The sequence below is a fragment of the Neopsephotus bourkii genome, unplaced genomic scaffold (genome assembly GCF_033783945.1).
Source record: "Neopsephotus bourkii isolate Nb327-2 ecotype Australia unplaced genomic scaffold, CSIRO-AGI_Nbou_v1 NB_405, whole genome shotgun sequence".
In the NCBI taxonomy this organism is placed as follows: domain Eukaryota; kingdom Metazoa; phylum Chordata; class Aves; order Psittaciformes; family Psittacidae; genus Neopsephotus; species Neopsephotus bourkii.
The window spans coordinates 93,655-213,812 of NW_026900909.1; the positions used below are offsets into that span (position 1 = coordinate 93,655).

Here is a 120,158-nt window from a genome sequence, read left to right on the forward strand (position 1 = left end):
TTTTCTGGAATGAAGCCTCCCCTACATGTTGTAACCTCTCTAGGAAAGTTCATGCTGGGATATTTACAACCTTGGTGTCATTGCAATAACTTTTCCTTTGAAATCTTTGAATTAAAGGAAAGAAATTTATATTTCATGCCCTTCAGCTCTAGCCAGCAGATTTAGAAAATTAATTCCAGCAAAATAGCCTGATGGAAAGAATATTACAGGCTTTGCTATTTCTGCCATATCCTATTACGATTATCATAATTTGATGTGTTGGACTTGAAGTGGTCCTTAGGGAATCAAACTGGAGAAGGCACCCTGCTGGGCTCTGGTGCTCTCAGGTACAGCACAAGAGCCTTTGCTGCTGCAGGGTTCTATAATTAAAGTAATGTTTCAAAAAATAGTGTAAAATGTGCTGCTCAACATAATGGTGGTGAATCAACACCTACCGTATTCCTCAGCAGAAGTTGTCTATAAAGAAAAATTACACTTGATCTATTTAGACTTTTCCACCCTGTTTTTCTCCAGTTCTTACTCTTCGGATCCTGAACCTCTAGAGGAAGCATCGAAGTTTTCCATGAACCTCAATTCACCTCCTGCATTGTATAACATAGTAAGCACTACCATTAAAAACATTGTCCAAGTGTGTCTTGTGTAAAAAATAGTGGTAATATTCAAGTTTTTCAAATGTGGACATATGTTTCCATATGTGGACTCAGTTTCCAAAGTGCTGGACAATGTGAGGATGATCGAATCTTTGCAATACTCACAAGATAAGAACAGGTAAATATTATCCCTTATTCAGTTATGTAAGTGGAGTCAAAGGTTTTTATATGCTGTTAGGTTTAACATAAGTGGTTTACAGCTGGTGTACAGAACAACAGGTTTCACAGTTTAATGGAAAAATGTCTCATAGCCTTGGAGGAACCCTGATTCTTTATCCAAAATATTCGGAACCACTGATCTGTATAAAATCACATAATATTATGGTTTGACACCACCCTGAAATTTGTGCTGTCATGTAATGCATGACAGCACAAGAGCACACTGGACACTCATGCCTGAGAAAAGCTTCTGATTTTATGCAGAAGGAGTTCAAATAAAAAAACAAGCTATGTCAAACTGCAGAAGCCAGTGCCATAAAGTAGTAACATGTGTGGGTTTATCGTCTTCTCTGTTAATGCGTGAGGACCTTTCCTTGGATGTCTGTAGGACAGGAAGCAGGTATTCCTCACAGAATTTGCTGTGCATTTCTTCATAATGCAGGTGTAGAGGGACCGATATTTTACCAAATTAAAATTGTACCTGAGTCATTAGGAGCAGGAGTTCATTATTATCTCTACAGTAAATCATGGTGGATAACATTAAAATCTCATCTTTATCTACATGTCTGCACAGCATTTTGTGGTTGAATTCTAGGAAGAAATTAATTTCACTGCAAATACTATGGATAGTGGATTTTACCTTCCAAGTAAACAGAATGTTATTCCATTTGTGAAAGTGCCAGTGTTGATGTCATTATCACTTGTATTAGATAGAAAGACTACTACTCACAGTTGAAAAAAGAGAGCAGCTGTGAGATACCCTGGGAGCTTCCATGCAAGTGGGTGGACTAGAAGAAGCAGGACACTCTGAAACTCCCCTCCTGGCACTGAGGCTGCATGTGGGAGGGTGAAAATGCTGGGTGGGAATGGGCTGACACAGACAACATTCAGTTTGATTAAGAGAAACTTGTTCTCTAAAGGCAAAACACCTCTCATTAGCATGTCTGATCACTACACCCATAGTAAGCAAAATTTCTGGGATGAAAAATTCACAAAAACCCTGTATAACAAAAGCTGATTTCTACAGATAAACTCACCCGTTCATCTACGAACCACAGTCAGATTGTGGTATTCATCTGACTGTAAGGAGTGAGATGGGTACAAAGAGATAGCCGGCTCTCAGGGAGCTAGTCTTACCTTTCCTCTGATTTGTTGTTGGAAATTTTTTAATCTTCATCATTTTGATCTTCTTCTGAGGGATCATAAATTGCAGTGAAAGCTCTCTCACCTGCCCAATATTTTAGAATGGTGACAGCGTGATAAGTCAATACCTCCTCCTTCAATCATTTACACAGTGCTTCAAGAAAATGAGACAAAATGACAGCCAACTTCTATGACAGCCACTCCTGCTGACAAACCCTGCAAGCCAGGAGTAAATTCAATACAACTCATCATTTTTGTTCCGATTGTCTCTCAATATGAGCTGTTGCTTTCTTACTTTTCTTGCTGTGGCTTATATGTAACATAGTCTTTGGCCAGTAAATAGAGGGAGACCCTTAGCACTGTACCAGCAGCTCTTTCACCAATTAAAGATGCTGCAAGCAGCTGGGAGAGAAATGCTGCAGCCAGCCTGAATGGGTGAAACCCTGACTGTGGGCCATGCCAAGACCCTCTGTCTGTCCCCATGTCTAATGAGAGGCAGGACAGTGGCAGAGCTGCTGGCACCTGCCCTGGGATGGTCACCCCAAATCCTGAGACACATGGCCCATTCTGCAACACCACCCATTTCAAAACCAGAGCAACCCTCATGCACCATGGCTCTTACAAGTGTATTTAAGGGCCTCATTTTTCAAACCATATGCTGCTGTTATCATCCTACAGCCCCTTCAGCATTTCTACTGACTCTTAGCAAGGCAATCCACCGCCTTTTACTGGCTACAAAACCTGCAAAATGGGGAAAGCACAAGTGTCATGACTGGCCACAGATGTAGGGCTGTTGGCTGCCCTTTGTGTGCAGCCCCTAGCCCCAGCAGATGCTGGGACTGCCTTAGCCTCCCTGGGGCAGGACCAGGCATGACAATAGCACATACCCACCCCAACAGGATGCCAGGTGTGGGGGTCAGAACAACTGTTCTGTTCAGCAGTGAGAAAATACAAGGAGCTCTAGAGCATAATTCATGATAACCTCAATCCTTCACCAATGGGATAAAATAAAGACCTCCATTCTTAATTCCTGAAGAGAACACCACAGCAGTAAAGCACAGTCTCTGCCCCAGCTCTCCCCCACCCACCAGAAAACCCAGGGAAATCAAAAGATATTTTAGAAAAGCTCTTTACAAAATTATTCTCAGAACAGGCTACTTTGGCCTGAGCCCCAGAGAACCCTAGGATAATCTAGAAGATGATCTGATATATGCCCACTGCACATGTTGACAGAAAAGCTATCTGTGGTGAGTTAAAGCAAGGTGCACATGATGCTTCTAAGGGCTTTTCCAGCATCCTGCAAAGGGAGAGGTCCCTCCCCACACAGGAACATCAGCGAACAGCCACAGCTCTGGTGAGATGGAGGAGCTCCAGCTGAGGAAGCCATTACCAGTGTTTGTATTGGTCTTGGTCATCTGAAAAGGGAAAGGGGATCAGCATTTAGTGTTTCTGGAGTTTCTGCAGAGAAGAAATGAGAAAAAAGTCTGAGCAGACAGAACAAAGCTCTCCCTCAAATCTCCTGGCTGTCAGATTTGACAGGATGGCTAAGGAAAAGGAGAAGAGCAATCAGAAACTGAGAATCCCCTGGAGCAGACTTATAAAGTGGCTGGAAAATATGCTGTCTTGGCCTGAAGTGCTCCTGCCTCTCATAGCGGGCATAAAGGAGGGAAACCTGCCAGGTGCTGTCTGTGCTGGAAGAGGGTGGCAGAGGATTCCAGCTTAGATACTCAGTATCTAAGTGGATTTCTGACCGTCTTAGAGCTGCTGGTTTTTAAACAGGCTGTTCAAGCAGCACTGCACCTGACCTGAGCTTTGCTGCTGTGACTTTGATCCTCCCTCATGTGCTCTCATGCAATGTTTTCTCTCACAATCCATGTATGAATAAAATAGGTGACCCCTAACCTCACACTGCATTTCTTTGTGTGATGTAGGTACTTTGGCACATGTTCAGTGTTTTGTCTGAAATAACAACCTAGGAAGAAGAAAACAGGAGCCATAGAGTAACAGTACTTTGCATTTCCATAACCCACTGTGCCAACGGCCTTCAAAGTGCATGTGAATGAGATTCAGAGATTTGTTGCAACACATTTACTCTTCTGCCAACCAGCATTATTCTGTTATCAATATTCTGCAGGCGCCTGCCCTCAGCTTTTGTTATGCGTGTGCCTGCATTGAACATCACCACTCCCTTTCCTTGGTACGGCTGTAGTCAAGCATCATTATGCAAACCAAACATGTCAGCTCACACAACAGCAGCCTCTGGAAAGTGAAATCTCTACACTTGCCTCTTAGAAGCAAGATCACAACTCTTTGGTGTTTGATTTTGATCTCACACTTGTTCCCTTCTAATGGAATTTCCTTGACTTCAAAGCAGAGATGATTTACATGGGAATGAGATCCTTGTACGGACACACGAGTGTAAACTGCTCTCTGGCAGTCATACACAGTGCTCCAGCAGAGTAATAATAATTGCACAAAGACTGAGGCCTTCCACTGCTTCCATAGCTGATACCCCACTGAAGACTTGTTAACAGCAGTGAGTATATGTGAATTCTTCATTTTCCAGTGTCCAACATAGCATCAGCACCAGTGGAATTAACCAGCCAGGCCCAATCACAGAAAACAGTACCATGATGTCACATTTTAAATCTGGCTTCAATGCAGTGAGCTCAGCACTCATTTCTAGTGGTGAGCTGGGGAACAAAAACATGACAGCAGTCCGAGAGTCTGAGAAGGGCTTAATCATCACTAAGAATAACTGCAGCTTCCAGCTTGGAACTGTGGATCTGTTTAAGCATTACTATGTGCTTGTTAAAAAAAAATAATGCTCGTATCAATCAATAGTGGCAGGAATTATTAGAAGTTCCTCCATCCTCCAGGTACCTGCAGAAGAGAAAGTGTGCACAGTTTTCTTTCCACATACATCGTTTGCAATGCTGAAAGAGCCAATGCTTTCAACTTTCCAAGGGAAACCTTTTATCGCTTTATCTCAGAGCTATGATTAAACACAGGGCCATTAAGGAGATGGATATCAAAAGCTGGTTTGTTATTGCTTTTAAATGCGGTGTTTTCTAATCTGGGAGTAGGCACAAGGCAAATTTTACGGAGTTGTAATACCCCTCCTCTTGAGGAAGAAGGACAAAAAACACCAGAACAAATATTCATCAGATAAATTATTTTACAAGCAAGCGAATGCCTGTATCTAATATTTGTTTGTTCTTAAAAAACCCTCTAGCAATAGATGCTGGTTAAAATAAGGCACTGGAATATCAATTGAAGACCACAATAAGATCAAGCCTGATAGCTGGAAGTTTCCACAATTAAATTCACACTGATAACCATTTGTGTAAAAAGCAGCATGACAGCAACACAACAAGCTGTAGGAAAAGGACAATAAAGGAAATCAGACGTCCATTGTAAGGCTTCAAATTTCCATCATGGCCAGATGAGCTCACAGGCAGCTTTCCAGGCCCCACATCACAGCATACAAAGACAGACAGGAGCCCTGTTCCCCAGGGCGAGAAACTACCTTCCTTTTTCTGCCAAGAGCCACCAGGCAGGCAAGACGCACAGTTAGTTTCCCCCGCGCAGCTGATGCGCTGCAAGCTCACACCCTGACTTACGCTGCAGTGACTTGTTCCCGCTCCAGGAGCTACTGCCGAGTGTGAACAGTCAGACAAGGCAGGCTGTGTACTGACCACGTGAGCAGCACACCAACATTTTCACATCTCTGCAAACAGTAAACAATTGTTTGAGGGAGAAGGGCAGTTGGGAAGTTGTTCACAGGCAGGAGATGACAGGCGTGAGCTAGCCAGGACTCCCCGCATCCTCCACCCAGCCTCTGCTGAGAGTGCTGGCAAGCCCTGCGGGCTCACTGCCTCCCCAGACTGGCTGGAGGGAAACCTTTCCCCAGAGCTCTCAGGAGAGCACTGTCCAGCCACCATCTTTTGGTAAGCCTCCAGCCTGCGAGATGCACTTGCTCTTCAGAGCTGTGTGTTCAACACCACAGCTGGCATCAGTGTGGGAAAATGAGGAACTGATGTATTTGTTCTGGCTGAAAAGGAGTGGGGAAAATGCATGACAGTTGATGGGGGACAGCCAGCACCATATTAGCTCCAGTGTCTTCTGCTGGCCTTTCCAAACTGAATTAACTAAACAACAGCAGATCATTAGATTAAACTCTGTGCTTACTACAGAATATGCATAAATATAACCTGCATTAAATTATATGCAAATTACACGGTATAATAGTGAAGAGAAGTAATATCAACACGTGCATACAAATAGCTATTAGGCTTTTCAATTCCCACTTTCACCTTTTACACACCAGCAGTCTCCTAAATATCCCATGCAACCAAGCTCATAAACCCAGCATGTTAAGCAACAGATTCTGTCAGACTTCCTCACTATCCTTAATTATCTAGGTTCAATAAACCCTAGTGATACCACTTCCTTCATTTTCCAAAAATGTCTCCTGGTAAGGAAAGGAAAACCTTAGCTTCCAAAGACAATAGCCTCATCAGCTTTTAAATAAGGTATCCCTCACACAAAGAGGTTACAACTCAGCTTTCTATCATTGCTGCAAAATTAGCGTCTGGAACCACAGTGCACAGATACCTGAACTCTTTGCTTCTGCATAGTGCAGTAGGGTTTTTTTTGCAGTGAGGACCCCAGAAACCCCAGGCAATCTATGGGTTACCTCTAAAGAGTCTGCTGAGAAAGTCTGAGAAAATAAGAGCATGTCAGTAGGCTAAAATTTGCTACATATACCTTCACCAAAAAGAGAAAAAAAAGTGGAACCCCCCCCAAACCACCAACAACTGAAAACAACAAATATGAACTACAGTGACTTTTTTGTGTTCATTTGGGACTTCCGTTTTTCTTCCAAAGGAAAGAAAGGTTTGCCCTGAGACAGAAAAAGAGGGTGAGGGGTTTTGTTTGTTTGCTCTTTAATGCTAATAATAATGTACAGTCCATGTCAGAAACAAATGCACTATAAACTATAGAGGGTCAAGAAGTGTTTGAGTTTGGGTCACACTCATACTTATTTTGAGGATTTTAAATGTTTAGAAAAATATGTGTGTGACCTGTGTCTCAGGGAGACAGCATACCCTAAGTAGGGATGAATCAGTTACTCAACCACCAACAGTGTAGCTTGGTGTTGGAGTGGTCTAAGTAGTTTGAGTTATTCTAGTCTACTACTGAACTGAATTCAATACATTAAAAGAGGAATGATCGATGGGAAGAAAAAAAGCAAACTGGACACATTTTGGACTCTAGCTTTTCTCTTTAGTTTAGCCTCAGTTCGTCCATGTCTACAGCAATGTTATCGCAAAGCATGCAGAGAGCGTGAGCAGGCACCCACCACTGAAAGGGCTGCCCCCACCTTCAAGGAACTCATCTTTGCCTCTGTTTTCCTACCCACACTGCTGCCTCCAGCTCCCTCCTCCTGTTCCGCAGCAGTCAGAGGTGTGAGCACTCCCCCTCTCCACCACTCAGTGCCCAGCAGTTGAGCTTGCAGTCAGTCTGAAGTGGGCACTGTGTCAATCAGAGAGTTAAAAATAGAAAAAGGGCTGGTTTATTTTCCCCAGTAGTCTACAATACCTGTAAAAAATGAGTGGCTTGTTCTTAAACTAATGTTTGCCGACTTGTGTTCCTGTACTGGACAGGTAATCACTAAAACCTGTGTTTGCTCTCTTACCCTACCTATTACAATGAACTGAGCAGACCATGATGAGGTTGATATGTATTTAAGAGCCAGTATAGGTTGTGAGATGCAGGAAGAAAAGGACAAGCTTAACGCTGGAATTCATGCCTCCCTTTGTTTAAATCTCGGGACAGAGGAGCTACCCATGCAAATACTTCAAAGCATGTCAAGTGTGAGCAGCTATTCAGGACCAGCTAAAGCTGTATTATTGAATGAGTAACAGCACATTATCACACAATAATGGGGGGGGGGGCCCCCCCCCAGAAAGACTTTACAGGCTTTGTTATTATTATTTTGCACTGAACAACCTCACCCTTAACCCTATGGAAATATATTACTTAGCCCTAAGGTACAAAATACCCCCACAAGTAACTGGCACATTTTACTTGTGCTGTAGTTCTTTTGACTTCTATGTCCTCCTCTTCTTTCCTCTGGCATGTCTTTAAGCATGCCTGGTGATAGGGATGTGATAGACTGTAATGGAGGGGAAAAAGCAATGAGGATCTAATACTCTCAGACTGTAATCTTGTTGTCCAATTCAGTGTGCTACCACTTAGTCAAACTTTGATATGATAATTAGCCTCTGGCCCCTTTGTAGCCTGCTTTGCTTAACTCACTGGAGATTTGGAAGATTGGATCTGGTGTCTCCCTCTCTCATTACTCCTGCTGCTGTCTGAATGCTAACGTACAATCAACACAAGTAGGAGGACTGGGACAGTCTCGGCACACAGAGTTAAATCAATCCAAAGGTTACTTGTATCACGTTAAATTTTTCCTGCCACTTGCTATATACAACAAGAAGAGGCTCTCAAATGAGGTAATGCACACTGATAATATATTATGACAGGTACAGTAAATTAATTTCGAGACTACTCTAAGGAGTGTGAGAACATACATTTTCTTGCAGTTTCTTCTGTGGAAAGATGGCAAAAAAAAATCTCTTTTCTTAGTAATTTAAGAGACTGTATTTGCTTCCAAAATACTTTGATGAAAACTTCAGCTTCTTAAAGAAGGGAGACTCCACTTGACTGGCCAGAGTCCAGCAGAGATTTAGCAATTTAAACCAGCTGAAACCATGGCCCATAATACTGTGTTTACACCCTCAGCCCTGGAGAACATTGAAACAGGGCAGATCCAAGTTTCTACAGCCAGTGGAAAGACTAACATTAATTTCAGAACTAAACTGAGCCATTAGCCAAACTAAGTTGATTCGTTTTGGATGAAATGAGGGCATATATGAAAACAAGTCAGATTTTCAGTTTTGAAAGCACAGATTTCAGACGAAGGACTGATTAGTGAGGCCAGTCAGGCCAGAGTTGTAAGACAGTTCAGCTGAAGAAGACCTATAATTTATTTTCAATAAAAGCTGTAAGGAGCTATCTGGAATTCACTTCATAAGGAAAGGAGGAAAAGGGCTATAGAACAAAATGGATGGAGTACTACCTTAGAAAGTCCAGCACAGCATCCATTTGGAAAGGAGAAAAGAGCTAATCAGCAATGAAAACTTCATTTTGGAGGCCAGAAAGCACAGGACTGGGATAAACATTGCCAAAAGTAAAACCAAGTTAAAAGTTTGAAGAGGAAATTAAATAGTAATAATAAAAGGAAATCATAAAAGGTTATTTAGCTATTAAAACACAAAGATTTTGGAGAAGAAATGATGTTTTTATACTGAGGGGATCAGAGCTGGCATGGGTGTGTGAAAAACCTAAATGAAACTCAGCTTTGGGTTTCTGTAAGAACATTGAATTCTGGAGAAAAGGAAGACAGATATGGGATGAACGTCAAGAAATTGAAAATACCTCCTCAGGGGAGAATCAAAACTGAGAGCTGGATGCACTCAGCCAATGGGGAGCAGATCCCTCACCACAGGACACCCGGAGAGCTGGCAGCCGCTCCAAGTAATTTTGTCAAGCTATGAAGGAGAGGGATCCACGTGACTTGAGAGCAGTAAATATAGTAACCATAATTAAGAAAGTGAATTTGCATCTAAAGGCACGTTAGCTTGATTGCAATTGTATGCAAGGTTACGCGGTGAATTTTAAAGGAAAGGAATAATTATTGACGTGATGATTAATGAAAAATCAAGGAAAGAACAGCCTGGGCCTGCCAGCTGGAGGGTACCAAGCCAGCCTAACACCTTCCTGTACAAGAGAGCTTATTGATTGCTTTAAGGAAGGTAATTGCAGTCAAGTCAAGCTGTCTGAACATCAGAGGAGCACTCGTGATATGGGAAATCATTACTTAAAATGGAGGGGAAGACAATGAAAAGCACACAAACTGTAGCAAGAGTAAGAAATGGCTTTAAAGGGAGATGGCAATAAGCTGTGCTGAAGGGAAAATTGTAGGGTTTTCCAGGGGACCTTTTCAGCTGTTTACATGAAGGACTACAGTTGAAAAAGGAGATACATGTTAACAAAATTTGATCATTTAGCCACTTGCAGGAGACAAATTGGCAGGGGAAGTCATCTGAACATGGTACAGGTAGAAACAGATAACCCGAAACTTGGGAGTAATAACTCTGCAGTAAAGATCATGTCTTTAGTATCAAACAGGAGGATTTGTGCAGTAGCCTGGGGATTTACCCAGGGGATTCACTAGCCAGGGGATTCTGCAGGCAAGAAATTCTTATGGAGGAGATAAGATTAAAACCTTATTCTGCTTCAAAAGACTTTGAATTGCTTAGCAACTCAAGGCTCCAGTGTGCTTAAATATCATTGTCTTGGTTGAGTAGACAGTATAATCCAGTGTGCATTCTGGATTCAAAAAACAGATTTCCTTGCACATATGCCTTCCTAGGGATCAGCTCTCATCTTCTAGTCCTAGTTTCCTCAGAAATCTCTGAGATATTACCAGTCTGAGTGAATGTGTATACTTGATGGTGCCTATCTTCATCTCTGGTAACGCATCTGTTTTCTATCAAGTTGGGACTTCCTCACCTATCAGACCTGGGAAGGGATGATGACAGCCCCATAAGATAAAAGGATGCAGTAATCAGAGAGACTGCTTTGAAATCTCTAATCATACTTGGATTTAGGTACCTAAAACCTCTGAGTACAAGAAACCAGAAAGCTGTCTTACAGAAGACTTAAGTAAGGGACATGAATTCTACATTAGTGGCTAGATCTAAGGATGAGCTTTCTTAATCTAAGAAACTGAAGTAGGGAGACTTTGAGGGAGTTTTTGACATAATAGCCCAGTGTCTAAACTACTAGTCCAGGCAATGGGCAAGGTTGGCTGCATACCCTTCTCAGCCTGGAAAGCTCAAACCCATATTTTCCTACATTCTGTAAGAGAGGGATCCTAACCTATAAGCTGTAGGTGAATCTGGCATGTGGAGATAGTCCACATTTTGTGTTAAAGCCATGCCACCGGCCATCTGAAAACTGAATATTTGTGAGGGTATGGAGGGAACAAGCAAGAGGGAATGACATTCATTAAGAGGGCTTGACTGAGAAGAAGATAGGCAAGCAGAGCAAACAGAGCCTTGTTACCCCAGGAAACCAGAATAAATTGTAAAGAGTTATTCAAGGCCCACCTGGACAAGTTCCTGTGTGATGTACTCTAGATTACCCTGCTCTTGCAGGGGGGTTGGACTAGATGATCTTTTGAGGTCCCTTCAAACCCTTGGGATCCTGTAATTCTGTGAGTTTCCCTTTTCCTGGAGACAGGAATGCAACCTGGTTTGTGATCTTTGTTATAAATATGTGACAATTACTTAGAAGACCTGGAAAAGAAATTTATGTGTCCCTGTGCATAGAATCACATGATGAAATGAGGCCTGGATCACATCCTTCAGAGGACTTACATTTAAAGAAACACAGCTAGTGAATCCCACATGCACATGCATGTTGCCATAGGTGTCCATATGGCCAGCTTATCTGCCCATCAATTTTGGATGGAATACACCTCACCTGATCAACAGGCAGCATTTAGTGGAAGCTGGTTCTCCAGGTGCTCCCATGATCAGTAAAACGAGATGAGTGGTTCAGCACTCCTATCTGGTGTGCTTGTCCTACACTGGGGCAGAGCAGCCAGCCATCTTCACCGGTATATCTGCTGGTTACAGGGAGAGCCAGACACCCAGCTTAGACGCCATAGTCTATGTGAGCTAAGACAAATCCCACCATGTGGATCTTAACAGACAAAGATCCAGGCCACAGGGACTTGGGCTCCTCTGGGGTTCAGATGCTTTTGAGAATTGCCTGGCAAAAGGCATGATGGAGAATAAAGATCAGCTTGCCTGGGAGAGACTTCAGGCCAAACAGCTGTGGATCAAAGAGTTTAATAGCTCTATCGGCAAAGATGATGGATTTCTGCATGTTCAGCAGACCTAATCTCTTCATTTAACTTAAAAAATTTACAAGGTCTCCTGGCGCAGTTGATGGAGCTTGTAACCTTTGTGATCAGATGAAGCCAATGGAACATATGTATTATGAGTGCCAAGTAATTCAGATGTTCCTTTCTTTCTTCCTTTAAAGCAGAAAAAGAAAAGTAAACAACTACCATTAAGATTGAAAAATAGAGCATTCACATCCCAGGAAATCTCCTGAACCAGAGATCCCACTGCAGAAATAATTCTATCCCACTTATCTTTCTGTTTTCCATGAGAAGCGTTTATCATCAACGTGTAGCAAGACCACAGAGATTATAATTGTTCTGCAGTTGGCAACATTCACTACAGGAATATCTTTCCTGTTTCAGAGCTTGATTTCTCAACCTGAATTTTTTCATTAACTTTAATGCTTCTGTTTTCATTACCCTCCCATTGGGAAATGACTTGACAATTAAGAATGCCAGTTTGATGCAGGAGTTCATTTATCGCACACCTACTCATTTTCCTGTTTGCATTTGTGTAACAGGGCTCTGCATGTGTAGATAACAAAGAAGAGTCCTGCAGGCCTGGGAATAAGTCAAATATAAAGAAAGAAGCAGGTAAGCCAAGCTAACTCCTTATTGCCAAATAATGCTGAGCTTGTTGGACACATCAGTGGTTTAAAAGGAGTTGAAGTACATTGACAAAGAAAATGTTAAGAGGGAGCAGTATGGGGGGTTATGCCTATTCTGCATCCGGAGGGCCGCCTTGGCTGCCCCAGACACAACACAAATGCAGCAGTCCTGGTGGACACTAAAACCAACTTCCTGGGCATGTGGGACACTCAAACATCCCCAGCAAATGCGTCCACGGCCTACACACACCTCTGGAAGGAGATACCTACAGGTAGTCTCTGGAGGCTACCGCTGAGGTGAGGTGGGATGGGAGAGGGTGAGAAGCATGGCTGCTCTGAAGAGCATTTTCCAAGGCAGTAGAGAGCTGCTGAGTACAGAGTTTGACTGAAAAATGCCCATCTCAAAATTCCTGACATGGAAAAGCAACAGCAGAGGGTCAGCAGCACTTAAAGTGGAAATTCCGGTACCAGTTTCAGAGGTTCCACATTGCAAGGAGTCTGACCAATGCCCAGGATGAGAAGAGATTAGCCATTGTCCTTCCTGTGTGGCACAGATGTACCTGGCATTGCAAAGGTGCCATCACAGAAGGAAGAAACGTCTTTCACCTCTTCTTCAACTTTTCATCCTCAAATACTTCTGAGGTTGTTTTAAGCAACAGAACTCTTGTGCATCCTCTGGCCTCTTGTGCCAAGGTGAAGCTCTTCTTACATGAACAGCACCTTGAACGACCTCCAACACTTACAACACATTGCTTAACTGCACAAAGCCTAGGGCTACAGCAGTTGCACAAACACCTGATTTTTTTCAGAAGGGGTAGTAGGTACTGGCTTCTAGGAGTCAAGATCCGTGAACATTTTCTGGAAGTACAAATGTGACTGTAAAACCAAGAAGGTCATCATCAGAAAGAAGCCACAGTCTTAGTGATGTGACTTTTACCTTTCATCTGGGATGAAACGTGAGGTTTTCTACACATCAGGGATGTCAGGCTCTGAGACCCACATTGACTTCATTGCTGAATTAGGGCATTTGAATGTGGATCTAAAATCTGCAGCATCTTTTCCATGAAGTCCAGGAAAGAAATGCAGTGGAAGTGTCTTTTGTGCCCTTCTTTTGAAACAGGATGCAAGGGGACCTTGCTGATCACTAGATCAGCTCCGTGTCAAGTCTTTTACAAACAGTACAATCCAGTGTTAGTAAATCAAAACTACTTCTGATTTCTTCGCTTGAAAGTGGGTGCATTCTCACTTGTTCTCTCTGACTGACAGGCTCAAATATTCACTACTGCTCATGGTAAGCTCTGATACATGCCTAGGCATCAGCTTTAGCAATAGTGTTCTGCCTGCTTCAGCACAAAGTTATTCTGCTCTCCATCATTTGGACCCTGAACGCTTTTGATCTTTGTGAAGTGATGCCCAGCAAAAGCTTCATTTTTTTTCTACTCCCAGCAGGACAGCATTACTCTACAGAGCCATGGAGGACACCTTATGGCCATTTTCTGCAGTGTCTTAATTAACACTGACAATAGGTACCAGTATTAGGCATTGAACTGACCCCTATAGGGTGAACCTGCAAAAGGAAGGTGCAGTGATTTATCACAGTCAAAATGTCACTATAATCCCAGTCCTCTTTCTGCTCTTTCTCCAGTCTTACTACAGCTCTGTTATGACTTTGCATCTGCAAGTCTGTAGCCCATCTTTCTGAATTAGTGATGGCTACATAACTTGTATGGCAACTTATTTTATTCTTAGTTTGGTTAAAATTCACCACCTTTGCTCCCAGCTGTGTCCTCACATCAGGATCCAGGCAGACACTTTCTGCATCAGTTCAGACCAGTTCATCCAGCACACAGTCTCTGGATGCTTCCATACATGCCACATCCTGCCAAGCAAGAAGCATTCACAGATATGAGTCAGGCCCCAGCACTGAGAGAGTCTCCTAAAAAATCCCAGTAATTCTTTGTAATTTTACCTTATAAAATTTTCTGGAGTTTTGGCTTGCAAATTATTTTACAGAAATGTGTGAGGGTTGTTTTTATGTTCCTGTAAATTAGGTTGCCTCATAGAATCATACACTAGTTAGGGTTGGAAAGGACCTTAAGATCATCAAGTTCCAACCCCCCTGCCATGGGCAGGGACACCTCACACTAAACCACGTCACCCAAGGCCTCGTCCAACCTGGCCTTGAACACTGCCAGGGATGGAGCATTCACAGCTTCCCTGGGCAACCCATTCCAGTGCCTCACCACCCTAACAGGAAATACCTTCTTCCTTATATCCAATCTAAACTTCCCCCGTTTAGGTTTTAACCCATTACCCCTTGTCCTGTCACTACAGTCCATAATGAAGAGTCCCTCCCCAGCATCCCTATATGCCCGCTGCAGATACTGGAAGGCTGCTATGAGGCCTCCACACAGCCTTCTCTTCTCCAGGCTGAACAGCTCCAACTTTCTCAGCCTATCTTCATACAGGAGGTGCTCCAGTCCCCTGACCATCCTTGTGGCCTCCTCTGGACTTGTTCCAACAGCTCCATGTCCTTTTTATGTTGAGGACACCAGAAATGAACACAATAATCCAAGTGAGGTCTCACAAGAGCAGAATAAAGGGGCAGGATCACCTCCTGACTTGCTGGTCATGCTCCTTTTGATGCAGCCCAGGATACTGTTGGCTTTCTGGGCTGTGAGCACACACTGAAGCCAGCTCATGTTCATTTTGTCATCGCCCACCAGCCCCAAGTCCTCCGCAGGGCTGCTCTGAATCTCTTCTCTGCCCAGCCTGTATCTGTGCCTGGGATTGCTCCAACCCAGGTGTAGGACCTTGCACTTGGCATGGTTAAACTTCATGAGGTTGGCATCAGCCCACCTCACAAGCATGTGAAGGTCCCTCTGGATGGCATTCCTTCCCTCCGGCATATCAACCGAACCACACAGCTTGGTGTCATCAGCAAACTTGCTGAGGGCGCACTTGGTCCCACTGGAGTAACATGGATGTTACTGACAAGGATGTTAAACAAGACCGGTCCCAACACCAATCCCTGAGGGACATCACTCGTTACTGGTCTCCAGCAGGACATTGAGCCATTGATCACAACTCTTTGTATGCAGCCATCCAGCCAGTTCTTTATCCACCGCGTGGTCATTTGTAGGGGAGCTCAAGTTTATTGCAGCCTCCTTGTAACCCAGGCTGAAGCCAATGGAGAAGCACTGAAACCTACTGCAGAACTTTTTGCTCTGACTTGCTCTGAGGACAAAGTCAAGTGAGATAATATGGTTAATCTCCATCAGAGAAGGCTAGCAAGAGCATCCTGAGCTATCTAGCTGCCAGCTAATGCTGCCTTGGCAACAGTTTAATGGGCAATGGCCTGTACTTGAATGACTTCAGTAAGAGATGTAATCAACCATTCGCTAACTTTCTTACTTCCATTAAGTAAAAAGTACTATGTAATCACTTCAGTTTTCTTTCAGCAGTGATAAGTCTCAAAAATAAACCACAGAGCCTGAACTTTCAGCCAGCCTCCATGTTCTACCCTGGGTTTATCTTCAGCCATCTTAAGGTGCTGTCTTTCTGCCTGACCTCATATGGAACCTGGCCTCCAAGGAAGGTCAAGTGCTCACTTTCATGCTCCTCTGTTCTGAAATGCTTTTCCTGCCAAGATTATATAAAGCAATTCTTTCTCATTTCAGCCCATCCCAAATAGATGCTTTATAAACAATCTACTTCAAGGCAATTTTCTTTCTCATCTGCTACAGGTTTATAGATTGAGACTGTGGCCAGGCTATTTTTGTATTCACTGTGCCCAGAACAAAGCCCAGTAATTTACCCTGCTTGTAGAAAAAAACCGATTTTTACCTTAAAAAGGCATTTAGAGGATATTGTCAAAGACTCCTTTTCAGGTCACTACCTGGTCAAAATCTGCAATATGATTCAGAGCCAGATTCAGTCAAAGCATTTAGGGGTGCTGTTTAGTTAAGGACAAATTAAGCAAAATTTGTACTGTTCCTGTGTTTTACATAGAACAGTCATCAACAAAATATAGAAGCAGTTGTTGGTCACATAGGCTGGATTTTCCCTTCCCTGAGTGTTCTCCACACAGGGCTTCTCTTGCTCACTGTGTGAATCTTGGTTTCTTTGCCGCAAGGGAGAGGGGAGTGCCACCAGTTTTCCTATGGCCTAGACTGAGGACATCAGCTGGGACAGTCTCCTGAGACACAGTAAATGAGGGTTCATACATCTGTGAAGGATGTATTAAACTTGTTCCTTCCTGTGTGAATGTCTGTGCCGTTTGGCTTCCAGAAAGTTTGTCATTTAAAGGTGGGATCACACACACGGTTTCCACAGTGTGCCTCAGAGCCTGGGGCACTGCAGTGACTCACTCACATGGTGATGCTGTGCCTGTCCAGCTGCTGATCTGCCCCCACCACCCAGGCTGTGGCTCCTGGACCCCACAGCTCCTGTCCCAGACCCAGTACAGAGTGGCTGCTCCTGCCCTCAGACATGAACAAGACCTGGGGCAATGCAGACAGGCGCTGGGGCTCCTCCTTCATCCAGCAACTGAACAAACACCTACTGGTGTACACAGCCCACATCCTCAACTTGGCACTGATCCTGCAGCACTTTGATGCTGCTACCCTGCCTCTCTTTGCTGTACCCTGTAAGAAAGGTTTCCCCATCTCTGCATCTCTGATGCCGGGGTTGCAATGCCAAAATGTGACATAACTGTCCCTCTCCCTCAGCAATCCTCTCTACACAGTGTGAACAGTAGCCAGCATGAAGACAGGTTCTGCCATGTGCAGTGCACTGCTGCTTTGTCCATGTCATACCTCCTTGCCTGAGGGAAATATCTGGATCTCAAGGCAATGCCCCCATCAGTGTGGGGGGGGTACTGTGGAGGAGCTGCCCCAATCAGCAAGAGGCATGTTATCACTGGAAAGTGGGACAGCAAGGTGAAACTGTGCTCTGAGACCTGTTGTCAAATGCTATGACACAGTCATAGTTCCAAAGTGAAATCAGTCATGTGGAAAGTATCTTCATCATCCTTGCATACTTGTGTATGCACACATACACTCCCATGTACCTGCATCCACACATATACACACACCCTCATTTCATTCTGTGCAGGTATGATCTAGTGCACAGCTACTGGTGAACCCCAGTAACCAGAGTATGCCCCAAAAATGAAATACAGGTGTCTTGATTGTATGGAGAATGAGGGACCTTCCTGTGTGTAACGACATGACAGAACATGCAGCAAGGACATGAGAGAGCTTGCAACACACTTTGGAACAGTGAAATTAAATATTACAGGTAGGGCTGGTAGCTCCACCCATTCTTAATGTTACCAGACACTTCCCATTTTAAGAGCCTGGTTTCAGTTCCTTATACACAGTATGTTGACTGCATGGACTTCTATTTATGTGTACCAGACATTTGCATCAGGTTTCTGCAGTATTTGTTTCTGCAGCTGTAGAAATTGCAGATAGTTGTAGTTCAGGCACTTAAAATAAAAAAACAACTGGGAAGATGGGTTCCTTTGCATTTGTCAAAAAAATACTCTTGAGAGGTTTGCTCTGAGCATCTCAAAGCATCCTGTCACCTTTGGAAAGATTTGACAAGTAAGACTGCGTTCACCCTACGTATCTCTTTTCTCCCATGTTGTGAAATTGTTCCCAAATCTGTCCACCTTGTAAGTTTAAAAATCACCTCTACTGGGTGTAGACCTTGATTTTATAACTGAAATCCTTTAAGCAACACCGGCCCTATACATATCCTTTAAGCAACACCAGCCCTATACACATACACAGTGTTCACACCTGCATAGCTCTTTGGGCCCCTGTCCATCCACCTTCAGTGGCTGAATGATCAAGTTTGGTGGGGGGAAACAGCTCTCCTCCTTTTGCCTGACCAGGAGCTCAGAGCCCTGAATACTAGATACAAGCCAAGAAAGCTGATTGCCACCCAGCGGTGCTATATGCACCTCAGCACCAATCCTCACCATGTTTGAGACAGAAGGGACCTGATGAGACCTGAGACCGGGGAACTTGCTTTGGATCACACAAGGGGTGAGTGTCCACAGGAGTGAAAGGGACCCAGCTCTCGGAAGCACCACATATATGCTTGCTCATCTGGGATCTCATGCATCTGCATTTTAAAAGTACCTTCCTTGACCCATTCTCTGGGTAGAAGGCCACTGCATATTTCTCTGATGTTTAAGCATCTTCCTTTAAATTACAGACTAAATGTCTTTGTGGGAAGTTTGTAACCATTTGTTCTCATGCCAATGCTGCCTTATAACAGTGGTTTTCTTACTTAAGTATTTTTTCTTAGCTGTGTTTATAGGCTGCAGTAACAGTAGACTGAGCAAAACCAGAGCTGGCATGAGGAGCCCAAAGGGAGAGACTGGAGTTTCAAAATAGGGAAAAACCCCAACTGAAGTTACTGAACTAGAGATGGGGTGAGTGGTTCTGGGTCTAAATCCTAAACTGGCCGTCCTCTACAGCTTTCACCCAAGTCATCACTGTCCATCCTCTACATCTTTCAACTAAGGGGACCAAAACCAAACCTAACCCAAAAGCAGTGGAGTGTAAGGAATTCTCTGTTGTCATCTGGGCAACAACTGCAGTGTAGTACAAACTTTGGGTACATGGTCACAGTCTGTTTTTTTCCACAGCATCTGGTTTTTGAAACAACAGTGTGCAAGACAGACCAACTTCAAGAGTGGAACAAATATTCTTCCAATAACAACATGAAAAGTCTGGCTTAAATAGTCTGGTACCCCATATACTCAAAAGTAAGTGTCTAAACTTAAGGAATACTTCTGATCCTAATCATTCTGTGCTTCAAACTGCCAGCTTTAAAATGGTGATAACTCATGCTGTCATCCTAGAGAGTTAGTTGGAGAATATATCCATTATTGTTTGTGAAGCATTCAGGCTTCATAATGGTAAGTACAACAGAAAAGCCTATAAAGTAGTTAATAACTTCATCCTCACAGCAGGATTTATAGGGATGAGTAATAAATAAAGTATGAAACCTCATATTAAATAGCAAGGATGGGATAAAACAGTGAATAATTGCTCAGTAAGGGGATTCATCTGCTCCATGCACTTAATGAGGCATAGGTATATGGGAAAATTAATATGTGAGCTTCCTAAGACAGTACATGCTGCACAAGATATGAAAGCAAGAGATGTAAGATCATATAGGCAATTTTCATTCTGGCATTTCCTAGATTTTGATTGATGGGTATAACAATCTTAAGAATGTGCTTTAGCATGATTACATGTCTTTGTGTATGTTGTGATATAGAGGAAAAAAGATACACATGTGTTCATCATACTATTTGTACAGCCTCACCGTTGCTGCCTTTTCATTCTTCTGGAAAGCATTACACAGAGTTGCTGTATAAGGCAGCTCAGGTTTCCAATACAATATCCTGTGTTTAGGTGCTTGTCCCACAGAAATAAACGTGCGCCAGACTGGGTCTCAGCCTGCTCAGCAGCGCAGAGGGGGAGAACTGCAAAGCTGCAGGCTTTACTAAAACTCTCTCCCACCAGTGAGATTCTGCCCACAGTGTGCTTTTCAAATGCATCAAAAAAGGATAACTGTTAAAATTAGCATTTTGTCACTACCCACTGAGCCGTCAACTTTCTCAACACTGGTCCCCATCTCTGCCTACAGTGGATTTGCTGTCAGTCACAATGGCATGTGTGCGCTTAGCTGTGAAATGACTGATTATTTTTTTCCCCTGATTACGGAACTGACATTGGAAATGGGATCTTTTACCTGGGACTTTTTCACCTGCTCATTCTAGGTGAAAAACCTATAGAGTAGTGAGCAATGGAGGTCACTGAGCTTTGTTCCCTGCTGCCCCCAGCATGGAGAAGCAGATGGGCATCAGTGCCACCTTGCTGGAGCATGGCATGGCGTCACCTCCACCTGGCACTAGCACAGGCAGGAGTGTGGATAAAGGCCGCAGGAGGGCATGATTTGGTGGCTGCTGAGATTTGCAATGTCTAGGGGATGTCATGTAGCTGGGTGGTGTCTCCTGAGTATTACTCAAGAAAGCTACTAAATTTAAAATAAATATTTAAAATTTAAAATAAAATCTGCTAAATTTAAAATAAATATTAAAATGGACTTTGGTCCAATGTAATTTGGTTTTCTATTAATACAAACAACTCACATTAATCATCAAGAAGACCAAAGATACAACACTTTGTGCATTCATATATGTGTGCATATATATACATACATATGCACATATTTAGGTATGTCTCTGTGTGTTTCATGTAGAGCACAATAATAACACCTATCCTGTTAAGAAGTTGGCATCATGTGTCCATAGTCTTGTAACTAGCCAAGGGCATGCCTGAGTAGAGCAGGCAGGCTCCCTGTTTCCCAATTAGTGCCGCTTTCAGGACTACACTATTCTGTGTATACCCTCTGAATATACGCTGTGTATTCAGGCTATACACGATCATGGGAAACCAGCTTGTTAATGATACTGGCAGCCTGCAACTCAAGCAGACCACTGTAACTAAGTTATGACGGTTTCCTCTGCTGCAAAGAAGGACTGAGAACTTCGGCTGTGTGCGGAAAGGAAAATGCTCACCTTCCCACTAGCACACACTGGACCTCAAGCACAATGACGTGGACATGGTTGTCCAAGTACCCAGCGCTAGCTCAGGTTTCCAAGGCAATATCCGGAGCTTAATGTGCTGATGTCTCAAAATACAGGTCCCAAGCAACCTAGTGCAGTGGTATAGAGTCAACATTATGTTTAAGGTCGTTTTTAATATATCTCCTTTATGATTGTTCTCTTTTTATTTCTTCTTCTGTGCTGGAATAGGTATTTCATGTGGTTCCTTTGTTTTCGCTCTGAATTTTACAGTTGTGGCTCACTTTTTTGGTTGTTGTTGTTGAACTTCCTGCTCTGTTGCAACTTACTAAATTACTCTCTTCTTTCTTTTTTTTTTTACTGGTTGGTTTGCATGGTTTCCTCTGTCTCTCTCTGGAGATCAGGATTTCAATAAAAACATTTCATGTGGCTCTTGAATAAAAGTAGATCTGGAAATCAAAGAACACATCCAGAGGCATAAGAAAATGTGGGAAAGAGCCTCATTCCCTCTGGAGAAACAGCATCACTTCCCAGAAACTCCTGAGCAGGTCCTTCAGGACCAAGACAGGAGATGAGGCATTTATAGCTAATATTACTCTCTCTCCTTTCTTTATGAGTTGCTGGTTGCAGGCACATATTCAGTTTATTTCTGAGCTAATTCTTTCAGGCTTCTCAATAATTTATGTTTCAACAGTGAAAATTGCCATCCAAAGTACCCCCATAAATTCAGTAACGACACCTCTGCTTTTGAAAGCTGAGACCACAAAGCTGAGACCCAGTGATACAATTGAATGCCAAACTCTAACTTCTTGTCGGTTCTCTGAGACTTACATGGACAATTCTAATTTTTTATCCTGGCTGGCTGAGCCCTGGGTGAGGAAACAAAGCTCCCTTTTAGAGCTGTTCTGAGTTTGAACTGAGGACTGCTGGCTGCACCGGGATGCACTGCAAAGGTCTGTGTTTTTGTGGGACTTTCCTACGTTCCTTTTTATTATCTCCATCTTGGTGAGAAGAGCTGGACATTGCCAATACAACATGACTTCTTGTTGTGCCCATCTCCTCATGCTTAGACATAACCAACGCTATTCTTGGCAGCTGTCAATTTGGATGACAAAACCTCCCTGACACAATACAATACATTGTCTCCACACCACAAAAGTTGTGAATCTTTGTCCCAACTGATTCAACCAGGTGTACGAGAGATATATATAAAGATATGGTAAGTTTCATATGAGATCTCCATGCTGCATATTGCATGCAGTGCCTAATAAAATATTAAACATTTCATTACAGTGAGTGATTACTCTAATTTCTTCAGGACCCTTAATGCTGTGGTAATTTGATAAGCGAAGATCTGAAAAATTATGCATAAGAGCAGAAATGATGAAACACACTGCATGAAAAAATCTGTAACTTAGGCACTGCAGTACTTCTAAAAGAAATCTCTGAGTTTTGAACCAAAACAGAGTCATCTTCTTTAAAAACAACATACTTCTGGATGAAAATACAACAAACTCCAGTGGTTACACTTTCAGGCTTCTCTATGGATTTATTATTTTTCAGGATTAAAACAGACCTGGTAAAACCCAGTGGGATGTGATCTCTGTTTGATCAGAATTATTATTGGCTTGAAAGTCTCCTAAAAGGCAGCCCTACTGTATTATCTCTTCTAAGCCCTTCTTATGCCTTTAGACCATAAGGGTTACAATAAAATTGTGTGAGTTACTCTTTTATCACCTACTAACAGGGTTTTAAGAGAGAATGAGCTAAACTAACCAACCTGTTTGGCTGTTTTGCAGAAGAGCTGGCTCCCTCATCAGGGCTCTGAGGAGAGTATGGAGGTCTGTGAGCTGGGAGGCACATCAAGACCACCCTGTAGTCCTTCACAGAGCTTCCACACTGACTTGGCACCTCTGAGGAGATGGTCCCAGGAGGAAGTACAGGAAAGGATGGCCAGGGAGGAAGTTACCACCACAGTCACTTCTCTACTTTGACAAGCTTAGCTTTTCAGTGTCCCCTTTCTTGTGAGATATTACTAACTGATGACAGCTCCTGAACAGAAGTGTCTGTTTCTTCAGAAGTGACTACTTGACTTGAGCTCATTCAGCTACTGCTGGGTATGCAATGGTGTAGCAGGGTAAGAACGCAGGCAGCTACAATTGCTTTCAAACGCCAGTTTGTTTATTTAAGTGGGGTAAAGCTGTGCATGGTCCTGAAGTAGGCACTTTTATAAATAAGACTGATAATGACAGCTCTGAGGAATGATGCAGCTGTGATGGCGTCTGTCCTAATGTCCTTAATGCTCAGCACCTAGCTATTAGGAGATCCAACCCCTGTTTCCTAGGGAGTCTGCAGACATCTAGGGTCTAGCCCATGTCGAGGCACATGCCTTTTAACCCTGGGGCCCCTAGTGCATGACCACAGTGCAACATCTGCCTAGCGTTTCCTATTCTCTGTTCCCCAGGTGCAGTCCTAGCTCTTGAGTGTATGTGCATCCTCACCCAAAAGGCTGAATCTTCTGCCCTACAAAATACCTTTGTGAGGTCTTGGACAGACAGGAGCAAGCAGACATGTGGATAAAAACGGCCTTGGAAGAGACCATTTTGCGTTTCCTTACCAAAAAACCACACACACACCAAAAAAAACCCCACCAAAAACGCATGAGAGATCAGATGTCATTAGAAAAAATAACACAGCCCTCATGCATAAAATCCCCAACCCAGATGCCCTCTCCTTAGAGATCCCTGATGCTCTACTGGAGGCTGACTTCTCCAGCTTAGAATGATACCCTAAGCCAAGTTTGCATGGTGAACAAGCCCATGCTACCATTGTCCTTAGCTTCCCCTGTGTCCCTCCCAGTGGTATTTTTTAGTTTGCCTCTTTTTGCCTTGAGGTTGCCAATTTTTCATTTTCTCCAGTCCTGCAGTCAACACAAAAGGCCACATACCCCAGCTTTAGTAAAAGCAGAGTCCTCAAGCCTTTCATCATCTATAGGTGATGACAGAGTCCACGCCATCACCTCTGGCTTGGTGCAGACCTGATCCGTCTTGCCTGCCTGTGCAGGTTACTTAGGCAGTGACAAATACAGTAATTCCCAGGGCAAAAATCTCGCTGTACCTGTCAGGATCCACCAACTGTACAAAAGAGTACCCTAAACTGCTGCAGCAGTCCTGGCACGTAACCTGCATTTTTGCCTAAAAGGCCATAGACTATTTTTGCCTAAAAGGCCATATGGGTGGAATTTCTTAGCCTATTTCATTTGCCTTTCGAATGGGACTTATGTAGCTTAATTGATATAACCGAAAGGTAAATAAATAAAAAAGACAGCACAGCTGTACACTACAGGCAGTTCAATAGGTAACCGACTGAAAGACTCTATTAAAGGGAACTTAATTTGTAGTCTATTCTCAGTGAAAATACTGAAACTGCTGCAATGTTTTCATCAGCTATTTGTATGTAGGGTTTTCTTTATGAGACCAACATGATCTGCGAGAACACATCGGGTGTATTTTTGACTTGTGGATATATACATCTCATCTTTATTGCACAGTGAAAAAAAGGCAAAACAAAAGCACTTCATTTTATTCTTGCATTAAGGTGACATATTCTTGCCCATATGCCTGTGAGGATAATACAACACTGTATAGACTAGGCTTTTCAGGAATGAGTTTCGATGAAAAATTCCTTGGGTTTTACACAAATACAGATCAGCAAACTTTCTCAGTGTGAGTTTGACATACAAATTAGATTGACACACTTCAACTGCATGGTTAATATTACTCTATGGTTACTTGCTATTTCTCTTACCCTAACACTAGGTAGCTGCAATCCCAAACCAAGAGCCATTTGGTGGCTCTTGTTTTGGGACCAAGACTAGAGCACAGACAAGTGTCATCCCAGAAAACCATCAAGCCAGATATAAAAGCAAGAGACATTGAAATAGCTGCTGGGTACAGAGAAACAAGGTGAAAATGTTGGTGAACATTAAATACACTGGTTGTGGCCCCCTGGCACCTTAATGGCCGTCATGTCTTTGCAGGACATCATGGAAAAAAGGCGTTTTAAGGAGATGTAGCCCAAATTATAGCTTGTACTGAAGGAAGTTGTTCTGCACACAAATATAGCTGAGGAAACATTGCAGAGTTGACAGGGTCTATGGAATAGTTTGTCCTGAATGTGATCTCCCTGCGCAGATCCAGCAGTGATACCATCATATTCTCTCATATCAGCTTCAGGACAATTACAAAACAGACAATAACCTGCAGAGAGAGGGTGGTTACTTATTTTCAGCATTACTACTTAAACCAGTTAGAATGACAGAATGTACTTACTCTCTAAGAAAGATTTTGGCTATGGCTTAACCCCCAAAAAGAACATGTAAGGTACATACCTATTGATCATCGTGAATTTTTCTGCCTGAGCCCTATAAGGCTCCCTTTCCATCAAATTTCACAAGCTTTGTAAAAGCTTATCAAATCTCAAGGTGCTGTGACTTTATAATTAGAAATCTTGAGTTCTTGGTATTTGTTAGTCATGGGCTTCTATGAGCTAAATTTGCCTTACCACAAGGAATGTACATACTCAGATTATTTCTTCCCACCTTTCCATCACACGCCTAGGCAGGCACCCAGTTTTGGGAGATGCTGAATTAGTCATGTGATGCTGCCTATGGCTATTAGGAAATAACTCTCACATCTGTTTTCTTGGCATCAGACAAAAAAATGCACTTACACGTCTGGAACCTGGCTCTTAAGAACATTAAAGGTGTGCACAGTGTTTAAGTCTAACCACTGCTGTTGAGGCAGCTTTTGATGCTTCTCTCCCTTCAACTTCATGCTTCAGCTGTGTTTTTCCTCTAGTGGAAGGAAGCCTTGCTCTGACACCAGAGTCTGCTCCTACTGAAGTCAAAAGGGAACATGCCATTACCTTGGGCTAGAGTCTCAAAGGGTAGAAATCAGCATACCTTCTGTCTCCCCTGTATGGGAGACATGCCAGTACACACTGCTGGTCTGCCCTTGCAGGTTTATGCATCATCTGCTCTGTAGTTTGCTGATTTCCCGCATTAAGAACGGGAAGATGGGAAGGTGCTCTTAGAGGTGATGGCACAGTCCTACCACTCCATGGCATGGCTATATTTACCTTGCAGTGCTAGACAAGCTGCAAGTTGCCAGAGAGAAACTGATGTCATCTGGGAGTAAAAATCTGTAGGAACTTGCCAGCCTTTTACTGTATCAGAAGTAAGGGCTTGCACTTCTCTTTCAGGTTCATTCACTCTATGAAATGCCAGTGCTGGTAGACTTCAAACCCTTCCCTTTTTCCTGTGGGTTAAGCAGTTTCCCAGCTCAAGGTGGGATGAGTAATCAAAGCTTCGTACACATGCCATCACATTTACAGGGGATATAATTCGTACAGAAATAATACATATACTCATGGTTTTGATTTCTGAGGTTTCTTCAGTCCATGAAAGAAAAGAATTCGTGTAACACCTCACCAATCTGATGTGACATGTTTTACAGCCAGAGCTCACTCTTCCCAAAAGTGTAAATAACTCTGTATGATACAACAAGGTGAATGAATCAAACATGAATATCTAAGAATCACTACTGAAGGCCTAAGTCTTAATGAACGCCCCAGAATGAAGCAAACTCTATAGCTGGCTCCGAACAGCTTACTGCCTGCATTTGCAATATAATTTCTAATTTTAAAATACCATGCAATAAAACACTAAGGTAAGTTAATCCAGCACAACTGAGACACATAGGATGTTGGCCACACTTTTCCCTCAGACCTAATGCTTGGGTTATTTTTCGCCTGCTTACTTTATGCCAGCTCTCAGCCTTTATATTTCCCTTATAACACTCCTTGATTTACCACAGTAGTAAGTGGCAGTACTGGCAAGAGAGAAAGTGTTGCCCTTTCAGTAGCCTCTTTTTCAGCACCTTTCTCCAATTCAAGCTGGCCAGGACAACTCATTTTAAGCACCATATTATGCTGTCCATCCAAAATTGGAATGTGAATAACAGTGAATCTTTGTAGACTTACTGCTTTCTTTTTTTTTCTGAAGAAGAATATGCGTGGTGATTGCAACTAAATTACTTCAGACTGGCCTTCATAAAACTAAATGAAGTTATGATAAAAGTAAAGATTCATCTCCTGGTTCCTTACAATAATTTAACCATGTGCAGAGCACTAAGCAGTGATTTTTGCCCTAAATATGTTTCTCTCCTATTTTTCTAAGGAGGTTTACTATTTTCTCAATCTATCCACCTTATTTGGGAGTTTCTCTTGCTTGGAAAACATTGCTCTGATTCAGACTCAGCTCCCAAAGAAGAACAGAGAGAGACACTTACTTCCTCAGGGTGGAGCAAATTCAGCCTGGCTTGAGTAGCTGAGTAGTTGAGTATGAGTAGTTCAGTACGCAGCCACAGCTACAAGCCTGCAAGGTGAAGGAACATCCAGGTGACAAATCTGCAACAGAAGATTGTGGGGATGGGACCCGAACAGGCAGTAGCTGCCCATTTGCAACAGCATAGCTTAGAGCTTGAGGTGTTGTTTGGGCTTTCTTTGCACACAGAAACAGCCCCACTGCTGAAAGGGCACAGTTCTGCCCCTGACTCCTGCTTTTCTAGGTATTAGATGGAGGCATGCTGCAGCCTTCAACTCAAGCAATTAATCATGTTCCTTAAACATTGTCGACAGAGGCTTGTTTCTCATTAAGCCACCTGAAAGCAGATCTACTGACAGTCCCAAGAGCAAGATAAAGAAGAAAGGTATTTGTTTCCAGACACAGTTCAAAGGCAACAAAATGAAGAACTGCTGAAACAGAAACAATTATGGTTAATTTTTTTTCCATAGCCTGAGATAAATTCCCCAAGCGATATCCTATTGAGGAAAGGCAGCACAGGAGAGATACTAGTCTATTATTTTATGTCTTCCACATGGGGTGACATTAGGTAGCTTGAGAAGTGGCAAATTAATGAGGCAAAAATCTCACTCTCAACTCCAGAGATGTAGATGGGCATGAATGCATTGAGGTCAAAGATATAGTTAGAGGCTTATACCAGCATAATCAAGACTCTGGTCCCATAGCTGCTCAGAAAAATATGGTCAGGCATGCAAATGTATATATATAGGTATAGATAAACAGACAGACAGGCAGGCAGGCAGACAGAGCAATGTATCTATTTCAGTTTTCATGCCCTTTGTATGCCAGCAGGTCCAGCAGACCCAGTGCAATGCTAACCTGAATTAGCAGAATAGTGAATAGTCAGAACCATCAGCTCTCTTCTGCAATAGGCAGGTTAAAAACCTTGCAGCTGGTGGAGGTATGGGGGGCTTGATGTTGGCTGCAAGCCTGGATTTTTCCTGATTTTTAGTTTGTTTATATGTATTCTCTCTACGTAAGTAAAATACACCTGGTTTGTGAAAGGACAAAGCTGCACTTCCTCAGTCTGGACTTTGAATTTATTGTTTCCCAGAGTGTACGTTATCTCTGTGCTTCCTGAAAAATTGCTACAGTCTGACATGCCAAAGAGCTAGGCTATGATCAGACAGACAGGAGAGTCTTGGGAAATCCATATAGAAGATTTCCTGGCTCTTAGCCCTTCAGTGGCCTCAGGAACTCCATTACAGCTCTCCCAGGCCCTTGCTTTCTTAGCATACAGCATTCATGGCCTCCCAATGTCTCTGTGCTTGGGAAGGGCCATGTGATGAATATGAACAGACCTGTGAGATTGGTCATGGGTGCTGCTGAAAACTTTGTCACTGCTTGGTTTAGTAAATCAGCGCTTCCTCAACTCCCTAACATAAAATGGAAATGAGCTTCCACTGTTCCTGCAGTTGCAGCCAGTTTGGCTCTGCAGTGAGATGTCCAGGTAACCCTGTAACCTGAAGGGGATCATAACCCCTATTTCCCACAGGCAACAATCACTGGTGGTAGGATAAACGTTACACAAGGAATGGCAAGAATGAGTTAGGAACGAGGCAGTCACCTCCCTATCTGCCTTCTGCAGCCACAGAAAGACTGAAACCATGAGGTCCCTTGTTTCCTTCCAGCACATGGATGGCTGAATAACACCCCATTGCTAAACCAGTTTCTCTCTTTCTCATGTTGTTAGTTCACTTGGGCCTGAAGGGAAGAGGCGTGCAGATATGTTGGCCAGACTTCCATGTATCTTTATATTTTACAATTTGTTTTTGCTGTCAAAAGGGAAAATCATTCAGATCCTGACACTAGAATATCAAAGAAGTGCTGACATTGAAGAAACTGAACAAATGGGTACATCATCCTCAGATGTGACAGACACCAGACATGTCCCCCTTAGACTTCATTCTTTTCCTTAAGCAATGCTGAAAAAACCCCACAACTTTCATGATAAATGATAAAAAGCCATATTGAAAATATTAGATACAACATCATCTCAGGTCATTGCAACCCTGCTCTTCATACCAAGGAATATCAGAGGTGATTTGATCTTCCAGTAAGTTTTGCTAATTGCTATCAGTCTGTCAGAAAGCTTATTATCTCCCCTCTGCTGTTATTTACTAAGCCACATCCATTCCTACAGCATATTCTTAAACCATCAGCTAAGAACAGTGCTGTACCCAACTGCTGGAGTGGCATGCCCTGACCCTCAGCAGCATCTCCCAATGCTCATGCAACTAACCCCCAGTGTAGAAGGTTCACGCTGTGGCAGGAGGAGTCTGAAAAACTTCTCCCCAGAAGCTGTCTTAGCATCCAGGATCTGACTTTCTTTTTGCTTCATGGTGCTAGATCTGGCTCTCAGGCTCTGCCTTTCGGAACCAGCCCCAGCAGTGTTGGCCAAATGCTTTAACCTCCTTGAGAAAGAAATGTCTCGCATGCTGCCTGGCTGGTCATTAAATAATACGATTCCATCTCCTTCTGCCAGCTCCATATGGGAGCTGGAGATCTCCATGCTGTTCCTGGGAGGCAGATGCTCACCTCTCCCTGAGTCATCATGGCTGCAAGCAGCAGACCCGGGCAGCCCTATCAGGGTCAATGAAAAAAGGATCAAACACTCCTACCCTCTTAGTCACCCCCGTGGGTAACACACTGTGTGGTCTGGCAATGGCTTTTGCACAGCTAGCTCTTCTGTCCCTTGTAAATAAAGGGACACCTGTGTGTCTGGCTGGCACCTTTCCCAAATGCTCATAAGGGCATTTGTTCTGGGTCCATTAAAGCCAATGCAAGTCTTCCCCTTCATTTTAATGGGTTTCTGTAACAGCTTAAAGAAAAACTCATGTAACCTCAAACTATTTCAAGTGAAAGAACTTGAAATTCAATCCCATGTGTTTTAAAAATAATTAGTAGGATTTAAATGATAAAAAAGAGACACAAATTGCTTTGAGGGTATACCATAGCTTGTTTACAAAAATACCTATTGAGATCACAGGTTTTCAACAGCAAATTCTATGTTAGCTAAGATTTTATTCTGTAGCTTTGATAAACAACGGAGTCAATGTGGACTGACATTTATCATGTTTCAGATCCTTGGTTGCCTTAGGTATTATTTCTAGACAGCATGTGAAGCCAAGGCTTGTGTTCTCCAGTCCAAAAAGAATACATTAAGAAAAAACATCCTAGCCCATCTCCTGAACATACCATCTGCAGAAGATCAGCTAAATTGAGGGTAAAACAAAACAAATAATACAAAGAAGCAGAACTCTTTTTCAGCATTACACCTAAGGTAACACAGCTGCATATTGTCCCCGACAGAGAGCAGAGAGTGTGTAATAAAACCCAGGTTAAACAATGGTGAGCACTAGAACTGTACTGATAGAAAATAATTCTGTGCAATGGAAGAGTATGCAATTTGAAATAAGAGTAGAAACTTGTCTGTTCACAGCAGTAAATCTCTGTTACGTGCCTTCTAAGTCAGAATGAGAACGAAAGGAGGTGATGAAACCCAAATAAAACAACAAGGCTCTAGTGGAGCAATGCAGACAATAAAGGTTTTAGATGCTGTTAGGTGGGATGGGCCAGGATAGATTTAATAATAATTCTCACAAAATCAGAAAGTTGAAGGAGTTCTCTAGATGGTCCAACATCTTTCTCAAAGAGAGGTTCCAGGTTAAGTCGGCTTGCTCAGGGTCTTGGCTAGATACAGTTTGAAAATATAAAAATATGGAGGTGCCACAGCCTCTCTGCACAAGCTGTCCCATCATGTTTCCTCCTCCATGGTGAAGTTTTTCTTTAAATGCAATAGGAATTCCCCTTGCTGCTGTTCGAATCTGCTGCCTCCTGTCCTTTTACTGGGCAGCTCTCAAAGTCTGGCTCCATCTCCTCTGTATTGTCCATTAGGCAGGTGAAGACAGCATTAAATCCCCTTTTATGGCATCCACACCATCTCCATCTTCCTCTGGACCCCCGAACTCCAATTTCCAGAAACTCTCTTGAACTGGGTCCCCAAGCTGGACACAGTATCTTTGAAACAGCCACACAAGTACCTAGAGGATCAAAATAATTGCTTCCCTTGACCCGCTGGCTATGCTTTTGCTAACACTGCTGAATTTGCTGCTCTGCCTTCCCCACTGCAAGAGTACATTGCTGACTCAGCTTGGCTGGTCCACTAGGGCATACCAATCCTTTTCTGCTTCTAGATACCTTAGGTCTGGATCTCTCAGTTTCCAGCCTCTGTTGCGCTCTGGCGTTACACCAGTACAGATGCAAGACTGAATTTATCAACAAATACCCTCTCCAGTTTGGTTTCAGAGGTGATAGGAGAAGCCGTATTGAAAGCCTTGCGAGAGAAGTCAAGTCATAAATTCAGTAATATGTGCTAGGGAAAGAAATTAAGGCATAAATTCAGAACATGATTGTCCATCTCTGCCTTATTCAATAGTTTTAGCACCAAACAACTCCCGAGAAAGTCCTGCACTTTTTTGACATGGAAGGTACAAAATGCCTTAATGATGTCCAACCTCTATTTCAGCAAGCTAGCCTGGATACGACAAACACTTCAGACACAGCTGAATGGCAGTAACTAGAGGTCATTTTCCCTGCCAAGGAGTTTAGCACATGCGAGGCTTGAGGTTGTCACAGCTACATTTTGTCTAGTGTCCCAGGTAGTTGATTGATACTTAGCTGAAAGCTCTTAATTGTGCTGGTTGGTGAGGGCATATTCAAAGAACCTTGAGATACAAGAGATCATTTCAAGACTTATCATTCAGTTATCATTTCATTAAGACAATTAAGGACCACATGGAAAATAAAGATTAATTTGAAGGGCAGAATGTGAGAACAATATGTGAAAGTGATCTAGTAAGTAATTGTAGGAAGGATTCAATGTTAATATCATAAAAACATGCAACATTTCACTGTGTATCACTAATGAAAGGGGAAAAAGTTTCTAGAAAGAAAAAGATGGGGAAAAAAATGTAAGATCTGCCAACAACATACAAAACCCCAGAGCCAAGGAGCAGGGACCTGGGGCAAAATGGTACTTGGCATCTGCCTAAAACTGAGAAAGCATCTAAACTGCCATTGAAATCAAGTAGCTGGTAACTGAATAGATGTGTTCAGAAACTATGTAAGGAAAGTCTGTAGCAGTATATTAGGAAGGTATGCTCTGGATTAAACTCTTCTAAGTGTCTAAAGAGAAAAGTTTACATGCAGTTAAAGAAACGGTACAAGTGTCATTTGCTCAAGGTTCAGGCCTGGGGCAGAGACAAGAGTAAACTTACTTGAACTAAATTCACTTGAATTTCAACACAGATCTGGTGACACTCCTGCTAGATGGTTTGTTTAATTTCTGACTTTTCCTACTGACATGACAGCTGAATCAATACCTCCAGTCTGTTTCAGCCCTTTCTATTTAAAAGATTATCTATGCTTAATTTAAACATATTCATTTGATCAAAACCATTCAGCTATGTAAGTTGATTTTTCAACTTTCTCTCAAAGATTCGTTTTTTCTTATTGTGGATTAGATTGTAATTCTCTTTCTGCAAAAAAAAGTTTTCTAAGTCAAAGTAAGAACAAGCAAGCCTCTCATTAGCAACAAGAAGAACAGAAATAAATCTACACTCCTTCAAAAAGCAGGCTGTAATCTTTTCTAATTATTTCCATAACCCTAAGGAAGCCACATTTCCCAAGAGAGCATCTCAGAAAATCCTTGAATATTAAGAAACGAGTGGAAAATGCAGCAGATTTAACAAGCAAATTGGAGAGAGAAAGAGAGGATTGAGCACCTGGGAAAGAGACATGCTTCAGCATTCATAGGACCGGCTGTTACTTCTCACAATCTAGAAAAAAAGCATCCATCACTTTTCATTCCTCAGTCACACAGACAATTTATTGAGTTTTATACTACAAATAATTCTATTTTAAAAAAAGAAGTATTTCAAGTGCCTGATTAGTATATATATGAGCAGCAGACTAAGGTATGAAATTTTGCCAGAAGTGCTTAGAAAATAATTTTTTTAAATAGGATCCAGGATGAGAATTGCACTACAGAAATATTTCATTTAATAGCTTCCAGTAAGTTAATATCCTTGTTTCTGCCTTATACCTTTTTAGATTAAAATGACTGATTCTGGTTTACTACTAGCAGCAGTAGGAACACATTTCCTAATCAAGGAGTGTTGGACACTTGTCCTCTTAAAACATGGAGCTGTTGGGTTTCTGCAAAGTTTCACTTGGAAGTGCTGCAGAGACTTTTTTCCTTCACTGTAGAAAATGCAGTTCTGAGAAGCTGATTTCTTTTCAATTAAACACTTTTAGAGAACATTGTGAGCATTCTTTGCTTTTCTCTTTCAAGCAGCTGCAGTCCCAATGCAACCAGTTATTCATAAATGAACTATGGCTGTTCTGTAGCACTGCATTCCCACTTCCTAAAGGTTCAGAAGACCAAAGTCAGGTAATATTTTTTCCATGGGATAGCTTGTGGCTTTTCCCCCCTCTTGCTTTTGGATGCTTTGAAAATTTGGGGCCATCCTCCCAGATTCTGGGACCTCCTTTTGCAAAGATGGAGGGAGAACATGAGCAGCAGTGGCAGAGCGAATTTCCACCACTACGCCCATCTCCCTCTTTGGAAGGTGCCACTCTTATGTGTGGTCCTTTATCCCAAAAAATCCTTCCCCGTGAAGCTCAGGGTACATGCTGAAGAACCAGTAGAGAACTGGGCAAAACACCCTCACATTTAGGCAAAGAGGAAAGACTTTAACACCATCTTAAAGACCTCAATCCCTGCTATAGCAATAGAGCAAATGCTCACCGAGTACAGGCTGTTTGAAATATGTTTCAGTGCTTCCTTTGAGTACACAGCAGACTTCAGTAAAACAGCAAGGAGGCCTGAACTTTACATACACATGCATGTGTACAAGCTGTACCCTCCTTCATTGCATGCATAAATTTACATATGCATATAAATGCCCCTAAAAGCTATGATATGTTTGAGCTTTCTAGGCTAACACTAAACGTGACTCTTTAATCTTAATGTATTTCACATGTGAACCAGCTCTTGTGAATTTCTCATTTCTGTAGAAACAAGGAGGGAAGATTGTGTCTTTGATTCTGGTCATTTCATGGGAAACATAACGACCCAGCTAGATACTGATTTTGGTAGTCTCTTCTTTCTTTCTTGTCTAATCTGTATTTTTAGCATGCATAGCAGTATCACCTTCCATATACCAATAATTTGTTTTACCTGAAAAGCTGTCACAAACAAATTAAGGTGGTATCTCTTTCTTCCCTTGTTTCTCACACACACACCCTACGCACACTAATTACAAGCAGAAAGCACAAATGACATTCCATACTCCACAGCATCTGTTCAGGCCTTAATTAATCCAACCTTCACGCAGTCCCTATGGCAACGATGCTCAACAGACTCTCCTAACTTGGAATATTCAATAGAGCATCTTACACTACATATTTTATTTAAATTATAGCCACAGAATTACTTCTGTGTTAACAATGTAGTGTCAGTGTTGATGGGAACAGAACGAGTCCTTGCTCTACTTGACCCCTCCTCCTGCATCACCTCGTTAAAATGTATAATGGTGTTGAAGCCAAGTCATATTAAAGGAGACATGCTTTCTTTTTTTTTTTCCCCAAAGCCTATAAAAAAGCTCATCACCATTTTTATGTTTATAAAAACCTCAGGCTTCATAAAATTAATTAGAAGATTTTGCAGTGCTGCACCTGCAACTCGTATCATAGAGGTGATTATGAAAATATCGATAGCAAAAAAGGTATTTCCTATCTCTTTGATCTTGCTATGTCGTCAATTAGGCTCCAAGCATGTATTTTCATAAGGTGTGATGCCCTTTATTTAAATCTTAATAGAGGCTGGGGTAAGAGCAGCTGTGACAGCTACTGGAATAACTGCTTACTTCAGTTGTTGGGTGGGCAAGAGACCCCCATTCTCATGTTTTGGCCATACCTTCTCTAGCTACATTTTATGAGGCACTGGACTAGGTGTCTCCACCATGATGGTGTCAGGCTGCTCTGCCAGCTGGGTGGCAGGACCCCCTGCTTGTCAAGAATGAAAAACTCATCTCAGTCCCATGGCAAAGGCAGTCCTGATGGCCAAAGTCCAGGAGCAACCCATGGCCAACGCAGCCTCCACCATAGCCAGCATGGCATTGGTAGGTTGTTTGGGCAAAACCTCTTAGGCCAGCCTCAAAGTGGGTAGCAGGAGCTACTCTGCTGTTTTCCATCTTGCTTATGCCCACAATGTCCCTTTCCCAGGGATGGCTGTGGGAAAGAGGGCCAGCAGAAGACCCTAGTGCCCTTGGTGTGTCTGGAGCAGGTTTCTACATGGGGCCAGAATCGCGTACACCAGTTGTCATCCTGTAAACCCAGAAACTATAACTGTCTACAAATAGCAGAAAGCCCCTGACAAGTAACTCAGAAAGGGATTTGGGTATAGCAGTGGTGGGGGGAGAGGCAGGAGCAGGCAGCTTCAGACCACGTGACAAGTGGATGGAAGGCATGCTGGGCTGGAAAACCACTGTTTGCATCTCACACCAACATATCTTTTCTCTGGGTATTAAATTACAACTTTGAATGCTGACGGCATACACACAAAGTTGAAAAGAATTATTATGCTATTGTAGACAAACAACAGTTTTGCTCTGAAGATATGTATAAACCAAATGTGAAGCTAAGTCCAGGGATAATCTAATTACTGCTTCCTTTTGAAGTAAGAGGAACAATATTTACGGAGTAAATTATGGACCTCCAAAGGTAAAACTTGCTTTGAAGATTAAACAACACACATGTCATTAGTTATTATACCCATACTTGACCCTTGTTGCTTTGTAAAAATTTAAATGAATTTTGAATTTTCACAGAGATGTTGCATTTCAAAAGGCACTACTTTATATCCTTGTCACATGTCTCTGGACAGTAGCTGAAATGGCAATGTAGAAGAGAGCACCAAATACATAAGAAGCTGTTCGTGTGCTACTTGTACTGCACAGCTACTCTGCAATACAGAAGTACCCTGGGTCCAGCAGTAGCAGTCATTTTTCTCCTTCTTAGTAGCTGGTGCAGTGCTGTGGTTTTGACTTTCAGCCCGGGAACAGTGCTGATAACACCGATGCTTTCAGTTGTTGCTCAGTAATGTTTACTCTGACCAACAACTTTGTGAGTCTCATGCTCTGCCAGGGAGGAAGGGAAGCCGGGAGGAAGCAGAGACAGGACACCTGACCCAAACTGACCAAAGAGGTATTCCATACCACAGCACATCATGCCCAGTATATAAACTGGGGGCAGCTAACCAGAAGGCCCAGATCGCTGCTCGGGTTGGCCTGGGTATCGGTTGGCAGGTGGTGAGCAGTTGTATTCTCTTCCGTTGTTATTTCTCTTTTCATTATTATTATAGGTGGCAGCAGCAGTGATTTGTGTTATACCTTAGTTACTGGACTGTTCATATCTCAACCCACGGGAGTTACATTCTTTCTATTCTCCTCCCCATCCCTCTAGGAGCAGGGGGGAGGAAGATGTTGGGGGGGAGTGAGCGAACGGCTGCGTGGTTCTGAGTTATTGGCTGGGCTTAAATCACAAAAAGAAGAAATCTGCATTTTAGCCCAGAATGGACACTGGCAGCATGGGAAAACCATTCTCACCAATATGAGCTAGGCTTATGGGCTAGCTTCCAACATGCTCACACCTCTACCCTTACAAAGACAAGACCTGGCCAGATGCCTGCTAGACAGAGCCCAGAACATCCTGGGTTTCTGCTGGGGTGGGATGATCATGGCATCCCAATGGACCTAAATGCAAGACCTGGCACTTCCAGGAGAGTTCAGCAGCTCCAGAGGTAACAGTGCAATCTCACACTCCTCTTAGAATCACAGAATCATAAAATACTTAGGGTTGGAAAGGACCTTCAGATCATCAAGTTCCAACCCCCCTGCCATGGGCAGGAACACCTCACACTAAACCATGTCAGCCAAGGCTTCGCCCAATCCAGCCTTGAACACCACCAGGGATAGAGCATTCACCAATTCTTTGGGCAATCTGTTCCAGTGCCTCACCACCCTCACAGTAAAGAACTTCCTCCTTATATCCAATCTAAACTTCCCCTGTTTAAGTTTTAACCCATTACCCCTTGTCCTATCACTACAGTCCCTAATGAAGACTTCCTCCCCAGCATCCCTATAGGCCCCCTTTAGATACTGGAAGGCTGCTATGAGGTCTCCACGCAGCCTTCTCTTCTCCAGGCTGAACAGACCCAACTTTCTCAACCTATCTTCATACAGGAGGTGCTCCAGTCCCCTGACCATCCTTGCGGCCTCCTCTGGACTTGTTCCAACAGATCCATGTCCTTTTTAGGTTGAGGACACCAGAACTGCACACAATACTCCAGGTGAGGTCTCATGAGAGCAGAGCAGAGGGTCAGGATCACCTCCTTCAACCTTCTTCGACCTGCTGGTCACGCTCCTTTTGATGCAGCCCAGGATACTGTTGGCTTTCTGGGCTGCAAGCGCACACTGCAGCTGCCTCATGTTCATTTTCCCACCAGCCAATACCCCTAAGTCCTTCTCCACAGGGCTGCTCAGAATCTCTTCTCTGCCCAACCTGTAGCTGTGCCTGGGATTGCTCCGACCCAGGTGTAGGACCTTGCACTTGGCATGGTTAAACTTCATGAGGCTGGCATCAGCCCACTTCACAAGTGTGTCAAGGTCCCTCTGGATGGCATTCCTTCCCTCCAGCATAGCAACCGAACCACACAGCTTGGTGTCATCGGCAAACTTGCTGAGGGCGCACTCGGTCCCACTGTCCATGTCAGCATTGAAGATGTTAAACAAGACCGTTCCCAACACCGATGCCTGAGGGACACCACTCGTTACTGGTCTCCAGCCGGACATTGAGCCATTGACCACAACTCTTTGTGTGTGGCCATCCAGCCAGTTCTTTACCCACCAAGTGGTCCATTCATCAAATTGATGTCTCTCCAATTTAGAGACAAGGATGTTGTGTGGGACAGTGTTGAACACTTTCCACAAGTCCAGGTAGATGACATCAACTGCTCTACCCCTGTCCATCTGTTCTGTAGCCCCATCATAGAAGGCCACCAAATTGGTCAGGCAGGACTTCCCCTTAGTGAAGCCATGCTGGCTGTCACCAAGCACCTTGTTGTTTTTCATGTGCCTTAGCATGCCTTCCAGGAGAATCTGCTCCAAGATTTTGCCAGGCACAGAGGTGAGACTGACTGGTCTGTAATTCCCCGGGTCTTCCATTTTTCCCTTCTTGAAAATGTGGGTTGTATTTCCCTTTTTCCAGTCATCAGGAACTTCATCTGACAGCCATGATTTTTCAAATATGATGGACAGTGGATTAGCAACTTCATTTGCCAGCTCCTTCAGGACCCGCAGAGGTATTTCATCACATCCCATGGATTTGTGCGCATTCAGATTTTTAAGATGGTCACAAACCAGTTCCTCTCCTACAGCAGTCCCAAGGTCTTCATTCTCACAGTCCCTGCGTCTGCCTTCCAAGACTTGAATGATGTGGTCACAGCATTTACCAGTGAAGACCAAGGCAAAGAAGTTATTCAGAACCTCAACATTCTACAAATCCAGGGTAGCCAGTTCTCTTGATAGCTTCTGGAGAGGGCCCACATTGTCCCTAGTCTGTCTTTTATTTGCAATGTACCTATAGAATCCCTTCCTGTTATCTTTCACATCCCTAGCCAAGTTTAATTCTAACTGGGCCTCAGCTTTCCTAACCCGGTCCCTACCTTCCCGAACATCCCTGTACTCTTCCCAGGCCACCTGTCCTTGCTTCCATACTTTATAAGCCCCTTTTTTCCCTCTAAGTTTCCTTAGCAGCTCCTTATCCACCCAAGGAGGTCTCCTGGCCCTCCTGCCGTACTTCCTTCTAGCTGGGACACAACACTCCTGAGCTTGTAGCAGGTGATCCTTGAATATCAACCAACAGTCCTGGGCCCCCCTGCCCTCTAGGTCTGTATCCCATGGGACCTTACTAAGCAGGTTACTGAAGAGGCCAAAGTTTGCTCTCTTGGAAGTCCAGGTCAGTGAGTTTGCTGCACGCACTTCTCACTGTCCTGAGGATCTTGAACTTGACAATCTCATGATCTCATGATCTTCTGCCATCTGTGGTTCCTTGGTCCATGAAAAGCCTTTCCATGGCTGGAGATAATCCTTCTTGCTACCTGCCTGTGAATTCTTGCACCATATTAAACTCAGTCCATCATATTCAGCTTTACTTTCAGCACTAGAGCGACCTAGTAACTTAAGTTTATAATAAACAGCACTTAAAGAAACCCCCAATAAAATAATAGCAAATTGTTGTTACAATAACGTGATTTCATGGAATGTCTGTTTGGATATTTTTCAGCAGCAACTCCCTGAACACTGCACAGAAGAAGCGGTTTCCACTATTTCTTTTGCTGTTTATTTCCCCAATTGCTTGGTTTTGAGTCCATTTTTATTGCCTGGCAATTCATAATCCAAGTTCGAAAAACACTGTCTTGAAGTGGAGCACTTTGTCCGAGTCTTTCAAGCCTGGATTCAGGTCTGCATTTTCTAAATATCTGACAGCCTTGAGATCTCTTTTATGTTCAGGCCCATCTCTGTAATTACCCAAGAATCGCTGACAGAAATTGCTGAAATAACAGGTGGGAAACATCTGAGTAACATTTAGGGAAATGTTTCTGCTTATCAGAAGGCAATCAGGAAATTAAACGGTGAGCACTAATTGACTTACACTTAATTGAAATTATGGACGGAAGGACTGTATTCTGGGGCGCTTCAGTTACCCAGATGTTCTGAGCTCCCAGTTTCCCAGAAGAACAAGTATTTCAAGTTTGGTGTCTGTGAGCTATACTGTGTTAGTCATGTTCAGAATAGTCGAGGAGCACATTGAAGTGCCAGCAACCTCATGGGGTTTTAGTTCACGAGACCCCAACACAGTCCTGCCCGCAGGACAGCAGAAGTGACTAACCCCTTAAAAATAAACTGCTTCTCTTCTTCTTGGCTGTCTCATTTAATGCTGATATATTGTCCTTGAAAGTTGTTATCCTTGAAGAATTAGGCTGCAAATCAAATGAGAACAGCTGGAGTCAGAATTAGGTATGGAACTGTTTCTTCTGCTCAAACTGAGATTTCCAGTAAAACAGCTGATGCACCCTGCCTTTTGTCAATAATTACTTCATGTTTGAAATACCCTTCAGCACTCAGCATTCATTTTACATGCCAAGAGTGGTTTCCCAGGGCTGTAAGCCACCTTTCACAACCTGCACACAACCACTCAACCTCAAGATATGTGCTGGAGGGATGAGAGCCAAACAGAGGGGTGACCTGGCCAGTGCACAGCCTCCCCTGGAACCCCACCATTCTTTTGTATGGCAAAACAGGGTTGTACATGCAGCTGGCTCCCAGTACGACCCGTGGCACCAGCTTCAGCAGTTCTGAATGGTCTGGTCATCTGCGTAACCTCTAGATCATTTGGTTTTCTAGATAAACAAGCTGCCAGCACCATCCAGTTGACAGCCATGTACTAGCCCCAGGGCTCGAACTCTTCCTTCTGCACCCACAGAAGCCCCATGTTATGTGCCACCCAGAGGAACATCCCTCATAGATCACCTGAAACATTAGTGAGCACCTGTAGTTTCTCAGGGAGTTCACTCCCCATCTATGGATCAGCTGCAAGCAAACTTTGCCTCCTGAACCCCCGAGTTTCACCTGATGGTATAAAATTCTGCTATGCCAGGCATAGAGAAATATCAACCATACCCTCTAGCTTGGAACTTCAGATGCTTACTGAGGACATAAAAGTAAGGAATATTATGTTAATAAATCTACCCACAGAAAGACTGGGCAGCAACTGGAAGGTAGCCTCATGTACGTATGATGTGTTCCACAGCATTCAACAACAGCAACAGGATTTCCTACGGTCCCAAGACTTGCTGCCTAGATATCAAACAAAGGTCAGCTGAGGCCAGGACATCATTTCCATGGTGGGAAATGGTCTTCAAATCATCTGGAACAAGGAAGGGAACATTACTTACAGATACAGCTATGTGCCAGCTTTTTCTATCCATAGGGCATCTAGAAGCATTGATGGATCTCAAAGTAAGTGACTGATTTGATGTGCACTTCAAAGGAGGCCACACCTGAGCTTTGGATCCTCAAAGTCCTTCCTTTGCCTGCAGCATTGACACTGTCCAGCCTTCATTGAGATACAAGCTGTTTTGATATTACTTAAGCATCAGGCACTTGCAGATCATTTTCTTAGTTCCATGTAACCTTGTCAGTTCACCTGGTGGCTGCACACATGCTCAAAATCAGACCACATCTGGTAATGGGGTAGTCTGCAAAGGAAAGCAATGCCAGCAGAGAGCAATTTTGCTCCTTCTGACATTTTCCCTTACACTGACAATCTGAGTACATCACTCTGAAACCTTGCTCCTTACACATACGGGACATCAGTATCACATAGGCAACAGCATCAAAAACTGGAGGATATATGTGGCTATCGTCAACTGGCTGAAAGCAGGAGATGCTCAGTTGTGATATGAAAGCTATTTTTGTCCTCTGGGTTGCCTTTATTTCTGTATTTGGCTTCTTTTGACGAGTTTATAATTGACCCAAAATAATTTGTTGTAGCAGTCATTCAACAATGCTAGGACAAGTGCAATCGTGTAGGAAAACAGAAAAAATTAATTTTAAGTGAGCCATTACTTACTTTAACTGGGAGCAACATCAATTTCTCCTGTTTCTTGCACTACTCCAAAGGAGCACAAGTAGGTCTACAGCTTGACCTGAGCATCCCCAATGAGCTGAACACAGAGAATGCCAGCATCCTGCCAGTTCACTTGCAAAGGAAGGCAAGGGGTTCATGGTGGTCTTGACAAACCTCCTTCAGGTCAGAGGACTGTTCATCTGTGAAGGGCTTGGCTGTTAGCAGCGATAACCTGGATTAGTAAAATGTTCACACATCTGCACAGCTCCTGTAGGCATGGTTTGGCAGCTTTATAGAAAGCTGATAAGAAAAGTTCCCTTGGGTCTGCTAGGCAGCCTCCATAGGAGAAGTTCTTCGTTTCAACTTTCATTTTTCACTGTCACTTTCATAAATATCTGATCCTCACTCCATCTGGCACTGCGTTTAAAAAAATGGCATCTAACCAGTTATCAGTTTATCAGCCAAACAAACAGTCAGTAGTGTGATAATTGCCAATTTTTTTCCTCTGAATTAAAAAAAGTTGTTCCGTGAAGGAGCCTAGAAAACATTCCATGGCAGGGGAAACCCTCCCTTCTATATAACCAGTTGATATTTCTTTTCTCTCCTCCTGGTCCACACCTAGGATATTTCAAGACCCAGCACCGGAATGATAGTTCTCTCTGAAGCAGAGCCCTTTCATGTAAGTGGTGGGAACACCCTTATCTGAGCCTGAGACCAAGAGAGTGATGAGAAGAGGAAGAAACTTCTGCATAGTTGATCCTCAGGATAGAAAACATACCACCCTGGGAATCAGAGAGCCAGTTACTCACCTGGATAGAGTTGCTGCCAACAGGTGAAAAACATTCACATGGCATTCTCAGTTGATGGAAGTACCTGGACTATTTCATGACCATGGCCCACAAAACACTTGAAAACCCCTCCACAGTCTCTTAATCTTTGGTGATCTCCTCTTACAAGAAACCTAGTAGTCTATTGTTTGATGCATTTTTGCAGAGCAAAGGGCTGTGTTAATGAAATACTTTAGATTAATGTCCTTTGAAGTTTTCCCTTTATATTGAAAAATTAAACACTCTGGTTTCACATCAGCCTGCCAAAGGAATCCTTTACAAAAAAATTGAGCTACTGAACACAGGCCATCCTCAGAGTGTTATCTCAGAGCCTGATGGCAAGTAAGACAGCAAAACCTTTTTGGAGGTGAACATGCAGCTGTCCTTAAGATTACCAAGCGTATTCACAGCTAATTCTGCAGTGCTTCTACATAAAGATCTTTGCTATGGATGAGAAACCAACAAACCCAACCATTTATCTTGGCAAAAAAAAGTCACAAAGTGACTGCAATTCCGTAAGAAAGAGCAAACATCCAACCTGTTATACAGTACACTAATGCCCCACAACCTGTACTGTTTCTACCTCTGTAATACTAACTGGGCACAGTGGAAGCTCTGGATTGGAAGGGTTTGTGTTTGGAGTTCTTTTCAAACAGTCATACAATTTCCCCTTTTATTACCAAATGCATAAGGAAAATTGACTCATTGCAACTCTGCTTTCAAAGTTCAGTCAGAGCAAGTGGCACAGCCTCTTTGCTTTGCTCTGAATGAACAAGATTTTACCAGTGTTATGGCACATTACTACAGAATTTGCACTTACTTACTTGCACTTAACAATCAGTGAAAACCGTAGCTGTTTTTTTAACCTAAATAGGTGGCACACAGATTAATGCAGCCCACAGGGCACTAAGTAAAAAAAGCCACGTTCCTTACATGGCAAACATTAACAGATACATTTTTAATCACTTCAGTAAGCAACCTTTGGGGAATTTTGCTGAGAGCCTCATCTGTATTTAATACAGTAATTTGCAAATTACATGGACGAACTTTGTGAAAATTCTCTCAAAAATGCAGCTGTGTTGTTTACCTTAATACTCAGTTTGCTCTATTCTGGCCTCACTATATGAATGACTGCATAAATCCAAGGTTCTGGATCCAGACCACTGTAAGCTTGAGCCTTTCATGAATTGGTTCTTTACCATGTTTTAGATTTGCTGAAAAAGCGCTTTGTTGTGAGTTCTGTTTAAAATATGACAGCTTTACTGGCATACAACATTAAGGAGAAAATACTGGATGAAATCTAGGTACTACTGTAAAGAAATACCCACTTTGTTAAATGATGGAAGAAAGTTTAAAGAGGAAAAACCTGAGAGAAAGCCCAGTCTGGTGCAGCAGAGATTTACAGTGCAGCAACGGCTTATTTAATTTAAATACTGAAATGAATGACTAAATTCAATTTTGAGCTCTCAGAGGCAAGATGCCTTGAAAAACATGGCAAAAAATAACCCAAACCCACAGTATATGGGGTGAGTTAAAAATAAAACCAGCAGGCCTTGCAAACAAGCCCACTTTAAATACTGTAATGAAGGTGAAGTGGAAAATTTGTGAATATATTTTTCTATATAGAGAGAAGACCAATCGTTAATATATGCTTGATGGTAACTGAAAATGCAGCCTGCTTAAAAGGGGCTAATTTATGCTAGGTGTTAAGAAATGCCTAAATAATGGACAGAGGTCCTGGGTGCATAATAGATCTTGTTATAAGGAGCACCTGCTGACACTGCACTGGTCTATAGCTTAAACATTTTCTACAATTAAAATACCTAAACCTAGGGACCATCTGTTTCCTGCCTTTGCCTTCCTTGAGTGCCTGAACTTTACTGTAAACACAGGTGAGCAAAATAAGATGCTGCCTGATGTGAGGGGACTCAAGGAATTTGCCCAACAGCTGAAGTCCTGCCCCCCCCCCCCCCCTTTCGACTACCAGCCCCTCAATTAAAACTGATGAGAGAAGCAATATCCTCTCTTCCTCTCCCAGTGGCAAGACGCTTACATGGGAATTCCCACACCAGGCTGGGACAGCAGCTATCCATCCAGCGGCTTGGATTTGACAGTAACCAGTACCAGATGTTTCAGCGAAGGCATAATAAAATGCAGAAAGAGTAATTGTGGAGAAAACTACTCAGTTCTTCCTGGGTTCCTACTAGTCCCTAGGCAATGCACATATCCCAGGACATACTGCATCCCAAGGAACTTGTCTGCTTATTCAAAAATTTGCCAAAAAGCTGTTTAGATAGCAAGCCTGAATTCACTCTGACTGGTAAAATGCAGAGGCAGTGGACTGTCCTCATTATAGAACCCTTAGTAAGACTGGATTCCCATTTTTATTTTAGTTTACCTGTGAAAATAAAGAAGGTAAAACATTTCCAGAAATTCTAAAAAGGTATTTTCTCTAATAGGGAGATATATTAAAGAAGTGCTGTCAGGTGAACATTAAGTCTTCAAAGCTGGAAATGTCAACTGAAAAATATTCAGACCAAATATTTCCCTGATGACATTGGCACACTAGTTAATATCAGCTGGGATTCAGGTCCTGCTCATCAAGGTCAGTAGCTCAATTGTTAGCCTAAGATACCAACTGAGCAGCGAGTCTGGTAACCCAGACAGATGCAATTCAGAAAGCTCTGGTTTTGAATATTCCCCAACAGCACATCAGTCCTTGGAAGAGAGCCCTCCACATCAGGAAACCCTTGCTGACAAACATCTACTATCTAAAACTCTACCCCATGTTAACAGATTTTGCACAACACAAGCCTTAGGGTAAATGGAAAGCATGTGATGCTTGGGGCTTATCCAGACAAACAGGCAGGGGCAAAACTGCATGTATCGCACCGGTGAGCTGAGCAGATGTGAGGCACCTCTAGAGCTGTGCATCTGCATCCCCTCAGTGCTGCTGCCTACCTGCCAGCCAGAATAAGCAGCGCCTGGACAACCCAGACAGTTGCCCACGCTTCTTCAAATAGCCATGTCCATGGTTCTGCCAGCCCAGGTGCCTTGCACACAGCTGTAGCTGCACTGGACCAACGCAGGCTCACATGCAGCAGGGCAGAGGGCAAACCAGGCAAGGAAGGGGTGTTGTGGTTTAAGCCCAGCCAGTAACTCAGAATCACGTATCCACTTGCTCATGCCCCCTCACCCCCCTTCTTCCTCCCCCTGCTCCCAGAGGGATGGGGGGGAGAATCGACAGAATGTAACTCACAGGTTGAGAAAAACAGTCCAGTAACTAAGGTATAACACAAACCACTACTGCTGCCACCAATAATAATAATTATAAGGGAAATAACAAGGGAAGAGCTCACCATCCGTTGACCAATACCCAGCCTGACTTGAACAGTGGTCCAGCCCTTCCGGGTAACTGCCCCCAGTTTATACAGTGGGCACGACATGCTGTGGTACAGAATACCTCCTTGGCTAGTTTGGGTCAGGTGCCCTGTCTCTGCTTCCTCCTGGTTTCCCCTCCTCCCTGGCAGAGCATGAGACTCAGAAAGTCCTTGGTCAGAGCAAACATTACTGAGCAACAGCTAAGAACACCGGTGTTATCAGTGCTGTTCCCAGGCTGAAAGTCAAAACCATAGCACTGCACCAGCTACTAAGAAGGAGAAAAATGACTGATACTGCTGAACCCAGGACAGTGGGGTTTTCTGTGTCCCTTCTGTTTTTAGATTTCTCTGGAGGACCTGACAATGAACCAAAGGTACAGTTTTGCAGAAATGCACAGAACATTTATTCAATTTGACAGAAGTGTACAAATATTTCTGAAAGACAGAAACACAGAACTGGTCCTGGTTTCTTGCTGCCTAATGCACAGTAAATCCCATCAACCTGAAAGCAGGAAACTAGCTGGTTCTTACATAAGAAAACAGAGGAGTTTCAAAAAGGTTGAGTTACCAAAAAGCCTACTATTTTTCCCCTTTCTTTTCTTTTTACCAGTGAGGTGGTTTCATCTGGTGAATTTTAATGCACAAGGGCACTTACTGAAATGAGATACACTTATAATACAATAACAAGCTGATTTACAGCATTTTTTCACTGAAACTGGCAGTAGTACCAAAATGATGATAAGCACTGGGACGTGAACAAACACTTACAATTATGCAATTATGTTGATACCATAAAAAACATCCTCTTCTGAACAGTTCCTGAGCCAGAGGATAAGGAAAACAACACCATAGTTAAGGGTACACAGCACATTTCAGTGAAGACTTCAGCCATCATTCTTACATTGCTGTCTTCTCACATTATGTAACAGCTGTTAGAAGGTTACTGATCCATATTCTGCAATCTCAAATAGCAGGCCCATCTCTCAGCTTGCCCTTTTAAAAAGAGGACTCAGGAGAAATTCAGCACCAGCTTTCACAGCTCTCGGTGGCATCTTTACAATTCCAAAATGCTACATCTTCTCTGCTATCCCCTTGCCTCTTGCAAAGCATTTGAAATCATGTCATAAATTATAGATTATAAAACAAAGGCTTCAAAATAACTTAATTGTTATATTTGTCTTGGGGAAAATCTCACATTGAATATTAAATACTATCCTTAAAGCCATTTGGTCATACAGAGAGCAACTACAGACATTTAGAAAAGCAAACACAATTGTATTTCCAAAGTGTGACTGAAATTAGAGAACAAGCCATCAGAGGTACACAATCTTCTCCTCTACTCTGTCTTCATCTTTGTCATCCTGCAGGCTCTCACGCTGGTGGTTCAGCAGCAACGCATCTACCCGTGACGGCTGGATGGATCCCTGGTTTGGAACGCTTGTCTGAGGACCCTGGGTCTGTGATGCATTCAGATCTGTACAAGAGAAGGACATGTGACAATGAGGTATCTGTTTAAGTCTGCCCATTGTTGTCCAAAGGATGATCACTGTCGCTGTTTTTACAGTAAAAGAAATGCATACCCATGCTTCACTCATCAGACATACAATAATGGAAAGGCATAAATGCGATCAGAGTTGGGCTGGAGGGAAACATGCAGCTCTTAATTAGTACCTATATTAGTAATAATTGTAAAATTAATACAGCTTCCATCATTACACAGAATTTTATTTGGAAGCCTTCTTTCTATGGATGAAAAGGAATCAACTGAGTAAACCCAGTTAAAAGACTACCCAACCAACACTTGCACTCTGTAACTGATGTATAACCATTCAGCTTTTTCTACCAACTTTATCTGTGTTTATCTGCACAAACTACCTACTCTGTTCTTGTCTCAGTCCTTAAGGTTTGATGGGGAGATATCTGCACCCAAACACTAAGAAATTATTTCACAAGGATCTTGATTAGTTATCTTTCCAATTTTCTCCTGCAAATGCAGAGAATCAGGTACTTGTTTTCCAGCCTTGAGCTCTGAAGGTTTTTGTGATGATCTGTGTGTTACTTCAAAAAGAAAAAAAAATATATGCATAACCACAGTTAGGTTTTCTCCCTAGTCAGCTTTCTGTAACACTTCAAGCCCTCAGGAACTACACCTAAGTAGTTGGCTTTTCTACACATCTGTATTTCTGCACAGCAATTTTTACCATAAAAACAAGCTACATAACAAGGGAGCAAGTATCCTTGTACCTAGGGAAGGGAAAAGTCTGCAATGGACAAGCTGCAGTACTTTTCACTGTATTCTTAGCCCAACCAATGACTCCTCCTTGTACATCAGGAGTGTTAAGTTCTCATTCTCCCCACTGTGAAAAGAACTCTGAGGAAAAAGGAGAGCTTGGCACCTCTCCCACAGCATGCGTAATGCCAGAAGCAAGCGAACCCAGCAATGGCTTCCTTTAAGCCTTGACCATTCATGCAGACCTTAAAAGGCCTTTCATTCCTGCTCTGGTCCCTACTCCTTCACATATGTATGTGCAATGAAAACCTCTTTTAAAGGAGATGTCTGGATTTTTACACACCTTATTACTCTAACTGGTGGCAATTTAAATTGACACCTGCTCACATTTAGCATTCCCCAGCACATGCGGATTTCACCAGTCTTGTTCACTGAGGCAGGAGTTTAAGGCAAAGCAAGCTTGCTGGCACCCTGCAAAGCCTAGGCTCCCTGGCTGCTCCCCGCCACGGGGTGTGTGTAGTGGTGGGAGAAGATTATGCGATGGGCAAGTGAGAACACATCACATTTCTGCTCCTGCTTCAGTGTCTTCTCCTCTTTGATATTCACACAGCTTGGGAGGGAAAACAAACAGACTTTGGGGCTTCAGCTCCCAGTGTAAGTCACATGCATGTTATACCTGCTGCTGAGACTGTGGGGTAAGCAGCAGGGGCAATGCATTTATACACAAGTGGTGCTTTGTCATATGCAAGAACACAGGATGCTAAGAAAATAAATCCCAAATTCCCCTTCTTTTACTGTTTGACACCCATTTAAAGGATCAAGTTTTGGTCTTGATGAAAATCTAGAGTAAATTTTGATTGCAGGCAAGTTATTTGCAATACATAACACAGCAGGATTTGACTTCCTAACTTACTTGAACAGCCCTGCTTTGTTAAATATGACTTCTGTATTTATTTCTTTTTGATAGCCATATTAGAAAAAGATTACCTTTTACAGCAGAAGAAGAAACCAAAAATATCCTATGCCTGCTTTTCTTTACAGACACTGGATACCTCAGTTTTATTTATTTATTTATTTAAAAGATCCTTACCAGTGAAAGGTCTTCAACCTCCAGACACATATATTTTGGGGTAATCTTACCCAAATTAATGTTCCTTTTAAGTTCTGTGAGTCTATTTACCTTAACAAAGTTATGTGCATAAGAATGCCATGCAGTAAGCAGTTATTTGAAAGATCTGTTTCCAAAGTTTATGAAGTACATAATTGGAGAAGCCTAATTACAAATTTGAAAACAGCCCAGAAAAGAAAGAGAAACACCTTACATGCAGTTATTTTCCACCATCAAAACTAAACAGTAATTGCTTTACCAATTAAAACAGTAGCTGTTCCCAAAACATTTCTCATTAACTGTTACAACTCTACACAGCAGAGCTGAGCAGTGTAAACTGACAGCGTTCTGGAAAAAAAAAATCAGACTGTCACTATAGAAATAAATGATTTATCAGTAGTTTAGCTGCTTTTATATTCATTTTATTTCATTTATTTCATTTTATGGCAGTGTTCAAGGCCAGGTTGGACAGAGCCTTGGGAGACATGGTTTAGTGGGAGGTGTCCCTGCCCACGGCACGGGGGTTGGAACTAGATGATCTTAAGGTCCTTTCCAACCCTAACTGTTCTATGACTTTTAAATTCTGTTGCATTCAGAGAAACCAAACAGCAGGAGAGCACCCAGGAGGTGAGAACCCAGCTGCCAGGGGGTTACAAGTAAGTTTATGCACTGAAAAGGTTGCGCTTAATCCAACTGAGGAGGGAAGGTGCTGTTTCTGGCTGGCTCTGGCTTCAGGTGGCACTCAACATGGCTCTGCCTAATAAAAGCACAATGTGTCCATGGAGCCAACATACTCAGTGTGCTGGTGCGAAGGGTACCTGCTGTCTCCCTGCCCACTGCAATGCTGGAAGTAGCCGAGCCAGGAGACCAGCTGGTATTGCAGGCAACAGTGAGATGCGCCCCAGAACAGCTGCTCAGGGATGGTGGAAGAACTGCCAGAATTGTTAATAACAGCCTCAGGTGAAGGGAGAGTGTGGAAAGGGGACCAATGCACCAGCCAGCACTGGTTCTTGTTATGCATTGCTGAGATAGCTGCCAAGAAGCCTCCCCTGGGCTCCCTGGCACAGCACAGGGAAACCAGCTGCCCTTTGGCCCCAAGCAGGAGAACGGTGGGAGAATTCCTCCTCTTAAAAACCTCTGTCAAATCAGAGAATACATCTCCAAAACCAACCCGGAAAGCATCAGATGCTGCCTTCTAAGGCGTGCTTAGAGATTAGGATGCTCAAACAAAATAAAAGGGGGGTAGGAAACAAACCAATTATCCCTGCAAATAGCTAAGCACAGGGCTGGCAAAGCAGGCTGCTACTGGAAAGCAATGGCCGAGAAACTCTCCCAAGCTCTCCGGGCAGTTGGGGCACCCGCAGGGACCTCCCCAGCTCCTCCCCCGGCCTGTTCCCTGCTGCACTACGGCTGACACTCAGAACTTGGTATGGATCAAGAGCCAGGTAAAAAAGGACCATGGGCCTTTTATGAGTCTCCTTCATTCTGGCTGTAACTCACCTGCCACCATTAGCCACATAATCATTTTTGTATTATTCACTTTCTTTGAATCCGGCATTTACTTGTCCTTCTGCTCCCTTCCATCCTGCCTAGTGACGCTCTGGCAGGCTGTGCTCAGCTCAACAGCACGCCCACCAGAGCAGCACCAACATCACCAGCACGCAGCAAAAGCGCTCCCACTGCCCCTGTCCGCACCCTCCTGCTTGCGCTGTCCTGCTCCTGTACCCCTTGCACAGAAAGGGCAAGCGAAGGTGAATTTACCCAGCCACGGCCTTCCTCCTGACAATTTACATCAAAGGAATACAATTTTTCTTTCATATTTATCTAAGTACAGAAGCTATTCCCGGATTTCCAAAGCTCTAACAAAGCCAAGCTGTAACTCAGACTCTTCCACAGGGTCTTCTGTGAAAATGCCAGCCCCCCTCCCTCCCACTTCTGCAGTGGCCAAGGGCTGTGGACTTCTCACAGCATCCCAGCCCCTAGAGTTCATTTGCAAACTGAAACACCCTTTAGTTGCTTCTCCAGTGTGCAAAATTTCTTTCTCCTACAAAACTCCAGGCATCTCTTTCCTAAAGAGCCAGAGCCAGTCTGCATCCGTACCTTGTGTGCTCTAAACAAAACTAACAGCAGACCAGAAAAACCCACTCTTTCAATGTCAGGCTGGTCAAACTCCCCAGCCAAGAGAGATGTGGCTGGGGCTGCAGACCAAGTACCAGGTGATCTGTGACAGCAGTTCAACATTCTGGGGACGTGTAGCCAGTTCAGCGCAGCAGTGCCACATCATAGCACAAAATAAGTCCAGCTTTTTCTCCTTTTTACCTCAGCTGGCAGAATTTAATTAAAGAAAGAAAATCCAGGCATTCTCTTTTTCTCACACACCAATTTTTTCAAAAGGAGTTAGAGGCTGTTTCTAACAAATTCTGAGATAATAAATCACAAAAGGTCTCACGCGCATGGATGCATACTGCCAAACCCAACATTGAAGACAAATCTCTTTTTTCCCCCATTTTCCATCAGTTTAGCTCCAGTTCACCAGGAGTACAGAATCAGGAAACTGCAGAGAGACACTCTACTCCCCCCATATAAAAATACTTTCCTAGGCAACCTAAATACAAGAGTAATGGCAGACTGCAAGCCTGCAGCACATGGGCCAGCTTTCACAGGAGTCTTTAAGGGGACCTCAGTTCTCCAAATGGTGCCTGGGTCCAAAATCAGAGAAAGACTGCTCCTGGCTGAAAACATGCTAATGTTGTAATGAAAAGGAAAAATGTGGCATTCCACATCGTAACTACCATACCTTACCCTTCCTGTAGCACTAAGAGATGGGATTAGTGGCATCACCTAAACTGCTGGGAAGGTGAAGGACAAAGCAATGGCATTTGCAGGAATCCAAGATCAACACATACCAAAACAAACACAGCCCCTGTTCCGGGAGAGGGAGGGGGGATACAAAAGCCAAGTAAACAACTCATTAGTCACACTGATTCTCACCTTCTGTCTGTTGTCACAGGATGTAAGGACTTCCACATCAAATAAATGCCACAGATTTTCTCCTTCACCCCTCCTTGCCCTCCCCATGGGATCAGAGCTCTTCAGGTAAGCTTGGACTGCCCACAATGATGATTTTGGGCAGGAATGGAAGACATTATCAAGGCACTAGGAAACACTCCAGGCAAAAAAAAAAAAAACACCACCCCACAACCTCTAAAGTTTCTGTGTTTCAGCTCTGACCCTAATTTCACAGCATCACAGGATAATTCAACTTGGAAGGGATCTTAGGAGGCCTCTGGTTCAAAATCCTCCAAAAAACCCACCAAACCAAAAAGGGGATGTTTGGGAGAAACACACCACACAAATTCATGAATTCACAGAAACTGCATATACACACTGAATTAACCTGCTGTGACTTTCAGGTATCTCTGTCACATGTTGGTCCTCTTTACAAAATAAAATTTCATTAAGAGAGATACCATTTTTAGCAACAAATGTGTTAAAGATTGTCAAAACTATTACTCCTCTGACTAATATACAGAGGTAGGTTTTGGGTTTACCACTTATTTATAATAACTGGTACCAGTTTTTATACCAAGCTCATCTGGACTGACAGCTGACACATCAACTTCAGGCCAAAGCTATTTGAAATGGCAGAGCTGCTGCATTTAATCCCCCAACTGGCACTCATGCATAACGCGAAGCACAAGCAGACACCTAAAAACTGATGTTAAGTCTACCAGGTCTGGGATATTCAAAGGAATTCAAGGGTAACAGGCTCTCTTGCCATTACAGTTCAATAGCGAGTTGCAGCCTAACTCCCATGAGCTCCCCTGAAAAGTCCCCACCAGCAAATCCAACTGCACCAATTTGTCTCTAATGATGCTCCCAACAGTCTCCGTGCAGGTTCATTAGCGACAGGCGATTCCTCAGGGAAGTCCAGGAACCTTGGCCTCCCTCCCTCTGCTTCTGGGTAAAGGCACTATGATTGGTTTTGATAGCATATTTTTAGTGCCTACTAAGACTTTCCCAATTTGCAATGGTTCAGGTTGTTTATAGAGCTAATGGTTGGTGGGACACAGGGAAAACCATGGGCAGCACCTTTTGGCCTAGAACAACCAGAACACCCCTTCTGCCACATGGGTTCAGACCACTCAGTACAGAAAAGTTCTCCAACGCTTTGAAGATCTGAGGATGATTCCCAGCAGTTTCACTCAGACATCATTGAGACACGAGGCCACTGCACCTCAGTAAATCTGACTTCAGAGCAGAAACTACATTTGGTACTGGGAAAAATATTCTGACCCTGAAGCTGCCAAGGAAAGGGGAAGCCTAATCCATTTCTCAGCTGACTGAATAAGGCAGGAAATCAATCTAAGAATTTTAATGCTATTTACTTTTAACCAGCCCAACCCTGTGAAAAAACAGCAGCTGCATTTCTTAGACAAACAAGCACCTTCATGAATAAAAGGTCTTTTCTCAAAAAGCAGATGAGCAATTAGTTCTTAATAGATCCTACGTTAATTAGTCTCATCAGCTTTTGGAGCATTTTTTTGTGACAAGACAGAGAATAGAAAAAAGTCGAAGCCTATGATGAATAAGGTTAGCAACATAACTTCTTCAAGTCTGTACTCTGAATTTTTGATCATGGTAAAATTGGAAATACCATTATTCTGCATGTTTTTGTTCTTTGTTTAGTTGCTGGCTTAGGTAAAACAATGAATTCAGTTTTCAAGTTTTGTCTCACAATTTTTTAGGGAAAGTTTGGTCTGGAGAATTTGGACCAAGTTCTTGGCTAGGATAAAACGTACATTTAACTCACCGGAACTGCTTTATCATAAAGTTCCGTAACGGTTCCAACCCATTTATTTGAAACTTGTCTTAAAGCTCCAGGTTTTGTAGTCATGTGATGTGCCATCTTTTATTAAAGCACAATAAACACACAATGTTCTAACACTGTGTTATCAGAGAAAAGGTTACAAAAACATCTCAAGATCAGTCACTGCCAGTGTAATATCAAGTTCATAGCACCCAACTAGGTTGAAATATTTTGAAATTTTAACCTACTTACATGGTTATGTTATCAGTTGTGTTGGCTTTAAAGCACACGGCTTCTAAGCTATTTTTGGCATGCTGATTTTTAACGCGTATCAATAAGAGAGACTTGAACATAGGTCTGACTTGAGGCCATAACTTGTCTGTGCATTGAATACCCACAGTCTCACCTTGGCAGGGCATACTGCCTGCCAGCTGTCTGCTTCTGCTTAATTTATTTAGGCATGAATTCCCTATTAAATTGTCTTTGTGCTAAGCTTTGAAGCTTTAGATGGTCATTACAGACACACACATGGTCCAACAGGTATTCTGCTAACAATGAACACATGTTTTATTGACCTACTTCTTTTCCAGCTCATTAAACACAGCTGCACTCAAATGATCAAGAGAAAATAACCATAAAACCCCAAGAACACCCTTCCTACAAAGGATCACAAGGAACATGACCAGCTGCCAGCATGGAGCCACTGCTCCACCCAGGGCAGTGGTGCAGCGCACTTCTCCCAGGGCCAGCATGAATGTCTGTCCACTGACAGCAACAGCGAAGAAGCACAGGAAAACTCCTGCAGCCTCTCCATCCCAGTACCTAATGCAGGTGTATCTCCAGTGGGCTGCAACTGTTTCTCCCCACCCATAATCTGGGGGTAAGGAGAGGTTTGGCCAGTAGACTGAAGTCAAAACAAACTGCAGCCAGTGGGTAATGCTGCTGCCTGAATGTTTGCTGGAGAAATGGAAATCCTGTGAAGTTACAGACCCAAGCAGCATTTCCAAAGACCTGGCAGGCAATGAAACAAGCCCCCCTTTCCATCACCAGCCAGCACATCCCCACACCTCTCTTACCCACTGTCTCTGTTTGCACCCCACAGGCAAAACACTTCCTCTCCTTCCCTCCCGAAGAGAGAAACTGCTAGCATTAACCTTGAAATAAGTGTCTCTGGCACATAAATTCATTCTCTTTGAAACAAAAAGGGACATTTACACATCAAAACTATTCTTTTGAACTCTCTGTTACCACAGACAAATATTATTGTGCTGATTAACTTTGCTTCATATTTTATGGATGGGTTTGGTTTTTTTTAAACTACACTTCTGCTTTGAAATAAACATTAAACCAAAGACCTTGGCAAACAATAGGCTTAATCCCTAGCTCTTGGCCAGTCTTACAGGTGCAACACAAAGGAGCATGCTCTGGACTTCAGCAAACATTACCTTGAGTAGCAGAAAGGCACAATTCTGTTACAAAAGCTGAAACAGGAAGGGCATTTACAAAACACGCTCAAGCCTCCTCCTAAGCACCTTTGTTTTGTATGTTAGTTTCCCAACAACAGACCAGATCCATCACTCCTTACTCATAAAAAGCTGACTCCAAGGAAGTAGCAGAGAAATACTAAGGCAACAGAATTGCTGCAGAAGCAAAAAATAAGGCAAAGCACCTGTTTCAAATCAATTACATGCTAATCTTACCCTTTAATAGAAGCTGCTGCTTGTTGATTAGTGCAGGAAAATATGGGCATTAAAGTAAGAGTGAATACCTGAAAGAAGCCTCTTATCTGACAGTCAGAGATACTTGTTCTCCCCAAGCTCACAACAGGGAAATACTTGATAATTTTTTACTGCAATTTGAGTATTAGCACGCACATTTTTAACTGTTTTTTTTTAGTCAGATTGGCAGGAAGTGTATGCACTGATGTTTTCTTCTTTCAGTCACTGAATAGAACACCAGAAAAATTTGACAATTTGCACATTTACAAGTTTTGCATTGTAAGCATAGGAAGTTTCAGAGTGTGCATGAATATTTTGAAATGGGTGCCCTTTTTAATTGTTTGCTAAATGCTTTGTGAACATATAACTGCTGTGAAAACGGTCTGCAGAAAAGCTAATGGGAAAACTATACACCAAAACCAGAAAAAAGCACAATTATCAAAGCAGCATGTACCTCCACTGCTTCAGCCAAGTATTTTCCTGGAGTGCATGGAACGTATTTGGATCTACTTTCCTTTCTTCTGCTCTCATTTGTCTCCACTATGGAAACACTGGTCTTATCCTTAAGCCTGAATTCACCACCACCTCCTTCTGTGGACCCTGGCTCTGCTTTGGTCTGACACCCTCTCATCTGACCTCCTTGATTCATACGTTGCAGCTCTGTAGCAGTTCCCCATCACACCACCCCACAGAGCAGACCACAGCACAAAAACCAAACGCTATGTTTTAAAACACCCTCCTGCAACATTTTCACCTTCAGTTCAAAACTATGTTTAACACAGAAGCCTTTTTTAGGCAATCTTCCTCTTCCCATTGCCACTGTGCTGTAACGGCAAGCTCCTCTGCATAGGGGATGGCTTCAGTTCTTGCTGTCATCAACAGTTATCCTGAAATTCTCAACCTCAATTAAAAAAAATCCTGTTTCATCCTTACCAAATATACTAGTTTCCCTATCTGTCATGTATTCTTTAAGGCAGAATATATTCAATGACTTTTAAAGGCACACAGGTATTTTAGATTTTTCTATGGCAGATCCTAAATAAATACAGTCAAATCACATTTATTTTTGTACCATTTACGTTCCAGCTCTAAATCAAACTTCCAAGGGACACTCAAGGAATCTCAGCAGGTAACTGTTGGAAGTATTCCTATTTGATTAAACCGAAACCAATTTTCAAACCAGAACCAAGCCTCCTCCCTCTACTGCCCTGCCAAAAATTTACACCCAAAGGAAAGTTTTCTATAGCACCTGAGAAGGCAGAACAAGACACTCCATGAAATCTCCCATAGCAGTTTGGCTACGGCCAGTATAATTTATGTGGGAAGGCTCCTATGATGAATGCCAGTGAAAGACAGACAGTCTTCCCCTGCTTTTCAATAAATATTTAACAGCAGATGCTGTTGAGGAGGTTTCATATTACTAAGACCTCATTACTTTTACACAACACCCTATAGGCTGTTTCCTGGAATACGTAAAGTATTCTACTAAATAATTAAAATGAGATTGTACTTTAAAAAATAAGCCAGACAGGTACACTTGGTGATTCAGCTACGTGATTTTACAGGGTATGTTTGCATACTCGATACCTTGCAAAACTTTATCATACATAACAGCTTCTCCCAGCCATTAGAACGCATTATTTATTCACACTTATGCATCTATTTCAGGTTCTAATTCCATTACAAAACATTCAAAACATTTTTTTTATGTACTAAAGCAGGGCACGCAACCAGGTCTCCACCCACAGATCACATTACTTGAGGAAACCATGGACCTCACAAGGTATCTTCCTGACATCAAACAACTAGCAAGACTCTTGTTTTGTGACTGCTTTTTGTGAGAAATCACCTCCTTCCCTCCAGACCCACTGCCAAAGTCACAGCTCTGCACAACCTTGAACTGGAGCTGCTTCACTATAAGTAAAAGTCATTTAGAAAAGGACACCATGTACAGGGTCTTCTGCTTCAAAACCTGCTCCTTTTCCTCCATTTCCCTGAAACCAGTATCTACTGCAACAACCTTACCCAAGTAAAGAATAAATGCATGCAAGAGATAGGGTCCAAACAACTCCAGTTTCTTCAATGCCAGCAATTCTACTGACTTCAAAAACTACTGCACGGAAGTTGCTGGAACTCTAAATATGAGGAAAACGAGAAAGATTGGCCATCATCATGTTGTTTAAGAAGGCTGCAGGCAACGAAAGCCTGAGTGTGGTGCACAGATTTACATCAACAGCAGTGCTATCTATCTCAGAAGTCAGGGATGGATAATCTCTTCACTCCATCAGCTTAAAAATGTACACTATTTTAAACTTCCCTCCTCATGAATGAGCTCTAAATGAGAAGATTTTAGAAAGAATAAAATCAGCACAGGAAATTCTGTACTTATATTAGCATACAGAATAAAATCAGAACATCATTAACTGCCTTAATTAAAAGGTTATGCAATACTGCTGCATCTACTGTGGTTATATTCAGAAATGACAAAAAGTATTTTGAGATGAGAAAATTAGTAACAGGCTACAGAACCCTAGTGCTGAAAAGCTGAAAAGCAACTGTTGAAATACACTAATTGCAGATGACATATAATGACATATTTTTCACTTCAGTATCACACTGCCATGTGATTTAATCCCTTTTGCCATCTGCTTTAAACAAATGGCAGTGTTATTCCCAAGAGGAAAAAAATACTTCCCCCGTGATTCACTTGCACCAAGTATCCCTCACTTATGTCTTATGGCAGATCATAAAACTTGGTGTTCTCTGGCATGGAGAGGAGGCAAATTTGCTTTCACCTGTTGCAGAGTTAAAAGTAAGATCTTACTAGTTCTAATAAACCTTGGGAGATGCAAGTGCTGATGTTACTCAACTTCATATTCTTTCCATTTCATTCTCACTGTAACCTATGTTGATAACTGAATGGGGCTCTGTGCTCACCTATGCAGCCATCTATGCTAAGAGTAGCAGGGATATGTTAAACACAGGAAGGGCAATTACAAATTAACTGCATGTTCTGAAGTTGGCATTTACTCAATTAAAAAAGACAAAAAGTTTAAAGCAGCTCAAACCCACACATCTGCTGAGGACTTACAAAGCAGGAACTCCCTGGTCATGTCATTCTTTACTTCTAGAAGATTTCTCTCTGACCCTTTTCTCAAGTAAAAGAACAACAGAGAATTTGCTCACTGTGCAGGGGAAACAGTAAAAAAATGTCGCTATTAAAAATATTGTGAAACACACCAGAAAAACTCAGAACAGGCAGAAAAGCATCTTCGCATTCCATTCTGCAGGTAGTAAGTGGTTGGCCTGTCATAGCTATGGAGGATGCCCTTTGAACAGGATAAAGTGTGTGCTGCATGAGGCACAATTACTTTCCCGCTCCCAAGACATGCGGGTCAGAAGTACTCAAAATGCAGCACCAATAGTACAGAAATTCTCACAACAGTCACATATCTGGAACTGTGATGACTTTTTTTGTGGGAGCTAGTCATTATTTAACAGGTTCCAAGCAATGAAAGTGATCTTATTCAACGAAGTCCTCAATATGGAATCCCATAGCACTGGCAGCAGTAACTATGCTTATCTGAGTATGGCCCTGAGTTACTGAGCTTCAACCCTTGCCAAAATCCTTGCTGACTTAGAACCACAGGGAAACAGCTTGTACATATTCAGACGTTTTTTAACACTGTAGTGCAAAGCATATTTCACCTCTTTTTATCACACTTGCATCAGCTTTACATTGTATACCTCTTCTGCTTACAACAAATTCATCCTACACAAATAGGAGAAAAAGAGCCAGGCCCCTACAATGCCATCCTCAATCTCCCTTATGCAAACATATGCAGGTACTTTTATACTATGTGATTAGGCCATAACCAATGTTAAGACAGCCAAAAAATAGCATGTTGTGCTAAACCTCCTCTCGATTACCAATGGGAAACTAAAACAAATTAATCTCATCTACAGTTTTAAGAACAGGTTCAATAGAGCAATCACCATTAGCACAATCTGCCTGAAGGAACAGGAAGGAAATTTCTTGTAAAGAATAACGAAAAAATATGGAGTTACAGGATACTACACATTGTTTCTGGTGGTTTTGCTTTTTCTATTGCAAATTAAATATTTTACACCTCTAGAAACCACTTTGATGAAAAACACTAAATTGATTTTGCCAAAATCAAACTCTCTCATTTGCATGTATATATGTACGTACAAATTTCTGTCCTTTAAGAAAGACTATAACCACATTAGTCAAGCAGAACCCTGTTTCTGCTCCCTGGTTTTGCATTTGGCTGTTTATGTAGATCACAGGTTTTTCTATGGTCCCCACACAGATTTAAACAGGGTTTTTTTCACTACATCTTGAATCAAGATCCTTCATGCTAACACTGAAAACCTCTGTTGGGAAAATCCCCCCACAATGAAGTTTCAGTGCAGGTTTCCAGATCTATCACTTTTCAACTCTAGTCCTGGAGCTGCAACATCTGAATTAAAAAAAAAAAAAAAAAAAGAAAAGGCAGTACCAGCAAACAATACCATTCACTTCAAAGCTTAAGAGAATTAAAATTGCACTGATTCCTGAAATCAAAGAGGTGAATCCATAGGTAAATCCTTAGGCATCACTTCAGCTAGTAAACCTGACATGTCAATTAAATGCAAGAGTAATTTATTCAATTCTCAGTCTAGTCTGACACAAAACCTATACTTCCCCTGATTCCTAATTAGCCAAAGTACTTGTCTTCTTTCATGCAGATAATTTCATAACCATTCGTGTAAAGCATTAACACATTTTTCTTTCAATCATATTTTCCCCCTGTTGACTGACACACCTTTTCTAGCAAGTGTACTCGTGCCAGTTTCAGCTTTGTGGGAACTTGCCCCCAGGGTCTTTAGTAAAGTTCCCTCCCATACACATAAACCAATGATATGCAATCATGACGCTAGCTACGTGAAGAAATATATGTCTTACCTTAGAAAATATGAATGGAAAATTATGCTGTGAAGAAATGCAGCAGTTTCCATTTTTTTTATATTTATGAAGCTTAATTGCATAGTACTTAACATACAGTAGAATGCAGTACGATTAACTCCTCAGCAACAAGTTCAGGTGATGCTTCTCATTAAATAATTTAGGGTTTTTTTTGACAGAGCAGACTACTTACAGGATGCCTAATAATTCTAGGTAAATAAATCAAACCTAAGAAATACCTTTTGTGTACACACAAAGCTTAATATATGCAAGATCTGGCCATGTATGTATTTGGTACATGGCTACTTCCAGCCAACTCAGTGTTGTTTCTTAGTTCTATTTTGACTTACATTTAGAAATATGTTTTAAATATTATTATGAGACTTTATACACATATCTGATTGAAAAATGCAGCAAAATGTCATGAAACATTAAATGTTAAAAGTTTCAGCTAACTTTAAAATTCTTTCTAGTCTTTCCCTCATTGCATCTCCGCTGGTTTACCGCCACAGTGATTGGAACTCACTATATCCTACAGAAGTGTCAGGAAATCGAGATACAAGGAAAAAACATGGCCAAAAAAAAAGGACAAAAATTAGATCAGGTCCCTTGTATGAAATGTTCATACAGTCAATTTGATTCACATTGTTTAGGAACAAGTATTTACTTCATTTCCATGTGCAGAGCCATTTGCTGGGGCTTCTGATGCCATCTGTCTTTCAGGGGGAAGTTTAGCGTTCTTCTCATTCTCTGTTCCCCATACAGTGGCTCCTGACGCATGACAGAAGCAAGTCTGAGTCATGGAAACTCATGCACTGCATGATCAGAGCATAAAATACTTGACAACCTCCAAATCACAAATGGGACTGTGGAATGTGATGGCACATCTTTCGGAGAAGGTTCCCAGCCCCGCCTGCTCTAGCAATATGCTGGGGAGCTTCACAGCACCATCTGCACCATCAGGATACTGCAAGGACTTGCTGTACTGCTTTGCCAAAGGCACCTTGTGACTCAATCAAGGAAGATTTTATAGACGTGACTTAGCCAGAGAGACTTATACTAGCTTCTTACTCTTACCTCTTGAACAGGCTTTACAGCCAGAGCTGGTCCCCAGGCTGCTAGGACTGCAGCCGTGCCTTGTTACCAGGGCAAGATAAGGATATCTACGCAAGATGCAGTGACAACAGCTGAACACAAAGCTGGCCCATTGTAGGTGAAGGGCATCTTTAGGCACAGAAGCTCCACCAGCTTATCTTAGCATCAGTGCAATTAAACTGGTACAAGCCAGTTTAATTAAACCAGATGCTCTTACGCGGGCTCAATAGAAAGTATCCTGGTTAGCTTGCATCTGACTGTTTGGCAGTGCAAGCTAATTTGCTTTTGAGAGGTTTAAACTCACATATGTGTTTCTTTTCAAATTTCCACTAGCTTAGCTAACACTAAAATGACAACTTCAGTTAAACCAGAACAATTTTCATCAGGCTAATTGTTTAGTCTTTTTTCTTACTATTTTTTTAGAAATATTAATCTCTTTTACCGATCAGCTTGTTTTGCTGGTTGTGGTGATGAGAGTAGCCTGCCCTACCTTTGATTATAAAATGCTATTCTGGCAATCCACATACCAAGGACTACTAGGTCTGTAGTGGATGTCTGCTTAACACATTACAAGGAGTGCAAAGGAGGAAGCTCCTTAATCAAGGACTTCATTTAAACAACTTCAAGATTTGGCCTAAGACAAAGAAACAAACACTGTATCTGTTCATGTTTTCAACCCCTGATCCTGCTGCCCACTATTCTTTGCTGTGACCTTAGTTTCTTACAACTGGTGTGAAGACAGAAGTTAACCTGCAATGCCAGCTGCAGTTCCTGGGAGCTCAGGCACTGCTGCAGCATTGATTTGCCATGCCTACCTGAATTTCACAACTGTGCAGAGAAAAACCACCAGATTGCTTACTCTGTTACACCAGAAGTACACCATTGTCCCTGCAGACTTTTTAGCTGCTGTGTTTTTACATGCTGCTCTACAACTCACGACAATGAAAGAATGAAGACACCAAGATAGATCAAAACTAGCATTGTTTTGTCTCACTAACATGAGAAATAAACCCCAGATTTGAATTTGTCATTAGCGTGTTTTTCAGTCTTCAGGGCATTCTCAGTGCAATGCAGTGCTTAGATAGGTGGCCTCTTCCACTCATTTTGGTAGCCACCATCGGTAACTGCCATGCAATCTACTGTCTTTGGGAGTTACAGTAAAATACAAGAATAAAGAAAGGTAACGCAATACAAGCTATTTTACTAACATGGAAAGAAATTTACTGTCAAAGATTATATTATCCCTGATGTACATTTCTTTCCATGACTACAGGGTCTTTCAAGACACACTTATTCCATTCTACATGAAGAAAGAAGGTGTTTTACCACTGATTATCATTTGAATATGGTAAATCAAAAGCTATTCTAACTAGAAATTATCGAGTAACGAATGCATGTTCTAAAACAGCCAAAAAAATGCACCTGAAACAGTAAGAGTGACCTCAGCTTAAAAAAAAGAAAAAAAAAAAAAGAAGTCAAAAAGCATTGGGAAAGGATTTGGAGAGAACTACAATCTCAGTACCATTATGCAGACACAAACAGGAATTTGTGACTTTCTCTTTTTGCAAAAGTTGTCTGTATTTCTGTTCTGCTCATTTTCTCACCTATCCTCAACAACTATGCAAATAAGCACACAATTTTCTTAGCAAAATCTATTGCTTCCACCACTACCAACCTGTTTTTGTTCCTAGGACTACACATTCTAAGAAGCAGCAAACTGCTCGCATTATCTCTTAATTAAAGTGTTAATTACCATTATTGAAGGCATCCTTGTTGCTTTTGCAGGAAAATGGCATCTGATTGTAAGGACCAGTGGATTTCCACAGTGCACTGCTTAATGTTGGCTGACAAGAAGTGTCCATTTTGAGGTCCACCTGATTTTCACTAGTCCACGCTATATCAGAATTTGAGATGTTCAGACCATACACACCATCCTCATAAATGAGAGAAGATTCTGATCCGTTCAGACGGCTTAGAGACACACATACTACAGCTTCATTTAAGTACAACACATTTTCATCCTGCAAGCTGTTCGATTTATTATTTCCCACTACCTGCAGAAGGGGAAAAAAACGCAGAAAACAGCATTTTCACCTTTATCCAGCACCAGAATCATAGAATCACAGAATATCTCAAGTTCGAAGGGACCCGTAAGGATCACTGAGTCCAGCTCCCTGCTCCCCACGGGACTACCTAAACCATACGGTTATGAGCATCACCCTGAAGAATCCTTATACCAGGATACATAAAAGTAACTGCTAGACAGATGGGGATTTATAGCAAATAGTCACATAATTTCCCAGAAGTTAACCTCAAAACATGTTAAATTGGATGTGTGTGCAGGAATAAACAGCAATAATCTAGTACCTTTTGCCTTAACTCCCCGCAAAACACAGGCACTCAGTAATAATCGTGAAATAGGAAATAACAAAGAGCTGCTACCTAGGATGCACTGAGCTCTGCTGTTTAAAACTACTAAACTTTCAGAGGGCTAGTATTTGCCTCATGGCTGAACAAGGCACCACTTCACATATGTAAATCTGTGAACACTGCAATCCAAAAATAACACCCTACCTCACGTAGACAGGTAAACATACAGAACAGGACTGCAGCACTGAAGCTGGAGACGACAAACAGCATTCTGTAGTGGCCATGGCTTCCAGGGGCTGAAAACGCAACTCCTGCAAAAATTCCCTGCCTGGAGGTGTTTATCAAGCCCAAGCTCACAGAAAAGCTAAAGTAGCAGTGTGAGTTCTTGCAATGTTTGGCCTTTCAAAACCAGCTAGGTCCAGTGCAATGGCATAAACACTAGCCTGGAAATACTGCCTGACTTGCAACTACCCAGCCAGCTCTGCTGCTGCAGGGAGCATGGTATTGGAAAATGCAGGACAAAGGCCTGGAATGTATTTAAAACCACGTAGTTTACTTGAAATAAAAATACAAGTAGTCTCACACATGAAATACCAGATTAAGAACTACTACTCTTTGATACTCAACATTTCATTACTTTGCCTGTCCACCTCTGCGATCCTGGCTATCCCTGCATCAGGCTACCATCCTGCAACTTGCTCTCCCCAGAAGATTTCAAAAGTTCCACCCATTAAAGCTGACATGCAAGTTCAGATTTGGTTTTATCATCCACTTCTTAAGCACAGCCTAAAAAGTCAAAATTGCACTGTAAGCTACGTACTAGTAAGAAGTGGCTTCACTGTTTAGGCTGTGAAGGCATATATGGAAAAGTCATGTTCACACAGTGCTCACAAAAGCTGGATGAAAGGGGGGAGGTCAGAGGCCAATCCCTCACCGCCTCATGCAGGCACAGGCTTAAACACTGAATGGTCACTGCCCATTATGGGTCAGTGCCAGCTGAAAAACTAGGCAGGTGATGGCCTGAAGAAAGGCTTTACAGATTTTCTTTTGAAAATGAAAACCTGAGGGAAAAAGGATAAATCTGTTTGGGTCAGAGAGCTTTCAATATATGCTAAAGCCAAGCTAAATATTTTGATTTTCAGGTGCTTTAGAGAACAGTAATAGAAATCATAACCTTACCCACCAGGACAGGGAGTAAAGGCAGGTAATCACCCAGGCATCTGAGTTCAGAGTCAGCTTCTATCCTTCACCATCAACAAAAACTTAATAATTTTTAGTATTACATGCTTAAGCAGCTTCAGAGCTACTTTAAATTCTATCCCCTAATAATGGCCATCTCCATGGAATAATACCATCAGGGACGGAGCCACACACCAACCTCTTCCCCTAAAGGGCTGATTGTTTCAGAGGAGCAGGAGAGCAGGGCCTGACACATGGAAGCCGTGCATTTCCCACTCCTGGGGCAGTCACTTTTTCACACTGGAGTCAGTGCTGTTGTCCAGGAGCAAGGACATCAGCCAAAGACTTCACTAAAAGCTTTATATGCCTCAAGCATTACTGTAATTTAGGTTTCATAGAAGAGATGGAGACACTAGGTATCCTGCAAACATGGAAGCAAAACATAACAAAACACAGAATATAACACTTGTAATTTCCACCTCCTCAATACCCATCAGTCTGACTTCTGTAGGGCACCCATCTTAAAGTCACAGAATGGTTGAGACTGGAAGGGATTTCTGAAGGCTATCTAGCCCAACCCCTCTACTCAAGTAGGGCCACGCAGATGGCTTTTGAGTCTGTCCAATGATAAAGACTCCACACCCCCTCTGGCTAACCTGCACCTGTGCTTGGTCACCTTCATAGGAAAAAAAGTGTTTCCAGATCTTCAGGCTTCCTCTACTTTAGTTTGTAACCATTGCCTCTAGTCTTGTCATTGGGTGCCACTGAAAAGAGCCTGGCTCCATCTTCTTTACACCCTCCATTCAGGTATTTTATACACATTAATAAGAACCCCAATAAGCCTTTTCTTCTCTAGGCCAGTGTCTCAGTGTCAGCCTCTCCTCACAAGAGAGATGCTCAGTCTCTCAAAAAGATATGTAGCCCTTCACCCCCCTGCCTCCCTCCAACCCACCCCCCTATCACTTACACCATAGCTCTGTGTCTCTCTTGTACTGGGGAGCCAGAACTAGACACAGCACTCAGGTGTGGCCAGAGGGGAAGGATCACCTTCCCTGAGGTACTAGGAATACTTTGCCAGAAGACAACTAGCCTTCTTTGCAGCCAGGGCACATTGTTGTTTTACATTCAACTTAGCATCCACCAGGATCCACAGGTCCTGCAAAGCTGCTTTCCAGCTGGATGCCCATCTCAGTATATACTGATGCATGGGGTTGTTCTTTCCCAGGGGCAGGACTTTACACTTCCCCTGGTAAAACTTCATGAGGTTCAAACAAAGCCCTTGGATATGCCTGGACCTCAGCTTTGCCCATGCTCACTCATTACATTACCAACAAACAAAACCCAGACATACTAGTCTATTCATCAAGAAAAGTCTCTCTAGGTCTGCAGTGGGGATGTAATTACAGCAGGGAACCACACACCTCATATCTCCCTGTGGATGACAACAGGCTACTCTGAGGACCATGTTTCAAGTGCCAGAGGAGCTTCTTCTGCAGGTTCATACTGTCTCTTTCTCTCTCCACCATTTTCTGGCCCTCCTGGAGCCTCTCCAAACTCTGCTGGTATTCCTGCAGCTGCAGTGCCAGCCCCTGTCGGCTCGTGTCCAGCAGCTCTTCCTGGCACCTGCAATCCCTTTCCCGCTGCCTCAGCCGGTCCTCCCTCGCCTCCTGCTCCCGCTGCCGCTGGTCGCATTCTCGCAGCCACCGCTGCTGCTCCTGCTGGAACTGCTGCTTCAGTTTGTGTATGTTGGCCAGCTCCAGCTCCACCCTTTGTTTCTCCAGACTCCGGTATTTCTCTTGTTCCAGGAGGAGGTTTAACCGAGAACCATGGCCCCGACCAATCTTCTCATTCTCTTGCAGGAGTAACCTATGGAGCTCTCTGTGGCTGTCCTGGATAGCTAATGCTGCCTAGACACCACAACAAAATCAGACACAAAAGTTTAAACATTAACATTAATCCATTTCTGTATTTTCATGTAGCAGCATTACGTAAAAATGCTTCAACCTCCCACAGTGTCAGCGCTTAATGCTTTTGGGGATATTATCCCTCATGGAAGTAGGGAAAATTCTGCATTCATGCCTTTACAAAGAGATGCTTCTAAAAGCACTCAACCATTTCAAGCACTTCTAACACAGCTTCTGGTTTACACTTAGTGTTATTATATATGTTTATGTTATAGCTTCACTTACAGCTGGGGTCCTGTTCTGTCAGAAGATGTTAAGACACATAGGAAAAATGATTTTTCATGGTTGAAGACGGCATTAAGACGGCTACACTCACCACAGTATTCCTAACACAGATGTGGCTTATACAGTTGAAACTGTACTGTTTCCAGTACAGCTCGCTCCAACCCTAAGGCTTTCCTTGCTAAGCTGCAACAGCACAGTCCTACTAACATCAGTCCTACGAGCATCTGCCAATATAGTAATGTCATCAAGACCGTACTGCTACCTGCACCTGACCCAGGTATCTGTGCTGGCAGAAATCTGCAGTATAGTAATGATTTCAGTTTTCGTGTTTCAATATTTTACTTTATAACTCAGAGCACTATATTCCACCCTTAACAAGGATGTTGTGACATTGTTTGCATTAAAGATCATGACATCTTTCAATAACACAAAAAATAAATAGCTGGGATTAAGAAAAAAGAAAAGTAAGAAAGCCCTAGATCTGCTGAGGCACTTACTGCACAGCCTATCTTCATGAGCTGACATGGGAATTTACTTCAGCAGACATTCCCAGAGAATTCCCACAGCCCCATTACCCCATACCGTCCACCCCAGAGTTTTTAACTTAATGCAATGTGTAATTCCCACTTTTCTTGGCTTTCCCTCCAGTATTGAGTCAGTTCCAGTGATTTATAAACAGGGCAAGGCTAATTCATGGCCTGAACAAGTAAGACATGATCCCAAGCCTTATTCTACTGCCTCTCTGGTGTTCAGCTATTCATTTTTCAATTAAAAAAAAAAAATTGTCTGAATCGCAAGTTTTTTATTTTGTTATCACTTTGCTTCCATCTCTTTAACTTCTAAGACCAAGGTTTCCAGGATTATTATAAACTATGCTAATGTTAAGAGGGTCTAAAAATTAAACATACTCAAATGAAATAGTTAAAAGTAAAACTGCACCTAAATAAGAAAAAATAAGTCAAACTTGGCATGAAAGAGGCAAAAATGTGAGACTAAGGCCCCACAGAATATACACAATAATTGAGATTGAAATATCTCAGATGGGTTGAGTTTGCTACCTAATCATAGAATCATAGAATAGTTAAGGTTGGAAAGGACCTTAAGATCATCAAGTTCCAACCCCCCTGCCATGGGCAGGGAGACCTCACTCTAAACCATATCACCCAAGGCGTCGTCCAACCTGGCCTTGAACACTGCCAAGGATGGAGCATTCACAGCCTCCCTGGGCAACCTATTCCAGTGCCTCACCACCCTAACAGGAAAGAATTTCCTCCTTATATCCAATCTAAACTTCCCCTGTTTAAGTTTTAACCCGTTACCCCTTGTCCTATCACTACAGTCCCTAATGAAGAGTCCCTGCCCAGCATCCCTATAGGCCCCCTTCAGATACTGGAAGGCTGCTATGAGGTCTCCATGCAGCCTTCTCTTCTCCAGGCTGAACAGCCCCAACTTTCTCAGCCTAAACTTCCTTAGCCTGTCAGTGCGTGGCAGACACACTGTTTACCAGTAGCCAGGATATTATTCTGAAAAAAAATACTAAAATTTTTCAGTATTTTGAACTATAATTTCAGAAATCAGTACATGAAATTACATCAGTTCAGCTAGAGCTATCATTACTTTCCCCCTAAACTTTCTGACTGTATCTTCTGACACATCTTCTTGGAGGTAGCTTGATCTCCAAGCAAGTATTATTCAATTCTTAAAAGAAACCTCCCACTGATACAGAATAAAATATATTGCATGACAACTTATTCAACAGTTGCTAGAGGTAAGTATACACTAACATAATACCTAAAAGTAGGGCAAACAAACCTTAAGACATAAATTATTAAGACTAATTACTCTACAAAGTTAGCAGTGGGGTAGTTACCTGCATGCTGTACAAGAGACGGGTTAAGTTCTGGATTGCTTGTACAATCTAGAAAATAAAGGAGGATTTTCAAAGGTTTGACCACTGTAAATTAAATAGTTACTACATTCTGTCTGGGGTTTAAATAAACTCACCTCTGTCCCTTTAGATCCTGGGAAACTCATACTTCCTCCCTAAAATAAACACATGTTGCTTTATAAAGTAGTTTTTAACTTCAGAATTGTATCATCTAGGTATTTCTTTTAAACTAGTGGAGATGTATCACTAATATATGCAGTGCTGAGTCAAACGTTTTTGTGGGAATGTGAAAAAAGACAGAAGCAATAACCTACAAAGACTAATAATTCATCAACACTGGAGTTTCCATGGAAATCACTAGGGATTCTAAGCACAACTGTAAAAACAAAAATATTTCATCCACAATTTTAATCCTCTTGTGACTTATGCTACACAGAAAAGACATTTCCATTCATTCATTGTTTACCTGACAGTTTTGAAATACAGTAACCAGACTTCTGCATATACAGCACAGTGGGTTTAGATTACTTACAGTAAGATGAAACAGAACAAGACTGTTCAAAAACAGAGATATTAATGTAGCAAGAAGCTAGCATAAGTCACATTAGGGGACTATGGTGAATGCCTCAGATGTGCTGTGAGGTGCTGAGCAAAGGCTGTGTGTCTGCTATACTCTGCAAAACACACCAGCGTGGTTACTGTTGTCCACTGCAGCAAGGCTCACACATTTCACTCTTTCCACCTTGCACCCCTTTCCAAAGAAGCTTTCTAAGTTTATGGGGTGAAGCCACCCATAATCCCTGCAGCATTAAAAACAGCTCCTCTGAAAAGATACAGTGAAACACTGGAGAAATAAAACACAATACCTTCTGAGGCCATACAGAAAGACTTCCTGTATGATTTTTCACTCTTTTTTTCAGTGGAGCAGAGGAGGGTTTGGGGAATATCTGCACTCTCAATCTGATTCTCCTAAATTCTCTACTGAGTCTCATTTTTCACCACAGAGAGCACAGCAGCTGCTCCATTTAGCTGTGATAACTGAAAATGAAGATGAAAAAGACCAGGCCCCAAAACACAGCTCAATGCAGACAAGCTAGGGGGAAAGGGAGCACCAGCTGCAGCATTTCCTCCCGTTCTCTGCTGTCTTGCTCTCTTTCATTATCTCCCTTCAGTATTTCCCTTCATTCCCTCTCTGCATCTTCACCCTCTCCTCACTGCACCCCTAAGACACACAACTGCTCAGCTCTGCTGTGAGCAGCAGAGGACTTTGCATGGGTACCTCTGTAGAGCACAAGGACTGACACAAGACAGCTCCACCTCCTTTGCTGGGTGGCCAAGATGATCAGTGGGCAAGGAAGAAGAGCAGGGCCAAGAGGGAGAGAGAGGGAAAAGAGATGTTGGCAGGGTGAAGAACTCCACAAAGCAGTCCACATGCTGAACAAGAGTGAGTTTTCTTTCAGTTTTTGAAGCCCTTTTTAAATTTAACACACAAGGTGTACATGGGGATTGAAGGCTTAACTGGCTTTGGCATGAGCCCAGTGAGTGCAATGAGCCCAAAGCAGGTTTAGTCACACCAGCCAGAGTAGCTGCCGCTGCACTGATATAGCTTCAGCACAAGCCCCAGCTGGGTCCAAACCAACATATTCAGCTGTTTAACCTGTGCTGTGGGTCAGCGCCCCCTCCCTAGCACTGCGGTTCAAAGAGATGAGCGGCACGGGAGATGAGGACGGTCAGATCCCAGGGCAGACTGCATGCACAGTGCCTCAGACGATCCCTCAGAGATGCGATTACAAGGCAAGAGCAGGGGAATGAGTACCACCTCTCACTGCTGCCTATTTGGGACCCAATGTGCTAAACAAAGCTCTCTGTAAGCTCCTGACCCCCGAGCTGGAGGGTTCCGCTCCGGCTGCCCTGCTCTGGGTTTCACAGGGTAGCTGGCCCAAGCCCGGCGCTGCCGCCCCACAACCCCAGGACTGCACACCCGGCGACGGAAGGCAGGCAGCAGAACGCCCTCCGCCTTTGAAAGCCCTTACCTTGCGTGTTTTGTTTGCTCGTTCTGCCACCTCCTGGTAAGCCTGATTCTAACACGGTAAGATACGAACATGAGCCTTGCCCAAGTAACAGGGCAGACTAGAATTTATATATTTATATTAACTTAGTGTAGAACAGTTTGGTACAAGTCCCTCTAGTCCAGATGCAGCTCAAAGCTTCCAAGTTAAATGAGGTTGCTCAGGGCCTTTTCTAGGCAAATCTGAGAAACCTCCAAGGATGAGGCCCAGAACCTCTCTGGACAACCTGTTCCTGCCTCATCACCCTCATGGTCATATTTCCTTTTTCCCCCCTTATATATGGTCAGAATTTCCCTTGCTGCAACTTGCAACCTTGGCAATATTGTCACATGGAATGTTTAATGGGCTAAGTCTGAGCTCCTGTATCCGCTACTAGGTTATTTTATTTCCCCTCACCTAGCTTCTGTGCTCCCTCGCTTGGACTTTTGCTTTTATCCCAGTTTTCCCACACACACTCCTCTTCCTACTCCCTTCTAACACAGCAGTCTGGTAAGTAAGGTGACCTAGAGCCGAACATCAATCAAGGTTATAGGGAAATTACTGTATTAGCAAGAGTCTTCCAGAAATAGCTAGGAAAAAAAACCAAATAAGGCTTCAGGGAGTCAAGCACTCTTTCAGATCTGATGCAAAGACTGTATGCTAATGCTCAGTATCCCCTTTTCTAGCAAACTTTGTTTTCCATTTCAAGTCATGTAGTTCTCTTCTTGTCTCTCCACTTTATTCCTTTTGTGGTCCTGCTTCTCCAGCTAAGGACTCCACAATTACAGTTCACTTTATTTACACACAGTAATTCATTCTACTCTTACTCCAACCTCTGCTGCTACATGGAATTTGCCATTCCTCATTTTGTCCAGAACTGACTTTTGATCCTCCTTTTTCCCCAGATTTGCTTATGAGCTACAGGACTTTAAAAAAAAGGGCACTTTCTCTTCTCTTCTCTTCTCTTCTCTTCTCTTCTCTTCTCTTCTCTTCTCTTCTCTTCTCTTCTCTTCTCTTCTCTTCTCTTCTCTTCTCTTCTCTTCTCTTCTCTTCTTTCTCTTCTCTTCTCTTCTTTCTTTCTTTCTTCTTCTCTCTTCTCTCTCCTCTCTTCTCTTCTCTTCTCTATCTCCACTGATATTTAATTCAAAATTCTGACGCAAGGTGGTGTAAAACAATCCTTATTCTCAGGACAAAGCCTTGCCTGCGTTAGCTGAGGTCTCTGTCATTGCAGGAGACTTTCATAATCTTGTGAATAGGAGGAGGGAGTAAAGGGAATACTACTGTTAAGATCCATAGAGATGTATGTATTGAATGACGGCAGCAGAGAATTAAGTGGGCCATAAAAGTGGCATGGAAACACTGTGGTTGTTAGTACAACCACCGATCTGTTAGCCTGGTAAGAAAATTGTTCTGCATTTTGACTGTTTATGATTGCTTTTTTAAGAAATCATTATTAATTGAAGTGACCTGTACTAAATTGAATTATCTGAATTTGGGTGAAATGTGCATATTCCATGCTTTGTGTTTTGGAACAGTCTTTAGATACCCTGGAAAAATTTGGACAGCATTTACACTCTCAGTGCCCAGAGTGCTATGTGCAACACAGGAAGAAAAATCAGTTACAATACCTTATCCTCTAGATTGGCACCTGCCTTTTCCTTCTCAGCACTGAGATCAACTTCAGATGACTCTGCAACTGACAAATAAAGCCCCAATAAAATGCAAGAGAAAGGTATCAAAGCATATTCTAACTAGAGAGACAAAGGGCAAATCTTTTTTACAGCTACTTGCAGGATGCTGAAAATAGAGATTTACATAATTTGGAGATATATAATGGTTTCTAAGCTGGGGAAATATAAATTTGGAAGCCAAGATGGCACAGGTGGGACAATTCAATTTTCCTACCTTAAAAACTAGTAATGTTTCACTTACGAAAGTTTAGAGATAAATACAGCTGTACCATGAAAAATGCTCTGCAGCAATACTTTTTACAGAACTTTATTTGCATTCTAGTTACAAAAAAATCATGCTAGCTTTTACAACTGAAATTACTGGAATATCAGTACCGATTTTCAGGCCTTCTGGCAAAAAATGAGCTGACTTGGGAAAAGGCCTATACTGCAATATAGATTTGCTTTGGAGTTGAGTAGTAAGAAATAAGTAATAAGAAAGTATATGGAGATTTGCAAATCTCTCTCAATATTGTTGAATGCAGGCATGTGCAGTGGATGCAAACCATTTGTTTACTTAAACGAAGTTACATGACAATTTAGTTGTCTTTGCCCAAAGACAACTTTTATTACATTATTTTCTATTCATTCTGCCACAGACTGAGAAAGCTTTCCAAAAAACCCCAATCCAGTATCCATTATTTTAGCACTCTAAATATGTAAAAGCTTCAAATTTTACTCACCACTAGGAACAGATTCCAAGATTTCATCAGCAGTAAGTCTGTGCTTCACACTTTCCTCAATACTTTCTTCTGGTGATCTGTCTGTTTCACCCCCTTGTAGTGTTACAGCAACATGCAGACTTTCAACTAGAGAGGAAAATACACAGGATCACAAACACCCATTAAATGGCTCCTTAATGTATAAACCAATGACACCAGACCACAATTTAGCTTGGAAGGGACTTTCAGAGGTAATGTAGTCCAATGCCCTACTCAAAGCTGTTGAACTAAATTGGGTTGCTCAGAGCCTTGCACAGACAAGCTTTTAACATCTCCAATCATGGAAACTTCACAGCCTCACTGAGCAACCTTTTCAGGGTTTTGACCACCCTCATGGCATACAATTTTTCATTTACTGGAATTGCATGTGTTCTAACTTGTGCCTCTTGCCTCTCATCCTATCACCATGTACCTCCACAAAAAAATCTGACTTCTCTGTATCCTCCTATTAGGCAGCTGAGGACAGCAGTGAGAGCCCACCAAGCCTTCTTCTCTTAACACTGAACAGACCAACTATCTCAGCCTCTCCACAGAGGTCATGTTCTCCAGTCTCCCAGTCATCTCAGCGCTCTTCACTGGATTTTCTCCAGTTTGTCAATGCTTCTCTTCTATAGGTGCTCAGCACCAGTCATGGCACTCCAGACAGGACTCACCAGGAGTGAATAAAGGAAGTATCACATCCCTCACCACCTGCTGACAACTCTTCTCCTAGTGCCTGGGGAGCAGTTGGCCTTCTTTGCCATAAGCTCACATTGCTGCCTCAGTCAATCTGCCATCAAGTAGGACTCCCAGGTCCACTTCTGCAAAGCTATTTTCTATCTTGTCAATGTCAAGCCTGTACCAACACATGAGGTTGTTCCACCCCAGAGGCAGGAATTTGCACTTTCATTGTCAAACTTCTAGGGGTTTCTCTTAGCTCACTTTCCCCATCTGTAGAGGTCTCTCTAGCACACTGCTCACTTCATTTGGTGACAGGCATGCATTTGCCAAGAGTGTATTCAATCCCTTGATTAACTTCATTAATAGATATATTGAAAAGTATTGATCTCAAATTCCCAAATGGGAATCTTAGAATCATAGAACAGGTAGGATTGAAAAGACTTTAAGATCACCTAGTTCCGACCTCCCTGCCATGGGCAGGGACATCTCACACTAAACCATGTCACCCAGGGCTCTGTCCAACCTGGCCTTGCACACTGCCAGGGATGGAGCATTCACAGCTTCCCTGGGCAACCCATTCCAGTGCCTCACCACCCTTACAGTAAAGAACTTCTTCCTTATATCCAATCTAAACTTCCCCTGTTTTAGTTTCAACCCGTTACCCCTTGTCCTGTCACTACAGTCCCTAATGAAGAGTCCCTCCCCCCACCCCAGAAGAGGCCCCCTTCAGATACTGGAAGGCTGCTGTGAGGTCTCCACGCAGCCTTCTCTTCTCCAGGCTATTCTTGGAGATTATTAGGGAAGTTATTAGGAGTTCTTAGGAGTTATTAGGGAATTCCCTAATAACATGTTGCCAGCTGGACATCCTATCACTGATCACAATCCTACAAGCCCAGCAGTCCAGCCTTATTTTCCACCCAGTTATGCAGTCCACATCCCACCAATTCAGCTGTAAAGATACCACAGCCAGCGCACACACTGGTGAAGTTGCATGTTGTTAACCTTGCAAATGTCAAGGTAAACAACACACACTGATCTCTCTTAATAAGACCAGTCAGGTTCCCAGACACAATTTGCCCTTGATGAATCCATGCTGGCTGTTCCCAGTTACTTCCTTAATGGTCTTTGAAATGGCTTCCAGGATGATTTGCTCTATTACTGTCTCAGAGATAGCTGTGAGGCTGACTATTTTGTTATTCCCTATATATTCCCTTTTGAAGAGGGGTGTAATGCTTGCCTTCTTCAAGTCATCACAAACCTCATCACTGTGACCTTTCAAAGGTTATAGAAAGCAGCCTCACAATGACATTGGCTAGGTCCCTGAGCATTTATCCTGTCTCACCTCATGGATTTGTCTATATCCAATTGGCTTAAGCACTCTCTAACTGTGAGCAATGCTGTATTCCTACAGAGTCTGCTATTACCTCAGGCGCTTACAATTTCTTTTCTGGAAAATGATGCCTGCAAATTGACTATATCGTAATCAGTCGAAGACATCACCAACATTAGCATGACAGACAGTGAAAATTAAAAGTGGGCAGATCAGGTGTGTAAGTATAGGCTGCGATTTTAGCTAACATACTATTGCCAAGTTTTATCAATTTTATCAACAAAATGCGCTCTAACTTAAGAATGATGAACAAATTCACTGCTTTATTGGTTGAAATGTCATTAGCCCACAGATCTCAATTTACATGACAGCTGCTGAAATCTGACAATCCTTCTCAAAAGCATAGGTCCCATGCTGGATACAGCTTAGTTTACCAGGACTATTTTCACCTGGGCTTAGCTGAACTTCCAATTAGGTAAGGTACCCACAAATACCATTCCCTTCCTTTCTTTAGAGGACAGCCCTGTAGGTAGCATAAGGCTATCATCTGTTAGTATGTAGAAAAAACATGGCTCTTACAGCAATTCTGGCAAGTGTTTCTCTGCAGATCTGCCCAGATCATAGCATCATACAATGATTTCAGGATGATCAGGGACCTTAAAGAGATCATGTATTTCCAACCCCCTGCCATGGGCAGGGACACATCATCTGCAATTTGGTGTGTATATGCCCTGCATGATTCTGATCTATCATCAAATCCACTGAAGTAGGTGAAGGTGAAGAACCAGAATATCATACCGTGATCTGCATTACAGGGCTGTATTGCAAGGACAGCTAAGGAAACAATCATCAGGTGCAACCTGTCCGTAACTACTTATATATGTGTTTATGCAGTAAACATACCTCTTATCTTACAACCTGGCAAGTACCATTTCATGCATCCGACCAATATACATCTCTTCAATGCCCTTTGCCAAGTTTTGACACTGCCAGTTCTTCAGACTTGACAGAATAGCAGCACAAGCCAATATGGTTGTACTTTGGTACCTTGAATTATCTCCCCATGTGAAGAGCCACCAGCTTTCTCTCCCCATGTAAGCTCACCTTCTTTGAGTGCTGCTGCCAGCAATGCAGAAGCCTGTGGAGTTTCTCCAGAATCAGGTTTGATAAGGAGGTAAGGTTCCACATGAACATCCTCAAACCCACTCATATTTACCAGTTCTGCACGGATATGAAACTTATTTTCCAAACAGCTACAGATCTGCTGGTCCTGGTTACTCAGTGATTCTGTCAATCAAAATTGAACACCGTATTAATATTTTTTATCATGCAGGCAAAGCATGTTCCAAATTCACTCTTCTAATCCTTATGGTACAACACAGACACTGCTGACTCAAGCTAGGCCCTTTTTAAGTGGCCAGGAGCCAAAATTAATTCCCTAGTCTGTTCCTATGAAAGCTGGCAAAGACCCTGGCAGAGAGCTAGGCCAACGCTGTACCCCAATGAAGTGGTCTTGGCTGCACTCTGGGGCCTAACTACCTCCTATGTACTCATAATGATCGATGCTGGAAAAGCTCTTCGCTCAGGCAGCTACAAGATGCACTGATTCAGTACTTCAACATTAAAGAACACTTCTCAGCAGAGGATGCACTTTCCTGTGACTCTCTACAGGTAGAATATGGCTGTTATTTCTCTCTCAAACAGCAGGATAAAGATGTGGAATTCACATGTAGGGGAACCAAAGAAGCAGAATTTATCCCTATTAGCTACATTATCAGATGAAAACAATACCAGCAAAGGATGAAATGCCATAAACAAGCACAAAGCCACACAATCACTGAAGAACTGAATATTTCCATGAACATGAAACTACCTGACCCTGATACTAATCTGGGAAATACACTGTTTATTCCTAAAGCATCCATTTTTCTTTTTCATACTCATAGTAATGTGGCAAAAATATGAAGTGTTTGGGGAAAAAAAGTGATTCTCTTTCAATAAACTCACATTATACCATCAGACCACCCCAGCTTCTTCCATTGTGGCTCTGCCTTTCAAGCCACTCTGATCACAACAGTCAGTATGGGAGCATGATTCATTCATCCTGAACTGTCAGGATGCAAGAGCTATCAGAGTGGCAGGAAAGGTATCACACCTTGACATTTCTGAATTCTGCATGCTTTGGCCTCAGCAATACGTCTGTCCTCATCAGATTCAATCATTTTTCCTTCTTCTTCTTCCTCTGGACAACTTCAAACATGAAAGAAAAAAACAAAGGTGGATAACCCAAAATCTGCACATCACATATTCGTCTTCAGTACAGTGTTTTGTTCATAATAAACAGAACACAACATCAGCACAAACTTCTGTTACAAACCAGAAGCATGCCATCTGTCTGCTTCTTTAAAAATCAGCAACTGACATAAACCAGACTGAAGGATTCCTTTTAATTCTGGTAAGGCTGCATCATGCACCAAATAGGTGGCTGTCCTTCATGCAGGTTTGCTGTGCTAAGCATAAGCTTGGGCCCCATGGGGGCAATGCTTTCCCTGCCATTCTTAAGGAACTGGTATCAAGATAATAGGCATGATGGAGGATTTCCCAAAAATGGTTGTATGGACACCTGCAGGACTCTGGGAAGCATCCAGCGCCAAAGGGAAAGGTGAGGAAAGCTTACAAAAGGCTGGTAAGGACATCTAATGGGGAGTGGGAAAGGTCTGCTGATTCAGTGGAAAACCAGAAGTAACATGGGAAATTTGGCAGAAGTGACAGTGAGGTTTTGGGGTCTGTGAATCCTGAGCTCAGTGGAAATCCCAGCCTCAAAGGATGGATCCAGTGCAATGCAGAACAGAGAGAATGCTGCCACAAATATCCAACCAATCTCTCATCTGTTTTGGACTGCGAGGGTGAAAACCAGAAGCCTTTTGCTCTACCTTTCTACTGCATCTTGAATATGCCTCATCCAGTTGTTACGTTCTTCTTTGGAATTGGTATGAACCTCATACATCTCAGGCCCTGCAGATGAAGCACTGATCAGAAACATCCCCCTTTCTTCATTGGCTACTTCTCTTACTATAAGTTTCTGAAGGGAGATAACAGAAGGCTTCTGGTCCTGGGGGAAACAGTCACAGCAAAGAATAAATTACTTTCTTAGGAAACATCACACTTAAAACAGCACAATTTTTCTATTAATTGGACTAATTCTAATCATGGTATAGTCAGATTACACGTCTTCACCAGGTATAAGAAGCCACAAACTTTGAGTATTCAGGCATCTTTATAACTATTTTTTAATATATAACATTTATGAACAAGTAAAGCACTGGGAATGTGATAAAAAGTAAATCCCAGAGGCTAAGCGATACCGAGGCAAAGTATCTATGTAACATTTTTATAATCTGGGAACTTCTCTGCATGACCTTTCCTACATTTTATGTGTGTTTACTACTACATTTGCAGTTAAAATTATTCTTCTGGCTTGTTTTACAGAACCAGAAGTTAAAATTTGTTTTAGATACTTGAAAGAGTCTGCTTTACTTCAAGCCTTCATAATCAAATGAGACATGACACTAAAAATACCATTCTGTAATTTGCATCCTTCTTCCTCAAAAACGATTTAATTTTGAAAATAAACTCAATTTTCCATATATTGATATATTACTGTTCTGAAAATATTAGCAGGCTTTAACCTATGAGTGGGAAAAAAGAAAAAAAGTTGGGAATAACCTATCAAAGGACTTAACTTTTGAGAAATATATGAATAAATGTGCAACATGTATATTCAAACATCTGGTAATATACTTACAACAGCTGCAAAGATGTATTTTTGATCTTTTTCTTGTAAGAACAGTAGTGCATCAGTTAGAAGCAGAGCTAAGGTGTCTTAAAATGAGAAAAGGAAAAGAATGTTTTTTTAATTGAAAAGGAAAATAACTGTTTATCATTTAAAGTTATTACAATTATAATAAAATTAGTACTATATACACAGCATATGTAGTACAATTATACAATTATATCGGCATATGGGCAGGGGCTGGACTGAAAGCAGCCCTGAGAAGAAGGACTTGGGGTGTTGGTTGATGAGAAGCTCAACATGACCCGCCTGCAGTGTGCACTTGCAGCCCAGAAAGCCAGCCATGTGCCGGGCTGCATCAAAAGCACAGTGGACAGCAGGTCGAGGGAGGTGACAGCACGTGATTTTTCATGTTTGTTTTCAACAGCCAGTACTGTGAACAGTACTACTGTAGAAGTCAAAACTCAATTTTACAGGATGAAAATGCAAACCAATGAACTAAAAGCAGGGGACAGAAAGAAGAAACGCAGCTGATGGCTTTGTATGTGAACTTGTCCTGTTACCCATATAGAGTGAATTACCCAGAAACCAAGGCAGCTTATGCAACTACTCTTCTACCAATTAATTGCATGTTATCAATACTTCAGAAATTTGTGTTTGCAGTATGTCATAATAAAGTATTTTCATTCTTAAATCAATCTTCATACATTATTTGTGAACAAAGAGTTAAAGGGGTTTACTGGAATACCTTTGAAACGACCAGTTGCTGTCTTCCAGTACACTAAACCTTCATGAAGAAGTATCCTCTCTTTCCTCATCAAGTCTTGCTTCCTAAAAACATGGCCATTTTTAAGCTTGGTGTATGTTTTGTTTTCAGTTCTACTGAGAATTTCCAACAGTTTTTGCTTTTTCTCATACTCATTTACTTTCAAATCTACTTCTGCAATCACATCCTTGATTAGACTAATGGCTTTGCATAGGTCTTTCTGTTCTTCTGTCCCTTCTGTATGAAACAAAAAATAAACACGTTAGTGGTCAGGATAATCAAGGTAGATATCATTCCTTGATTTCTGTGAGCGATCAGCATGATGCAAAGTTTAAATTGATAAATATGCCATTTTATGTTGAACCTGGCAATCAACTGACTAGAAATATTAGAGGCATCTACCTTTGTTTGACTTGCTTATTAAAAGATGACAGGTACCTCAGATGTACTCATAAGTCAAACCAGCATGTTCAATAGTTTCTAATGTATTTATGAGCTGTTAGCATTTAAAAAATTTTACTAGAGTAAATCATATAATATATTAAACCCTTGAAACAATATTGGAATCATAAAGGGTTTGCATTTGGTTATACAACTTTCTCCAATGCTTTTTACTGCCCATTTAGGGGGGCAATATCTGTAAATTATTAGTATTTCTAAAATGCTCTACAAAATTTCAGAGGTCTTTCAACCTTTGTTTGAAAAACTGGCGAGTCATTTACAAAACATTTACTTAGCCCTACTTACAAGAGACTCCACCAGAATTATTTCCAAGAAGATGCAGATGTATGCCTGAATTAGTTCACATCCTCTAGTCAAGGTCTTCTCCTAAAACAAGTACTCTCTTCTAGACTTCTATGGCTTACTCAGCTGGAATGCTGAAAATCTTCACAGCCCAGCCTTGACAAAGACTACATACACCAGACACCGGGTTTAGGTGACATTTGCCTGAACAGGAGATATTTACCTTGCCCTTGTTCTCTACAGAGCAGTGAATTTCACCTTTTATTATATTGCAGCAGTGTATATTCCTTAAGTTAGAAATGTGCTAGGATTCCAGACTTTAGCTTTTATTCACCTTTTGAGTATTGCAATATCCTTTCAACCAGAACAGGGTATTTGGTGATTCGCTGGGTGACAAGCAAAATGCACTCAGGGATTCCTCGGCGTCGTGCCAACAGGTTACTATTTCTCAGCTGCAGATACAGATACAAATACAAACCTTAAGTAGCAAAAGCGTATTAAATCACCAATTGACTAATATGAAATATGATCTAAATGCACTAGAATAAACTAAAGCAAAATGCTTGGTTATCTGAACCATCCCCAAGGAACAGTTGCTGCCCTGAGGTACGAGGTATACCATAACAGGAACATGTGTGTAATGCACACTGGATGCCAAAGCTTTCTAAAATTTGAAAGAAAAATGTAATTTATTGGCTCACTGGTTATAAGGAGGAAAAATTTTTGCTACTTTTTTTGGCCATTAAAAGTGAATTACTGAATATTATTTCAATCCTAAATCTAAATAAAAGCTACATGTCTTTTTCCTGAGCATTTTGTCAATAGTGATCTGTTTCCACATAAACTTACTTTAATAAAATTCTGGAACTTCTTGTTTTGTTGCAACTCTTTGAAGAGATTAACAGCTTCTTTCTGATGGCTGCAAAATTCTCCATATATTTTCTTCATTTTAGTTGCATTTTCCTCCGAAAACTGAAGAAATTAGTAAGTGAATTATGCTCATTAGTGCACCTAATAGGAAAGTGTGTGCCTTCAGTTTGTGTATTTTGTACAGATACAGAACTTTTATGCTACTTGTTCATCAAGTTCTCTGAATTTCACTAAAAGGGCCCACCACTAAAGAATAAACTGGTTTTAAGAGCAAGAGGAAGAACATAGGCTGGGTAGAGCTACAAGCAACTTCCCCTACAAGTCTTACCAGTAACAGCTAGAACAGTTACTGCAACAGCATTTCCTTCACCTCTTTGCAAACACAATCCCTTTAGGCTTATTTGCATTTATCTGATCTCCACGCAACTTCTAGACAAGATAATGGTTCAGATGCTTTATTTCAGCAGAGTGAAAACTGACTGAGGTGAAAAGCCACACTCTCCTGACTGCAAGGAATGTGTGAAGTGCTAGAAGTGTGACCAGCAAGCAGTCAGCTGTTCTTCAGCCACCTATGCAAATCTATAGACACACTGTGACCACCCCTTCTCCAGTGAGCAGCAACTCAGGACGCACTGTGCCAGATCACTAAAGGAAATGAAAGAGTAGTTTCTTCTCTAGTCAATTTTTCATACTTTTGCTCAGCTGTTAGAAAAATAATTCTACTGCTTTAATTTTTGCAGTCCACGATAGGACTGCAGCAGCCTTCTACTGTGAACAGGACCAAGTTCATCACTTTCCTTGTCACTTGTACCACATAGGTAGAAGTTCATACCAAGTTCATCACATTTACCTCTTATTAACAGTCTTCTCTCACTGCTATTTCAATAGCCTGTAACAATCTGGAGGGAACAGCCTTTGAATTTTATAAGGTAACCATAACCCTCTTCTTGCCCATAAAAGTTTTAAAGCAAATAAATTGTTCAATTTGGGAAACTTAAGCACATAAAGGATTAACAGAGCTGATGCTTCTACCTGCTGCACAAGGATGTCTCCAATTCTGCTGATGACAAAATTATGTTCACTCCCTGCCTCATATGATTCCTGCCGTCTCTCCTTCATTCTGCAAAAGAATTGCCTGTGCATCTCCAGTAGCTCATCTAAGCAGGGGAATATTCTGTTCACTGTGCTGTGATCCAGCTGCAGTTCTTTCTTCATCCCTTTCCTGAATATTTCAGACATGATGAATAGGGTATGGATGTGATGCATTTCAGTTTGCATCAGCTCTGCAGTATAAGAGAAAACAGCATAGTATTGTAACCACCTGAACATTTTGCACACCTAAGACAGACTTTTAGCAACATTCAAATAGACAGTTGTATTTTTTTCTGTGTGAGCCTCAAATCTAATAGGTTATGTACGTAGGAAGACTTAGTTTATCTGGCTTTGGCACAGTTTTCTCAACTGTCCCCACTGAACAAGCTGGGGTTACAACTGCTTGAGCTGGGAATCAGATGAGGTCATTTCCAACCTCAACCGTTCTGTGAACAGGGTAGACGTGTCACTAGTAGTCAGTACTCTCAATTTCCTTAGCTCTAGGACACATTGTAACTCGTGACCAAAATGTTCTTTGAACCTTCTGATTATTCTGAGTTGAAGCATTCATTCTTCTGAGCATAAAACGTGCAGGTTCCCTCTCTAGTTTCTAAGTCAAATTGCTTTTAAACCTACATGAAGCTTTGAAATACTGACCAAAAATGACATCCTGCCTCTTGATGACATCCTTTTCTTGCTTTCTACAGAACATTGGCTCCACAACAAGACTCCAGGACTCTGCCTCAAACTCTTGTGCATCTGCGTGCAGATCAGTCCACTGTGACAAATCCACATCATCTGTGACAAAACATATAATCTCATTAACACACCGATGTACTCATACAGTAAGGGCAACACATCACAGGCATGAACTTTAGACAAGGCTTCTTCTAACATTAGCAGCAGCTTTACAACAGGGAAGCTTGCCAGATGTCAATATCACCATCAAAGTGTTGAAATGCAAAAGTGACAGGGGGAGCAGGAGAAAAAAAAAACACTGTTCTTTTACCATATTAAATACCTTTTATACTCCTTCTCTTAAAGAAATTTTTTGAAATTTAAAAATAAAATCCAACATTTTTGGAAAGAGATGTCCAGTGAGAGGTACCTGCACTATTCTTTGTGACTGAATGCCCTTTGGCTCTGGAATCCAGTCTCACACCTAGCTACAGAAAAAAACTATATCTACTCACTTCACAAGGATATGCAGCCATTTTAGGAGGGCAGGTTACCAGTGGGAGGTAAGATTTTGGGGCCACTGGGGAAATACAAGTGATGTAGGTTTATGTTTTGCAATGTATACCATCAATGGAGACTAACTGATAGTGCAGAAATATGGCGGTCTTCTGGTTCTGCAAGGATGCCAAATGTGTTTATCCCTGTTATTTTAAAATGTTAACACCACACAAAAATAGTCTAAAAGTTATTAAAGATTTAGTTACAAGGAAGAAAGGAAAATTTGTATTTTAGGACTAATGTGCCTGATTGTAACATTTTAATGAGGGACACAATTGTAATTGTAAAAAATGGTGTTCTTTCAGCAGATGAAGTTACTTCCTGTATCTAATAAAAAGTTTTTCTATTCTGCACTTTCTAATACAGGCTATAAAATGCAACATCTGTGCAATACTTCTCACCCTCAAAAGGATCCATTGAAGAAACAGTCCCTAATGCTTGTAACATCTCTTCAGACCGTGACTTGGACTTCCATGTGCTAGTCTCAGAGTCTTGCTCAGAAAATGGCATCGATTTTCTACAGCAGGAAAAAAAAAAAAAAACCAAACCAAAAACCCCATGTTTATTGAATAGTATCAGTTTTCCTAGAAATTTGATGTATTTAGCATAGGGGGTACTATTTAGCATAGGGGACTACTTAGCATAGTCCCCTAGCAGTTGCCCTTTACCTTTCAAAACTGGCACTGGGAACACTTTTGGACAAGAACTGGGATTGTTGTGAGGCTTCCCTCCTTCCAGCAGACAGTCCGATAGGCACAGAGGAAGAAGAATGGACTGGGAAGAGCACCGTTTGTGAAGTATCTCCAGGCAGGGAATCTGTGAGGCAAAGCAAACACACTTTGATAAACAATGTAGAGTATGTCACCAACAGCACGTTTATACTGAGAAACACCACCTGGTGTTCATATTGACCCATACTGGGTATAAAGAATGTCTGCTTGCCATGGTACAAGACCATGACAGTCTCCCACAGAATATAAAAATAAGCCTGTAGGCAAAGTGGAATAGGTCCAGCATGGATACTACTGAAAAAAATATCAAATCACACATGCTCTAACACTGCAACCTGAACATAGGAGACACAAATATTTGGGCATACAATGAATGACATACTCACAAGGACAAAACAGAACTAACTACTTTTGATTTTCATTCTCACCAAAACAAAACATAGCAAAACTCCCACTCATTTTATTAGAAGATGAGTTAATTCAACAGTAACTTCTTTTTAAAATCCTACTGGTATTAGAGACACACACACTTTCTTACAGATATTGAAATGAAAATAGAGACACAAAAATGATGCACGAAAGTTCATGTTGTCCGTCCCAAGGTTTTTAACAAAGCTTAACTTAGAAGTGCTAGGTTTACATCTCCTAACTTACTTGTTACACCAGCAGAGGTTTTGCTTTTATTATGGTACCTCTCTCGGGATTTCTGAAAAAAAAAAAGAAAAAAAAAAAACAAGTTTGTGATACTGCAATGAAATCACAGCTGATAACACTGAGTAGTCAAGTCAGTAACTCACTTCCATGTACCATCACACAAAAAGGCTTCAGAAAAGTGGTCATAAATTACAGTCCTAATTTCTACTAATAAGTAATAAATGCAGGTTTACTAGTTAATGGTAGATAACAATGGTAGATAGCAATACAATAGACAAAGAAGAATTGTAACATTTTAATACAACACAAAACCGAATCTGTTTATTCAAAACAGAGAAGCTTGCCACTGAGCTACAGCATAGAATCATAGAACCATAGAACAGTTAGGGTTGGAAAGGACCTTAAGATCCTCAAGTTCCAACCCCCTGCATCCTGTTTTCCTTATAAAAATATTGCCTGCGAATGCTGCGAGTAAAGGAGTTGCCATTCAAGGCTTTATATTCAAATAAGCTTGAAGCATAGGTAGGGCACTATCCAAGGAATCCTGCTTATTAGAGGCAGAATCAAACCCCCTTTCAAACAGGACTTTTGCAAAATCCATAGCAGAAGCCTGCTGTGCTTAGGCGTGTATTTCATTAGTGAAAGTTTTCTGCACCTCATTCTGGTTGAGGTAAGTCAGGAGCAGTGGGGGTTCTTGTCTCCTCTTGACAAATAATCTATCTGCTACAGTAATGAGAACTGCCCCTTCAGCCGTCTTAATGTCCTAAAGTTGGCCAGAAATTTGTGCAAATACATGACATGACAGCTATAACTAAAACAGCAAAAACTCAACTGATTTATTTTAGGCTTGTTTAAGTCTTGTTTATGTTGAAGAGTGTGTACGGAAACATGGTCTCCCTGTAAGCCACCACACATGCAAAACCTAACTACACAAGGGTTTTGAGGAGCCTTTCTTTTTAAGCCCTTTTGCATCCCTCCTGGCACACCACAATTTGAGTTTGCAACTCTTCAAAAACAGAAATATCACTTTAAACTCTTTTTTGACCCTATTCTAAAAAGTGTTGTTCATGTACAGTGCTTGCTTTGTTTGCCCACATTAGATATTTTGACACCCTTACAGACTTTTGCATAGACACTGGGTCTCAGCAGACTGTGTGCACTTTCTGTTTTTTCTTAATGATGTTTTCAGACCCCTTGGAAAGCAGATGTGCTCTAGTAAGAACAGCGTGGTGTAGGAGGTTACCTTGGTGCACACAGGAGCACATTCCTTGCAGTTCTTATGCACAATCACATTGCAATCTGAAAGAGAAGGCATATTTCAAAACCTGGCACAGAGTCTCCAGCCTGCAGAAAATACTACTCTGACGCTTCACCTTTTTCCCTCCTTCAGGTCCAGTTCCCTGAGAATGCTTTCACGTTACAGCCCCTTGCTAGGAAGAAGTTTTTGCCTAATGCATTGGGAGATGGTGGTGGTCTCTTCTGAATTCATCAACCGCTGTCCTTCCTCCCTCTCCCTTGTTAACCCCAGATCATTACATAAAGGAGGTGCATCCAATTACATAAAAGAGGTGCATCCAAATATAAGTAAGGTTTCTTTTTGAAACAAAATACTGCATCAGAATCTCAAGGCAGGACTCAGCACTGTAAGTTCACATGCAAAAGCCAAATAACTACTTACAAGAGCACTGCAGTGACTCTCTTCCTAGAAGCGCCTTTTCACAGGCCATACATGGCATAACTCCTGAGAAGGTCCCGTTTGTAAAATTGTGCTTGTTCAATTTTTCTTTATCTTTGGTATCTTTATTTTTTGTCTTCATCCCCAAGAGCAAAGGCAGGGAAAGAAAAAAAAAAGGACATTAGAAAAGAAGCAATTGAATCATTCTAAAATATTTATTCCCTGTCCTAGAAGTCTTGTAACAGTACACTGTATCATTACATCCAACACTGTTGAAGTCCTAAAATGATACGGGCATTGGTTTCACTGGCAGCTAAGCCAGTTAGCATTATCATGGAAGACTGGCAGAAATACATTTATAAAGCTGCAATAAGGGAAGGGTCACATGATAAAATTTAAGAAGTGTTACTGACTCCCTGCACACACACACAAATACCAATGCCTACATCTCCCTGAGGCATACATGCAAACTCATGCGTCTACAGTTAAAGCTGCAGTTATGTAAATTTAGACAACTTGCCTTTAGGTCTTAAAAGACATTAGAAATAACCTATTTTTAATAGGGCCTTAAGGAATTTACTAAATTCTGCCTATTTTTACAGTACTTCTGTTGATGTCAGTACACAATCTCTGAGCAGCCTTGGTAGTTATCCTTTAGGAGACCACACAGACACAGGCTAATGTACGGCTGCTGGACTGGACAAACATATATTCACAGCCAGTTCTGACACTCTTGAAGATGCTGCCTCAGCCAACCACCTTAAAATTCATGTACCTTAGGATATCCTGGGGCATGGGAGGGTGTACTAGAAAGACTGCAAAATTGCCAAAAGCCCAGCTCAAAAGATCCCGTAGGCCAGATCCATCTCTCAAGCTGCTGACTGATGCTGTTAATCTAAATTTCAGATGTCTCAAAACTAAACCACAAATGTTCTAATTCACCTTTGGTAGTAAGTTTGTTTCAAATGTGAAGACCTCAAGTCTGCAATTATTTAACTCTAAGTAGTGCTTACTCATGCAAAATGTCCCATTAACTTCAAATAAGGCAAATTCAACTGATTACATGCCAATGTACAAGTTACAGAATCAGGTATTTGTTGAGAGCAATTGAAAGCACAGGCCCATACCTCTTTATTTAAAAAACAGAATTATTTTTGAAAGAATTCAATGCATTTAAACTTTGGCTAAATGGCTAGATGAGATTATTAATAACATCAAAATAATGGCAAGGGAAATACTTGATGATGTTCAGCAAGGTTATTGTTTAAAAAGAAAGCCGTTTTTAATATGAAGGCTATTTCAGGGTATCCTGCGTATGCTTTAAAATAAAAAAGAATAAAAAAAGATAAAAGTTTCTTCCTACTATTTTTATGTGGTTTTGTAATAGACAACTTTACATAAAAATTATATTCTCATATATAATTAATTTAATTACAGTGACATAATTATATGTAATAACATGGATTTAAATCCTAAATTACCTTGCACTTATTCCGTGTGCTGGTCATTCTGTTCATCAGGAAGCTGAAAGTTCGACTCACTTTACATTTTTCAGACTCAGTTTTTGAGGGTACAATATATTTATTCCATTCCTCCTCCTGAATCCTAAAACAAAGACCAGTAAAGAATAAACCAAACTCATTCCAGTGGGAACAGTCCCTTAAAACAAAGCAGAATCTGGATGGTGATTATTCCACTTAACATTTACTATTAATTATTTGTTATTTTGAGGGTTTAGCTGATGCTATTAAAAAAACTCTGCAATCGCTCTTTAAATAAAGGAGTAGCACTAGAATTATAGAATCAACTAGGTTGGAAAAGCCCTTTCAGATCATCGAGTCCAAGCATTATCCCAGGACTGCCAAGAGCAGGATTAAACCATGTCATTAAGGGCCTCTTTCTACACGGTTTCTGAACACTTCCAGGGACTGTGACTCCACCCCTACCCTGGGCAGCCTGTTCCAATGCCTGAGCACCTTTCAGTTAAGAAATTTTTCCCAATATCCAGTATAAACTTCCCCTGGCGCAGCTTGAGGCTGTTACCTCTTGTCCCGTCTTGCTCCACTATCCCGTGGAGCACTCTGAATGTGCAATGTGTTACGAGCATGTGTAGTTCACAACTGGTACCAAATACCCCTTGCTTTCATTAAGGTGTTTTGGACCTTAATGGTCCAAAGGCAGGTAGGAGCACATCCCGGCCGCGCAGGTCCCAGGTGCCCACCGCGGGCTGTGCATCAAGGAGAGCGCTGAGTTCAAGCATGGGTTTACAGAGAGTGCGCCCCTAAACAGCTGCTAAAACCCAGCTGCTAAAACCCCGCTGGGAGAGGTGCCTCGGCCTCTTCCCTTCTCCGCTCCCTAGATGGCATACTTGTACCCGCTCCCGGCGGCTTCACCGCGGTATGGTGCGGCAGGCACCCGTACCTTTTGTCCCGGGAGCGATCCGGCAGACTGTATGCTCGCTCTGCAAGACATGAACAGGTATAGGGCACTCAGACTGCGAGGTCGTCACGTTTATCTGAAACGTGCGACCTCCACCAGGCCATTAGCTTGTTATTAAAGGCTTGCAACGTCATTGAAAATTAGGAAAGCAAAAACATATATACACATTAGAAGCAGCTTTTCCTAGGCTAAGACCACTGCCTTGTAAGCTTTGTTTAGTTGGCAGAATCTGCCAGAACTGAGATGGGTATCAGTGAAAGCCAGTTTCTGCAGAAATGTCTGGTTTTAAGAATAACAAAAAAGTATTTGTTTTTCTTAATAACCCAGACTTGAATGATTCACACTTCATTTTGCTTTTCACATAATTTGTTGTAAAATACCTTAATGACATTCTTTTAACATTTGCAATTACCTGTCTTATGCAGCTTTATCTGCAGTATTAAAAAAAAAAATAAACATTAAATCCCTTTACATGAAGAGGATTATTACTAGTCTGTGTAATGCACAGGATATGTAGTAAGTTTACATCCTACAAACAGTAGAGAGGACTCAAAACAGTTACTTTTCAACAAACTGTCTAAAAAGCAAAATTAAAGAAAAGCAATTCAGTGGGGTTGTTCTGGAAGAAAAAATACACACCACTTTACCATTTCCACATTAGAAGCCATTCTGTCTTCCAGTCATATTTTGCAAAGCTATTGCAGGTATGGTTCAGAAGACACCAAAGAAGCAGCAAGACTAAAGGGCAGTTCAGTTAGTTGTCAGGCACAATCAGTGCCTCAGGATGTTTTTGGAAGAAATGAAGGCCATGTACCCATGGGAGACACAAACAGCCTCATGCAAAACAGCGCTGTGGGGTTGGCATTGTACTTACTACAAGGGTGGAGCAGAGACACTGACTTAGAGAGTGAAAGAGCCTGAAGAAGGGATCGACCACTGTTCATGAGCACACCATCTACAGAGCAGGGACAAATCCTTTACTGTTACAGCCTAGTAATACCTTTGTAAATAAAAGCAGGTAGTTGTTTTAAATCTAAGCATACTGAAAAGCTTTCATCAGCAAGGGCGAGTGATTTCCCACTTTTTTTCTCAAACTTCATGTAAGAAAGATCTTCCTATTGTCCATCCTGTATTCATCTGCTTTGTCTTAGGTTTCAATTTACGAGGTCAGTAGCACCTCCCTTCTGAACAGCTGAGAGAGATGTTTTAAATGCTGGCAGCTGGTCAGAGAGGCACAGGCAGGTTTTTGGTGTGCACACACCTGCACAGAGCCAGACACAAGCACACTATAGCCCATAGAGATCAGGATGAACTAGCTGACCCAGCTTTTTGGACTAAACTCCTGGGTTAGTCCCACGCTCTGATGCAACTGCTCAAAGCAAGCACAGCTGTCCCTGCCTCACACACAGCCAGCTGCCAAACATTGTGTGATGCTCCTGTTCTTGCAGATGAAAGGGACAAGGCAGGAGGTGCTGGTTGCAGGGATGCACCAGCAGGAACCTCAGCAAACCACCACCCTTCCTCCCAGCAGTACACCGCACCTGCAGGGCAGGCTTCAGAACAGACTACTTCTAAAGCTTGGGCAGGAGTTTCCACCTTCTCCACAAGACAGGTAAAGGTTCAGCACTGACTGACCCAGAGGAAGGGGAGAGAGAATGAAGAGGACATAGGCCTGAGCTCAGATCAGATCAGGTAATGGTGTCTGGGTGAAGTGAGATCAACAGTTCCTTAGCTGCAAGGTCAAAGGAATTCTGGTTTAAGAACGTGAACTGGGCTTTGCTGATCTGCCCATTTCTACTCCTGTGGCATACTTTCCTCTTTCTCTTCTGCCTTGTTTTGCCAGACTTCACATCTAATCTGTTAGATACAAATGGTTGCAAATACATTAAGTGATGTGGAAAAATACAACATAGAGGCATGCTGCAGACTGCTGTACATGCTCCTCCTTACAAGGGAACATGGAATCTTACAGTTAATTTGAGCAATCACAAACCTGCTTTTCACAGTTTCTTAAGGAAAAAAGATGTCTGCAAACAAAGTATGCCTGCCCACCAGCTTTCTCCATCTCACCTTCCCAATAGCTTTTGAATTTGTTGTCTGGTTTCAAAGGTAACGTAAAATTTCCACAACTTTTGTGTGTTTCCATATTCAATGTCATAGTAGCACAGAATGGTTTGGGTTGGAAGGGACCTTCAAATATCACCTAGTCCAAACCCCCACGCCACAGGCAGGGACATCTTTCACTACATCAGGTTGCTTGAAGCCAAATCCTGCCTGGCCTTTAATACTTAAAATGACGGGGCACCCACAACTTTTCTGTGCATTGATCGTGTCTGGCTCACTGTAACTGATACATCCTGCCTCCTGCTTAGGACTAGCAGAAAGCTAAAGGTACACTGAAGGGAGAGACAAGCTGGAAGTATGACAGTGACAGAGGCCAAGCCTCTTGAAATGCAGGGAGGATCTTTAAGTGATGTGATCTATATAAAAAGCTAACAGATATATGTATCTCATCCTTTCTATGGTTCTCAAACATAACCCATGCCATCATTGCGAAAAGTGTTTTGTCTTCTAAATATGAAGTTACTGTCCAGAAACAAAACATGTTAGAAACAGTTTGTAAAAAATTACAAGCTTCTTGCAGAAACATCTGTGACTCTACTTAATGGAGAGTGTGGGGTTTATTCCTGTAGAGATTGTAATAGCCCATCCATGTTTCAGATACTCCCTGGGATCTGCAGGAAGCTGGGCCATCCACCCTCTTTGACACCTCTTCTGTGCCATCCAGAGCTTCCTCATGTCTTTGCTGGGCACCTAGCAGGAGGCTGGGGTAAGGACCTTCCAAAAAGATTACTGCCCTTGCCCGCATTACTTTTTCTGACTAATGGTCTCCCAGTTTGTGTCTTCCTGAGGATCAGCTGCTGCATCAGGGGAGAGCATGATGGGGCAGTAGATGGGAGGAGGGCAAGGGACAACGGCAGAGGTACTAAAAGACAATTGGACTCTGCTTTCCTAGATATTGGCAAGGTCCATGTACAGCACAGGCCCCAGTAAAGCCATCAGCGCTGCACCTGAAGCAGGCAGGCAACGGCTGAGGCTGTGCAGGTGCAAAGCCAGAGCACTGACCTTCATTTGAATCCCCAACTGCAAAGTCTCGAAGAAGATGAGGTCTTCCTAATACACCTTTGGGAGAGGAGCAGGAATAGGAGCGCGACCGAATCCCAGATACTGCACATTCCTACAAGAAATCGCAGCAAATTAAAATTTGTACAATTTTGAAATGCATCACTAACATAAACAAAAGAAGGCAGTGACAGAATTTCTGGAAGAAAGGTGACTGACCACACAAATTTTCTTGGTTTCTTTAAAGGTTTAAGTACAATTTTTGAAGACTTGAAATCTGTCATACTTCCACCACAATAAATCTTTGTATATTACGGGAAATAATCTGTGGGTGCAAGTTAGACTAAAAGGCCAAGAAAAAGCCCACATTCTACTACAGGTTGGTGGCAAGCACCATCCGAACAGCATTGTGTCCGTTATATCCAATGCCCAAGCTATCTTCTTTTACCAAAGGAGCCATTGATCTTACTACTTTAAAACCTCACAGTTATTTCCTGAAGACTAACACCTTGCATTGGTAATTGTCAATGCCTGAGTTTCCAAAGAAAGGAGTTAGCCTCCTTCTCTTTTATTATTTCTCTTCTTTTACTGTGCGTGAAAAGATCTTCTGATCTTGAAAGGAACATTCCTGATTTTTGATACATCACTTGTATTTCAACAGAGCCTACTACTAAACTGCTTACCTCATTGTTTTTAAAAGTAGCCCTAGCAGAATTCAGTGTTTGTGCTGGACTTTTTTTCTCCTTTCATGTAACCATTTGCTGAAAGTCAGATAAACCTCAACAGTAGAAAAAGTCTGCCTAATAAAAACGTAAAGAAACCCTACAAACAAAAAAACACTCTTTGTGTCTGAAGACCTCAGAAATGGCACCACTATCTAATGAAAATTAGCCAGGAAAATTTAGAAAACCATCGAAGAGGAAAGATTTGCACTCGTCAATGCACAAACCCCCCTGAATTTCCCTGACTTTAGCAACTGTTTTGAAACAGGCAGCAGGCTGGTTTTATACTTTACAAAGCTGTTACACTTTCACATAACTACAGCTGGTTAAACATTTGCTCGCTAAACAGGTTTTGGTTAGAAAATGCCAAATCACTGAACTTGAGATATTTCCTTTGAAATGCTTCTGATAAATAAATGATGCTTTTTCAAAACTGAAGTAAATCTTTGATGGACCTTTCCCATGGCTGCTGCCAAGCCTCCCCACAACAAATGGGGAGCTCCAGCTCCACAGCCCCATATGTGCTGCTCTCCAGAAGGGCTAGAACTGATAACTGGGAACTCATTTTTCCCCTTCAGATTCTGTCAGATGTTTTCAGTGAATTACTTAAAAGGAAAACAATGCAAAGCAAGACAGTATCAAATACCTCAGGCTGCAGACTGGTGGATAAATCCAATCCATCTCTGCTACTAGCCATGGCTTCTGAAGAGCTGAGGGGAGGGTAGCAAACATGGGATCTGTCCGAAACATCTCCACTTCCGCCGTCAACTTCAAGGTCATCAAGACTTGAACTGAAGCAGACAATGAAGTCTTTATTTCCCATTAATTCAAGTAATAATACATCTCAACCTTAATGCAACAATCAAAGTACTGCTGTATACTCTGTTCAGTGACAACCCAAAACACCATGATTATGTCAGGTTAAATCACACTCTGAGGCCCTTCTCAGCTTTGAAGTCACTTGATCAAGTTTCTCAGTCACTCCATACAGGACTCACCTGATGCAAACTTCTGGATTCACAGTACATACATTTGCATCGCTTGCTACTACACGAACTCCCACCAGAGTCAGACACGTGTGAAGGATGACTTTCAAACCATTGTTTAGCATCTCCCTTAGAATTAGGTATTATATTCCACACATATACTCTCCCATCTATATCAATAACAAGGAGAACTGAGACAACTAGCTCAGATTTCAGTACTAAGACATGGGTATTATGAATATTTTGTGCAATAATATACAAATATTTTGTTCAATAATTATATGAATATGTGTGTATTTGAAAGATATGATATGGCTATTCGAAGATATATCTTTTCCACATCCATGACTTGATCCAGGATGAAAGAGAAATAACAAAAGAGATAAAGGAGGGTCTGAGACAGCTCATAAGATTCACTTCAAAAGCTACAAATTTAAAAACATACAGAACTATAAACAGGCTAAACAATCTCTGGCTAAATCAGTACTTCAAACACCTAGACACTATTTGATTAGCAAGGCTCCCGAGCAGGAGGATGGGTCCCATTAACTGCAAGAGCAAGTTCACGGTCTCCATCAGAGTGACCGGAAGGAATGGATGACTGCTTGCAACAACATTCCAGCCTTACAACATAAAACATTGAATTATGTGTGGTATTTCTAAGTAGCCAAAGTTCCTTCCAGGAATAATAGCACAACAATTCCTTCACACACCACTACAGTTTGTTGAAGGGCAAATATACCAATACTGCCCAAAACTACATCCTCATTACATTTCTGGAGACCATCTTTCGCAATGTTTCCTTGTAATAGCCCACGTGACATCTCAAAAACAAGTTATCTAACTGCATTAAGTTACTGTCGCATTTTAAAACTGGAAAAGTAATATGCCTCTATGTCAGCAGTCAAGCTACATGTCTTACTGGGGGTAACTTACCCAGGGAACTTTTCTGACATAAAAAGCTGGTTTAAAGCCCTGCTAAGTAACTTGCCACATAGCAAAAAATAAAAGCTGGCAAAAATAAAAGGTCTGGAAAAGAATAACTCATAGTCTGATATTTGTTGTATTACCTATGCTAAAAGATTCTGTCTAGAGGAACTTCATAGTTGCATAAGAAACTCAATATTAAGGTAGAGAAAATGTTATTCCCCACTTTAATTGATAACAGACAGATACTACTGCTTCCTTACTATTTTTACATAGATCTGATGCCCTACCTCCAACTGGTCCAAACACTTTTGAAAGGTGAGAGACAGATTCAAATTTCCTCTTCTACAGGAGGAACTGATTTCACATCCCTTCTTTACAGAGAAACAGTAAAGGCCTTTCATCACAGAAATTTACTAATTGGTAACAACAAAATTTATACTTTCATCTTCAAAGCTCTCTGCATTCCCTAATCCAACCAGTTCCAACCATAACTCAAATCCTTCTGGAGTAGCATCCTCAGACAACTGTCTCTCCTGGCAACAGAACTTGTATACCCGCAGAAGAGCATAAAACAGCCAGATCTATCAGAAACACAGAGCTGTATTCTGTACTGTGTCTTTTGAGGTAAAATATACACGTACTCAGGAACAACTTGGTTCAGGCCAGTGCAAAGAATGGAAAGATTTCCAGAGAGTTCAACAGACTTTGGTCTATATTCTTAACAGACAATAAAACTGAGGGAAGCACGGGTGAGATTTTTGTTAAAAATGTCTTCATAACTATTGTACAAAAACAGATCATTAGGACAATTTAAATATCAGTGATTAAAACTAGTGATTTTATCTCAGTAATAATATTTATCACTACATATTCCGCTACTACATATTCTACATCACTACATATTCTACATATTTTGAAGTAAAAGGTTATAAAAAATAATCCTTATTCTGGCCATATCATCAAGTCAATTCCAAACCTTTTTTTTTTCATGTCAGCATACAGTTGGTCCTTATCCTTAATAAATCCATGACTCTTGAATGAAAGGTATGAATCTGCTCTACACGGGTCAGTATGTCTTACACCTGCATTTTCTACATTTTTCAATGGCCTTTGGTTTTCTTCATTTGGAATATACATATATGGGTCATTTTTCTCAAGAGAAGGAGATGAAGAGCTCTTAGCCTTCATGATTGAGTTGGTGGGATTAAGACATGTTTCACTTTTCACATAGTTAGTCTTTAAATCTCCAGCCTGCAGAGAAAAAAATAATATTGGTAAGAGGCAGTAACAAAATACACTGTCAAGGAACAAAGACTAGATTAGTTTTCCATTTTATTTACGGTTATATGTTTTGCCTTTTATTTTCACCAATTATTTTTAGAGCACATGAGTTGAAGCCAAGTTATATGGTAAGAGATTCTAGACCTTGCATTGATTTTTCCATAATTAAAGTAGGAATGAATTTGTATTTGCAAGTCTACTGGATTTCTCGCTCATATTTATGCCTTCTGTTAAATATATTGATTCATATATTTATGGCTTTTATTAAAAAATAGCCTTGAGTCAAGCAAAAAAATATGCATAATATATTAGTCTGGGAGCCATATGGAAGAGAACTCAAACATGCAATTTAATTTGGAAAAATCAGCCTACATATCATGCACTTTTGGTTTTCCAGCACCTATTTCCTAAGTTTCTTCTAATATTAGCCAGCATCAGCAGACTTATCTCTTTTGTGAATGTACACAGAATTGAGAAAATCTGAGTGCATGTGAGCAAATTATATTGTGTTAATGTTTCTTAGAAATAAGCAAAACCATTTAGCTCACAAACACACAGAAAAGACAGTAAGAGCTGCCTTAGAGTTCTTCCTACAGACTAGGGAGAGTAATTCCTAGTTACTCACGAACTAAATCTATTAAAAGGAATCTCATAAATGGGTTATAAAATACAGAGGAGTTAGGTATTACTGGTTTTATTTTAGAACTTTGCTAATTGGCCATACACCACTGCTGACATTCAGAAGATCCCACTATCACACAAAAAAGTTACTTTAACAGAATATGATGAAAAAATTGCCGAAAGATCAAACATAACCTTACTCGGTCTACTACCATGCAGTTTGCATATACTTCATCACTTCTACTCATCATGGCAGAAAGTCTGGTTGCAGTAAAAAAAGTAGGTGGAGTCTTGAGTTTCCTGAGAACATCAAGGGTAGACTGTCTCTGATCTGGAAAAAAAGAAATTATGGAAAATATGTCACTAAATTTCAAGCCAACTTCTTCTCATGTATATATATACACTGTTACAAAAATGGCAAAACTAAAAATTAAGCACCAAATCTAATGATTACAATTTCAGTAGTATTTGGGTGGCCACTCAAAAATCTGCCCATTTTGTAATTGCCTAACACTTGCTGTATCTTCCAAGAAGTCTATAGTTCCAACCCTAATTGTTAGGGTTGGAAGGTACCTCTGGAGATCATCTAGTCCAACCCCCAAATCATTTATATAACTTAAAAATAAGTGTTCTTGTATCTTGGTTAACAAAACCTTCTATTTTCCATCTAAGCTAGAACTTCATGGAGATGTGTGGTTGCAGAAGTACACAGGACAAGATTTATGGGCTGGGTTGAAATATGCATGTTTCTGGCCTATACATTAAATACCCAACATCTGATACATTATAGGAACAGAATACTGTCCAACTGCAGTCAAATAATGACTCTCCTAAAGCATTCTACCTACTGGAAGCCACATAAATATTAATCTTAAACCAATAAAACAGATTACTGTTCTTGTAACAAAAAACAGCAATAAAATTATAAGAAGGGATATAAATAAAATACCACCAATAGTTCCTTTACAGGGTGACAGCAATCAGTCAAGATCTGACCCACGAACAAGGTATTTGGGATGAAGACTGCATCTGACCTTGTTATGAGTCTCACCATGTCATGGTTTAAACCCACCCAGACAGCTCGTTCACTCACTCCCCCCCTTTTTTCCGTCCCCCTATTCCCAGAGGGACAGAAAGGAGAATCGAAGAGAATGCAACTCCCATGGGTTGAGATAAGAACAGTTTAGTAACTAAGGCATAACACAAATCACTGCTGCTGCCATCAATAATAATAATGATAAGAGAAATAACAAGGGAAGAGAATACAACCGCTCACCACCAGCCGACCGATATAACTCGCCCCCCCAGCCCAAGCAAGCACTGACTGATACCTCATCCATCCCTGCAGTCCCCCAGCTCTTCCGGGTAACTCCCAGTTACATCCTGGGCATGACGTGCTGTGGTATGGAATACCTCTTTGGTCAGTTTGGGTCAGGTGTCCTGTCTCTGCTTCCTCCCGGCTTCCCCTCCTCCCTGGCAGAGCATGAGGCTCACAAAGTCCTTGGCCAAACCAAAACATCATTGTTATCAGCTCTGTTCCCAGGCCGAAAGTCAAAACACAGCACTGCACCAGCTACCAAGGAGAAAAATGACTGCTACTGCTGAACCCAGGACATTATCCACCCCTTATTCCATACCATTCACGTCATGCTCAGATCCCACATTTTCAATATACCATCACTCTTATCTAAGTGCACTCTCATCGTAGTGCATGGGCCAGTCCCTATAAAGCTGCTGAGTCCATCTGGTCCATGATGTCAGGCTCCATCTCTTGTAACAGTCTTTCAGAGCAGGAGAGGCTGTGTGCAGTGTTCACACTCGTGAATAACCTGGGCAGTAGTGTCCATTGCTAAGTCCACCCCTCGATCATGAGTCCATCTCTATGTTGCATCTCTGCTCTGTTGGCCTTAAGGGTCATGGGCCCACCAGGCTCAAAATAATTCACTGTCCCCTTCAGCAGTTTCTGCAGCTTGTTGCTGGGGACTCCATACAGCTGCCTTCCATCTCTTACACCTCCAAAGCACTGGAGGGGCCCAGTGGACTAGATACTTGCCCATACTGTCCCACATGCCCTTCCACTCATGGCTGTCCACCCTTGGGGGAAATCTCTTGGTCATCCCATGTCATCATCTAACCCCAGACAAGACCCAAACCCGACTCTGCTTAAATTTCGGGATCAGACAAAATGGTGCTGGGTAAAACACACTCTGTGTGTGTGCCAACATGCTGATCCCCATCACAATCAGCAGGCAGGTCCCAAGGATACCCAAAGGCCATCCAAAACCTTCAGAACTCTCAAGCGATGCTGCTGTACTTGTCACTGGGGCTGGTGTAGCTGCTGTGCTTGCCGGATCTCCCACCACCAGCTTCTCTTTTCCTGAGTCCAGCTCTTCCTCCTCTGCCTTGCTGGGAAATGCTGCGGGGTCTCCTGCGTCCTCCTGGGGCTCGGCGGGCGGCTTCCGGGGAATGCTCTCGGCCGTCGCGGGGCTGGGCTCGGCCGCGGGGCTCGGCTCCTCTGCGGGGCTCGGCTCCTCCGCCGCCTTCTCCCGCTGCTCGGCAGCCGCCTCCTCCCGCTCCTCGACCGCCCCGACCTCCTCCACCGGCAGCCGTCCCCTTGCGGCCTCCGGTCCCTCTCCCGCTTGGTCCCCGGGGCCGCTCTCCCGGGCCGCTTCAGCAGCCGCCGGCTCCCGGGGCCGCTCCCCCTCGGCTTCCCAGAGCCTCACGCAGACGGAGGCGAGGGCGAGGGCCAGGACGGTGAGGAGCAGCCGGACGGCCAGGGACCAGTCCACGGCCACGTCCGTCCCGCCCTGCTGCTGGAGCCCACCCGTATTACAAGTCATTGCCATAAAGTACATTGAGACAGGAACCTTAGCCCAAGCCCCACACTTGATAAACACTAACACAGCAAATACCGGCTCTAAGTAAGTTACAACATTCTGAAGCTGTGAGATCAAGAGGAACAACTCTGAGAGCCAATAAATCAGCATTGTGACGAGTGACTATTAATCCAGTCAGATCTGTCGTTATCTCAACCGCTTGTGCCCCACGTTGGGTGCCAAAAAAAACTGTCGTGGTTTAAACCTAGCCAGACAGCTCGCTCACTCACTCCCCCCCTTCTTTCCCTCCCCCTACTCCTGGAGGGACGGAGAGGAGAATCGAAAAGAATGCAACTCCCACGGGTTGAGATAAGAACAGTTTAGTAACTAAGGTATAACACAAATCACTACTGCTACCACCAATAATAGTAATGATAAAGGAAATAACAAGGGAAGAGAATACAACACCCCATCACCAGGCGACCGATAACTTGCCCCCCCAGCCTGACCAAGCACCGACCGATACCTCCTCCAACCCTGCAGTCCACCTAGCCCCTCCCGGGGACCTCCCAGTTACACCCTGGGCATGACGTGCTGTGGTATGGAATACCTCTTTGGTCAGTTTGGGTCAGGTGTCCTGTCTCTGCTTCCTCCCGGCTTCCCCTCCTCCCTGGCAGAGCATGAGGCTCACAAAGTCCTTGGCCAGACCAAAACATCATTGTTATCAGCTCTGTTCCCAGCTGAAAGTCAAAACACAGCACTGCACCAGCTACCAAGAAGGAAAAAAATGACTGCTACTGCTGAACCCAGGACACACCAGAAATCATTCAACAGAAATCCAGAGTTTAGTTTTCAGTAGTGTGTTAATGACTGCAAATATTATAAAAAGCTGCATGGGCTGACTATTTCACTGCTTTGAGCAGCAGACAGCCAAGTGCTACAAAAACACTGTCAGACTGTCCTGCAGACCCACTTCCTTAAAGCTGCTTACAAACATGAAGAGCATACATCTATCCAGCATTTGAGGTTGTAGTCAAGGCCTCATATTATCTTCAGATTGTAAAAAGAGCAAAATTGGACAAAGTGGAAACCAGTCTTATTCTAGACGGTGTGAAAACAGGCTGTAGGGGAAAAAAAAAATAAAACCACCAAAGTTGTGATGTAACTTTCCTTGTTTTAGGATGCTGGAAGTCAAGCATTGACTTTGGAAATGAATTGAGATAGACTAGCATAAGAATGATGTGACAGGGAAAAGTATAACCAGCAAAATATCTGAAATCAAAACTCTCAAAAAACTTCATTCCAGTTTGTCTGTCATTGAAAATTATGAAAAAATCCATCTTAGTCTGCATCAGAGATTTACTTTCTGCAAAGATGGAAAGAATAAGACACCACTAAAGATTTTCCCCAGTATATATTCCTAAAGCAATGTAACTGCTTTTGGAAGACCACAGAATTATATTGCATGGCTTGGGCTAGAAAGGAACTTTAAAGATCAGCTAGTCCAACCACCCTGCCGTGCATGCTGGGGACTGGATTAGAAGCTACACTTGTCAAGGTCTGAGGTATTTGTTTCTTAAAAAAGAAAAAAATAATAAAAAAAAAAATACCCAGACTACTGCCAAAACTTCCATGCTACACCACAGAATTTATTTCATTTTAAGATGATATCTCATAAAGCACAAGAACAGGAAGCTCTACGCTTAAGAAGAAACTGGAAATTCCCATTTAGAAACAGCACACCATGTATTATTTCACTTCCAGTCCTGGCATGCCTTGCGGTATCTTGTACCATTAAAACATCCTTATGCCTCTCATTTTGCTTCTCCCTCCTTAGATTTTAGCATAGTTTTAGTGACTGCCATCTTGAGAACTACTAATGCTACAAGCCATTTCTTTATGTCTGCCAAAATCCCAAAGCTTTTGTTTATAAATAGTACAAAAGTATTATTTTCTAAAGAAGTTTTTGGCAGCTAAAATCATATGGAAACGTGATTTGGCAAAACTGGTGATACTTTCTTGCGGCAAGTAAAGCTTTCCAAGCGCTGGTCTTAAACCAACAACCAGGAAGAAAAAACATGTCAGGCTCTCTACTGCTTCTTGCATGCTTATTACCTTCCCCAGCACATTCCCTCTTGTATATAAATCCACTGGGTACGACTGGCAAGGGAGGTATTCCGCTCTAGTGCTAAGGCAGCTAAGGTTCGATACATACCCCTGAAAAAAAGCCCAGGCATTACAGATTCCCGATTCACACTTCATGGCATAAACCCAAGCCTATGGCAACAGTTTCTTGACTTCAGCAAGTCCCCCCTGCTGGGGTCCCTGCAGTCAATGGACTGCACTATGAATTACATGTCCTGAGACAGAGACAACAAAATCCCCCTATTACTTAATATTTTTGTTTATATATCAAGCTCTAATACTACATTTTACATTATTTTAAAATTCTGTAAGACAGTAACAATGTGAGCAACAGCTTCTGAAGAAAGCTGGTGCAAATACAAGGTATCCCAGAATATGTTATCTGCAGTACTTTCCATCAGTAAATCTTAGCTGATTACCGCTGTTAATGCCGTATGTTTTTCTGGCGATGCTCCAGTCAGTCTGTTATTAAAGCTGAGACGTCTAAGTAAACATTCATTGGGGTTTAAATGAAAACACAAAAGGTAGCAGGTTATTTTGGGCTTCATGTTTCAACATGACCCCACTGTACCTCCTTATTCCACCTCCACCCCCAGTTTCAACATGCGTGAAAGGACAACTACATCAAACTAAATTTGTAACAAGAGAAGTATTTAAAGACTTGGCTGAATGTAGGGAAGAGCATTATTAATTACACAGTAACGGTGCTAGTAACTTATTTCCACTGGACAGGCCTACATGGCTTAAAACGTGATGGAACAGTGGCAAACATCCACATCACACTGCGTTTCTACAACCCCACTAATTGCCCCCAGCCTGCCTTGCTGGCTACAAGTTATCTTGGTCTTACAGGGACCATCAGCAGACCTTCCTTCAGGTTAATAATATGGCAGCAGGTAATAGCCACTACCTTGGGTACCAGTGCCTGAAAGATGAGGGGTATCGACAACATGCATTTTCAAACAAAATGTCTTAAAAATGTCCGCTACCCATTCAAAATGTTTATTCTTACTGCAGCTACAGAAGTTTAGCACAGCTTATGAAAAGACAGATAAGACCGCCAGGGCAAACTACTTCTGAGACTGACAGTGTCCCAAAGAGTTTTAGCTCTGTAAAGTGTCAGTAATGGACTTTAAGATGCTAAGGTAAAAATGACCTAAATATGTACTAAAATCACCCAGGATGCACAGCTCATCAAGCTGATCCTCTTGCCATAGCCGAATGCTCTCTGGCTGTGTACTGTGCCATGACCACAAAGAATAAAATAAAGGCATGTTTCCTTTAGCAGAAGCTGCAGCTGTCTGCCATCTGCCTGGTAAACACTCAAGAAAGATGTATGCATTATTTAGATACAGGTGAGCAAAAATCACAGTTCTGGGAAGGAGACTCTCCAAACATGGATAAAATAAAGACCTTGACCAATGAATAACTAGGCACAAGTTCTCTACATCTTCTGTGATGTTGTCATCAAAGTTACATATCAAAGGCTGCACATTTTACCAGGCACAAAAAGCTTATAAAAATGCTTTAAAAAAAGAAAGCACATGATCATCATAGCAATAATTCAAAACATGCTTTCTGGCATAAGAAAATGTATAGCCTTGAATGACCTATGTTGGAAAATGGCAAGAACATAACACTGACTGGTTTTCCACAAAATAAAAAAACTTAAATTGTTCTATGAGAGCACACAACAAAATAGAAGTGAAATACATCGATGTGACCAAGCCAAAAGCCAGGAAAGAAATTACAAGTTTCCTTCTCCAGATACAATGAATAGTTTTCAGACAGCTAATCTCATTTACCCCCAGCAACCTGTTCAGGGGTTAATGTATAACTGGAAGTAACAGAGCTATGAAGTCAGCAAAAAATGCAGACTGCTACGAGCAACAGATATGCTATCCTCTAAATCCAGAAGTGGTCACCTGAATTTGGAGAAAGAAGTCCTCACATTCCTGGCAAGGAGCTGACCTAAGTGACATGAACGTCTAGATGTGGACCACACAACCACTTCCAATGAGGGATCTGCATCCCTAATTCAGGTGTCTCAGTGCTTCATTGAGACAGTGCAATTATTCGTGACAGCAAAAATTTAGCAAGTACATAAGAATAGTAATAAATGGAGGGTAAAGTGAGGTAGGCTTTGAAGTGCTATTTTCATAAAGATGAACATTTAATGTCTTAAGTCCATGGAGTGGAAACCAAAGCACTGTTTCCTATATACTATGTGGAAAGGATCAGGCATCCAGATGCTAGGAACCATACCATCATGTTCAACATGTGATCCTAAAGTAAACTCTAAGAAACACTGAGGATAAAGGCACTTGTCAATCACTGACTTTGTCACCTAAACCTGGGACACAAGAAAGCATCACTTTTCAACATGGGATTCACAGCCCTGACCCTCCTCACTGAAGAAGGGGCCTTACCTACTATGCAAATTGATATACAAACAGAAATAAGTTAGTGTCTCATTTTGTACAAGAGCACAACAGATAAAATACTTTCCCAAGGTATGGGATGCTCAGTTTCAATTCCCACCTCTGCCTGAGTGGACTCAGTGCATAATCCCCAGTTCCCAGCACAGTGGGACAGACATGCTAGAGACAGGTATTCTCAGCACCCCTGAAGTTAAAGCCTCCAAAAAGGCTCTGAGAGTCACTGCCTCTGAACAGGTAGGTCTATACAGTGCAACAGGATTGGAGAAGAGACCTGGTTTACAGTCATTTCACATTAAATAATATAATAAACACCATTAGGGGTCTTGCAACAAGGAAGAAAACCTAGAACACCCTCCCCAGCCCAATCACTGAGACGCAGTCATGTTCACATTCTCTGCTAAGCCTGATTAACCTTTAATTATGCCAGACACACACAGCCTCATCAGGATGGAGGGAGTCTGCAATGCATGGCACCAAAGGTGCACAGCCTGCTCTTGGCTCTTGCCAGCCCCCAGGAGTTGAGGGGAACAACAAGGGCTCCACCACCCAGTTTGCAGTCCCCAGGCAGGGACAAAAGCTGACCTTGGGGCACGCAGGGAGCTTAAAATCAGAAGACACTGATGTGTATGGTGCAAAGTCCACCTCAGACTCTCCCACCAGAGGTCTGCACAGCTCCCAGGGGGACCAACCCCAGAACAAGAAACCAACAGCCTTCTGGTTCAGAGGGGAAGGGAGGAAGCTGACATTCCATTGCCCAGGTCAGCCAGAGCACCCAGCACATGTACAGAAAGCCTCCATGACTTTCAGGGTGGGGAGAATGAGTCCTGCACCACTTTCTATCAGGCACTACAAGCCTCTTGTTTGCTGAGACCTGAACTCCTGCATGAGCGAAATGCAGCTATGAGGCACATACCCCACACCTAAGTGCCAGAATCCGCTGGCCGTATTCAGATAGGACCAAGAAGAAACAGATCATGAGTGCAGATCATGAGCCTGCTGTCCCCTTGCAGCAGCACTTCTCCCATCATGTGGGCAGCCAGGATTTCAGTTCCTCAAGCACAGGTGAAACCTTGGACTTTACTACTAAAACATGCACGTGCATCCAAGAGCACCTTCTTGCTCCAGCAATCCCATATACATGATCAGCTCTGCATACCAGCCACATGTGTTGGTATACTGTCAGCAGGGATGAGAAACCAGATCCAGCACTACAACATGCAAACACCAGATGTGTATGAAGTGCTTTACCACAGGTGAAGTGTTAAGGAAAAAAAGAAGAAAAAAAAAAAAAGGCTGCCTAAGGTATAATAAATCACAACAAAAATGCCATGGAAGATGGTTGTGAATGGTTGTGGAAACAACACACACCATGCAACATGCAACCCATTTCATCTTCTCTGCAAATTGCATCTGCATCCATGCATATTGCAGAAACTCCTTTGCACTTGGGAAACAATGGATAACCCCATGAATAAAAGTAAGAAGTTCAAAAGTGTTCTGCATGTTAAAATGTGCATTCTGTACACATTTTTCTCTCCAAAACTAGGTCAAAGTCTCAGTCTGTGTAAACATGGTTCTCCTGGCTCATTGACTTTAATGATACCGACCGATCTTGCTTCTCTTGTTTTTTCCCTTTCTGAAACACAAAAAAGCGATTTTATGGAAGGAAGCACAAATTACATTTTGTTGCCATTCTTCATTTCTTTGCTTTTAAATGTATCAAAAACTTATCTTTCCTCATTAAAGCTTTCAGTGCTAATTCTTCCTAACATAAACTTGCTGGTCAGTGCTTTTCAACCTTCTTAAAACCTCCTTTATCATACTGACAACATTCATAATGCTTACCTCCCAAAGACTTCTCAGCAAGGGAGGAGAATGTCTAACTATGCAAGGACAGTAACTGACCCTGCCATAAGAGACAAGTAACTGACCCTTTCACTTTAATTTACAGACAGCAAAAGATTCCCTCTTCATTCTGGTAAGATTTTTCTAATTTAAAGTAATAAAAATAATAATAATAATTCCTGTTAGCTCTTGAGGCTTATTTAAATTACCAAATTCTCCCTAAATTAAAACTGTAGCCTGCAGAGCTTTCTGTAGCCACTGCTGTGCCATGCAGCTCCCAGAGTGAGAGCTATGCACTGAGAGCCACACATGCAAGCAGGAGAGAAAAAAAAAAATTAAACAAAACCAAGAACATAAGAAAGAAATAAAAATAATTTTAAAGAACAGTACAAAATTTTGACAAAACACTTCCTTCTCAACAAATTCCAGCACTATTTTCTACAAAAGCATAACTAACAGTGAGGTAGACTTTTGATAGAAAATTTACTTCATGTGAGCTGTTTAGAGCTACCTGCACACAATCAGACAACAAAAAGGAGGTAGAGCTATTAAGCAGGAGTCAGTTAAAAGAAGATAGCTTTTTCTACCTGGTTTGGGTGCCCTTCTTCGAATCCTCATTTTAGGTAAGGAAGGCCAAGAGTAATTAAAAGGTGAATCAGAATCTGAGTCCATTTTTGTGCTAAATAAACAGCAGATTCCCAAAGTTGCACTTTGTTGTTGCACTTTGTTGTTCCCAATAGCAAGTCAAGTCTGAGAATGATGTAAAATAAAGGAATGGACAAAGAAGGATCAAATTGCCCACTAAACGCAGGGGAGGGAGAAGCTGTAAATGTTTGCTCTCTTCGGGCGTCCAGGCATGTAGACAGATCAGGCTGCAAATATTACAGCAGTAGCAATGAGGTTAAAGTATGAGAGCTTTGAGTGGAGCTGTTGCATCGTGGTCCACAGCTATTTTAAAGGTCACAGTGTGACAATGAATCATTAACTCACCTCTCAATTTTGATGTAAATGAAAACAATAGGAGTTGAGTAAAAATGAGAAAATACATCTCAAAAGTAAACAAACTATTGCAAGCTTTTTCAAAGCTTTGCTTACATGTTAAAAGTGAGGTTTACAAGGACTCTCAAATCAGGGACAGTCCAATGCTGGAATTAAAGAAGCCAAAGATTAACGGTAAAACTAGGAGCACTAATCACTCTGCCGTACCATATATTACTGAGGCATAATACCCCTCCTCTCAGCGCTTACAACTGCAGCAGACCTTGGGATGTTGCAGTTGCAAAAGCAGCAATACCCCCACTCAAAATCTGTTGCTTCCATCTTTCCAGCTCAAATGAGCTTAAAGCTTATGTGTTATAAAGAAAGATTACACTGTCATTAGAGGAGCTCTCTTTCCAATAATATTTAGTCTGAATAGTATTTTCTCCTTCACACAGACACCAACTTAGTGAATCATAAGGACTTTGTAGAGCTGGCACCTTTACAAGTCTGGTTCTAACCTCACAGCAATGCACAATACAGCTAGTGACTAATTTACAACAAATCCTCCATTCTTATACAGTCTCCCTGAACAACTCGTAGGCAATTAGTATTCAGTAGGAACTCATTATCCCTTCCCCCAACATCTTTCCACTATAAAAACTGTATTTTTTTTTAGCAGGCTCAAATGTGGCTATACAAGAGCTAACACAAAAATAACATGTTCACTGTTTCTTAACCAACTCCACCAAACATTTCTTTTAGTTTCCCCACAATGTATGTGGTTTTGTATTCCACATAAAGGAGAAGAGGGAATGTGAATCAGCTTAAATGCCAGTTTTTGGAAGACGATGACATTTGAGCTTGTTAACATTCCTTACTTCACTTCAATTATTTTTCAGGCTGCTAAGGTCTGCAGCGCTACTTCTATATTATGTTTCAAGTGATTCCTCAATCCACATTTCAGTCAAAGATAACAAAGTATTTGTTGAAAGAAAATGATGCAATTCAAATGCAAATTAAATTCAAAACCCATTAGAAAAATATCTATCAGGTTTTCAGGGATAAAATAATTATTATACAAGCACTTCATAAAGCACACAAATGACATAAAACACAGTTGAAAAACATCATTGTTCTGTCCTTCCTTTAACTGAAGTTCTGCCAGCTTTGTTAGGCCTAAAAAGAATAATTCGCCCCAGACACTGGAAGCCTTAGACTTTCACTTTAAATATTAGACACTCCCATAGACTTTGATTTATATATACAATTAACAGCCCCAGGGAATTACAACAGACAATGGATGACTGAAAATACAGAGAGGATGTAAACCCGTGCTTTAAGCATCCACTTCAAAATATCTCAACTCCCTGGAATGTCAGGCTCAAATTGCACTGATAAATCCCCTGGGCATACGGGAACGCAGGCGCTGACATACACCTTCCCACCTGCACACCATCAAGGGCACTCGCCTGCCTCCCATCATGGACACAGTTTGAGAGAAAAGGAAAGGATGGAGCATATTTTGTTGGATAACTTGTCTGCTTAGGAAATGTCTTCCCAAGTGCTCCAACATAAAAGATTTCCCGTCTATGCAACAATTTTCCCTTCATAAGTGTGCTCTCTCACCCATCAGATATATTTAATGCCAACTGGAATAAAAGTCATCACTTCAGCCATGTACAAAAGGCAGTGCTCCATGGACAAACAACAGTTTACATTTAGAGAGAGTATACGTTTTACAGCGCCTTTAAAATGTCTCACATCTTTTGTTTTAGCAATTATTCATTTGTTCTGTTTTATGAGCAACGGTAAATTTGGCTTACATCTGTGATAAGTCCATTAGTGCATCTTTTCTCTAAACTGAACAATTTTGGATTTTTTCACTTACATATTCAATTAAAATACACTCACTCCCGTTGGTCTTCCTGGACTTCTGTTTAGCCCAGCGAGGGTTAACTAGAACCAAACAAAACACTCACAATGCAAAAATGTAGCCCATGTATTTAATGGCATTAAAATATTTTACATGCCAAGACATTTACTTTCCTGAATGACCTCTGTATGCTGCATAAATGTTTTCATTGCTCAGCTATTGCCTGCTCCCTCTCTCAAACTAGCAACATTTAGAACATTCTAATACAAATGAGTAATTAAGGATTATTAAATAATTTTTCAACAGCAGCACTATTACATAACACTCAAGAGAATCAGCTACCAAATTTCTGCTGTAATAAAACCCTGAGCATTACTCCTGCCATTTATCTTCTATTTCTTAGCCAAGTTCTTGGGCTTTTCACCGCTTACAACAATCTCCCCTGAATAGGATCTTGCACAGGAATTTGTCAGTGGTAGTCTGAGAGTGCAGATAAATTATCAACCTTAACCCCTGTTTCTGAAGGGTTAATTGAATATCACTCATGTTATTTGCTCTGTTCAGGCCTCATGAAAGGTGGGGTTTTTTCTAGTTTGTAAAACTCCTTTATGCAGCCATGAAAGACCTCATGCTGGTTTTCTGCCACAAAGAAGGGATTTGCCTTAGTCTTTGGCTAAAAATATTTTTCTTCCCCATTCCTGCACTTTGTGGGATGGTCCAACCCACTTTTCACCTGACACTCTTTGTTCCCAAAGTGGTGGCATTTGCAAGCAGCTGGCAGAGAGATCTGGCAGCTTATAAGAGAAAAGGTGCTTTCTAGCTGGAAAATATTAACCTTACTTTCTGTAAATATGTTTTCAGTTATGTATACCTAGGTATAGATGTGAAGATAAAGAACAAATAGGGCGATTGTGTACGTTACCTAGGGCTAATGCTTTTAATAAATAATGTAATACATTAAATTCTCTCACCCAATGCTTGCTAAAACATATCCGAATGATATACATGTTTTTTCAGAGATATTACAGTCTATTGTCTATTGTCTGAATGTTCCTGCGGCTCGTGGCAAGACGGAAGGAAGCAGAGGAATGTCACCAGCATCCGCAGTCTCCGTGGAAAGGCACTGTTGCTTCCCCAGCACGCTCAGAGGACAGCCCCACAGCACCGAGCAAGTGCCAAACACTACTAAACCAGGAGCTGTCAGCTCTCTCCCTCATGCAGACCTCCTTCTGGTCTGGCAGACAACCCCTCTGTGCCCAGCACCCCCTCCCGAGATGGAGAAGGGATATACACAGGATGTAAAGCTGGGCTACCAACCCCAGAAACAAGGCTGGAGAGGGTTGCTGTTGGACACAGGTTTGGTGAGAGCTGCCTGAACAATGGCTCTGCCAAAACTGCCCTTGCAGTTTGCTCTGGCCAGTCATCCCTGACAGTGGATTCCTCCAAGCTTGGTTCCACCCCAAGACCTGCAATCATTTCCCTAAGCCACAGAGAAGAGTCCGACAAGGAAAGATGGTGTAGAAAGGGCTAGATGATGATTTCCACCAGCCTCTGTAACCCACAGGCACATGTGGCTTTCCTACCTTCCATTATTTTTACTAATTAAAGCACAACTTCCCACAGAGACAATCAGCCAACAAACATCGACAAAGTATCTGCAGTACCCCACACAAGTCTTAATCATGTTGAAAACTCAGCAAATGTGAATCAAATGCAACTGAAAGCAAAACGCTACCACCAGATCCCACACATCAAGCACCCACCAATTCTTAACGCTCTTTACACCTGCACACAAAAATGACATGATGGCTATGCAGGGTGTAGTTGGCAACAGCCTCACAGGTCTCGTAGGATGCCTTCTGACACACATTATTTTTACCACCTCTCTTCTCTACCAAAGACCTGGGTCTTTCTTAAAAAAGTTTATACCAGAATAGTCAGGAGAAACTGCCACATCATTGTTCTCCCCCTCTCCCTTTCCCAAATCACTGATGACCCCATCACTGAAAAACAGAACCAATCCCAGATCTCTAGGATCGTGGCAGATGACCTCCCACACTTCTTTTTATGATCTTCCTTATTGCTAAATTCCTGATGGGTGATTCATTAATTCAGTTTAGCAAACTGGCCCATTTATTTCCTTATTTTGTGAACACAGATTTCTTGAGACCTCCCACAAGCAAGACAGCTGTTTGGATCCCAAAAGGTCCAGGGCAGTCACTGCCCATCATCGCTGCCCAAGATATGACAGTATTTGGTGGATACCACCTCTCTCACTAGCTCTCCATACTGAATTACCCTGAGGACAGCAGGGTTGGGAAAGGCAGGGAGTGGGGAAAAGAGGGACGGGGAGATTCTTGCACTGCACACTTCCCATTACAAACTCATGAAGGCACAGCTTTCAACAGAATAAGAGATCACTAGTGTTCAGCATCTTCCTCTCACTACCAGTTTGAAGTGCCAGAGTTTGCTCTCCCACAGAAGCGTAGTCCTGGGTGAATTGAGGTATCAAACCTAGGCACATTTTCACATGAGATTAAATGGCCCTGACAAGCCTCCTTCTCACACCGCCCCTCATGCAGATGTTTTCTATTCTTGCATTTAAACAGCTGATGACAAACCTCACTCACTCTACAGACCCCTTTTCTGTAATGTGTCTCCTATAGATGCTGTGGAGATAAGTACCAGAAATATTAATGAAAAAAACAAAATAATGACAAGGTACTATAAATTTGGGTCAATTTTTCATTGACTTATTTGTGCAGTTTCTTGGACACTAGCCTAGAAATTAACACAGAACAGCTGCTGCCTTCACAGACACCCAGATGAGAGTGGCAGCCCACCCTACCTATCTCCAAAAACACTGTTGTGTAAAGACCCCAACGTTTACTGAAACACTACACAGTCATGGCAGGCTGTAGGAGAAGCAGTCAGTTTACCTGTGCCACTTTGTGGATTGCTTTAAGCTAGACTGCCAGTCCAAGAGTTTTTATGCCCAACTGGTTTTACTTCCACATGGATATATCCTTTTACTAACCCCAGACAGAGCCCATGGAATCACGGAGCTGCTGCAAATCACCCAGACTGAGAGGAAACCATGCCATCTAAATTTAGACTTAACTGCTTATTATTGCCCAGCAAGTATATTTCTAATGACAATGTGAATTATTAAATTAATTACAGTATCACAGTATCACAGTATGTTAGAGATTGGAAGGGACCTCAAAAGATCATCTAGTCCAATCCCCCTGCCGGAGCAGGAACACCTAGATAAGGTTACACAGGAACGTGTCCAGGTGGGCAATTAAAGCTGTTCTTTTAATATTTTCTTTGAAACCAGGGTGACAACCACAGTTGGAACAGGTATAGCAAAAATTAAAAAAAAACCACTAAAAAATGTGATGTTCACGATATGCAGTGGATGAAGCAGCATCCTACAGAGAGCTCTTAGGAATACTCACTTCTTTTGAAAAGTGACTGTTCATAGTGATACTTCTATCTTGTTTCTTTGATAAACTAAAGGAGCAATGTACCTTTAAAAATTTAACAGAAATAACTTTACATATACTTGCACTGGAAGACCCTTGGAGAACACCCACAATATTGAGACGTGGAAGGGCTCAGAGTTTTTACAAAACTGACGTAAAAACATGACCTCTGCCTAGTGCTGACTCAATGCAGCTCCAAAAAGTCAGTGGGCCTGCACACTGCATTACCTCAGGCATTGTTCCAGACTCTTCATGTTGTCCAGTTAACTGTCCTACTGTCAGGATTTCACAGTGTTCCTCTGACTCAGATCTTTCTGATCTCTGCTTCATGACTGATTACACATTTCTGTCTTCCCTCCCTTCCTTTTCCCCCCATCCCCCGCCTTTGTTTACCACATCATTCACCTGATGTGGTTTAGCATAACAAGCTCATTAGTACTACTTTCATGTGACAGCGGTCAATATGCCCTGACTCTTGAAGTAACCAAGTACTTCCAACAGAGTTCATAAAGATATAATTTGCCTAAATGCTCTCCTTGTCCAGTATCTATTCACATCAAAAGACTAGCAGGGATATGCAGCACAAATGTGGGTGGAAAGCTTGTTGCTTTCTGTCCTGTACCCTGATGAAAAGCTGGCTTGAGTTTATTTGCAAAAGCTTGAGAATGAAGGGCTAGAGCCAATAAAAATCACTTCCTCACACAGCTCCACAGAGGAAAGTGTGAGCCCCAGCAACACAGAGAACGCATGCAGCCTCACTTGAAAGCAAACCCAAGTTTGACTTGGGGCTCATTCCTACTGACGTTTCACCAATGAAATGGTTGCTGCAGCTTGCACCACCAAAAAGTTCATCAAACCCCCATCTCATTAAAAATCAAATTTTCCATGTTTTAGGGAGGACTTCAAGGGAAGGGCTGCCTCTCAAGGAGGAAGAAAGCTGATGTCGTGGTTTAAGCCCAGCTGAGAAGCACATTCATGTGTGCACTTTCAAGACTACCACTGTTTTCTTCACAATGTATTTCTGGATTATATTTTACATTAAAAGACTAACTTGACATTAGATATATCCCAGATTGTTTATTTATGTTAACATGAAGTAAGACCAGGCAGAAGACAGGCAACAGAGCTTATTTAAACATCAGGAAATAGCAAGCCTCTTTTTGAAGGATTAGTTTGTTGAGAAGATTTGTTTTACATTTCAGGCAGAGGAGGAGGACAAGTTCTGGGAAGCCAGACAGCACATTTGTAACTTGTTCATTTTTCTTTCTGTTTTCCTTTTGAGGTTAACTTGAATTATAATGTCTCAGAAAATCAAGAGCAGAGGAAACTCAAGAAACAAGAACAAGCTTGGTTTAGTGCTTGATGCTGCCTCTTAGAGATTTCTTCACAGCTTTTTAATTGATCCCAGGTCAGCCTCACATCCCAGGAAGATTTTACTTTCCACATCTTCTGTAGGTCTCAACTATTCTACAGTCTTCAATATTTACTTGTTTATAGACACTCCAAACAAATGAGAATATGTTTTTTTTTCTACTGAAATAAACTACTGCCATGTTTAAATATTGTTTACAGGTTGTGTCTGGGAGGACTGTGACAGATCAACCCCAAGTCCTCTGCAAGGTGCAAGTAACCATGCAAACGATTTGCAAAAGCAGAAGCATCAACACAAAGGTCTCTGAAAGCTCCAGCAAGAAAGGGCAGAGTGCAATTGCTGCAGTGATTAGCTGCAGCAAGCCTTCACCTTTCTTCAGCTATTATTTTCCTCTGCAATTTTCAGACCACCTACTTTTCAAATAATTACGAGTTTTTAGAAAAGCATCCTTTACTACTAACTGACCTTCCACAACTTCTTCGGCACAACCAGTCTAAGTATTTGCACATCTCTAATCATCCAAGTACTGCAGTGCCCATTTCTCACCTCACTCTGTCTTCCTTGTTTCAGATGAAAAACTGAGACATTGGGAAAAGACAAATGACATGCCCAAGGTCCTACCGTAAATCTGTTAAAGAGAGAAACTGAAGCAAAGGTCTGTGGCTCCTGGACTAGAGAAGCTTTGTCTGGATCACCTAACCTTTCTCAAAGCATACATAAGAGAAAGATAAGACCAAAAGCTGACAGGAAAAGATAAAAATTACCACAGACAGAAAAGATCTGAATAGTCTTAATCGTGAGATTCTTGTAACGGTCTCAAACAGGCTACACTCAGCATGTAACCTTTGCTTTTATTTATCAGCAAGTATAAAATTATCACCCCTAGTTCCAATGTCAAAACGGGCACAGTTGACTCAAAACACTTCCAAATGCAAACATGCTGGCCACCAAAAACCAAAAGCAAATGAACACCAAAAGGGAGCCTGCATGTCAAAAACATGACTGCAGTTCAGTACAAAAACTAACCATTTTACAGACTTAACAAGAACTGCACAGGGCTGGGACTCCTGAGAGCAGGACCATGCTTTTTTCTATCTTAACAAACCCACCTTTTTAAGTCTTGCCAATCAGGGTAAGGAAATCTAATTCAAAAAGAACAAAACAGCAATACTGAAACTAGATTTTCCTGCAGATTACAGTGCAGCCCTACTGGTTTACACAGAGAAGATCATTAAGTTCTGTTCCTCAGACTGATCTGTGGTTGAACTGTGATTTCTGTGGAACCATGGAAATCGAAGTGCAGACTCTACTAAAAATGTTTTGTAGCTGCCTGGTCACATAAGGCAAACTGCCAAAAATTTGGCATCGGTATTTTTATCTCTTGCAAAACACGGCTTCTAAAAACTTTTTCATCGCCAGTAGAGCAAGTACAATAGATCAGACAGACACCACTAGGTCACTGTCACTGTAACTAGGAGAGCAGGGAAAATATTTTGAAGAAAATACCATCATCCTCCCTTCCTGAAGTATAGGAAACAAACGAACTGTATTTCCTTGGGACTAAAAACAGGGGTTAGATTTTTGTAAAAGAGAAACTTTACAAATGGCCATATGAATATCCTCTTCCCAAAGCAGCTATGCAAAAGAGGAAGGAATTATAAATGTTTAAAGACACATGCCAGCTAACACTGTCACATGCCCAACAGTAACAGCATTCAGCTGTCACCTCCTAGACTCTCTTCCCAAAATGTACAGGGTTGCTGACTCTGAGGATGACAATGCCTGGCAATAATACATAAAATTTCAATATTTTAACACTGTAAGAAAAAAAAAATCTTTCTTTTTTGTTGCTTTCCATTTTTGTTGCTTTCATTCACCCACTCCAACTGGATATTGCTTTTGTCTCTCAATTTTTCCAGTGTGTTTTCTCTCAATGAACTAAAAAAAAAAAAAAAAAATCCCCCCCTTTTTTTTTTTGTCCACTCATAAATGCAAAACAGATCTCTAACAATTTCCAGGGGATACAGAGAGCTGAGAAAGACTGGCAGGTGTGAACACCACTGAACTCAGGACTCTCCATAGAGTGTCTGTCCAGCATAGTCTAGTATCCTGTTGTGCCCCACAGTTTACTCCTATTTCTTCAATACTTGAATATGGAAACCCCTAAACCATCGTCTTCATGGCTTCCTATTGGCCCATCCCTATCCTGGCACTCACAAGGGTGGGACCCCAAGGGCTCTCCTGGAGGATTAGAAGCCTCTTGTGCAACAAACTGAACTACCATTCTGAAAATTGAACTGCAAGATTCAGCTGGTGCCTGTCAGGTCCCAACCCAATGATGAATAACACAGAGAGCAAGGAAACCCAGTTCTTTTTAACATACTACTAACTGCTGCAAACGCCCCTGCAAATACACTCACAAAACTTTGTTGGCTGTAGGGAGACAGAATGGTCAATACGCCTGAAAGGAATGCTGGGGAAGAAAATAGAGATCAGGAGCAGCAAAGCCTTTCCAGGAGCCACCCCTTCCAACCCAGAGCATTCCATGATGAGATTGATTTTTGGTAAAGGTTTCAGAAAGCAACAACCACAGAGAAAAAGAAGTTAGAAGCACAAGTGGGTTGATCTGTACCCATTCAAAGAGCATTCACATTTTCACTCTTAGAAGTCCTCTTTGATTTATGCTCAAATTTCCAGTGAGCTTCCAGAGTTTGCTTGTGTCTATTCATTCTTCTTCACTCAAACCCCCTTAGCTGTTTTCCCTCTTCCTCTCCCCCACTGACAACCATTTCCATTTCTCTCTTTATCCCCCACTGTGTGCTCTTCCTGCCAAAAACATCGCCATTTAACAACATTGCCAAGCAATTTTTTTAAAAAGTAGTTTAAAACAATCCAGGATAATAAAACTGGTATTTAGTCATGTGGTTATGAGTCAGGTTAGAATATATACTGATCTTTAAATTCAAATAAACCAATAAAACCAGCTTAAGTCAAGTTATAAATTTCTGGTTGTCACCAAACTCTATTTCCATCCTTCTTCATCCCTCCCCTTCCACCTTTTACTGCATGCCCAATAGCCCACTCACTCCCCAGCCTACACTTCAGCCCCATCAGATCTCACACACAATGTTGACTAGCAGCCCAGAGGCCCTGCCGAGGTCAGCAGCAAAATCATATCAGATGTCTGTTATGAGCATTACAGCCAACTTGAGTATACAATGGGGAGATAGGCAAGGAGAGCCCACAGTCCAGCCAGCAGCGAGTCCATGCTCCAGTCCTTACAGAGAACAACCAAATTCTCAGTTACACAGATGTACTTCTAAACCAAGCAGAATCAATTTCACTGCAGCTCCTCCACAAACAAGTCAACTTCTTAAATGCACTACAAGGTAATTAGAATTTAGGGGAGAGACAGAGGGATGGTTCTTTTTCAGGTAAGAGGTAAACCAGGAGATTTTTCTTGGTTTAATATTAGCTGTGCCTGTGCTTGAGACAAAAGGTATTTATATATACGTGTATATGTACAGATAGATGTGTATCTACATGTTCATATCCATGTTTGGCATTTTCATTCATACATACATAAGATCCTAAGAAAATATGTTTAAATAAAATTTTAAGCACCTAAATCTTGTTTGAAGTTGTACGCAAATTCACCACTTTTTTTTACCCCAAAGCTCCTCTAAGAATCCATACTCAAACACTCCTAACAGTAGGAACCATGGCCAAAATTGCTTGCTTGTTGCCTGCAGAAGACTCAGGATCTGCTGCAGCTGCCCATCCAAGCACCAGAGAGGAGATTGAGCTAGTCTGAAGCCAGAGAGCCTGGTTCCTGTTCCAGCTGTCACAAGCAGCGCTGTGTAAATGATGCCTTAGAAGGAAAAGGCTTTTCAGAACTAAGAAAAAGAATCAGCTATAATCTCAGGGTGGAGAACTTCACCCTGTCAACTTTCAAGCTACCTTTTGTTCCTTCCAGATGGTGTAACTGCAGCAGAGACTGTAGCAGATGTGATTTCAGATTAGCAAACCATAATCCCTCCCCAATTGCTCCACACCCTCCTACCCTGAGATACAGTCCAACACTTTGGTTTCACTTGACAAAACAAATTTTATCATATGGGTAGTAACATCTCATGTACATGCACTGCATTACTGAGCAAGGCAAGGACTGCTATGCTGTCCTATGCTCAAAAGCACTTAAGTCAGGATAACTGTGAATACTACTATGTTTGCTACTACTCACAATTCCCTTTAGCAGCTTTGGTAACCCTTGGATGGGAGAGTGAGACAAACACTTACATGGTTGAAATACAGTCATTTGGCATAACAGTGACTAGAAAAATAGATAACTAGATGAATTAATCTATGTTATTAATTCATTAATAACATAATTGTTGAATTATAATTGAATGAGGTTATTCACATAATCTGCCAGCTTCTTCTGTTACAGCTGTGCCTCGAGTTTACATCAGTTCATTGCCCTCTAACAAAAACCACCGCCATTCATGCACATATATCCTCTCCCTTTCTACACACAGAGTGACACTTCATTTTGCAGCCACCAAAGTTTGCATATGAACTGTTTAAATGCTACCATCTGGGCTGCTCTTTCTGAGCTCAGCACTGGACCACAGGCAAATGATGCCATCCTGGCTGTCTCTGCCTGGCACAGCAGCTCCCACTGGCAGAGCTTAGTTACTCGTTGTCTTTTGGTGTGCTTTTCATAAGCCTATGTTTGCAGATAGTTCTTGGAGCTTTCCCCAAACTTGAAAATACTGACCTTCCCATTTGAGTTTCAGTCTCTAAATGTACTGCCTAGTGCAACTGGCTATATTCCTCTACCAGCCCCACAACTAACCATTCTGGCATCTAAACATTTCT

The 120,158-nt window shown here is 42.0% G+C and overlaps 1 protein-coding gene and 1 long non-coding RNA gene across 2 annotated transcripts; one reads left to right on the forward strand and one right to left on the reverse strand.

Moving 5' to 3' along the window:
- The first annotated feature begins 5,596 nt into the window (after positions 1 to 5,596).
- Positions 5,597 to 23,263, forward strand: LOC133210172 (uncharacterized). Its single transcript, XR_009724882.1, has 3 exons — positions 5,597 to 5,902; positions 12,522 to 12,594; positions 23,022 to 23,263. It is a non-coding gene; the product is annotated as an uncharacterized LOC133210172 (long non-coding RNA).
- Positions 23,264 to 46,982: 23,719 nt separating this feature from the next.
- On the reverse strand, positions 46,983 to 108,476 carry ARHGEF28 (Rho guanine nucleotide exchange factor 28). The gene is made up of 29 exons (XM_061349317.1): positions 108,151 to 108,476; positions 98,517 to 98,647; positions 97,391 to 97,665; positions 95,145 to 95,289; positions 93,780 to 93,891; positions 91,528 to 91,608; positions 90,636 to 90,675; positions 89,696 to 89,819; positions 88,218 to 88,350; positions 87,783 to 87,838; positions 86,540 to 86,591; positions 85,823 to 85,970; positions 85,556 to 85,671; positions 84,576 to 84,716; positions 83,859 to 84,109; positions 82,806 to 82,928; positions 82,291 to 82,408; positions 81,195 to 81,449; positions 80,459 to 80,535; positions 79,587 to 79,765; positions 78,809 to 78,903; positions 77,758 to 77,940; positions 74,625 to 74,750; positions 73,840 to 73,907; positions 70,280 to 70,318; positions 70,146 to 70,193; positions 67,508 to 67,993; positions 64,291 to 64,591; positions 46,983 to 48,081 (listed from the first exon to the last, which is right to left on the reverse strand). The coding sequence occupies exons 1-29, from the start codon at positions 108,233 to 108,235 to the stop codon at positions 47,921 to 47,923; spliced, it is 4,149 nt and encodes a 1,382-aa protein (XP_061205301.1). The 5' UTR covers positions 108,236 to 108,476; the 3' UTR covers positions 46,983 to 47,920.
- Between the last annotated feature and the right edge of the window lie 11,682 nt (positions 108,477 to 120,158).

What these genes read in the sequence shown, in the direction of transcription:
- ARHGEF28 (XM_061349317.1), bottom strand. Translation starts at nt 108,235, where the DNA reads ATGGACTCAGATTCTGATTCACCTTTTAATTACTCTTGGCCTTCCTTA. An exon ending in AAGAAGGGCACCCAAACCAG is followed by an intron (nt 98,648 to 108,150) that starts GTAGAAAAAGCT and finishes CTTTTTTTCCAG; the next exon opens with ATCAGAGACAGTCTACCCTT. An exon ending in CAGAATTCAGAAATGTCAAG is followed by an intron (nt 77,941 to 78,808) that starts GTGTGATACCTT and finishes TTTGATTGACAG; the next exon opens with AATCACTGAGTAACCAGGAC.